Source organism: Panicum virgatum, chromosome 2K, assembly GCF_016808335.1.
Source record: "Panicum virgatum strain AP13 chromosome 2K, P.virgatum_v5, whole genome shotgun sequence".
NCBI classification, from domain to species: domain Eukaryota; kingdom Viridiplantae; phylum Streptophyta; class Magnoliopsida; order Poales; family Poaceae; genus Panicum; species Panicum virgatum.
In genome coordinates this window covers 19708031-19824033 of record NC_053137.1, presented here as the reverse complement: position 1 = coordinate 19824033, position 116003 = coordinate 19708031, and the positions used below count along the sequence as shown (strand labels likewise).

Below are 116003 nucleotides of genomic sequence, written 5' to 3'. Positions count from 1 at the left end.
GAATCCGAGGGTTTTAGGGCTAGGCAAGAAGGATTAGAAACACCCCAAGGAGTCACAAAATCGTCAAGAAACACACCATCAACTCGTGCTCATGAATCGACAAGGGAAAATCGAATTCATCTAAAACAAAGCACCAAACGTACGAGATTGACCCGAATTCAAAACCCCGAAGGGCACAAGGAGGATTGGGCCTCCTTTCCCACACAATCTCAGTACAAAAACTCAACAATCCATGGCTAAAATCCCTAACTCTAGAGAGGAGAGGGAAGGGAGAACAGAGAGGGAGAGAAGGGGCGCCCGGGGGAGAGGGTCGCGGCAGTTCTGTTGGGTGCCAGGCGTGAGGGGGGAGAGGAGAGGGGTGAGGGGTATTTAAGGTGCCCACGCAGGGGTCCAAAATACCCCTAGACTCAAACTAGAGACTTAAATGCCCGTAGGGGCAAAACCGGAAATATGTACACGATCTCATCCGATGGCGGAGTTTCTTTCTTCGAGTCGAAGTCTTCTCCGCGATGCCGCCGTGTCGATGAAGATCCGGTTCGCGGTTTTGGGGGGTCCGCGAAACCCGGGTAGGTGGCCGGTTTTGAGGAAACCGCCAAAACTCCACGCGCGGGAAGATTCCCGCCTCCACACCGTGGCCCTAGACGCCGTTCCCGCCTCGGCCTTCTGACGGCCCTAGACGCCGCCCGACGCCCGTCACCTCCTCGCCCGCAGCGAGGCCCTAGACGCCGTCGACGCCCATCGCCTCCATCAGTCCCGAGACCGACGCCCGTGCCTCCACGACTTGGCGTCTTCAACCGCCGTCCGCCTCCTTAGTTTAGTGACGCAAACCAAGAAACCCGCCTTTCGTCGCTGCTTGCACCCTCGATCCAGGAGTGGACGCCACAGCCGCCGCCCGGCCTGAACTCCTCCACGGCAACTCTCCGTCGACACTCGACGCCCGTGTACCTGCAATCCAAAGACCAAGCGCACGATCACACCGCACGGTTGACAATTCACTCATCACAAGCAGGATAGAGTATTCTCATTCCTCATGAATTTAGTCAACCTTGTTGTGCTGCATTTGCAGATTTACCATGTTGGGTCACACCTGTATTAGTTCATCAGTTCGGTCATTTGCATTGCTTTGAATGATCTGTTCATGTTGTATGCCATCTTGGTTCTCTTTCTATTTTCTGGTTTCAATTCCATATCCCAGACTCCCAGCGAGGCAGATATTTGGTCTATTATATATTTGATTTGGAAAGAACAGTGACAAATCTGTACCACTTTGTTACAAATAAAACTTTTGTATCCCTTTCCTTTAAATTTCAGATAGTATTAAAATATGGTATCTAGCAAATACATCTCGATGTCGTTTGTTCTTATGAAGTTAGAACAGCGAACAATTTTAGTTGTGTTATTTTGCAGTTGTGCTAATCTAGCACGATATGAAACAGAAATCATGGTGAATCAAGAACATGTGAATGGATAAGCACATTACAAAATATTTGAAACTCAAATTGCGCCGTTTAGGCCATCGCTGAAAAAAATTATAAGCAAAACAGGTATGAGGACTCAGAAAAAAACATACATTCTCTGAGTAATTTGTGAGCTCGGAGGAAGAGGAAAGAATACCTAAGAACAATAGGCATAGGAGGCATCAGGAAAGTCAAAATATATAGTACCTCCTCCACCCAAAGCTAAAACAATGGAACAAAGGGTCCGTGCCTTCCTCCATGTTCCTATGCCCACTTCTCTTAGCGAATCTAATCTTCCTCTTCCTATCTCACATTGAAGTTCTTGCCTAAGTGTTGTAGGGTTGAGATGGCGGACTAGAGGGGGGTGAATAGTCCTTTCTAAAACTAATTGCGCAGGCTAACCGAAACTTGTGCAGAATTTAAACTATTCGCTTAGCCAAGACTTCACCCCTCTAACTATAACTTGAAAGCGATCTAGGCCCCTAAGTGGGTTTTGGTGGTTAATGACAAAACACATGTGCGTTTAATCGTGTAATTGAGCATGTGTGCAGGTGGTGAACTTGTATAGGTGAATCAAGTGACGATATACGACCCTCAAAAAGGAAATGAAAAAGAGGAGTTCAAGTTTACTCGAGAAATTAGATTTTGAATTTGAAATTTGAGTATAGGAACGCCGTACTATCAAGAGGGACTTGGTTCAAGGGTTTTGATTTAGATCTTGTGCTCAAGAGAACCTATACAAATATTTGTGAGCCACAAAACAACTCAATGGAGTCATAAACCGAAGATTGTTCCCTGCCTTACCCGGATACTCCGGGTATAGGGCCGAATACTCCGGACCCCATTGCCCGGAGTATCCGGGTGCTGTTTCTGGGCTGAAAAATCAGGGCTGCCCGGAGTCTCCGGGCATATACCCGGAGTCTCCGGGTACCCTTTCGCCCAACGGCTATTTTTGGGCTGAAGACTATAAATACTCCCTCCATACCCCTTCAGCCCTCTCTCTTGCCACTTTGGACGAACAGAACTCAAACCTAAGCCAAAGAAAGCTCCCTCACTCTCCCTTCTTCATTCTTGAGTGATTCCCTTGAGGGATTTGAGTGAGAAGCAAGCAAGAGCAAGGATTAGTGCTAGTGAGCCTCATTCCCATCTCTTGAGCATTTGGTTTTGGTCAAGCCCGCGGATTCAAGTTTGCTACTCTTGGAGTCTTGTGCTCCTAGACGGCTAGGCGTGCTTGTGATTGCTCAACCAAGATTGTGAGCTGCACAAGAAGTTTGTAATCTTCATTCCTCGCCGAGGAATCCATAGTAAGTAACCTTGGGCTTGAGAGGTGATCTCGCCCTTGGGAGAGGAGCATAGGGGTTCTTGAGCACCGTCTCTCGAATCCTTCCTCAACGGAGACGTAGCACCTTCGGGTGTGAACTTCGGGAAACAAATCTTTGTCTCCTTTGTCTTAGTTTACTTGATTTAGTTGTCATTTGCTTGTGAGACTTCTTTTCTAGGGTTTGAGCTCGATCTACTCATTTACGAGTTTCTAGTGAACTTCGTTTGTTGGTTATCAACCTTAAGGAACCCCTGGTACTCTTTATCTGGCTCGATCTACTTTTCTTGTAGAGTTACTTGCAGTTTCGTTTCAGGTTATTCAAACCCGGAGACTCCGGTCATAGCTCCGGATACTCCGGACCTCCAAACCGGAGTATCCGGGCATATACCCGGAGTATCCGGGATAATCAGTGTCTGACCCTTTTGTTAAGTGTTTTTAAATTGCAGATTGCCTATTCACCCCCCCTCTAGGCATCTTAAGGTCCTTTCAATTGGTATCAGAGCTTGGCTCTCCATCCAAAGGGCTTAACCGTCCGGAGAGGTCAAGATGTCGGATGATGAAAAGAATCAAGAGATTCGGGTTAATGAAGGTGAAAAAGGTGATCCTAGTGAGAAAAGAAACAAAAACAAGAATGTAGAGCCATCCAACAACAACAAGAAGGGAAAGAATAAGAATGGTGGAGTAGAAAGTGAAGAAGAGACATCCGATGATGAGATGTCTTATGAGGAGTGGAAGGCATGGAGGAAAAAGAAGAAGGAGCAAAGGAAGAAAAAGACTAGCTCCCGAGTTATCATTGACTCTAGTGATGACTCCGACACCGATTCCAAGAGAAGAGCCTCACGCTCTTCAAACAAGGGCAGCTCATCAAAGTCAAAAAGCAAAGAAAAGGCAAACCAATCCTCTAAAAATGAAGGCACTAGTAGTGATGATGAAGAAGAGCTTAATGATGAGCAAATGGCTTTCTTTATCAAGAACTTCACAAGAGTATTAAGGAAAGGCAACTTTAAAAACTTTGGAAAGAATAAGAGGTATGAGCCAAGAAGAAGGTCTAATAGGCCATGTTTTGGGTGTAACAAAGTTGGGCATTTCATTGCCGATTGCCCGGAAGAGAAGAAGAAGAACAAAGACACCAAAGAGAGCACATCCAAGAGAGATAGATCAAGATACAAGAAGCAAGCCGGAGAAGCACATCTTGGTCAAGAATGGGATTCACAACAAGAAAGTGAGTCCGAGAAAGAAGATGTTGCAACCATGGCTTTCAAGGCATCATCTCCACATCCTCCAAGCTTGTTTGAAGATCTCACCGATGATGAAGATGAATCTCCTATCATGTGCCTCATGGCTAAAAACTCCAAGGTAACATCTCCAAACTCATCGGACGATGAATTGGATAATGAAGTAGAAGTTGCTAAACTAGTCAAGAAATATGGTAAAGGGGCCGCAACTAAAATGATGAAATTAGTAATGAAACTAGATGAAGCGGATGAGACTCTTGAAACACAAGAAGAATTGCTTAGACTTGAGAGAGAAAAATTCAAGGCTCTTGAAAAGGACCTCGCCTATGAAAGGGAGGAAAACAAGATACTTGTGAACTCAATCAAAGTCAAGGATGGCACTCTTCTTGAGTTGAAAGAGTCACTCTCAAGTGAAAAAGAAAAAGTGGATAATTTGACTAGAAAATTTTCTTTTGTCAATGACACTAACACTTTCCTAAGGAAGGATAATGAGAAACTTCAAGAGAGCATAACAAGCTTACAAGCTAATCACACGGCACTTGAAGTTCAATTTAATACTCTTTGGGAAAATACTTCTAAAACTAAAGAGACATCTAATTCATCTAGTCCTTCTACAAGTCAAGGATGTGCACGGTGCTTTAATGTTGATATTCAAACTTGTGCTACTAACCATGTTGAGATAAATGCAATGAAGAAAGAAATCTCTAGACTCACTCACTTGTTGCAAGAAGAGGCTCCATCACATACTCAAGTCCCAAAGAAAATTCCCTTTACAAGGGTAGGTGAATTTGAGAAACACACCAAGGGATTTGGGTCAAGATACATGAGCAAGTTTGGGTTTGAAGTGGGTAAGGGACTTGGTAGGAATGGGCAAGGTACTCCACATGCCATTCCATTTACCAAAAACAAGAACAAGACCGCCTTGGGAGCTCAAGGAGGTCTAGTGAACATGACCACTCCCATTCACAAGAAAAATGATGTAATTCAAGAAAGTGGTCATGTCAACTTCATCAAGAGAGGCACAACATGTGATGAGGGTGCCAAGATTGTTGCATCCTCATTCAAAGAAGATAAGTTCAAGGCCTCTAACCCAACTAAGATCAAGGCACAAGAATCATCTCATATATCCTTTTATGCCGATTATGTATTGACAAGGAACCACTGTGGTAAAGTGGTTGCCAAGTTTGTAGGACACCGTACGTGGAACACAAAAGTGAAAAAGCATGTATGGGTGCCCAAAGTTCTTGTGACTAACATTAAAGGACCCAAGTATTGTTGGGTACCTAAAAGAAAAGAGTAATTTTGTTTTGTAGGGATACTCCTCCGGTGGATCAACTTGGGTGATTGATAGTGGATGCACAAATCATATGACCGGAGAAAGGAGTATGTTTGAAACAATAACCGCATCAAGTGGAGATCATTTCATTACTTTTGCGGGAAATCAAAAGGGAAGAGTGCTTGGTACCGGTAACATTAATCTAAACTCTCAGTTCACTCTCTCAAAAGTTCTTTTAGTTGAGTCACTTGGTTACAATTTGTTGTCCATCTCACAACTTTGTGATTCGGGCTTCAATTGTTTGTTCACTAACGAGGGTGTGACCGTCATTAGAAGAAGTGATGACTCTGTTGCTTTCAAGGGGGTGCTCAAGGGAAAGCTCTATCTTGTGGATTTTTCTCAAGAGAGGGCTCAACTTGATGCTTGCTTGATAGCAAAGTCTAGCTTGGGTTGGTTATGGCATCGCCGACTAGCTCATGTTGGGATGAGAAATCTCAACAAACTTCTAAAGGGGGATCACATCCTAGGACTAACAAACGTTTCTTTTGAGAAAGATCGTGTATGTAGTGCATGCCAAGCCAGAAAGCAAGTTGGTGTTCCACATCCATCAAAAAGCATTGTCACCACCGTCAAGCCATTTGAACTTCTACATATGGATCTCTTTGGCCCGGTGGCGTACATTAGCATTAGTGGTAACAAATATGGTCTTGTCATTGTTGATGATTATTCTCGTTTCACTTGGGTATTCTTTTTGCATGACAAAAGTGTAGTGCAAGAGACCTTCAAGAAGTTTGCAAAAAGAGCTCAAAATGAATTTGAGACTAAGATCAAGAAAGTGAGAAGTGACAACGGCACCGAATTCAAGAACACTAATGTAGAAGAGTTTCTAGATGAAGAGGGCATTGGTCATGAGTTCTCGGTTCCATACACTCCTCAACAAAATGGAATTGTTGAGAGGAAAAATAGAACTCTCATCGAGGCCGCAAGAACAATGCTTGATGAGTACAAGATCTCGGATCAATTTTGGGCGGAAGCAATCAACACGGCATGTCATGCAATCAACCGCCTATATCTTCACAAGATCTTGAACAAGACGGCATACGAGCTCCTACTTGGTAAAAAGCCTAATGTGTCTTACTTTAGAGTTTTTGGAAGTAAGTGCTTCATTCTTAACAAGAAGCCCAAGAACTCTAAGTTTGCACCTAAAGTTGATGAAGGTTTTCTTCTTGGTTATGCCTCAAATGCTCATGGCTATCGTGTTTTCAACAAAACCTCCGGTTGTGTTGAAATAGCGTGTGACGTGACATTTGATGAATCTAATGGCTCTCAAATGGAGCAAGTTGATAATGTTGTAGGAATGGAAGAATCATCAAGTCAAGCTATCAAGAAATTGGCGATTGGTGAAATAAAGCCTCAAGAACAAGTGGACAATGATGATGATGAGTTGATGTTTGAAGGGTCATCTACCTCTACATCCGCTGCAAAACCCGGAAACTCCGGATATGAAGCCGGAGACTCCGGACACCTTGACCGGAGTATCCGGACTCCAGACCGGAGTATCCGGGCTATTCAAGTCGAGGCATTAACTCAACATCAAGATCAGTCTCAAGATGATAGAGAAGCTGAACCAATCCAATATCAATCCTCCATTCCACATCCAAGAGTTCATCACATAATTCAAAAGGATCATCCCGTGGATAATATTCTTGGAAGTATAAGTAAAGGGGTGACCACTCGATCTCGTTTGGCTACTTTTTGTGAACATTACTCGTTTGTTTCTTCTTTGGAACCTCTTAAGGTGGAAGAAGCACTAGATGATCCGGATTGGGTGATGGCTATGCAAGAGGAATTGAACAACTTCACTCGGAATGAAGTCTGGTCCTTAGTAGAAAGACCCAAGCAAAATATCATTGGAACCAAATGGGTCTTTCGAAACAAACAAGATGAACATGGCGTGGTAACAAGAAACAAAGCAAGGTTGGTTGCTCAAGGCTACACACAAATCGAAGGTTTGGATTTTGGTGAGACGTATGCACCCGTAGCTAGGCTTGAGTCAATTCGTATTTTGCATGCCTATGCTACTCACCATGATTTCAAGCTATATCAAATGGACGTGAAGAGTGCTTTCCTTAATGGACCAATCTCCGAATTGGTATATGTTGAGCAACCACCGGGCTTTGAAGATCCAAAATTCCCAAATCACGTCTACTTGCTCCATAAGGCGCTCTATGGGCTCAAGCAAGCCCCTAGAGCATGGTATGAATGCCTTAAGGACTTTCTCTTAAGGAAAGGCTTTGAAATAGGCAAAGCCGATCCTACTCTTTTCACTCGCAAAGTTGATAAAGATATATTTGTGTGCCAAATATATGTCGATGACATTATATTTGGCTCTACTAACAAAACTTGGTGCGATGGTTTTAGTAGGATTATGACTAAGAGATTTGAGATGTCTATGATGGGCGAGTTGACCTTCTTCCTCGGATTTCAAATCAAGCAACTCAAGGATGGCACTTTCATTAGTCAAACCAAGTACATCAAGGATATGCTCAAGAAGTTTGATATGGAAAATGCCAAGCCCATCAAAACACCCATGCCAACCAATGGGCATCTCGATCTCAATGAAGATGGCAAGGCCGTGGATCAAAAGGTATATCGCTCCATGATTGGATCCCTTCTTTACCTTTGTGCATCTAGGCCCGATATTATGCTTAGTGTGTGCATGTGTGCAAGATTTCAAGCTAATCCGAAAGAATGTCATTTGATGGCGGTTAAGAGAATTCTAAGATATTTGGTTTTCACTCCTAACCTTGGTTTATGGTATCCCAAGGGCTCATCTTTCGATTTACTTGGCTATTCCGATTCGGATTATGCCGGTTGCAAAGTGGATCGAAAGAGCACTACGGGGACTTGTCAATTTCTGGGCCGGTCTTTAGTAGCTTGGAGCTCCAAGAAGCAAAACTCGGTTGCCTTGTCCACGGCGGAGGCAGAATATGTCGTCGCCGGTGCGTGTTGTGCACAACTTTTGTGGATGAGACAAACGTTGAGTGACTTTGGTTGTCATTTTGATGCAATTCCTCTATTTTGTGACAATGAGAGTGCAATCAAGTTAGCAAACAACCCGGTACAACACTCCCGAACAAAGCACATAGACATTCGTCATCACTTCTTGAGGGATCATGAGGCTAAGGGAGATATTGCTTTACAACATGTAAGCACCGACGGGCAACTTGCCGATATCTTTACTAAGCCTCTAGATGAGTCAAGGTTTTGTGCTTTGAGAAGTGAACTTAACATCTTGGATTCTCGTAACCTAGCTTGAATTACTGCATACACTTGAGTGATCATAGATTAAGTGATTATTAAAATGAAAACTTCTTAAAAACTTTCAAAAATTTGGGTGATTTTGTGTTTTTAAAAGGCTTGGTTCTTCACTTTACTCACTTGAGATCATTGTTTCCATTGTTCGATTGTTGGCTGATCTCAAGTTGAGTAATTTCTCTCACACCATTAGATCTTCAAAAATCTATCTTAGTCAAATCCATCTAGATCAAGTTCTTTTGAACTTCTTTCTGCTCAGTCTCAGGGGGAGCCGGAGACTCCGGCCCAGGTCCCGGAAACTCCGGACTATCCGGATACTCCGGCCCTGAGGCCGGATACTCCGGATATCTGGTCTTTACTATATACCGCGGGGGGGTCGGGGTAAACCGTTACATTCACTCTTTTTACCACAGCCGCCGCCCCCTCTCCTCTCCACTCTCCCACTCACGCCCTAGGGGCGATTCCACTCTTCCAAGCATCAAGAACTCGTAAATCTTTGAAGGAAGAATCTCCTCCCCTCCGGAAACTCCGGGGAGTCATTGGATTTGAAGTTCCCGCGCTCTCAACAGTTTCAAAGGCATGGTGAGGCCACGCGCTGGTGAGTCCTTGGAAGACGCAGAGCAACGGAGACAAAAGAGGCGTCATGATCCTCACTCTCAAAGGGAAGATGCTCCTCGAAATCCTCCAAGGGAGTTGCGTCCACGTCATCGTGCCGGGAAGGAACCCGCTGGGAGCAGTTCTAAGGAGCCAAGGAAAGCTCCTTACATTTTGCAAAGCCGAGCAGCGGCTCCTCCATCTCGTCCAACTCCAACAAGCAAGGGTATTGCTCATGACATATGTCCTAAGACCCCTCCTCGTTTGGTAGTTGAGTACCCTCCCGGGCAGCGCACTTATCCCAATATTCCAAGGCTTCATCGACCTGGGATAGTGCCTGGCTTCACAGTTGAGATGGAAAGAAACTATTACAAGCAAGATGTGGCACTTAGAGAGGCACGCAAAGAGAAAGTTTACAGATATGACAAGAGTGAAGGTCTTGAGCGGCGCTTTTGGTGCAAGCTTCACGAAGACTTCTATTCTTCAGTTGTGATGCGTAAGTCTCGTGCTCCCATAGTTCATTGCAAGTACGTGGATTGGAAATATTATGAGAATATGAAGGATCCATTCTTTAATGAGGCTATGGCAAAGTGCAAGGAGATGGGTCTCTATGATATTATGGGTTTTCGCTATGATTGGAATGAAGAGATCCTTGGTCAATTTCATTCTTCTTTATATTATGATGAAAATGTGATTGCATTTTATTGGACCACCGAAGGAGTAAAATATGGAGTGGATTACATGACCTTCTCTAGATTACTTGGACTTGGCACTGAGGATGAGAAGAGAGATCCTATTCATGTGGAGGAACAACTCAAGACATATCAAGTACCCACCTTGTTCTACAATCCTATTTGTGCTCAAGAAGGAAAAGCAAACCATCTCTTGCCGGTTTACTATGCAATGAATCAATTCTTCAGAGCAACCGTTGATGCAAAGGATGGTGATCCCGTGGCACTTAGATACTATGCAGTGAATCTTCTAGCCCGGACTTTGCCAAGTGGTAGACCTTTTTGCATTATGGACTTCATTTGGAATGAGCTAAGAAGGACTATGATTGAGGCCAAGAAGTCCCTTCCAGCTGCACCATACATCATGTATATGATAGAGAGGGTGACCAAGGTCACATTTCCAAAGACAGTCAAGCATGAGCCTCTTCACTTGCGTGCCCGCTCAGGTGATGCACCACCTCCTCCTCCAGCTCATGCCGGTGCAACAAGGAATCCAAGTCATGATCCTGCTCCATCTTCTGTGGGTGCCTCTTCATCGTCTCGCCATCGTCATCATGACTCCTTTGTGAAGAGGGCCCTCCGCAGCTTATTTGGGATGTGTAGAACTATTGCAAATGATGTGCATGAGAACTCAAGGTCCATCAATGAGATACGGGGTCATTTGGGACTTCCTTTGGATCCTCACCGCGAGCTGCCAGACTTTGATGATCCATTTGCTGAGTGGGATGCCGCCGATGAGGCTTCTATTGCCGCTACTCATGCTCCACTTCCACGTGCCCGTCGTCAGCCCCGTTCTCCTCGTCGCCGTACTTCTTCCTCCCGCCATGCTCCTCCAGGTGGCCAAGAAATCTTTGATGAGGACGTGGAGACCGAAGAAGATGAGCCCTTAGGCTATCGTGAGCACCCCGACTCTGATGAAGATGAGGATACCTCCGAGGATGCCGCCCAAGATGACAATGATGAGTAGATGGACTTCTTGCTTCTTTTCATTCCCTTTTTGGCACTTGATGACAAAGGGGGAGTGAAAATGCCATATATGTACTCATTTGGGCATGTGTCGCTTTTGTATCAAACTTCTGTCATTTCCATTTCGTTTTAAAACTCTATTGATCGTTTGTAAGGACTTTGTGGTGTGAGATCCTTTGTAATGAGTGCTACTCTGTGCTTAGCTATCGAACTTGAGTTATTTCTAAGAAATTTCTGCTAGTGTGTGACATATTTGAGCTGTGGATTGTCTGTTTTCTGTTTTTTCTGTGTTCTGGTTCAGAAAGGCCGGATACTCCGGGCTACAGGCCGGATTCTCCGGATATCTTGACCGGAGTCTCCGGACTTATACCCGGAGTCTCCGGGTCCAGCTGTCAGATACACATTTTATTGAGTGGATAACATGTCATATGCATCACACATACTCCTGGCACTCACTTGTTCACCCCACTGTAAATCTTATAAGAGCATTTGTGTTTCTCTCGATAAATATGCCAATTGTTGACATGTCAAGTCAAAATTGAAATTCAAAGTTCATGGCATACTTTTAGGGGGAGCTTTTATATGCTAGATGTTTATCGCATTATGATTATCAAATGAGTTACATGTGGGTTGTCATCAATCACCAAAAAGGGGGAGATTGAAAGCGATCTAGGCCCCTAAGTGGGTTTTGGTGGTTAATGACAAAACACATGTGCGTTTAATCGTGTAATTGAGCATGTGTGCAGGTGGTGAACTTGTATAGGTGAATCAAGTGACGATATACGACCCTCAAAAAGGAAATGAAAAAGAGGAGTTCAAGTTTACTCGAGAAATTAGATTTTGAATTTGAAATTTGAGTATAGGAACGCCGTACTATCAAGAGGGACTTGGTTCAAGGGTTTTGATTTAGATCTTGTGCTCAAGAGAACCTATACAAATATTTGTGAGCCACAAAACAACTCAATGGAGTCATGAACCGAAGATTGTTCCCTGCCTTACCCGGATACTCCGGGTATAGGGCCGAATACTCCGGACCCCATTGCCCGGAGTATCCGGGTGCTGTTTCTGGGCTGAAAAATCAGGGCTGCCCGGAGTCTCCGGGCATATACCCGGAGTCTCCGGGTACCCTTTCTCCCAACGGCTATTTTTGGGCTGAAGACTATAAATACTCCCTCCATACCCCTTTAGCCCTCTCTCTTGCCACTTTGGACGAACAGAACTCAAACCTAAGCCAAAGAAAGCTCCCTCACTCTCCCTTCTTCATTCTTGAGTGATTCCCTTGAGGGATTTGAGTGAGAAGCAAGCAAGAGCAAGGATTAGTGCTAGTGAGCCTCATTCCCATCTCTTGAGCATTTGGTTTTGGTCAAGCCCGCGGATTCAAGTTTGCTACTCTTGGAGTCTTGTGCTCCTAGACGGCTAGGCGTGCTTGTGATTGCTCAACCAAGATTGTGAGCTGCACAAGAAGTTTGTAATCTTCATTCCTCGCCGAGGAATCCATAGTAAGTAACCTTGGGCTTGAGAGGTGATCTCGCCCATGGGAGAGGAGCATAGGGGTTCTTGAGCACCGTCTCTCGAATCCTTCCTCAACGGAGATGTAGCACCTTCGGGTGTGAACTTCGGGAAACAAATCTTTGTCTCCTTTGTCTTAGTTTACTTGATTTAGTTGTCATTTGCTTGTGAGACTTCTTTTCTAGGGTTTGAGCTCGATCTACTCATTTACGAGTTTCTAGTGAACTTCGTATGTTGGTTATCAACCTTAAGGAACCCCTGGTACTCTTTATCTAGCTCGATCTACTTTTCTTGCAGAGTTACTTGCAGTTTCGTTTCAGGTTATTCAAACCCGGAGACTCCGGTCATAGCTCCGGATACTCCGGACCTCCAAACCGGAGTATCCGGGCATATACCCGGAGTATCCGGGATAATCAGTGTCTGACCCTTTTGTTAAGTGTTTTTAAATTGCAGATTGCCTATTCACCCCCCCCCCCTCTAGGCATCTTAAGGTCCTTTCATAACTCTAAGGCATCTCCAAAAGATCCTACACAAAGCAAAAGGAGTGCCGGGCTAGCTAGAGCTCACATAACCAATTCTAATGCAAGGTCACTCAAACCTAAGCACTAGTACTTCACACACCGGGGGAGCTCCTACTCAATTCTAATGAGCAAAAGCACAAAGCCAACCTAAGCTCACTAGATGCACAATGGACAAGGCTACACAAGCCAAATCCAAAGGCTCAAACTTACTTAGCTACACAAACTAAGCAAGGCAACTAGTTATGCTACACAAGCTAATTAGTTACACTAGGATCTTTACTTCTATGCTACACAAGCAAGAAGATGATTAGAAAACTACTAGCTAACTAATCACTAGAGCGACTACACAAGCACAAGATATATATGAATGTATATACAAGGCTTGTGATTTGGAGAACGCAAACCACCAAGAAGAGTAGAAAAAGTTGACACGGTGAATTTTATCCCGAGGTTCACTTGGTTGCCACCAAGCTAGTCCCCGTTGAGACAAGCTCCAAGGTTGCCGCCAATCCTCTTGCTAGTGGTGACTCTCAAGTCACACTCTCCCACGTGGAGTGCTCACACCGAGCTCTAGCATATGATTCGGCCGGACCACTTGTTGCTCTTCAAGTCTCGCTCAACTAGAGTTGCTCTTCGCGGCTCCCGCGGGGTGAGCACAATACCCCTCACAATCACGGTTCTGGAGCCTTGCACAATCTACTCACGGAGACACCACCACCACCAAGCCGTCTAGGAGGTGGCAACCTCCAAGAGTAACAAGCAGCACCGGCTCGCAACTCGATCACCTAGTGTCAATCTCTTGCAATCTCTCAATGCAACGCACTAGAATCGCTCTCTCACTTAGCGGAAATGATTTGCTCTAGTCACAAGTGAGTTGGAGGGCGCTCAAGCACTCTCACACAAGGACACCAAGTCCCCAAGGTGCTCAACACCCCAAAATGGCCGGCCACCACCTCTATTTATAGTGGGAAGCCCCAAAGTAGCCGTTACCTCAAAAACCCATCAAAACAGAGTTTCCGCAGACTGTCCGCCTCACAGAAACCGGACGGTCCGCCATTCAAACCCAACGGCTAGAAATGTAATGATTGCGAGTCAGAGTCGACCGTTAGAGCCCCGGGCGGACTGTCCTCCACCTAAGGGCGGACCGTCCGCGGTTCAAAACTTCGAACCCATTGATTTGAAAACATCTCTGACTAAATCTAGAAGTGACCGGCGGACTGTCCGCACCCCGGGGGCGGACCGTCCGCCATTCAACTTGTGAGCACACACAGAAATCGCAGAGTTTCTGTCCCAGAATTTTCGTTAAGAGGCGGACCGTCCGCCCCCAAGGGCCGGACCGTCCGCAGTACAATTTCGGACACCACCCAGAGCCAAGAACGATTCTGTTCGAGCTCAAACGAGACAACGGAGGACCGTCCGCCATCCTGAAGCGGACCGTCCGCAGGTCCATTTCCAGCATAAATGAACCTCGGTAAAACGGCCATAACTCTTAGCTCCGAACTCCGATTTCGATGATCTTGGACATTTTGGAAAGCTTATTCAGAGGGATACACAACCCAATGGAATACATGATCCAAAACATAATAGATTAACCCTGAAATCCATTCCAAGATCCAAAACACAGTTAGGAGCACAACACAAATCCTTTTTCCAAAGCATGCCAACTCCAAATGATCTCCCACGGGATGATCAACACCTTTAATTCTTAGTTAGCATTTCACAAACATTTTTCAAAGGATTTTCACTTTCTCTCACAGCGCCACTCAATCATAACACATCACAAAGTTAGATTGCTAAAGTGGCACTAGATAACCGATATGCAAACAAGTTTGCCCCTCTTGATAGTACGGCCATCTATCCTAAATCCGGTCATGCACTTCTCTATACAACCTTTGACCGGTGAAATAAAATACCCTACAAGTCATACTTTTGCCTTGCGCATTCCATTTCATCTTCTCAAATGTCGATGCCACACAAGCACCAAACTCCATCAAGCCTTTTGATCATCATCATGAGTCAACATTTGGCTTGATCTTCTTAGAATGATATGATCCACTTCATATCATCATAGTGTAATGACTCGACCCGGGATAACGGCTAAGATTTACTTTGCATGTTGAGTAAATCACACCTGCTAAATAACTCTCTTGCGCTTTCGTCCTCGCTTCGCGCAAAAGGTTCGAACCGGAGTTACTAGCTTCCTAGGCCCAGCCTTTTAAGCTGGTCTGGTTCAGCTACCGTTTTCAGTATGGGACTATCTCTGGGAATACAGTATTTTGCTACAGTAACTCCAAAACTGGCCCGGCCCATTGGGCTGGGATGTTACACATATGACCTCTTTGGTCCATCAATCTTGACCTTGCTCGCTCTTCACCATTGCCTCGGTCCATCGGCGCCAAGTCTTGCCCAAGTGTAAGGATCACCGGGGTGTCCGACCCTAGAGGGGGAGGGGGTGAATAGGGTCGCTAATCGCTTTCTATCCTAGGGCTCAATCTATTTGCATGAAATAAACCTAACGCGTCCTACACATGCTAGTTATGACTAAGGTTTATCTATGCTACTCTCTACTTACCCCTAAAAGACTTGCAACATATAGCCAATCCGAATCAAACTAACTAGGAAAATAAAGGCAAGCAAGTAAGAGCAAATGCGGAAATGTAATATGGTAAGTAAAGAGTAAGGGAGAGAATATGCAAACTCCCGTGAAGACACCAAGACACACGATTTAACGTGATTCGGTTAGGACATCAAGTCCCTCCCTACATCCACGGTCACTTGTCCAACACGAACAAGTGTGATGTCAAGTCTCTTCGCTTGATCACCGTCTTGCGTTCGCCACCAAGGATCCCGGCAAGCAAAGGCTAAGTGACCCCAAGTCACCAAGACAAGGCCACCACCACCGTCTCTCTCGAAGCGTCACCAACGGCACCGTCTTCACTATTGGAGCTTCTCACCAAGAAGGGTCTCCTTCCCCGCACAAAGTGTCATTGCCGCTCCACACCAAGTCGGAGGGTCACACGATGAGTACACAAGATGCTTGCCGTAGCAAGACTTCTCTCAAGGGAGCTCTCGCAAGAACTAATCCCTATTACAAGCACTAAGCACTCTCACAAGTGTGCTTAAGCCTATATGATGTACAATGAAGCTCTAAAGTGGTTGGAGATGATCTTTAACTCTTTTATGCTTCCAAGGTCTCCAGCCCCCTCAAATGACTCGGCCTTGGGGGTATATATAGGCAGCCCAAACAAATATAGCTGTTGGAGAGAAGCTGCCAGAAAAACACTTAACGCCGGTTAATCCGACGTACCTCCAAAAGCCATCGTCGGTTCAACTGGTGATACTAAACTGTCCGCCTCAAAAACTAGCCGTTACGTGAACGGGCAATCAACCGACGCTACATCGGTTTAACCGGTGAGTGTAGTTGTTCTGAAAACAACTCTCTGGACAACTGCACCGACGTTCACCAATATCCTATCGTCGGTTCATCCGGTGTATAGACTTTGCCTCAGCTTCTGGGTCCAATGCACCGACGTATTCAACTTCCCTAACGTCGGTTCAACCGGTGAAACCAGAATTCCTGGTGTGCTCCAAGTCAATGCACCGACGTATATAATTTTCTCAGCGTCGGATTAACCGGTGATACTAAAGTATCTCTGTCTTGATTTCTTTGACTTGGATTTCTTCACGGTCTCTTCAATTCTTGGTCCACCTCGACCCCTGTCCGCTAATCGGTTAGCGGAACCACCGTAGGGGCGGCCCTTCGGACCTAGCTACGCCTATCTTCTCTTTGTCATCACTTGAACCTAAAAGCCTGAGAATGGTCATCTTAACAATCATATTAGTCCAAGTGTTGTGTGTGTCATCAATCGCCAAAACATTATATTGAAATATGGCATGAGAGGCCATTTTCGCTACACCAAGCTTCACTGCCTCGCGGTCCGTCGTTTCAAAGCCTTGACTTGTCCTTCGCCATTGCAACCGGTCCGTCAAGCCAAGCCTTGTCTTGATCTTCTCCACCTTGGTCACATGACTCCATGTCATGTCTCATATGCAATGAGCTCCTTCTCATCATCACCTGTGGACTAATCTCCTATGTATCTCCATATACCACATTATTAGTCCACCTAATGTTGTCACTCAATTACCAAAACCAAACAAGGACCTTTCAAGTGTGTATATGCATGTTTCTAGTTTTCTTCACTAATACAATCATGCTAGCCAAAAGGAAGAGGAAGGAGGGCTTAAGAACAGTAGGAATGAGAGGCATCGGGAAACACCAAATTAAATTTCCACCTTTATTGCTAGGAAGAAATCGCTAAGCTTGGCTTTCCTCGATATTCTCATTCCTAATGCTCTTATACCCTCTCTTTCTTCCTCTTCCCGATAGGCCATACTCCCATAGGACTCCCTCATATAAATATGTGCACTTTTTTTGGAGGAATATGTGCACTCATTTATTACCTTCATCACTAAATAAATCGTGGTAGCAAAAGGAAGAGGAAGGAGGACCTAAGAACCATAGGAATGGGAGGCATCAGGAATGCTTTAAGCCAAATATACATCTCTCATGCTAGAGAAGAAATTAAGGCACTGCATTCCTTCATGTTCCCACTCCTAATGCTTTTAGGACATCTCTTTCTTCCACTTCCATGCTCACATTTCTTTTTTTGGGTGGGGTGGGGGTGTTACAAGTTATTGCCGTGGAACACCATGCCCCAGGTATATATAGAGACCTTTTGCTATCTATACTGAAGCTTCGTGGGGTGTTACAAGTTGTTGCAGTGGATCCCAGTATGTGGGACCATGCAAACTACATCAAGTTGATGAATGTGGGACCTTGTAACCTATACAGGCAATGGAGAATTGAAGAGCACATGCAGGAGGCCAAGATGGAGATATTCTGGTGCTATATCTAAAGGGCGGACACATTCATGTCAGCCAATTGAGGTGAGCAGTAAATTCACAAAAAGGAAATGGGGTGAAAAAGAAGCCTTCAAGTGCATTTACTTGGATTCACATGTTCAGATTTTTTTTTTAATCTATCTCCTATAAGAAAATGGATCGCCTACAATGTAAGACAAAATTGAGATTTTTTCAGGCATATGATGAGTAGCCCGAATTGCCTAATTCAAATAGTGGAGGGTTTAAACTCTGCACAAAAAAATCTAGACATTAATTTGATTTTACTCCAGTTAATAAAATACACCATGATTTACACAGGAGGGGGGCTCCCTCGCTGTGTTTATGGTTCAAAAAAATAAAACACACAATGGAGGTCCCATGCTTACTTCTCCATAAAGAAAAGATTATTTTACTAATTGTTAAACTACTAGTGATTTGACCTTGGAACCAAGAAAATTCCAAAACGTCGACATTTCTTGATCATGCATGCACAGATTCAACCCGAAGCCACCCAGAGTGTAGATGTTGGTTTGTCAAGCATCAGACATAGCTATGCTTGCATCTTTTCAAGGCATCGACTGTTGTTGTCATTTCATTTGTTAAAGATTGGTTGCCGAGATATATTCTGATTGTCATGTTCGTTACCTAGTAGTTTACGTGGAGCATCTGTCCATCTGGTCGCTATGCGATATCCTCTGCCTCTATGCATTTGACCAGAAATTTTGAAACTTGACAGTAATTTACCTTCACAGAATTTAACTTGTGCTATTGCCATTCTTGTTTGTTGCTAATTTATCGGGGGAGGGGGGGGGCATTCGTCCATCTGGTTGTTGTGCTCTATGCATGGATAAACTTGGTAGGAACAGCTCGTTTGTTTCAAATAATTTAGCAGGACAATTATTGTGTTGTTGATGGTCTGCACTCTGCAGATGCAATAATGTTGACATGTGCGTGAGTGTTCCCATCTTTGAATGATTTGTATTTTCTCTGCCATTCGTAGTCATAACAAAAAGATGAGATAATATTATTCAACTATTGTTGTGTTCTTACTGCAATATTGGTTTTGTACAATGAGATATGTAATCATTTACATAATAGTAAAATACAACAGGTTTAGCAGTTGCATCATTGTGCTAGTGGATATATGACCAAGAATTTGTCTATGATATCATTCCAGTTAGCACACCATCCCTTAAACTACGTAACAGTTGAGGCATTCCATGCCGCCCATGCCCACTACACTGGAGCTCTTTTTACTGGCTCTTCCTGTCTTAGATTGAAGATCTTGTTGTCCATTCCAATGCGTGTGAGCTCTCGAATGTGAGAGAAAAAATCTAATGTTGTTCCCGTGATCCCATAATTCAAAGTGGCAAAAATGGTCAGGAAAAACTTTAAAAAATTGCACAACAGTGGTCTGATTCATTGTAATTAAAATGCCACAAAAAATTCAGCCCTAAACTCTATGTACTTGTACAAAAAAAAGACTTTATGTACTTGGGTGTACCAAACTCTGCCAAAGAAAGTAGCAAAGGAGAAAAATAGAAAATCTACTGTTCACCAGCATTTGTCTTCTTCGAAAGACATTTGTCATTTTTGCTTCCTAAACTAAACTATATTTGAGGTGAGGTTGAATTTTTGAATGATTCATATTTAATCATTAGATCAACCACCTAACGTAATTTTTTACATAATTTTTCATGGCCATTTTTGACTTGTTTTTGAATGTGTGATCAAAGCACCTTAAGGGCCAGGAGCACTATAGATGTGCTCTCAAATGCTTTTATATGTATGCATCTCTCTAGTTTTCTCTGCTAAGATAATTAACCATGCAAGCCAAAAGGCAAAGGAAGGAGTGCATAAGAACAATAGGAATGAGAGGCATCAGGAAAAAATAACACCAAATTTCCACCTTCACAGGAGGAAACCAGCGAGCTCATCTTTCCTCAGATATTCTCATTCCCACTGCTCTAATGCTCTCTTTTTCTTCCTTTTCCCGGCTTGCCATCAGGGTCTCTTCACTTGAATATGTGCATTGAGAGTGTTGTTTTTCATCACCGAATCAATGATGCTAGCGAAAGAAAGAGGAAGGAGAACCTAAGAACCGTAGGAATGGGAGGCATCAGGAACACATCGATGCAATCCTTCTCCTCCAATGCTAGAGGAGAAACCAGAGCATAGGCGTTCCTTCATGTTCCCTCTCCTACAGCTCTTAGGACCTCTCTTTCTTCCTCTTCCCTGCTCACAAATTCTCATGGCGAGAACTATTACCATGGAAGGCTGTAACCCTTCATGGCTGAAGAGTTTGATGTATAGACTTCTACTGTGAAGCATCTAATGCATGGTGCACTACAGGATGTTGGATTCTAATAGTGGACGACAGTGGGACCATGTGACCTATGTCAGTCAATGATTGCGGGCCCATGGCACCTACAATTTCAAGGAAAAGCACTTGAAGGAAGCCGATGGACCGGCCGTGGTGAATTGTTTTATTTGGATCCTTACATAGACAGAGCAGGAAATGTTAGCCCAAAGGTTGTCATTCCATTAGATATGTCTTTTGTTTTTCTGCTTCTTTAAAAGGGGGGATTGCGGGTTATATATGTAGCACAAGAACAAGATTTGCTCAAAAATTCAACAAAGGTATGAAAGGTTCAAACTTTGTATTACAGATAAAAAACAAAGAGCAAAAATAGTAAACTAAAGTTTGATGTATCACTCTGAATACAAAGTTTGAAACTAAAGTTTGAACCCAAACTGCATGCAGAGAGATTCAGCATGAAACCACAATGGTGCTAATGTGGTCTAGCCAAGCATTTGATCTTAGGTGCTTGCATCTATATACTGTTGAAGTCATCAACCATCATTTCATCTGGACTGATATTTCAAACCTATGCATAAATCATGCCGTTTCCATGCTTGTTTCTCGCTAATTTACATGGACCATGCATGAACTTGGTAGGAATAGCTCTTTATTTCAAATCAATCTGGCAATAATATTTGTGCTGTAGATGACCTGCAGATATTTGTTTGATCTCAAATCACTCTTTGCAATAATTCGTAGTCAGTGCATAAAGTTGGTGCCAAATACATGGCACATATACCCATATCGTAAAGTTTAATGATGTATTATTGTTGTGTTCTTACTCCAAGTTTGGTAGTGTATAATCTATTACAACAGGTTGAACAGTTGCATCATTGTGCTTGTGGAATTTGGAAATTGTGCATGGATCAAATAAAGACTTACAACAAAGAAGTCAACTAGCTAGCTAAGGCATCATCGTCTTAGCTTATGCATGGACTCAACATGACAAAGATTTGAATTGAACCCACTCTAGTTAACGAAGTCATTGTCTTAAACTATCTAGATCTAGACACGCTCTGTCTCCACGCTAACTGCTCTGAAGCTCTTTGTACTAACTTTTTCCCAACCCATCTCACCTTCAAGACCTTATTGTCCAAGGTATGTATCTATCTCTCTGTTGTTCTGCAAAGACAATCACAAAAGCCAAAAGAAAAAGGAAGGACCACATAAGAACAATAGGAATGAGAGGCATCAGGAAACACCGCAACAAGTTTCCAACTTCCTAGGAGGAAACCAGCGGTGAGCTAGTGTTTCCTTGATGTTCTCATTCCACTGCTCTTACGCACTCTTTTCTTCCTCTTCCTAGCAGGCTCGCTATCAGGGCCTTCTAATCTAAATATGTGCATTGGAATTTATAACCAAATCAATAACACGAGCAGAAGGAAGAGGAAGGAGCACCTAAGAACCACATGAATGGGAGGCATCAGGAATGCAAGAATGCAAATGTCCTCTAATGCTAGAGTAAAAATTAGAGCATTATCATTCCTTCATGTTCCCATTCCTACTGCTCTTAGGACCTCTCTTTCTTCCTCTTCCCTGCTCACACTCTCAAAGGCTCTAATTGTGGAACCATTCAGGAGTGCATATATATGGTGGCCTTCAATGTACCTTGCCCTGTGAACAAAGAAAGCACAAATAAATAAGCAGGTGCATTGTAGGATGTTGGATATGACAGTAGATGACTGTAGGGCCATGTAAACTATAGTAGTCTGAATGTGGGACCATGTGGCCTATGTTGGCAATGAAGAGCACATGGAAGAAGCCTTGATGGAGATTTTCTGGTCGTGCCATATCTGAAAGGCAGACATGACTAGCCGATTAACCTGAGCTGTGAACTCAAAAAAAGAGAGAGGAAAATAGGGAGAAATAGAAGCCTTCAAGTGGGCATCTATTCTGATGTGCAACCAATCCAATGCGTCAAAGTTTTATTTTTCCTCCAATTTACACATTTCGCAAGGAGCTATTCTGCTTACAGATTTTCAAAACTGGTTAAACTATAAAAACAGAACCAAAATCCTTGAGACTTGGAAAATCAAAACACATCGACATGTCCTGGTCATGCATGTATAGATTGAGCATGAAACATAGGCTAGACATGCCAAAGAATCAAACATTCCGATTAACAAAGCTACCATACAAAACTATGCGTGGATTGAGGCATACCAAAGAGAGAAAACATCAATCGAAAATGGTCAACTGAAAGCGCACATTTATCATCTGCGTAGTGTGCCACAAGGAAGAGGAATGAGCACCTAAGGACGATAGGAATGCGAGGCATCAGGAAGACTTAAAAAAAAAGGCCTTCCTCCATGTTCCCATTCCTACTGCTCTTAGGCCGTCTTTTATTCCTCTTCCACCTCACCTTCAAGCTCAAATTATGTAAATAAATCACGTTGTATTGCGAGCCAAAAGGAAGAGGAACGAGTGCTTAAGAACGATAGGAATGGGAGGCACCGGGAAACACCAAACCAAAGCTTCCACCTCCCATTTCTGGAGGAAACAAGAAGGGTAGGCTTTCCTCCATGTTCCCATTCCCACTGCTCTTGAGCCCTCTCTTTCATCCTCTTCCCGGCTCACTATACAGGATTACAGGTCCTGCAACCCTCCGAATATTTCTCAAGCGACAACACTAGATTGCTCAACAAAGTCCATTGGCTTTGAGGTGTATATATAGAACAGTAATGCTTTCTGCATTATGTCATTGACAGTGGGGCCCATGTTAACTTCAGGCCTGTCCTGTATAACTGTACTGTCAGTTCAAAACACATGCCTGAGGAGATATTCAATTTATCCATTTATAAAAGGTGACCAGTATAAAGCCCTGCAGTTACAGTGGAGAAAGAAATGGGTGTCAAGGAACAAAAGAGAAAATCGTAAAGTTCAATTGATACCTTATGCTGTTATGTAGCTCAATGTTAGGCAGGGTTCACGCATTGCGTATAGTAGTGCTATTCCAAAGTAATTAGAGAATATACGTTAACAAGGAACACAAGCTTGGCCAAACTATAGATAAAGCAAATAACAAGAAATGGACTATCATCAATGTTAAACAACATGTCGTGTAACGTTTCATAAGTTCTTTAGATATATCATGGAAAGGTTGTTGCTATGTTATTTTTGTAGAGTCTAGCCGTTTCATATAATGCATTTGCCCTAGTCCTTGGATCTGTGGCGCATTAGGAAGCATGTGGTCACTGTAATTAATTTTCTGTTGTCATTGCGGTTTCTTAGAAAAATACATGATACATATGCCATGTTTAGTTTGGGGTAAAAAAAATTCGCGAAAACTTTTTGCAGCTTTGACCACTAATTTAGAGTATTTAATAAAGTCTAATTACAAAACCACATGCAGGACCCCTGGTAAATTCGCGAGACCAATCTATTGAGGCCTTTGACCGCACGATTAGAGGATGATACTGTAGCATCACTGTAGCAAATCATAGATTAATTACCGCCATTAGATTCGTCGTGAAAAGTCACACTCATCCCTGAAAAAGTTTTGCAAATAGACTATATTTAGTACTCCATGCATATAAGATTTCCTTTTCGCGAAATTTTCACTGTAGCACATTTGATCACAACACCATACAATCTATCTATGAAACTGTGCAATGAAATTGTGCATCAAGAGTACCCGCAAAAAAAAATTGTGCATCAAGAGTGACTATTTCATTCTAGTGTCAAGCTGGTGTGGCGGTCTTGGTAATCATGTGATGAATCTATGCATTGAGACTGGCCTTAGAAGCACCTTAATTATATATCCATGTCATATAGGTAATCCCCAAAGGTCCAAACCATATGCAGCCTACGATGGAAAGCTATTGTAAACTCTTCATTGCTGCCATGTACCACACCCTGGTGACGACTCGAATTGTTTGCATCTCCTTTCTAGGGATAGCAAATGACCCTAGTTAGGTAGTAAGTATTAGGGACCATCCTATATAAAACCTCCCTCTCTCTTTTCTTTTAACCCATCACATATACTCCAAATCCAAGAAAGTAGCTGAACTGCAGTTAACAATCCTGGTATGACATGTTCATGAGGTGCAAGCTTTTGATGAGAAGGTTCTGGAACAATACCTGGTACATAAGTAGTTGTCATTGCAGCCTAAGCATTTACTAGGGAAAAAATAAAAAATTCTAAAAAAAACTTTGGGGGGGGGGATAAGAATCATATATGTTGCATGGCCTTCTTTTGATGAAAAGCATTTACTATTGTTAGCGATGTTTGCTGCAACGGTCATCCTTGTATGGGGTGTTCGGTTTAAATAAACAGTTAACTCATCTAGAGTCCATCAGGGTCATAGGAGTTTTGAGTACGATGAGAAAATTTCTTATTGCTCCATCCGTTTCTAATTATAAGTTGTTTTAACTTTTCTAGATATATAGCTTTTGCTATGCATCCTAGCTAGATGTACACAAATATCTAGATAGTAGCAAAAATTATGTACCTGAAAATGCTAAAACCATCTGTAATTTGAAAATATAATTTGGAACGAAGGAAATCGATCTATACTAGACTACTAATCTTGTGTTCGTGAGGGAGGTGACTCTAAACTAATCCATATCATTCCTCTCCAACAAAACAAAGTTGGTTGTGTTCAAAGTCAGTTAGGATGATCCCCACCATAGTCTACTCTACTACTCAAAGCACAAAGAGTAGGGCAAATGTCTGACCATCAAGGGCTCATCACGTTAATAAGCGGGGCCTTTCGTTGTACCGCGTTCCTTCGAGGTTGCAATTAAAAAACGCGTCCGTCCATGTGAGATTAGAAAACATTCGCCAGTGGTGGTTTTGGCCACCAAATAATAAGAGTCGAGCACAAGATCACGTACTTAAATCAGTAAAACAAGGAAGATTTTTTATTCCATAATCCAGCGACTACATTTGTACTGTTACTACTGTACATCGGAACAAGCTAAGCAGATCCCAAAGAGAACGAAAGGACGAAACATGTAGGACGTGACCGGAGGGCGTGGCAAGGCCGCCGCGAGGGTTCTCTTCTCCCGGCCGGTCACTTGGCCGACTTGCTGTGAGGAGGAGCAGGGGAAGCGCCGCCGCCGACCTACGCGTCGTCGACCTTGCCCTCCACCTGCTCCCTCATCTTCCGCGATCTCCTCCTTCCCTCTCTCGATCGCCTCCTCTGCTTCCTCCCTGCCCTGCACGTATGATCGCTCGACGTCACGGCTGGGCTCAATAAGCAGCGCCGGCGCCGGCGGCTAGATCAGGAGCGCGGTGGCGATGCGCGTTACCTCGACGGCCGTGTTCGTCGGCGAGCGCAAGCCGTGCACGGCGGCGCGGTTAGTCCCCTTAATTAGCCACGGTCAGGGGCGGATCTAGCGTGGGTGCTAGGGGGGCTCCAGCACCCCCTACATCCTTGCGCACCATGGAAAACTATAGGAGGTAGGAGGTAGAAAAAGAAGAGGATAAAAAAGAATAGGGAGGCTGAGGAAGAAAAAAGGAACTCAGCCCCCTCTTAATTTCTATCCTGGATCCGCCCTGGCCACGGTCCCCCAGCAGGACGACGCCGGCGAGGTGGCCGCGCACCGCTTCTGCCCGCCAACAACATCCTAGTCAGAGAAGGAGAGAAATGACCAGCTCCCCTCTTCTCTGCGTGGGCCGAGCGCACACCAGCACGTGCGGTGCGGTTGACGCTTGTGACGCGGCAGGGAGTTGGTCGATGGATGGATGGAGGAAGACGTGTGCGCCTGCATGGGGGCGCAGCGCAGTCGTGTGGCCACGTATACGCATGCCAGCCGCCGCGCTGTGTTAAAACAGCTCGTAATATATGTTTAATATCGGTTCAGCCACACGCATCCCAAGAACGGGTGTTTGGTCTAGTGGTATGATTCTCGCTTCGGGTGCGAGAGGTCGCGAGTTCGATTCTCGCAACACCCCAAATTTTTTAAGCCTTCTTTTTCACATGTATTTCTTTGACGGGAACTTTATTTGGTTTTTCTTTCTGATAGAAACTATACTGCTCGTTTATTCTTCGGCGGAACTCAGCACGCTCTAGCAAGAAACAACAACGCGTACTAAAATTTTCCTATTGAATTAATATTTTGATGATTTAATTTTTGGTTGAGGTTAAAGATGGACAGATCGCGGACGTCCATTGACGAAGGTGAGGCATAGCCGCATAGGCTTCCTCAAAGAAGGGAATCCCTCGAAGAAGTGTGTAAATTTATTAAAATCACCCAATGGCCAGGATTGATTCAGCCCGATCTAGAAATGGTTTCTAGGTCCAACTGACATGAGTTTTTTTTTTTTGAGCTCGCCAACTGACATGAGTTGGCCAGCCTAGAAACGCATTTCCAGTTTCTAGGTCCAACTGAAAAACATTTCTAACACGTTTACGTGGAGCCGGTCGACCCTAGAATCAGCTCGAGTATGGCAGATGCAGTGGCAACTCTGAGGTGTATGGCGGACCTCAGCCTCTCATGCCACGGAGCAAACCTAGGTGCTTGGAATGCCTAGTCACCGAGTCACCGTAGCTCGGCCGGCACCGCCCATGCGAGGAGTGCTCACATATCACTGGCTGGCGGTCACCCCAGCCGCGACCGCGAGCACGCAACGGCGCTGTGAAGGATGGAGGCAAGCAGCAACACAGCGCTTGTGCAGCCTATTTGACGAAATGTAGCGGACAGCAACAAGTGCCTCCAAACAAGTCCTCCCAGTACAACTTAAAGAATCATTCCTACCATTATCTATTATCATTCTTTAGAACCAAATGATATATTAAATGATGTCACACCATGCCACACCCAAACTCCTGGGGGCGACTATGTTCCATGAATCCTTGTATCAACCTGAAGCATGAACTCCGCAGTGCATTGGGTGATCTTGCTCACCATCTCCACATTAAGATGGATTAAATAAACTATTCAGTCCATCGAGCGCCTAACATCTTAGCCATAAAGCTATATCTGTCTGCAGCTTCATCAATCTGAAATTAAAGGCAGGATATTGCATAAATGATTGAGAGAAGGCTTGAAGCCAAAGCAATATTGAGAGAAACAGTTGCACAAACCAATTTTTGAGTTGGCCTGCCAGCTCCATGCCCTGACTTGCGGTCAATGCGACCAATTATTGGATTTGTTTGTGGGGAGTCCTCGGTACACAGAACATGCTGCAATGTCTATGAAAAGCAAAGGAAGCATAGTAAGGACATAAAAGCAAATAGGTTATAAAGAACTAAATAGCATCAAAAGGCAATTGTATCATGATACTTGGTACAAAATTTATGACCAATGCAACTGTTATAAAACTGATTCATAAACTACATAAGATTCATATAATCTTAAATTTTCATTGAAGAGTAAAATGTTGCTAACAAAAGAAAACTAACAAAAGGCATGGCCAGAAACTATGCTCCAAAAAGAGGAAGAATATCAGAAGCCTGGTCTGATGGGAGGCTGCTATTGGCATAGCAACAAGCCTGCTGCAGCCTAATGTGCACCCTACACACTTGCTGCCATGGGCTGTCTCCATTGATAGTAAAGGCAACAATTTGCCATATCTCCTTTACGAGGCAACAATTTGCCATATCTCCTTTATGAGAGATTGGCTTTACAAAAATATCTAATTTACCATTGAATCTAACTTCAAATAAATCTTATCTGTGGCTGTGTATTATATACACTATATCACCATCTACCCTGACATAGCATGGAAAAAGTTTAAGGGTAATTAGCTTGTCTCTAAGATTGATACACCATGCACCTGTGACAAGCTGGAAGAAAATAGTATATACTCCATTCCAAAATGTAGATCGTTCTAGTTTTGTCCTAAATCAAACTTATCTTACTTTGACCAAATTTATAGAAAAATGCACCAACATCTGCAACATCAAATCAGTTTTCTTAGATCCATCACGAAGTGTCTTCATAGTGCATTTATTTGGTGTTTTAGATGTTAATATATTTTTCGTATAAACTTGGTCAAAGTTAGAGAAGGTTGACTTAGGATAACACTAAATCGACCTACATTTTGGAACAGAGGAAGAACCAAATAAGCATAAAAGCACTCCTGCTTCCTACTATAATGAAAGGGCAGAGCACCTGCCATTTGTTCAAAAAAAAATCTGACAATACTGTAAAGATCAGTAAAAGATTTTCCAAAACAAAAAAGGGAATACTTTGCTGCATCACTAGCATATATAAGATAATTATTTCTTCAATTTACAGCTATCAATATATTGACCTTTTTCGTTTCAAATGAGAACTCAGAGAGACATAATACAAGAAATGAACTTACTGCTAATAACTTTAGTGAATGCAATGGCACAACACGATCGTCATGATCAGCTGTCAACAACATGGTTGCTGGATACTGGCATTGGCTACCAGAGCTTTGCTCCCAAGGTCTCCGCACATTATGAAGGGGAGAATATCTTGTGTGATAATCAGTGCAGCAAACAGAAAAAAAAAAAGGATCAGGATATTATGATACACTCAATAATTTAGTCCCTTGTTTTAATCTCAGGTTTTCTTTCTTGAATTGAAGTCTCATTTTCAATGCTGCAAGGAGGGCGTTTACAGGTTTATAATTAACTTATCCAACATCGAATCGAGCATTCACCAGGTAAGGCACGCAATGCAACCTAAATTTTCTAGTATCCCTTAATTAGTAACCCCTGATAGCCATAGAAATGTAAATTTGAAAAAAAAATCAATAGTGGCTTGATGATTTTCTGAGCAGCCCAATAATCAGTCCAATGTCGGTAGAGAAGTAATGCAGCAACTCAGATAGTATACAATGATGTTGGAAATAACAGAAAGTCAGAACAGCCATACTTGATGAGCCATTGGAACTCTTCTTCCTTATCTGAACAACCATAGTCTGTAGTCCAGGCATGACCTATACAAAACAAGAAGCACTAACTGTTATACAGGTAAAGGGATGTAGATAATCAGCAGAAATGCAGAATAACTGAAAACAAGGAAAATTGAAATGGTCTGAGTTTGCATTCCCCGATATTCATTTTGGAGCAACCATCAAGAAATCTGTGAAAGGTCAAAACTCAAAAGACCCCCCCTGCCTGCCATCGCTTCTTAGCATCAGATGGATCATGTCTGTCACTTCTTAGCAGCACATGGATCCTGTTGAATATGCTGGAGTCTGAAGGGAAGAAAACACCAATGATGCAGAGCAGAAACTGGTGGTTCAAAAGATGGTGGAGACTACATAATGGGCAGTGTGCAATAGGGCACTGGCGAATTCCTCCAACCAACACAGGATCCAAAGCTAAACTAAAGAATAACATAGGGAGAGAGAGAATCTTGAGATGTGTGGAACGTGAGGTTAGAGAAACAAGAAAGGTAAAGATGGGAGCAAGAGTTGATGGCTAACACTACAGCAGCAGCAGTGAACATGACTTCCCCCATGGACATCAGCATGCATCACTGCGAGCCAAAGTTAGACACTATCTTGCTGGTTGCCATAGCGGCACGATGCTGGTGCTCATTGCTCTATAGTGGTTGAAGACTAATGGAAGTGAGAACTCCAGATCAGTGCATGTGGGGGGTGGAGGTTGGGGGTTGCAGGATTTTTGGAGTGGTTATATACTTATACGACTTTATTTAAACATACCAATTGTGAACTTGTGAAAGCGGAGCATGTCCATAACACCAACGTGAGCAAGAGCACACCCAAAGAGATCAGGCCGCTGCAACACAGGATGTGAGTTGAACTTATGTATTGCAATATGATTGGACCAACAAAAAATTGGGTAAAATGAGAGTTTACCATATTACCTGATTAATGGAAGCAGCAATCAGAAGACCACCATTGCTTCCACCTTCAATACATAGTCGGCTGGAACTGGTGTAACCATTAGAAATGAGGAATTCAGCACAAGCAGCAAAGTCATCAAAACAATTTTGTTTCATTGCAAGTGCTCCAGCTTTGTGCCACTCCTCCCCATATTCTCCACCGCCACGAATGTTTGCTACACAGACAACAAAACCCATGTTCTTGCATAGCACAAGACGACCAACGCTGAATGAAGGAGTTAAGCTTATGTTGAATCCTCCATAACCATATAGCAAAGTTGGATGCGATCCATCGAGATTGATATCTTTCTTAGACATTATGAACATGGGAATTCTGGCTCCATCCTTACTAGGGACAAAAACCTGAGTAGTTGGTAAAAACAATAATGTGGTTAATAAAAAAAATCATACAGAAAAAAATTATTCAGATCAGCGAAAAGAAGAGCACATTAACTTAAGAGCAAAAACTACTCATATGAAAATACAAGTTCTTAATATCAAGAACCATAGTTAAAAAAAATTCAAAGGCTGGATGTTACAGATATTATCATAGTAGAACGCAGAACAAATTTGTACAGGTAAGATAGATTACCTGCTTAACCTGAAAACTTGTGCGATCAAATCCAGGGACTGAAATTTCTCGAAACATCTTCATTTCAGGGATTGCAGGTGCTAAATTACACCTGTAAATAATACCTGGAGAAAGAAAGCTCGTGAAGCCAATAAATACTTCCTTATCTTCCCGTCTGCAGGAGATCTCTGAAACAGAACCAATCTCTAGAGGCAACTGATGAATTAGATTTCCAGTTCTAAGATCTCTTAACTGCAGAATATGCTTAACATCTGACATATAACACACCAACAATTGGTTATTGTTAACAGCGTCAGCTGACTCAAGCACATCTTTTTCATGCTCAGGAAGAACATCAGTCCACAGTTCTGGGTTCTTGATATTTACCCTCACCAGCTTATTCCTAGGGGCGCTTTTATTGGTCAAAAATGTAAATTCATCGCCATCATTGGCCACAACTTGATATTGAGCATCAAAATTGTCAATAAGCTTGACAAATGGAAGCATTTCCTGTCTCTTTCTGAAGCCCTTTATTCCTTGAGGAAGAGAAGAAATTTCGCAATAGTATAACTTATTGACAGGGTCGCAACCTTCATAGACGGTCAATATGATGTACTGCCAAAAACATGATGTTCAGAATTTTTTTAATGCATCAGAAGAGACTTTGGGAAGGTTCAATCCTTAAAGATGAAGACATCAGTTTATAGCTTCCTCTATTATCCAAAATATTAGTAAACAATTTAATTTTATTTATTAGAACATCCCTGTACAAATGACATGAGCGAGTAGCAATAGCAACAGCAGGTTACCTTCCCATCTTCAGTGACTGAGGCACCAAAGGAGTACTTAGGGTGTTCAGGATCTTTCCAGCACAGTATGTCCTCTGACTGATTGGTTCCCAAAACATGGTAATAGATCTGATGATTAAGGTTGATGTTTGTCTCAGTTCCAGCATCCAGTTCCCCTCCTCTATAGAAATAAATGAGGGAAAAAGACAAGTGATTATTCTGCTCAAGTGCTTCAGAGCAAACAGATTAGACCAATTCAACAAAAACACTTAAAAGAGATGATGATAGATCATGGAGACATTAACCACAGATGAGCTTATTTCTTAGCTAATTTTAACATTCATGTTTGTGAAATTATAATATTATATTAATTTGTTATTTGTCGTCTTTGACTTTGCTTGACTATTCCCAAGGTGATAAATTAGACAAAAGAGATTAATGGGAGCAAGACTTAGCCACACAGAATTACTGTTGTTTATGTACTGCTGGCACATGGGCCAAAAGGTGAAACAAGCTGGCAGCTGACCACATCAAGAGGTGTTAAATTCCCAAAAGAATTGAGACAGGAGAAATCAAGCAATCCATGCAAAACAGTATATCAAAATGAACTGGAGTTCTTTTTTACAACCAATCTGAGAACAAAATGTAAGCCCATCTGATGCATATCATAGCCAGAAATTCACATGGGAGTTGCGACAGAACCAGAAATCACCCATGCCAAGTATGTGTCCAAGTAACAGGCAGTATGAGTTTTGCATTCAAACAGGCCCTGAGTTGGTAAGGTATACTAAACCAAAAGATAAAAAAGTAACTGAGAACTCTCTTCCAAGAATACTATGCGCTTTCCTTTGGTGATTGCAGAAGCAGGTATTTCACATCAATGCGAGGCAAACATCACAAATAACAGAGAAGAGTGGATGGAGGTGTATAAATTAGATGCAAGCACTTGTATTGACTTGAGGTTGTCTTTTATCGATCTTTTCCATATTGTTACAACAATAACAAGCCTTTTGGTGCCAAGAAATTTGGGTTTTATGTTTATCACATTGCATTAGCTATCTACCAGAAAAATCCATAACAATATGTAGGACTACATCGATGCTGGAAAAGGCAGTTGCTAAGTTAAAAATATAGGGAAAATCAGTATGGTCTACCTAGGTGCTGGATACCGGCTATAGAAAAACCCTTTCCCATCATGAGTCCAACTGATAGAAGAGAACTTTACCTGCATCATGAAGAGCCAAGACTTGGTTAAAAAACCAACAAATAAGCACTAATGCACTGCTATTTGCACAAAGGAAAAACTAAGCCTCAAACAGTCAAGTGACGATTGCCTACCCAAGACAGTTTGTCAGGCATAGGTTGCTGGTTAGTAACATTCATCACATGAATAGAGACCCAATCACTACCACTTTCACTTAACCCGTAAGCAATGTAGTCTCCATCCTCACTAATTGAATATGTTGAAAGAGCAACTGTCCCATCCTTGCTTAGAGTATTTGGATCCAAAAGAACCTCTGCCTTTCCATCCAATTCATCCTGCAATGTCAACATAGAACATGGCACATTTAAACTCCAATAATATCACCATTACACATTATTAGCATACTAAAGAAGAACAATTTGCAGTACACTGAACAATATTAACACCCCATATACTCAGATAAGCTTAAAATGAGTTTTCAATGCTGCATTGCTGCCAAGGTCCAAGTCCTTGTCTCCTTGGCCTACAGCCCGCCAGTCATGTTCACTTGTCCAGTAAAATTCAATTCAGTCCTAGACCTTGGCATCAAAGCAATCATTATCAAGCATTCCACCATGTCAAGTAATAATAATGCAACCCTGCCAGGTGGACCTTATCTGTAATAAGGTGTGGCAATCCGCCATGGTAAGGAGCCCATTGATCTGTCTGTACTTCTTTGTTTCATCTTTATAGGAAAGATGCACAAGGATTGCGACCACATGACAAAAGCCATCACTGGAAGGGTCAATGAGTTTGGCATATTTCCCTATTTATTTTTATTCTCATGGTATTGGCAGAGCGCTGGCAGCTGCAGGTGGCGTTGGGTGCCCAGTGGGCTGGCACTAGCGCAGGGGAGCTCAAAAATGGAGAGTTTAGTGCAGTGCAAGTGGCGGTTGTGGGTCCGGTGATGGCTGGGAGGTGGCGGCAAAGACGCAAGAGAGTAAACCGAGGTGAAACTGAGAAAGGAAGACGACAAAAAGTAAGGCTACGTTGTTGATTATTGGACGGCTAATGGGCAAACAAGATTGATCGCCCAAAAAATATCATGCACTTGATTATTAGCATCTTCTCAATTGTTTGTCCGTAGCAACGTACGTGAATTTAACTAGTACAGTGTAAAGGAAAAGCAGGTACCAAACAGTTAATTTCTCCCACCATAAGATCATCACAATAGGTCAATGCCAAAGAGACGTTAAGACAAGTGGGGCGAATTTTTCTTATGTGATCCAAGCAAATAGCATGGAACAAATTGTTTTCCCTTATTCCAACCTTACTTATATGAGATCTCTACTTATATCCCCTATAGTTCTAAACATCAGATCTACCGTCAGCGTCAGGTGCTTTCACTTCCAGCTAAGGAAAGTTCGTGGCATACCTGCATGTAGAGTACGCTCTGGGCCTGGAGGCCGGAATTGTGGAAGTGGAAGTACTTGTTCCCGCGGCGGAACGGCGCGGCGTAGCGCGGGTGGTCGAACAGCCGCGTTACCTCGCGGCGCAGGTTCTCCCTGTCGGGGCACCCGGCGAGCACCGTCTCAGCCAGTTCCGCCTGTTTCGCCACGAAATCCTTCGTCTCCTCCGAGTCCGGGTCCTCCAGCCTGCGTCAGCGCAAGGCATAACCACAAGCGAGCGAAACTTGACTATTCAGAAGACGTGCGCGGTTGCTTACCAGCGATAGGGATCGGGAACCTGAACACCGTGGTAGTCGTCGACGACGGAATCGTCGCGGCGGGCCGGCGGGTACGCGAGGCGGGCGGCGTCGCCAGCTACAGAGCCCATGGCGGCGCGCGGGAGGAGCGGGAGGGGGCGGGGGCGAGACGGCCGCGGGAGGAAGAAGGGTTTGAGAGGACGGCGTGAAAGGAGAAGCCGGAGGGGAACGGATTTATGCACAAGAAGCATGGCCGGCGGGGAGTCACGGGTAGGTGGGACTGACCCTGGGCTGACGCATCTTTTCTACGCGAGGTTGGGGCACCCTTTTCTTATCCCTCTTTTTTGGAAAAAGTCTACGTAACCCTTCAGGTTTGATGTCTGAACACTTAACTCCCTAAACTCAAAAACCGGGTATTTTACCCCCCCAAACTTTGTAAAACCGGACAAATCATCCCCTGGTGTGGTTTTGTGGGCGGTTTTGCTACCGTGGCGCACATGTCGACGCCACATCATAGAACACGTTGCATGGTCCCACCTGTCATGTCTCTCCCACTCTCTGCTCTCTCCCAAGCGGCAGATCCCCCGCGCGCACCCGGCGGCGGCGCTCCCGCTCCCCCGAGCGCATCCGGCAGTGGCGCTCCCGCGGAGGCGTGCGGCTCTACGCTAGCTCCACTTGGAGGCGTAGCGGAGGAGGAAGCGGGCCTGGGCGAGGCGGTGGTGAGCGAGGGTGAGAGGCGCACGGCGCGATCGAGTGCGGCGGCGTAGTCGAAGCACGGGGGGGAGGGAGGACCAGGCGGGTGGCGATGCGGGAGACGAGGTCGGCGAGGGTGGGCGCGGAGCAGAAGGCGGCCTCGACGAGGGAGAGCGGGACGCGGTGGGAGTGCTCGACGAGCAGGGAGCAGGCGGCGGCGAGGGTGGGGAGGAAGGCGGAGCCAGGGGTGGCGAGCTCGCCGTCGGTGGCATACTTGGCCATGCGGAGCGCCTCCTCGGCGTGGGTGGTCGAGAGGCCGGCCGAGTCGTTGAAGGTGGCCTGGTGGATGAACTCCGCGGCGCCGCCATCGTGGACTAGCTCCACGGCGACCTCCTCCGCGCCGCCGGCCACGTGAGAGCTCCACGGCGGCGGGGAGCCGAGGACCCCGTGCGCGAGCCATCGTGGCCTCCTCCTCGGCGCCGCCGGCAATGGCGGCAACGACCTCCACCACACCGCCATGCCCTCCTCCTCTGCGCTGCTAGCCCGTGCAGCCCCCTCCACCGCCATGCCAGTCACACAGGAGCAGGGCGAGCCGCTCCGCCCCGGCCGGGCGTGTAGGAGCCACTCCGCCACCGCTGCGGCTGGGCAAGCGCGCGTAGGAGCCGCTCTGCAGCCGCCGCCGCCGCCGCCGGGCGCGCGCGGGCGAGCGCTCGCGGGAGCCGCTCCGCCGCCGCCGTGGTCGGGCACGGGGGAGCAGGGCGAGCCGCTCCGCCGCCACCGCGGTCGGGCGAGCGCACGCGGGCAGTGGGCGCGCAGGTGGCGCCGGGGAGCGGGCGCCCAGGCAAGCGGCGCCGACGGCGAGCGAGTGGGCGGGCGGCGGTGGGCAAGACTGCAGGAGTTGGGGCAGGGTGTGAGAGAGGAGAGAGAGTGGAGAGAGTAAACGCACACGCGGCACTGACAAGTGGGCCCTAGAAGCGCCACGTCAGCAAAACCGCCCACAAAACCACCCCAGGGGGTGATTTGTCCGGTTTTGCAAAGTTTGGGGGGTAAAATACCCGGTTTTTGAGTTCAGGGGGTTAAGTGTCCAGACATCAAACCTGAGGGGGTTACGTAGACTTTTTCCCCTCTTTTTCTATTTCCGGCAGTCTTTTCTGAAAGATTTTGAAATTTTCAAGACATAGGGTCTCCTAGCACATGTGTCTAAGATCAACATCTAGACTCTTTCATCGTTCTCCGATTCTCCAATTGCCTCGACGATGGGATTCATGTACGCTCGCTTGGTCGGTTCAGCAGGCGTGCAAGAGCACTAAGAGGAGGCTGCTTGGTTGCCCACTGCAGCTTGCCACGCTGCACTTCTATGGCGCTGATTCCCACCGCCACACCTGTCTAACCACTGTAGCTTGGCGAGGTCTGGCTACAATCCAAACATCCCCTAAGTTTCATGTCATGGCCACATCACAACATACTCGAGCATTGATGTTGTTTCTGATGATACTAAGGTTATCCATCTAAATATTCCAACGACAATTCCTTCCAATGTATGTCATTCTTCATATATCCTTATTGTAATTTTGGCGGGGGATTTTTTAAATCATCAGATGACCCTCCTTATGTTGATGCAGCTACATAAAAAAAATCATTGTTTGCTTGGAATTATTATTTTTTGAATCGGCAAGTTGTATCTCTTGAGCACGAGAACCAGCTCTCTTGCTCTCTTTTTCTAGGTCGTACCGAAGAACCAGAAGAAGGTATCATTACATAAAATTAGAAATTTCATATGTTAGCATTTAATTGATACTTTATTATTTTTTCTTTATACATCCAATTTCTAATTTATTAGCATGCCTCTCTGCAATGAACAAATTTAAGGTGTCACCTAAATTCCATTTATTTTGTCATTGACTTTCTTTCTATGTTCAACATTGTACTAAAAATATCCATCTTTCACTTCTTGACATGTATGCATAGTTCTCTTTATATGTGTGTACTCACTCAACAATTGTTCTAGCATTTTTTTATATGATCCAAATATTCCCGCAGCAACGCGCGGAGAATTCACCTAGTAATCACTATCTTGCACGTCTATCACGGTAATGGTTTTTTTGTTTATTCGTCTAGGTTCAACCATATCGAGAAGCAAATTTAATTACACATCCTGAGGAGTCGTACCAAATTAAGGATCAACACAAATCCCAATTTAAGCTTGTGCACTTTCGGAACACCATCACGATTTACATGGTTGGTAATTGTAATTGAAAATAGTAAATAAAGGGCACGGAAGCATTTTGTATTTAGTTCTAGGACAAGATGATCTGATCTGTCTATTTGATACAAGGGGTAGAATTTGGATCATTCTAGTTTGATTCATTCCTCAAACTTGATTTTATGCACAATTTTATAGAATACTTAGAATCAGGACAGATGGAGTATGCATATATGCATCTATGCATATTAATGCCCTATAGTAAGCACGATGCCTTGTGTTTTGGCATCTTAATGTGCCATGTAGGATCCAATATGGGGGAGAAATACACAATGGCAAAGACTATGGTATTGTGTTGTTGATATATAACATCATGACCTATAGTGCCATGTGATATTAATACGACGCTAAAACTGTTGGCGTGGCACTATGAGGTTGTTTGGATCCAGAGACTAAACTTTAGACCATGTCACGTCAAAGAAATTCTTAGTATTTAGAAGTATTAAATGAACTCTAATTATAAAACTCGTATGGCTAAACTGCGAGGAATCGTATGGCTAAACTGCGAGACAAATCTAATGAGATATACTAATCCATAATTAGATGATGGTTACTGTAGCATCACTGTAGCAAATCATGAGTTGATTAGGCTTATTAGATTTGTCTCGCAAATTAGCACACATCTGTTAAAAAAAGTTCTATAAACATATTTTATTTGATTTTATTTAATATTCCTAAATAGTAAGATTTCTTTTGACATGACAGGGGCTAAAAAAGACGTGGGAAACAAACAACCCCTATAGAGCATATCCGCGTCCACTCCGAGCCCCTACCTTACCCTAGTTAAATTTGAACTAAGCATATGAAAATGAGCAAATTGTCCTCCTCCCACCCCACTCGTTCCCTCTCCAAATCTAGGTTGTACGGTTGGGGTTTTCAGTGGAATCAACATATTAAGGTATTCTGCCCTCAATATCTTCTTTTGTAATAAGTAGATTTGTTTGATTTGGTTAGCATTAGGAGAAACCCTAGGTAGTAGTTGAGCCCCAGATGGTTTGTTTTCATTGGTTTCTTCAAAGTTGTTGCACGGACCATATATTTATATCTATTTCTAACATAAAGTTTTCATCTAATTTTTTATTTTGGTCCGCCAAAATTTTTGACTAGGATAATGCCCGTGCATTGCTGTGGATAATGTAAATTTTACATATACCTACATGAGACCACTAATTTCTGATGGAAACTCCATATACAACCCGTGCCGTGACTATGCGAGGATTGATTTGTCGGGTTCTGACTAGGATTCCAATTGATTTATACAGATTCCGATTAGGATTCGGCTTGACGGATTGTGGAATCATTGCTTGCTTTAGAAATAGTAGAATAGAAATTTGGTCTTTTATCATTGATAGGTGGATTTTAGTCCATTCCGTCTGCGAGTCGAACTAGCCCTTCGTCCAATGCAGATCTAACTGTACGTATTATAAAGAATGTGGTATTTGGTAAACAAATAATTTGGACTTGTTATATTTTTGGAAACTTTTTATTGTACTATTACTATATAAATCTTTCAAGTAAAGTAATTGTTGTCCACCAAATATTTTGAAGACGTAGCATATGATCCGTTCATCTTCACTAGTATCTATCTATACTATTTATAAAGCAATTACACGGTCTGTCAATCGGAGTCCTAAATGTAATCGAGATAAATCAATCAGAACCCGAACAAATCAATCCGGATTCTGATTGAAAACTGAACAATTAATATCTCGCGCAGTTACAATATTGGTTGTACATTGAGTTTCCATTAAAAAATTAGTGGTGTCATTTAGGTATCGATAAAATTTACATTACCATAACAACGGTGCAGGCTATAATAGTTATTTTAAAAACTGTTTTTTTTCAAAGGTATGAAATGACCGAGTTTGAACGTAGCACTATGATGATAATTTTCTCAAACTTAGTATATTTTGTTTTTTTTTTGAGTGGCAAAATCGAAGTCTCTTTGCAAGAGGCTAAAAACTTTCCCCTTTACCTGATACTCTCTAAAGAGAGGCGAATAGGCGATTTCCTTGGTCCATCGCCCATTTCGCTGGCTCCCCGCCTCCGATGGCCGCTCCGGTGGCGGAGGAAGTGAGGATCCAATGAATCGACGCGCAAATCCACCTGTATAGCTACTACCCAAAGGCTAGCTCCTTTCTCCACATCGTTTATTTGGCGTCAGGTGGAACTTTTGGCCCTCTGCTTTGTCTTGGGTGAGCTCCTCGTCCATGGCGTGCTAGACGGGGCTACGAAGTGGCGATTAAAGTGCTTTGGGGCCTTCTCCGATTTTGATGGTGGTGGATCCGGCGTTGGCTTTGGCGAGGCAGTTGCGAAGGTTTTGGTCCTCCATGGCAGTTTCGACGAGGTATTTGGTGGGGCTCGCCTTGGGAGGTTAGTTTGCTCCTTTCTTGTGAACGATTTCCCTTCTAGGGACTCTTGTCTTGGTTTCTACTTGATGCGGCAGTTATGGACTTCTTCGGGGTCGTCGATTCATTCGGCGGCGCTAGTTTCTTTCTCGTCTAAGGTTAAGACGATGATGGCCGATGCGCGCCAGAGGAGAGAAGTCTTGCGGCTACAAAAAGCTGGAGGTCTCATCGGACATCTTGGTTGAGTTTCTCTCCTGCCTGCCATGCTTCTTTTCCGACTCCAGCAGAACTGGAAGTGGTGCGGCGAGCTGGAGCTCTCCGTCAAGATCCAATGACCTTAGTTTTAAGTTTGTTGTTTATCAGCGGTTTGTACGGCAATTTTTCACCTCTAGAGCATGGATGTAATGGACTTGACTGTAATTTGTATTTCCTCCATGACACCGTTTGTAAGAGACTGGCTCTTTTAAATAATCGGATCCAGCCCCTTTAAAAAAAATCAGAGTCTCTTTACTCTCTACAGACAGAGATGCTGTTTACTCCTCCGTCCAAAAAAAAACATCACTCTAGGATTCAAATATTTATCAAAAAATAAATCATCTTAATTTATTTAGAAAATGCATGTGCATGTAAAAATTAATTAGTGTCAAATATAATTAATAAATAGTGGCAAATATAATTATTTTATTAATTTGTTCTAGAATTTTTAGGATGATTTTTTAGAGAGAGTAAGGTCGAAAGGGGGCGAAGGAAAGAACATTCCGGTCGGAACGGGAGCCGCGAGCAAAATCGCACCTTTTTTTTTTTGATTTGATGGTAGCAAATCGCACCTCAAGTCCTCAATAATTCCCTGGTCCACGCCTTCTCAACTCTGGTGTCTTGTCTGGTCTCTTCACACTCCGCGCTAAAACCCTAAACCTCGCCGCCGGCCACCGCCATGGCGGCCCCCAATGGGCGCCTCGGCTTCCTCCGTGAGGTCGAGCTCCGCCTCCTCCGCTGCACCCTCCCCTCTCCGCCCTCTACCTCGCCCCCAACAGCTCCTCCTTCCCCTGCGCACCCGCTCGCCGCCGCCGCCGCCTCAGCGCTCGCCGCCGTCGAGGAAGGCGACTACGAGGCAGCTCTCGCGGCCGCCGCATCGCACCTCCTCCCGGCCTCCGCCTCCTCTGGACCGCCCGACTCCGCCGCTCAGTTCTACGCCGACCTGGCAGCCGCCGCTCGGGCCTTCCTACTCGGGGATGGGGACGGGGGAGCGGTCGGAGAGGGGTTCGAGTGCAGGTGCGCGGTTGTGCTCTCCGCCGCGGTGGCTGCGCTGCTAGCATTCACGCAGCAGAACGTGACTGGGTGAGTTATTTTCTTGGGTTTTGTCCTGTTTTTTTGTATGATTGGGCTCAGTTTAGTGTGCATATGTGCGCTTTAGCCCCATTTGCGGGAATGCCTGCAGTTTCGAGGTCTAAAAGTACTGTTTGAACTTTAATGACCATTCCAACTTCTGAGAATTTTTTTTGAAGCAAATTGTTAGCACACCATAGAACGACAATATATACGCAACAAAAGGATCAGCTAATGTTTAATAGAATGATATAGTACTTTGTATTCTGTCTGATGTCAAATTTAGCCGAAATACATGCTTCTGTTTATGATGAATGACATGTTTCTACCAAAGCAGGAAATTGAAATCAGATTTGCATTTTCATGTTAATAATGTAAAACCTGTTTTGATTTTTTAGAGAGATAATGTTTTCTTTATATATATTTCCTTTTCATAAATTGTTTTTAGGCCTCCAAAGAAGTTTTCCACTTTTCCTTTCTGGACTTCATCTTTAGACGAAGGATGGTACAGTAATATTGGAGGCATATGGGATGCCTGGGCTTCTGCTAATTTAGCTTCTTTTGGTTCTCATGTTCATGGGAAATTTTCACTCTTGCAGGTATGTATGTTGAGGTTGATTCATCTATTTTCTCTGTTTATATCTTGAAATTTGATCTATTAGGTTAATATGTTCCCTGAAAACATAGTTGGATTCATGCACACCTCCCCTATAGTCTTTCCATAAACGGTCTCAACATTTTATTGTTGAAATAACAATCATTTGATAAAAAACAGGGATGGTGGTTTTCTGAGCCTTGGGAAATGGAAGAATTAATGTTAGTGTGAATGTGGTGTTGGCTATTCAGTATTGTGTCGAGTCAGTCAGTAGTGTTTAGTCCTTTTGGTTCAGTCAAGAGTCTAGCTGCAAAGTGGTTCAGTTAGAGTTTGGTTAGAGTCAGTTAGAGCTTGCGGCAGTCTGTTGCTCATGGCTGAGTCTTAGGAGGCCAATTAGGCCATGCTTTACCGGCCACTAGGCCCACTAGGGCCATGATCCTTTCAGTTCTTAACCAGAAAAACGCTGCAACGCTTTGCAGCACCAAATTCTTTTGTGAAATTCCTCTCACCTTGCCCAGATTGCATCCAACAAGAGCTATATTAGCTGAACGTTATGTTGGTGGCATATAGCATCTTTTATGGGCATATGATATATCATCTTGGATAGAATAAAGCCCTAAGGATGCGAAGTTTGCTAGACTGTAGCCTGATCAGTTAAGTTTGAAAATTTTCTCACATAATGGATAACACCATTGATTTGTACAATGTAAGGTTGATGATAGCATAATGTTCTAAAGATACGGGACATCTATGCTGCATGTTGACATCTATTCGTCTTAGGTATTTTCTTTATGAATAAATGCAGTTCGTGTCACCTACTACAATAAATGGCCGTAATTCTAGATGCTCTACATTACTAAAGTAATACTACCTCTGTTTCACAATATTTGTCCGGTCTGCATACCTAGGAGGCACACAAACTATTTCAATTTTTTTACCAAATTTTCTCATTCTTTGTTGTATCAGATAGGATAATTACTAATTCTATCCAAAACGCACAAATTTTATCCGATTTTGTTAAACTTTACTTCAATTTGACGCCATCTATGTATGCTAACCTAACAAACATGCGAAACAGAGGGAATAACACTACAGAAATTGTAATTATATCATACAGTATTTTAAATTACATTATTTTACATTTTTTGACATTTATAGATTATAGACACAAGAGACAAGACCTTAGCTTTGCGACAATACTCACATAGTACTTTTTTCTTGTTTGGTGTCTAATCTTACAATTGGCCATAGTTGCGATTGAGTCAAGCTAATTTCGATGATTAAAAGCCTTTATTGAGCCTTTCTGTACCTTAGATGGTAACAACGTGGCCGATTTTGTTGTTTTTTTTGAATTGCCTCTACATATGCACATGGTCTTTAAAGTGGAGAAATGTCTTCCCTTGTTTTATATTTACAGTGTTTCAAGTTTCTATCTTATTCTTTTGCAGTTTATTGTGTTTGCAGAGCTTTTGTTAACCAGCATACAGAATCTGGATCTATCTGATTGCTGGAGTGTGTCATGGTGGTTGTTTAGAATATCAATGCTCCAGCAGAACATTTTAGATGAGTTGTCGTCGTCGTTGTCCGATCAAGTGCAAGTGTACAAGAATAAGATGTTGGGCTATTTTGGTGAACTGGAAAAGGTTTCTACCTACTGGGATTCTTTATTGTTTGATGGAGAAGGCTCTTATTTTGTTTCAGCTGCTTTCTTAGAGGCTGGAATCGTGGAGTACAAATATGGTCGTCTTGATGCTTCAAGGTCTCTCTCTCCCTCCCTCCCTCTATTTGAGGGTTTTAATATTCTCCAGATGATTTTTTTCTTTGCTTGCTTTCATAAGAAAACAAAGTCTTGATATTCAGTAAGCCTACTACTCAAGGTTGTCAAAAGTAAACTGAAGAAAAGAAATGATGTATAGATTGTCGGAGCTCTTTCTCAGGATTATAACATATACAGGCTCCATTTGTCGTTGTGTTGGCTTTCAGAAATGGTTATTTATTTCTAACTACAAGTGCAGTTGTTAGTTGGAAGCCGTGATGGAGCTTCTGATAGATTCTAGGAGGAGCCAGCAGTGGTAATCTGAACATGTTATAAAATTTAAGCATGATATGCTCTTACTAGATTCCACACTGCAGCCCAGCCCAGCATGTCAGCAACCACAAACAAACCTTAGGCATTAAGCCACCATTATTCTAACCATGAATAGGAATGGAAAACTGATAGTCATTCTGAACATAGTACCATCTTAAGATCTTATTTGGATATTTTTGTAGGTTGCATCTGGATAGCGCACAAGAAGCATGTGACCTACAGCTCTCCCTTACAGGGATTCTTGGCTTTCGAACAATACACCAGGTGGACTGAGTAAAAATAGCATCTACTCTTTCGGTTCTATAACATAGCGAGAACTGCCATTCTTGAAAAATGAACTGAGCCTTCCCTTCCTATAGGTGGATGCAAAGTCTCAAATGGTGCTTGTTGCGAAGACCAATAAATCAGGATCCGATGAAGGACAAGCTACAGAACCCACAGTAGCTCTGAACGACAATGCAGCTTTAAAAAACGCAAGGAGTTCTGTTCCTGTTGAAAGCGATGAATTCTGTGACATACTAAGAACGCCCAGACTGGTGCATGATGGGAGCAATTCTGCCAGTGAGAGTAAGACAGGCCCCAGTGCAAATATACCACTATCGGCTATCCAGCAGGCTGCTGTACTTGCACAATGCTTGCATGTGAGCCGAAGGAGTCGAAGTGATGACATGTCTGGTATGCCTGTGTTTATGTTCCTTGTGGACACTAATGAAAAAAGTCTTTCGATTTTAAGCATGCAAATAAATTTATTTTGGCACCAGAATTTCGTTTGCAAATAGGCATCTGGGCGACAAAGATAACTTTGATTGTCATGCTTCATAAATTATTTAAAATGTTTTTTTGTGAAGGCATGACGTGACATGTTTGCTGACTTTTTTTTTCTCACATATATTCATGGAGAATAAGATAGATCCTTTAGTAATGGCATTTAGTTTGTTCTGATGCAAAGGCAATTGAAATTCTGAATGAAAAGCGACAGCGTCCTTGTTTGTTTTTTGTTCTGTGTGGGGGCATTGAAGAGTTCTAATGGAAAAGGTTCATTTAGTAGATTTCATTGAAAATCAATATATTTCATAATTTAGAATGTTATTTCAGTTTTTATTTCCATGCATACAATTTGCTGTTACCTAATATTGCATACTCCTTCAGTCTAAAAATACAATGTGTATCTCATGGTAGCACTTGAACAAAGAATGCGTCATAGATGACTGGGCTACCCATAATTAGTCTCTTTAAGTGTGTCATAGTTGACTGGGCTACCCATAATTAGTCTGTTTTAAGTACAATATTGGGTATTGGCTGCATGCATGTGAGGATGCTTGGGGGTGTATAGGAGACAGCAGATCAAGACCTTGTGTTTTTGGTCAGAGGAAGCAATTTTTTGATATTCCTACAGTAATTTTCCATGTTATGTGTTAGATTTCCAAAATGATTATTTATTAATCATGCTCTTTTTATTCATGTGTAAGTTCTTTGGTTTTACACAGGGTGGGAGATGGCACCATACATAGAGTCAATCGATTCTCAGGGCGAATCTTACTTTGTGGTATTGTTCTGATTCTGCTATATCACTAGGTGGAAACTTGAGCAGGACCATGTCTTGTGCTAGCACACACAAAACTCATGATTTTGACTGCTTCAGGCTTGTTCGTTTTATTTTAAATAGTGCCAGCCTTTAATCTTGTTTAACTACACTTCCTTTGCCTGGAGGTTCAACTGTTTCATGATTGCATACTAGTGGCCATGTCTATACTATCTTTCAGTATCTATTCTGATGCCCTTCTCTGATGTTTTAGCTAACAACCTATACATGGGATGTCTTTCCACATTTAGTTCTGTGCTGGAGATTTTGCTCTTTGCTCAAACCATATCAGGATATTTTCACTGTTTTCTCAACTTAAGTTTTTCCTTCATGGATGGGAGTATAATAAGGATAACTTGGTGAATATTAGAGCTAGCTTAGTAAGTATGTTTTTTTTTTCTATTTCAGGTCAGGAGCTTATGTCATATACTGCGTATCAGATGGGAGTCAACCCGCAGTCGAACAAAGCAGAGGGCACTACTAATGATGGAGAATTTGGTTAGTGCTAAACTCACATATGATATGGTTATAATTCTGTCGTTATATCATATGTTGCTACAAATGTGCCAAATTGATTTATTCCATAGGTTGAAGATGCTGGCAAAGAATTCCCTGTGGCCGCACAAAGAGTTAAAATGGTTTTTGGGGTTCACATGCCAACTCTCCCTGCCTTGAGGAAGTATGCAGCAATATTTGTAAGCTTTTTTTTTTTATTCTTCCTTGTGGGAACACTGATGTGATTTGGACTTGTTTTACCACTCAGAGAATACGGTGAACTTTTGATCAGTTGTGGTATAGTTGGAGAAGCACTGGAAATCTTTAAAGATCTTGAATTGTGGGATAACTTAATATATTGCTATAGGTATGCATTTCAACATGAAATAGAATTGCCATACATTTGGTTGAATCTTTTGCGATAACAAACACTTGAGTTTTGTTCTTTGGCAGATTGTTAGGTAAAGTGTCTGATGCAGTTAGTCTAATAAATGCTCGACTCTCTGTCAATCCAAATGACCCAAGGCTATGGTAAGTATCTTGAGGACTTTTTCCCTCTCTTTTGAGTGAAATGTTACAAATGTTCTGCCACATTCTTAAGCAGTTTTCTGCAATATTGGTTTTCTGTTACTTAAAGAAAGGTTGTTACTTCTGTCATACTTGGATTCTTCCACTACAGAACAAAACCAAAACATTTATATCATAGAGACATCAGTACATGTTTCTGAATTTTATTTACTTTGCTACCATTTGCCATTTAACCTAGAAATTGGAAGTGGGAAGCAGCTAGAAGCATGAAAAAGTTAGGAAAGTTGAGGAACTCTCTGAAGCTGAATGGCATTCATAATAGTGACACCCTTTATTATTTTTGTTGAGAACACAAAGACAATTGATAAAATACTACTGTAAAGAGTGATGTCCTGATACCACCCTAAAGGTTGCGCTCCACGATCTCTCTCAAAAGGCAATTATATCTTAAATGCATTGCATGAAACATCATTTCGAGTTTCTTTTTAGTTTTTACCTTCTTAGTAATTCTCTTATCTAGTACAAGAACTGCATACATTGAGGACAATATTGTAATGTTTATGGGCACATGATATATTGGGATAGAACGGTTAAATATTCTTGAGATTGTCAAAACAAATACAAACAAATGGATTGCTGAGAACTATCTGACCTACCAAGTTCTCTTGTTTATTTGTGTGGACTATGGAGTAACTCTGTTCCGCCTCATATTTGTTTGTTTTTTATTTGCATTTTGTTATCTGACGAGAGATTATTTCTCATTTAGGTGTTCACTTGGTGATGTTACAAATAATGATGATCATTATAAAAAGGCATTAGAAGTGTCAAATAATAAATCTGCCCGAGCTATGGTAAAGTTACTGTTCAATTCTTTTTAGTTTCTTTGGTCATCTTGCTTGTGGTGAACCATTGTATATATGAATTGGACTACGGCGTGGTATGCCGTGCAATGGGATAGCACAGTCAGCTAGCACCAAAAATTTCAGAGCACTGGTTGAGAGAGTTTCAAACATGCTTTGATTTGAGAATTACTACGAGCCTCAGGCTCTGGTGACATCAGATCCATAAGAGCCATGAGAGAAGAATCAGCCTTTCTGTGATTACCATGAATAGGGCAGTGGAGTTATAAAACAGCTTGATAAATGAGAGGTGTTATGATTTTGTACAGTACATGGCTTTCACAAACATCTATCTGCTTTGAGGTCCTATTATCAAACCTATCATGGTTTTTAGGCGTCGCTTAGTTGTTGCCTTGGCGTCCTGATGTGTCCTTGACACCACAATGTCCTATTTACGCCATTTTGCCTAGGAGTCCAGGTGGGCCCCCAATGTCACAGGATGCCAGTATGCCATAATGCCTCAAAAATCAAGAAACTTACATATTCAAATTAGGTGCTATGAGCTTCTCAACCTTGTTTTCTGGCTGGGCTTGGAGGAATATATCAGAATTGTTGATCATATGGTCCCAGGCTCACTTCTAGTTTTCATAGTGTTCCGAAAGTGAAATTCAAACTTCAGAGTCCCAAAATGAGTAAATAAACAATTTCTTCCATTGCAGTTTCGTCCTAGCATCGAATCTGAAACTTTAAAGATTCCTATTGTCTGAATAAAGTTGGAGCTGTGCACGTTTGAAGGAGTTCCAATCATGTTTCCCAATTCCCACAATAAAAATATACAAATTTTACCTTACATGTCAACAGCCAGGGTACCAGAGCGCTGCGCAGTTCCTCATGCTGTACTATCCTACACACTTGCTCACCAAATGTTGTCCTTGTTGCCTGTAGCAGCCTGCTAGCTTGTTTTGGTGTTTTAGTTAGCTCATATTGGAGAATGAGAAAGTTTTTCTTTTGTTGAAGCCTAAAGTAAAATATGCTTAACTCTAAAGATTAGGTGGCGAGTGACATTTGAATAAAGGGTGACTGGTCAACATCATTGCCTTGTTTTTTGGGTCGTCAATGACATGCAGTTGTGTAGTTTCTCGATGGGAATTGTTCTTACAGTCTACTTTTTCATGTAGCGTTCACTGGCTCGCAGTGCGTACAACAGGAATGACTTCTATACGTCCAAAATCCTATGGTATGAGACTATCTCAAGCAAAAATGTTTATGTTTGTCTGTTGGCAATAACTTGAAAAATTCTCTTATACTTGAACTTCAAATAGGGAATCTGCATTGTCGTTAAACTCTTTGGTTCCAGATGGCTGGTTTGCATATGGTACAGCTGCATGGAAGGTAATCTTGCAAAATTTCAAAATCTTCCACATTGAGATTGTGTCTATGCTGGGAATTTGTATTATTACTTATTTGAATAAAACTGTCTTATTATCTGATTCACTGTTTGGAGTATGGGCCACTACTTATTTGCAACTTACTAATATGAATTTCTGGCAATGAAACTAGAAGACCTGCCCTTTAAGACAGGATGTCAGGAACCTATGCTATCTGGTTCTTGTATCTCTGTAAGGTGTTATGACGGGACGCGTCTACCAGCGCCGCGCCAAGAAGAAGTCCGAGCAGGACGCCGGGAAAAGTGGCTAAAATAGCAGGAGATTTGTTTAGATATTGTTAGTTATTTTCCTTAAAAAGACTCATATATATATATGGGCTAGATGTATCGTGAGGAACCAGAAAAGTAATATCAATCTAGTTTCCCTAATCCCTTCTCTGTCTCCTCCCGATCCCATCTGCTAAGCTACCGGCGACGTCTTCGACGGCGCCCACACGCCGAGGTCCAGGACCTCGCCCATCCACCAGCCACGACTATCACCTGCGCCATATCCCTAGCTCCAATCACGCTCCATCCACCCACGAACATAACAATCTGGTATCAGCTTGCTCGGGTTCGCCGGACGCCATGGAAGCCCTCCAGAAATCGGTGGATGATCTCAATACTCTCTTGGAGAAGATGAGTACCACAGTATCCGCGCTTGAACCCCTGGTTCCCAGCGTGGCTTCTCTGGTGGCCTTGCCCACTTCCGTGGATTTGCTTCAGCAGACCATGAAGGAAGCAGGTGACCATCTCAAGTCTGTCAGCGTGGCCGTCAAGCGCATTGAAACCGGCGATCGATCGTCGGGATCCAGCGGGCCTCAACAAACCACAGAGGATGATGGCATCCTGGGTCCGAAACCGCAGTTCACCTACCCACAACCGCCGCCGCCCTACCCACAACCGCCGCCGGTGCAACAGAGATTTGGAGGTCCACACCTGGACACCATGGAGGATGATCAGTGATTCCTCAAGCCCAAGATGGTTTTTCCGTCTTATGATGGAACCAGTGACCCGCTACCATGGCTTAATCGCTGTGACCTCTACTTTCGTGGCCACAACACCCCGGAACACAAGAAGGTCTGGATGGCTTCGCTGCACATGACGGACGCAGCACAGATTTGGTACTATCGCCTTGAGACAGCACAGGGCGAACCAGATTGGCGCCGTTTCTGCCTATTACTGAATCGCAGATTCGGACCGCCCATCACAGAGTCTCCTTTGAGCGAGCTCGCGCTCTTGCGCCGAACTGGATCGGTGGAGGAATATGCAAAGCAGTTTGTGTCCATCGCTTGCCGAGAGGTGGAACTCTCGGAACGCCAGCAAGCCCAGCTGTTCATCGCCGGCCTCAACAATCCGTTGCGAACGGACGTCGCCATACAATCCCCGATGACGCTGGATGATGCCATACGGTACGCACGCGCCTATGAGCAAAGACTGGCCCTGGAACCGGTACCACAGCGACAGAGCGGTCGTGCGCCGCTTCGCTCGGCCGGGCAACAAAGGTCGCCAACGAGCGGAACACAAGGAAGCCAAACGGCTGCTGGAGTGTATGCAGGGCCGGTGGCGGGATCTACACCGGGGGTCGCTCGCCCTCCAGGGGCATCACGCGCCTCAGCGCTTCCTCGCCGTCAACTCACAACCGCCGAGATGGCCCAGCGCCGTGTGGAGGGACTGTGCTACAACTGTCCAGAGAAGTTCTTCGCCGGTCATCGCTGCAAACAACTGGCGGTCATCGAGATTGTGCCCGACGGCGTTGAGGAGGACGAACCTGCGGAACAGACCGACACAGCAGAGCTCGGCTTCCTGTATACTACACCAGTTGCCCGTGTTGAAGACGAGCAGCCACCGTGTATCTCCCTATATGCTCTCACGGGCATCCACTCTCGGGAGGTACCAGCAATGAGAGTCTGGGTGTTTCTTGGAAGTCGCAGGCTCACGGCTCTTCTGGATTCCGGCTCATCCAAAAATTTCATCAACACTAGAGTCGCCGAGGAATTGGGATTTCCCTTGTACCCAGACGACGCTATCAGTGTCTCTGTGGGCAATGGGGATCACGTCCGCAGCCCAGGACGCTTGGCGGAGGTGCGTGGCAGAGTTGGTGGCGACTACTTTTGGTTTGAGGCTCACTCGCTTCCCATGGGATCAATGGATATGGTAATTGGCGTTAGCTGGATGAGCCTGTTGGGAGACATTCAGTGGAATTTCCAGGAACAAACATTTGGTTTCCGCGTGCCAGATAAGCGCATTCTGTGGTGTGGCATCGACAAACCATCCCCGGTCTCCCTCAGAGCAATCATAGCAGTGCCAGGACAGCTTTTGCCTGAGCTGTTACAGGAATTTGACGGGCTCTTTAGGGAGCCGCATGGGATGCCTCCTCAGTGTGCGATCGAACACAGAATCAGGCTCAAACCAGGCGCTGACGCGGTGGCTGTCAGACCATATCGTTATGCTCATCTTCAGAAGGACGAGCTTGAAAAACAGTGTGCTGACCTTCTCTGCCAAGGCATTATCCGGCTCAGCTCGTCGGCTTTCTCGTCTCCAGCCCTCCTAGTGCGCAAAGCAGATGGATCATGGCGCCTTTGCATTGACTATCGGGCTTTGAATGCTTGCACAATTAAGGATAAATTTCCCATTCCCGTGGTCGAGGAATTACTGGATGAGCTTCGGGGTGCCAAGTTTTTCACGAAGCTGGACCTCCGATCCGGATACTATCAGGTGCGCATGCACCCGGATGATGTTGAGAAGACGGCTTTCCGCACTCATCAAGGCCTGTTCGAGTTTCTGGTCATGCCTTTCGGTCTGACGAATGCTCCGGCCACGTTTTAAGCACTGATGAACTCGGTATTGAAACCCTTCCTGCGCAAATTTGTCCTTGTTTTTTTGACGATATCTTGATTTACAGTAATACATGGGCCGGACATTTGCTGCACCTCCGAGCTGTCTTTGAGGTGCTGCAGCACCATGCTCTCTTTCTCAAGAAGTCCAAGTGTTCTTTTGGCCAACCATCTGTGGGATATCTGGGACATGTTATTTCAGCTGAGGGTGTTGCCATGGATGAAACCAAGGTAAAGGCAGTGCTTTCTTGGCCAGTGCCCAAAACTGTTCGGGCTGTCAGGGGTTTTCTCGGCTTGGCCGGGTATTATCGGCGTTTCATCAGGGACTATGGGCGCCTCGCTGCTCCTCTTACGAAGCTCCTGCGCAAGGACGGATTTCAATGGACTGAGGAAGCTGTTAGAGAAGAATGACTCCATGAATGGATTGCTCAGATTAGGGTTACATATACACAGGTTGGGCCTATAGGCCAAAAGGCCTACATGGGCCAGAATATACATCTACACTACTCTAACACCCCCCTTCAAACTAAAGGTGGCTGTGAAATTACAGAGTCAGATACATTTAGTTTGAATACATGAAATTGATGTTGATCCCTAGTCTGAGCCTTGGTAAAGAAATCAGCAAGCTGAAGTTCAGAAGGTGTGTACTGAAGGTCAACAGTAGACAACTGACAATGTGATCTTATGAAGGAGGCATCAACACCAATATGTTTAGTGAGTTCATGCTTGACTGGATTGTTGGCAATTTGAATAGCACTAGTGTTGTCACAGCGGAGAATAGTAGGATGAGCAGAATCAACACCAAAATCAGCCAACAGCCAACGAAGCCAAATAATTTCTGCAGTTGTGGCAAGGGCTCGTAGTTCAGCCTCAGCACTAGACCGAGAAACTGCAGTTTGCCGCTTGGACTTCCATGCCATTGGCGAGCCACCAAGACAAATACAATAACCAGTGACAGATCGTCGATCAACAGGATCACTTGCCCAAGTAGCATCTGAATAAGCATGCAGTGTTGGTGGACTGGATGTAGCATAAAAAAGACGATGAGAAGCTGTACCTCTCAAGTACCGCAATACCCTAAGCAAATGAGCATAGTGAACTGTGGTAGGACAACTCACAAACTGAGTGAGAATGTGGACTGCATAGGCAATATCCGGTCTGGTAGCAGTGAGATAGACAAGACTGCCAACTAGATGACGGTACCTTGTCGGATCATCCAGAGGAGAACCATCTGATGACTTCAAATGAAGATGAAGTTCCATAGGAGTAGCAGCAGTCCGAGTATAGTGAGGCCAGAACGAGTAAGAAGATCTCGAATGTACTTGGCCTGAGAAAGATAATAACCAGCAGCAGTTGATTCAACCTCAAGGCCCAGAAAATAGCTGAGAGGGCCCAAGTCAGACATCATGAACTGGTCACAAAGGCGTGCTTTGACAAAAGCAATGTAGTTCGGATCATCTCCAGTGATCAGCATATCATCAACATAAAGCAGAATTAAGGTACGTCCACGAGAAGAGGTGTGAACAAAGAGAGCAGGATCATGGTCACTAGGAGTGAAACCTGCAGCAATAACCACTGAACTGAAACGTGCAAACCATGCACGAGGGGCTTGCTTGAGACCATAAAGAGCACGCCGCAGATGACAAACATAGCCAGAAGGAAGTTGAACCCCTGGTGGTGGATGCATATAGACATCTTCTTGCAAATCACCGTGAAGAAAAGCATTCTTAACATCCATTTGAGAGATTTTCCATGAACAACTGGCAGCCACAGCAATGAGAGTACGGACTGTGGTCATGTGGGCAACAGGAGCAAATGTCTCCTCATAATCGCGACCATGGGATTGCTGAAAACCTCGAGCAACCAGACGGGCTTTGTACCTTTCAATGGAGCCATCAGCTTTGGTCTTAAGTTTGTACACCCATTTACAGGTGATGGGAACGACTTGAGAAGGTAATGGAACAATCTCCCAAGTACCAGTGCGGTGCAAAGCTTGTAATTCAGCAGGCATAGCATCACGCCAAGCAGGAAGTTGAAGAGCTTCCTGATAAGAAGATGGCTCACAGACTACACCAGCAGTGGGAAAACCATACCGATCAGGGATTTGAATAGCAGAACGATCCCTGAGATTATAATGTGAGCCAGAAGAAAAATCATCAGCTAAGAGAGGAGTGGTGGTAGAAGAAGGTGCACGGGGACGACGACGATAATGAAAAGGAAAAGGAGTAACAGAGGGGAGTGGAGGTGGTGATGTTAATTCAGGTGGACTTGATGGTGTGGAAACAGGAGGTGGAGTTGGTTCATGTGGATTGACAAAGTCATAAGGTGGTAGAAAAAGAAAGGACGGAGGTGCATTACATGATGACGGAGGAGGAGTGGATGAATGAAAGTAGGGTTTGTTTTCAAGAAAGGTGACATCACGAGAGAAGCGAATACGGCGAGCGGAGGGGTCATAACAGCGGTAGCCCTTATGTTCAAGACTATAACCAAGAAAAGCACACTCAACAGATTGAGCTGTCAATTTTGTGGACTGAGTAGAAGGAAGAAGAACATAACAGGTGCAACCAAAAACACGAAGATGAGCATATTTAGGAGGTGACCCATGCAAGATTTCTCCAGGACTTTTCCCTTGAAGACGAATGGAGGGCTGAAGGTTGATGAGATAAACAGCAGTAGAAACAGCTTCAGCCCAAAAGTGAGTTGGCACAAAAGAAGAAAGGAGAAGAGTCCGTGCAGTTTCAAGAATATGGCGATGTTTACGCTGAACTACTCCATTTTGAGCATGAGCACCAGGACAAGAGAGCTGAGGCAAAGTTCCTTCAGAAGAAAGAAATTCATGAAAAACAGTGGATAGATACTCCCCCCCTGAATCAGATCGAAAAATGCGAATAGAAGAGGTAAACTGAGTATGAACCATTTGAGCGAAGGATTTATAAATAGACAACAGCTCAGAACGATGCTTCATGAAATAAATCCAAGTATAGCGAGAATAATCATCAATGAAAATGACATAATACGTGTGACCACCTTTGGAAACAAAAGGAGCAGGGCCCCATACATCTGAATGTACAAGAGCAAAAGGCTGAGTAGTCTTAGAATCACTAGATGGATATGGGAGTTGAATCTGTTTCCCAAGTTTACAGCCAGTACATTCAAAAGAAGAATCCACAGATACATGACCAAGGACCCCCTGCTTAACTAAGGTAGACAGACGTGAACTACACAAGTGACCTAAACGGTGATGCCATTGAGGAAAGGTGGCTGCAGCAGAAGCGAAGGGTGATGGTGGAGAAGATGCTGGTGGCGATGCAGAAGGTGGCAGCTGAAGATGATGAAGGATGTAGAGACCGGATGAGCTCTTATGGCGATGGCCAGTACCAAGAAGAGCTCGGGTGCGCCGATTCTGAACACAACAAGAAGTGTCATAAAAAACAACGACACAGTTCAGATCAGCAAGTTGGCCAACTGAGATTAGATTCATGGAAAGTTTTGGCGCAAGAGAAACATCAGAGACAGAAAACCGAGAGCTATTCAGATTGCCTTGATGGGTAACATGGCAAAGGTTACCATCAGCAGTCTGAACAGGACGAGAATGTGAAAGAGGCCGACAAGAATCCAAGACAGAGGAATTTGAAGTCATGTGAAAAGAGGCACCCGAATCCAACACCCAAAAATTAGTACCTGACTGTGATGTCGATGACAAGGATGCTTGGGACGTATAAGCACTGAGTGGAGCAGGCATAGTACTGCTGGGTTGCTGATGGAACTGAGGAGCACTGACTGCTGATTGTTGTGGCACTAAGTGTTGGGGGAACAGCTGGTATTGGGGCGCTGATTGTTGTAGACACTGAGGCATTGCAGCTGTTGCTGAGAACTGAACTGAAGGCCCCGGTGTGCTGGAAGGTGCTGCATGTGATCCTCTACGAGAAGCAGCACGTTTGTCTCTCATTTCAGCAAGGAGGTGAGGATACTTTTTGAAACACCTGGAATCTGGATGAGTGGTCTTCCCACAGTGACTACAGGGAGTCTTCTGAGAAACCTTCTTAGAGGTTGCTGCGGCAATTTCAACTTCAACAGGTAAAGGAGGAACAGCCAGAACAGAGTGCTGCTCAGACACCATGGAGTGTGCAGCAAGAGACTTAAGCCGGGTTTCCTCAGCCATGAGAGCAGATAATGTCTCAGAGAGAGTGGGAAGGGTTGGTCGCCCCAAAAGTTGAACACGGATAGGTTCAAAATCAGATCGCAGACCCATCACAAAATCAAACATAGTGTCCTGCGCATCATATGTCTCCTTAGCAGTCCAGGCTGGAGTACAAGTGGTGCACAAGGAAGAAGGCTTGGGTACCATGGAGGCAATTTGACTTGATATCTTGTTGAAGGCAGCATAGTACTCCTCAATTGACATGTTCTGCTGCTGAAGATGCTGAAGATTCTGACGAAGTGAATAGCGAAGGGCTGAGCTGCTTTGTTGGTAGCGATTCTGCAAGTAATCCCACATTTCTTTGGCAGTCTTGTGATCCTCAAGACAAGAGCGAATACTGAGATCAGTACTCATGCAGATGATGGCCATCACACGGTCATCAATAAGATTCCAAGCTTGTATCTCCTTCTCATTGGTAGCAGTAGCTGCAGGAGGAGCATCAGTGAGATGAGAAGCAGAACCACCCCATTTCAGCAGCATCTTGAGGGAGAAGGCCCATTCTCTGTAGTTGGAGCCATCTAGCTTCACATCCAGACCGGGAGACCCAAACGAAAGGCCGCTGAAAGGAGCAGCAGCCGCAGAGGACCCCATGGCAGCAACACAGAAGAAGGAGAGTGCACTCGACGACCCGGAGCAGAGCAGGTTAGAGTAGTGTAGCCGCACACACCAGCAGGAAGATGCAGCACACAAGAGAAAGACGGGCAGCCGCGACGGGCGGATGCAGTAGAGGAGGTGCTGTTGCCACGGGCAGCAGGAACTGACCACGACAGGCGGGCGGCCGGCGGTGGCGGCAGAAGATCCACGCCGGGACGAGCCGGAGCAGACAGAGAGCTGACCGCGACGGGCGGGCGGCCGGCGGTGGCGGCAGGAGATCCACGCCGGGACAAGCCGGAGAAGACGGACACCGCCCCAACCGGCGGCGCGAAGCAGGGGAGCGCCGCCCCGACTGGCTGCGCGAAGAGGACGCCAGGACGGGCTCCGCCCCGACCTGCGGCGCGAAGCAGAGGAGCTCCGCCCCGACCTGCGGCGCGAAGCAGAGGAGCGCCGTGCCGACCGGCTGCGCGAAGCAGGGTAGGGGAGGGAGGGATGACGCCGACGGGGGGAATCACCGCTGCGACGGGCGGACAGCAGCGGAAAAAGTGGATCTCGGCTCTGATTCCATATTAGAGAAGAATGACTCCATGAATGGATTGCTCAGATTAGGGTTACATATACACAGGTTGGGCCTATAGGCCAAAAGGCCTACATGGGCCAGAATATACATCTACACTACTCTAACAGAAGCAACGGCTGCATTCCGGGCGCTTCAACAAGCACTCTCGTCGGCGCCAGTTCTCCACTTGCCGGATTTCTCTCAGATGTTTGTGGTGGAATGTGATGCTTCGGGCACGTGATTTGGTGCTGTCTTACATCAGGGCAGCGGACCGATTGCGTTTTTCAGCAGGCCCATTGCACCACGACATGCCAAGCTTGCTGCTTATGAACGAGAGCTGATTGGCCTAGTGCAAGCGGTTAAGAATTGGCGGCCTTATTTGTGGGGTAGGGAGTTTATCGTGCGCACTGACCATCATAGTCTCAAATTTCTGCTGGACCAACGTCTCAACAATTCCGCAGCATCATTGGGCCACAAAGCTATTGGGTTATGATTTCAGAGTTGAATATAAACCGGGTATTGCAAATGTGGTCGCCGACGCGCTGTCTAGGCGTGATGAAGAGGCTGCGGCTGCCTGCATGCTGCTGTCTGCACCCTCCTTTGAGCTATTCGACTCCCTGCGCGAGCAAGTTGCAGCTGATGAATCCCTCCAATCAGCACATGCTCGGGCTGCTAACAAGGAGGAGGGATGGTCTGTTGTGGATAGCCTGTTACTTAAAGAAGGCAAGATCTTTGTGCCGGCCTCCTACAGCATTGTTCCCACCTTATTGGACCTCGCGCACGGCATGGGCCATGAGGGCATTCAAAAGACCTTACATCGACTCCGTTCAGATTTCCACATTCCTGGTGACCGTCGCCTTGTGATGGACTTTGTTCGGAACTGTGAGGTTTGTCAGCGAAACAAAACAGAGCATCTACGGCCGGGCGGTCTTTTACAGCCGCTGGACATTCCGTCAGTTGTTTGGGCAGATATCGCAATGGATTTCATTGAAGCCTTGCCAGGAGTCAATGGGAAAATGGTCATTCTTACAGTGGTGGATCGGTTCTCAAAGTTCGCACACTTCATTCCCCTGGGTCATCCATATACAGCAGTGTCAGTGGCAAAGGCTTTCTTTCAGGATGTTGTTCGGCTCCATGGTTTGCCATCTTCCATTGTGAGTGACCGCGACCCGGTGTTTACAAGCTCTTTCTGGAAGGAGTTGTTCGGTCTTGCAGGCGTCAAGTTGCAGTTCACATCGGCCTTCCATCCTCAATCGGACGGCCAGTCGGAAGCGACTAACAAAATCATTGCTATGTACCTGCGCTGTCTCACGGGTGATCGACCTCGACAGTGGATTCGCTGGCTACCGTGGGCTGAATTTTGTTACAATACATCCTATCAAGCATCGCTCAAAACCTCTCCGTTCAAAGTGGTTTATGGCCGCGATCCTCCTGTTATTCGAGCATATGAGGCAGGGGAAGCACGGTTGCCAGCTGTGGAACAACAGATGCTAGAACGGGATGAATTCTTGGCTGAAGTCCGTGATCGCTTAGAGCAAGCACAGTAGTACTCCAAGCAGCAGTATGATAAGAAGCACCGTGAGCTCTCGTTTGAGGTGGGTCAATGGGCGTGGTTACGTCTACTGAACCGGCCGTTGTCTTCGCTAAATGTTCATAACCGCAGTAAGCTGGGTCCGCGTTTCTTTGGGCCATACAAGATTGCAGAGAAAATTGGGGACGTTGCCTACCGGCTGGAGCTTCCGCCGGGTGCTCGCCTGCACAATGTCTTCCATGTTGGGCTCCTCAAACCATTTCACGGTACTCCTCCGTTGGCTCCTCCAGTGCTACCTCCGGTGCTGAATGGTCGAGTTTGTCCTAGACCGGCAAAGGTGTTGAAGGGTCGTCTTGCTCGCGGCAGCTACGAGGTGTTGGTTCAGTGGCTGGACCAAGATGCTACTACAGCTGCTTGGGTTCCGCTTGAGGACTTCAAGCGCTTGTATCTAGATTTCTAGCTCGAGGACGAGCTGTTGCTCTAGGGGGGAGAGATGTTATGACGGGACGCGTCTACCAGCGCCGCGCCAAGAAGAAGTCCGAGCAGGGAGCAGGACGCCGGGAAAAGTGGCTAAAATAGCAGGAGATTTGTTTAGATATTGTTAGTTATTTTCCTTAAAAAGACTCATATATATATATATATATATATATATATATATATATATATATATATATATATGTGGGCTAGATGTATCGTGAGGAACCAGAAAAGTAATATCAATCTAGTTTCCCTAATCCCTTCTCTGTCTCCTCCCGATCCCATCTGCTAAGCTACTGGCGACGTCTTCGACGGCGCCCACACGCCGGACCTCGCCCATCCACCAGCCACGACTATCACCTGCGCCATATCCCTAGCTCCAACCACGCTCCATCCACCCACGAACATAACATAAGGTTTTCCCATTTTGGCTCTAGATTTGTAAGAATATGTTTTCAACTAATTATCATATCCATAGGTGGAAAATATCAAATGGTTTTCAAGTGGTTTTCAAGGTGGTTAAAATATCGTCCTAGGCAGCTTGCGCTAGGTGGTGCCTAGCTGCCGTGATTATGGGCTGTGTGGTGAGGTCAGATGACTGCATGGGTGATGTCAAGGTGACTTTAGCAGGGACTGGATCTCACCATTTGCCATTGATCCCTCCTTGCGTGCCATTGAGTGCAACCACCTCCATTTTATCTCCATCCCTTTTCATTCCCCTTCCTCTTTTTCCCTATCATTCACTTTTATTTCGGAAAGAGCTTAGTGATTTTTTAAATACTACATGTTTGAAAGCCACCAAGATGACAAATATAACCTAATCTACATATGCATCACTCTAGTGGCCTCAACTTGTGTAATTCCATCATCCAATGGTCAGAAAGCAGCTGTGTAGTAGTCTTCCTTCTGGGCTTCCTGTTTCCATTTTCCCTGTGCACCAACTTGTGTAGTTGGAGGAAAGAAAGTAATGATAGATTGATAGTGCCTTCAAATATTCCTGAATGCACGGATCATTCTGTGGGCTCTGATCAGCTTTGTTCCATCCACCATAGGAATGTGTTTGCATGAGCTGAATTGCTCCACCAGCTATTGCATTATAACCTGAATCTGGATCAAACTATCATGTTGAGTTTTGGCATGGCAATAATATGCTACTTAAATTTTTTTAGGCAACATGTTTTCACCATTTTGTTCCAGCTTGCTTCTATCGCCGCATCAGCTTTGTTCCATCCACCATAGGAATGTTCCATGGCTGCATTTTGCATAGATCCTTGGCACATTTGTTGTCATTTGGATTTACTGTTTTTATGTGTTCATACAGGATAAGGATCTTGACAAAGCTGTGGATGCATTTAGTCGTGCTGTTCAGATAGATCCTGAGAATGGAGAAGCATGGAACAACATAGCCTGCCTGTATGCTCAATGTTTCTTATCATGTACTATTAGGAAGCTGATGGTTTGACTAATTTAAAATGTCATTAGTATTTACATTTGATTAGGTATCATGTGCCCTGATTTACATTATCATTACATCTTGCCTCAGATGTTTGTTTCGCCCATTTGCACTGTTGATATGTTCTCTTTTGTTTCATCTTGGACTTGTTTACCTCATCAATTCATGCTGCTCTGTAGAATATATTGGTTTTTGCATTTCTTTCTATGATATTCTGCTGTTCTGCATCATGGTCTATCTTTCAAAAATATTTCTTGGAGACATTTTTATCAGTCTCCTCATGTTCTCAGTTGTTATTAGTACGACCTCCGTTCTTAAATATATGACACTATTAACTTTTTTTCATACATTTGACTTTTTGTCTTTCCTATAAATGTTTATGCAAATAGATAAATCTACAAGTCAAATCTAAAGTACATTTGATGATAGATGTAGTGGTACTTATTTTACTTAACTAATTGAGTAAGTAAAACTATGAGTCAAAAATTTGGGCAAAAAGCAAAAGTCAATGGTGTTATATATTTAAGAATGGAGGGAGTACTTGCCACTTTATTGGGTCATCATGTTTCTAGAATAATTGTTAATGTTCCAATGCAAAGGAAGCCAAAATGTATTTACATGATATATAATTTATCATGTACCAAGAACATATGGCCAAAATTGTTATGTAAAATGTAATGGTCAGGTGTGATTAACCCCGTTCTGTATGGGGGATAGCTAACTGTATCTGTAGTAATTAAGATTTATTCTTTGAAAGTGTAATTAGATTTATCCATGAAGTTTGTTTGTGCTATCATTTGTTGTCATGTACCAGCCTCAAATGTAGTTTAATTGTGTAGGCACATGATTAGAGGAAAAAGCCAAGCAGCAGTACAAGCATTCAGGGAAGCTGTAAAGTTCAAGTATGTTCTACACTTCTACCTTATGTCCATAAAGTTTTTCTGAAAGAAATTCTTGATTAACAGTATATTATTTATAGGAGGAATAGCTGGGAAATTTGGGAAAATTACAGTAAAGTTGCTTTGGACACAGGAAATGTTCGACTGGTAAGTATGTTGGCTAGACGATTTCTGCTTTCATTTTTTTCTTTGAATATGCAGAAGAATTGCGTATCATTTCATTAAAGAATAAAATAGTTACATAAGTAGTTCACACACATTCCATACAGCAGATGTGCAAGCAACAGATCTAACATGCAACAAACGAGACAGTACTCAATTAACCCATGACTAGAAGCATTAGCTCATTAGCCCTGGCTGTAAAATGATATGTTTTTTTTTTCGCGAACGTGCCTGAGCACATGTTTCATTAAGAGGAAAGCAATTCGACCATTACATACCTTAATAGGCAGAGGTTATTAAGGCGGAAACGAAGCACCACCATGCAAGTGGCATTCGGCCCGTACACAAGTAAGAACAACAAGAAAAACAGGGGGGGCATAGGCAAACCCACTAACCTAGATACGACCACCAGCAAACCTGCAAAGAGATACTACCAGCCAAAGGGTGCAAAGGCGACAACACGACAAAAGGTGGCAAAGCATCCACCCGACCCACCAAGGCGGCAAAGCATCCGCCCGAACAACAGCACAAAGACGGCGGCAAAGCATCCGCCACGGCAGAACGACGGCAAAGTATCCGCCAACGAATAGAAGGGCGGCGAAGCATCCACCAGACGACGACCTTTGCAACCCAGACAATGCAGATTAAACGAGCGAAGGCAGGCAGACAACCACCACCAACACCAGCAGAGCTTCCGAAACGATGCCTCCAGCAAGGGAGCGATGCCACGCGCCGTCATCGTCCGACCAAAAGGTCAAGGTTTTCACCCGGAAAGCACATCGGAGCGGAGGGAAGAGGGATGAAGAATGACGCCTTAAACAAGGTAAACGGCGCCCGAGGGTGTCGCCATCATTGGTCCGCAAGCAGAGCTAGGCTTTCGCCTCCACCCGATCCCTCCCCGAAGCCGAAGGTCGAGGAACTGCATAGCGCAGAAGAGCCTGCTGGAGGGCCGGCCGCAGACCCCAAGGCGCGGACGCCCAGGGCGGCAGCCCGCCTCGGGACGAGTGGCAGAGGCGCGGCAATGGCCACCAGAGCCGCCAAAGGCGCGGCAAACCACTGCCCAGGGCGAGCGACGGCGACGACGCGGCCACTAGAGGCGCAACCCCCGCCTCGGGCCGAGCAGCGGCGGTGGCCACAGGCCACGCGAGGGCCGGCCGGAGGTGGGAGACTGCCCTAGAACCAGGGCCGAGCCCCGGGGCGAGCGGCAGCGGCGGCACCCCTGCCCAACGAGCACGCCCCACTGGAGCCGAGGCCCCAGCGGCGAGGGCGGCTTGCCAGCGGGCCAAGCACGACGACAGCAGCGCAGGGGCCGGGACCACCAAGGCCGGTAGGGATCCACGGGGGCGAGAGCAGATCTGCCTAGGGGCCGGCCAGATCCGGTAACCCCATCGCCGAATCTGGCCCCCAGCGACCGACGGCGGCAAGGGAGGAAGGGGTGGGCGACCTGGGCATGGAGTTCGGTGGAAAAGGGAGAGGATGGAGAGAGGAGAGGAGAGGGGAAGCGAGCTGGCCGGCGGCGGCCACCAGAGGCGGCGAACGAAAGAGGTTGGACGGCGGTGCCGGAATCGCCCCCATGTCGCCTAACTCTGATGGTTTGACCAAGGATAGATGGAATAGCAGGGAGAATTGGCTGGTCATCCTCCCTCTGGAGGCTCTTGCTGCTTCTTTTCGGTTCTTTTTGCTTGCCTTACAAAGGAGATGCCATTCTTGTTCTATAAACCCTAACATATGTGCTAACCAACTGACAAGGCTAACAGTTGGATATGTGTGTTAAATAAACTAACCATGTGTGCAAGCCATGGTTTTTAAAGTGTTAAGACGAAGCGAGCCACCACTGCCTTATCGCCTAGGCGACGCCTTGGCGGGTTAAGGCGGACTAAGGCGACACCTTAGGCGAGGCGAGCCACCACCGCCTTGTCGCCTAGGCGACGCCTTAAGGACACCTTAAAAACACTGGTGCAAGCCAACAAACATGTAGATAATAATGCATGTAACCAACTAGTTACTGGATGTGAGCTTCTGTTTTCTGGCTGGTGCAGTGCTTCTTCTGTGCGCTGCGCCACTACTGCCGTTCTGCTGCTGCCCCAAGGCCATGGCCCACGCCCATAACGGTACACCACAGAGCAGGATTTTCTATCGACCTTAGAACCACACTAACATTGGGTGACTCCACTGAACACAACCATTGTGGTTTTTCCAAAGTTCCCAAGCAACGAGGATTATGAGAGAGTTGAGGCCCTTTTTGTGCTGCTTGTTGACTGTCTTCAGTGCACCATACCACCAACACGAAAATACGGCAGTTCCAGGTCGTGCAGTCACCTCTTGTATCCTATCTTTCTGTCAGACAGGAAACCATGTTTGCCAAGTGAAAACACATCAGGTCAATTCCTGAATGCTGAATGGTTTCATTTGCCTGCTCACAAAAAGGGCATGAGGCATTTTCTGCTTTCCCAGGACATTTTATCTGTGGTTTCTCTCAATTTCACTGATGCATTTATTTTAGAATTGGTGTTATAGTGTTCCATAATCATGTAAAGTAGATAAAGTGTCCTTAACATCCTGCGGGTCAAACATACCTCTTTTGAATATCACATGCCTCTATGTCGGCTAAATTTTTTTCATTTGTTCAAAGTGAATCTTCAAATAATGCTAAGTTCTCTCTGCAGACACTTGAAGCTTTAAAAACTGTATTAAATTTATCCTCAAACAAGCGCTTCAACGTTGATATATTGGACAAGGTGATGACAATGCTTGAAGAACAACCTCCACACTTTGTTGATACTCCTGAAGCATCAGATGACACAAATAAAGAGACTATACAATCTAATCAATTGTTAGATATTATTGGTGATATCCTTCAGCAGGTTACTAACCTCTCTGGATTGTATTTCATCTTTATATTATATACCAGATTGCAGTTTATATCTTGGTTGTGTTTGCAGATTGTGCGAAGTGGGGGCAGCAATGCGGACGTATGGGGTTTGTATGCCAGATGGCATAAGACCAAGGGTAACCTCATGGCATGTTCGGAAGCTTTGTTGAAGCAAGTTCGATCTCTTCAGGTACATATACTGTTCTCTTGCTGAATGCTATTACCATTCAGTAAAAGGTGTTGGATTCATAGTTCTAAAGGTGTTGCCTAGGCTGTCATAGTACTTGTGTGTGGGACAGTCTATGAATCCCACACACAAGTATATATAAACATAGAAATGCTGCCATTCTGGATCAGAAATATCCTAGTGCTTGAACAGACTCAACCAACTCCCTCTAGGTGGAAAGTGTGTAAAAATAATCCTACAATTCATGATGTAGGACTGGCTATTCTATGTATGGATGCAGTATTTGAAGGTAAAATGCGCTTAGCATACCAGAAAGGCTCACTTGCATGATGCACGATGCCATACATTAGGGGCATGGGCTCTGATGCGTCTTACTCGGATGTTGCTACTCTATCAGTCAGCACTCTAATAATACTAGTTCCCATTTTTCATTGTAGTTGCCTTCTGAGAATCTGTCTCGGAGGCAATGGCAGAGGGAGGCAAGGAGCAGGATAATAACATTGAGCTTCTTTTTTTTTTTTTTGCTTAATTCCGAAGTGTACATTGCCTCTCATTACATGGAGAGACCACCAACTTAGCTCCCATGCCAATCCTAAGATAGAAATTTACAGTTGTGATCCATCTTTCCCAACTCAAACCTAACTTTCCTAAACAGATTTCCCTTATGCATGAAAAGGGTGCAGCTACACTCCCCCTTTGCTGCCCCCACCCTAGGGGCAAGGGCGCTGGTGGCAAGGAGGCTGCCACCACCCCTTTGTAGCTGCCAACCTCTGGGCTGGACCAGTGCAGCTTGCCCATGGTGTCTGGATCCATGATAATCTGGTTATAAGCTAGGCTAATTCCTCCTATTGGCACTACATGAGGAAAGAACAATAGTGTCCTTATCAGCCTCCTCTGTCTACTTCGTCTTTCTTTGACAGACTACAGTATGAAATAATTTACTTTTGACGATTTCCGTATGTGTATAATTATATTACATGTTCAAATAATAAACTGTAGAATTTTCTTTCAACATAGCTCAAGGGCATTATCAACTTTTCACAATTCAGGCACCACTGCACCAAAGACTTTATTATTGTCTTGGCGTTGCCTCAGCATCCAGGCCAGATGCCAGGCCAACTACCTTGTCTGGAGAGGCGGAGTGGGTAGGCTCCAGATACATAGTGGGTATTGGTATTAGGAGAGGGGGAGGGAAGGAGGTTTGGGTTGTTAACGTGTACTTATGTAAATATACAAGCATCTAGCAATTACTCATTTTAAATACTTAATGCAATTGGTTTATACTTGTGACTATGCTTTTATAACTATTCCCATGTCAGTATTTTACTAACTAGATTATTGCCCTCTCAGGGTTCAGAACTATGGCATGACCAAAAAAAGTTCACAAAATATGCTCAAGCTTCTCTGCAGCTTTGCAAGGTGTACATGGAAATTTCATCCTCATCTGGAAGCCGACGGGAATTATTAACAGCCGAGATGCACCTTAAAAGCACCTTGAAACAGGTCTTCAAATTTCGCTTGCATCCTTCCACTTTCTGTATACTCCACAAAAGTAATGGATATAATCAAGAGCTTACCCAGAGTTAATTAGAAAAGTTCTTTTAAGGACTATGTTGGATGCCATAATAATGGAAAGAAAATATATACCATCACTTTTAGGTTCACCATTAACCATCTCTGTGCTATTTGTTCCTTACATTTTCTTTGTATACTATTTGAAGTTATCTGCAGAGAATAATATAATCATATCTTAGATATTTGCAACCTCTATGTTTAGTGCCCCTTAATTCTGAAGGAAACTTTTCCTCGCTTTGTAGGCAGCAGATTTCTCGGATACCGAGGAGTATAAAGCTCTTGATAACTGTCTTGAGGAAATAAAGAACCTGATTGCTGCCACTGCCTAGGCTTATCCAGGTGAGTTTGAAGGGCTATTTGCTTACACACCACACGGGCATAATTCACTATTGGTTCTCATACTGGTGTCTCTGTGGCATGTTCCATCCAGGTTCTGGGATACAGGTTATGATAAGTGAATGCCAATTTCTAATTTGGCTACCTTACAGAAGATTTCGCTTGTGTACCAAGGTCACTGTTAGATTCGTCCACATTACTGGTGTCATGTCTACTCGGCAAAATCTTTAGTCAAGCTATGGGGAGGAAAGGAAGTCTTGCTTTCTGATAGTAAACACGACGCGTATGGCTACACAGTGAGCTTCAGTGTAACAGGAAATTATCATTGATTTTGCACCTTTCGAATTCTTCTCTGTTATGGAGTTGTATTGTTGTAAGTTGTACGTTTGTTCTTGTAAAAGTTCTGGAAATTTGTGGAATGTTTCAGCGATTTTGGAGTAGCAGTTTTCGAGCGAATGCAGAATCTACACATTTTTTTGTGGATGAAAAATTAACAGGAGTTTGTGGCAAGAAAATCAGACAAATAGAATTTCACGATCTTTTTGTATAAAAAGATAAGAGAGTCAGATATTGTATGGAGCATCTCTTATTTTAATCACTACGCTGAGCTAAGAAAGATTTTGTTTCTGAAAAACATATCTTGCTGGCTGCCAAGAAAAATAATAATTAGTAACTGTATTTAGATTCTGATTCCGTGATGGTAGGAAGCAGAGAAGATATTGTATGGCTATTTAGGCAAAAACATTATCAACATGCCAGCAAAATAACTTTTACCCTGAGATATTGCATGGGTCTGCTAAAATATGTGTACTTTCAGTTTCAGGACAACAAAGTACCATCATCCTGCAAAGGGCTTGCACAATTTAGAACCACACTCGGACTCAGCAGAAGAAAATGGTAGCCAAGAATACCAAGGGGAAACCAACAAAATGATGAATTCGGTGAGGTGTGAAAAAAAATGGTCCTGTACGACAAAAAAATGTAGGATAACAATTGAGGCTCAATGGGTACCTATGTATAAAGAAAACAGGTGCCCTCAAAAATTCATATGCAGTAAATAATACATGGGAAAACAAATTGTTTGTTCCAGTGCATAACTGCATATGGGTGCTAATTACATAGGAATATAACTGGGAGATCAGCATTCTTATGCTGTCAGTCATAAAATAACAATAGGAGATTAAAGAAAATATGATGTAAGTGCCAGTTAAAGGGACTGGTGATGACATGAGATGGCATCACGGCCAATGAGACTACCATACATCCGCCTGATCCCATGGCACAGAAGTATCAGCAGTATTTGGCAAAGTATGCATATAATGGTTAACAGGAATGCAACAACATTATTGAAAACATGATCCGAAGACAGGTTGTCAAAAAAAGAAATTGTAGAAAAGTAAAAAAAATGACATGTTTGACAAAGTATCATCTCATATACACATCTACACAAGAGAAGGGATAGGGGAAACTAGATCGATTTCATTACTTGATCTTCCAATTATATGGATTTCATATTTATAAGGCAAGCAACAACTCCCAACTAATCATTGAGTAAAACTCCTAACAAGCCAACTCTAGCTGTCTGACCCCCTGTAAAAAACCAAGATGGAAAGCAAATTCAATTTGGACACCAGAGCTTGATCAAGTCTCCTTTTCTGCTGCCGATCCGCGTGAGACCATGGCATCATCTGCGTAGAAAGAGGACCGGTGTGTGACATGCTGAACCGCAAGTGGCTGCAGAAGTTGCTGCTGGATAGCAAACTTGATCAGAGAATTCAGCACGTCCATTACTAGAATGAACAGCACTGGGTGGAGAGGATCCCCTTGCCGAAGACCACGTGACACCAGCTTGATCATGTCTTCTTTTCTGCTGCCGAAGTCTTTTGGTGGTATGACAATTGGCCATCACGTCTGATGCCGAAGTGATGATGTACGTCTCCATTTCTGCTGCCTCTTTGGGTGGTCCGAGTACCATCAAGTCCGCTACAGAAGAGATGATAGTATTTAGACCAGGAAACTCAGTAAAAAAAAATACATGCTACATGAGTGCAGTGCAGATAAAAAAACAAAGGAAAGAAGCTTATCTGTAGGAAAAAGATTGTGACATCAGCCTGCGGTGGCAACATTTCCTGAGGAAGACAAAAGGTTGAACATTAGTACGTGAACTGTGTGGAATAAAGATGCTACAAGGATAACAATAAAAACATATGAGCGCAATATACACAAGAACTGGTACTGTAAAAAAAACATCAAACTAACACTGGAAACCATGCATTTTAGAGAGACCTTTTAGAGATGTAACATGGTCAAAAGATATTTTTTACCTTTTTATATTTTTTTTCTATTTGTTTAAGCACAGAACACAGCTACTAGGATATTCTATCACTATCGGGCAAGCTGAGCTGAACAGTGGGCACAGTGTAGAAGAAGATGAATACAAATACTTGCAGGCAATGAATTTTAGTGAACCATTAAAAATCTCATGATTCAGCAAATGCATTAGGCATAGCCTGTGAAGAAGGGCATGTTATATTTCACGGTAATAAAAGTAGCTAACTTATTATAACCATTAATTAACTCACTAAGACAGCAACCGAGAGAGAAACTAAATAGAGCCAATGGATAAACAACAGGATGAGATAAACAAGTTCCAACATGTAAACAACATACTGTACGATTCACATAATCCAAATCCCTAAAGACTAATACCAGAGGGTCACGAATCACACGAACTCATCCGCAAAAAAGAATCTCAGGTCAGCATAGGATGGAATCCCAAAACTTTCACCGATCAAATCTACCACATCAGAATTGGATCACAAAACATCAAACCAAACACAGCCAAAAAGTTCACCAATCAAACACTATAAGTCTAACACCAAGCTTTCAAGGAACCACCTCAACAGCATTCGTCCCCCAAGACCCCAGAGAACCTACTATGGAAAATCTAAAATTCTAAAAGAGTCACAGAGATTAAGAGAAAAGAGAACTCTATGAATTCCGTAAGAATGCAAATAAGTAAGCATAGTAAACATGCACTCTACGAATTCAGTAGAAGTGATTAGCTGGCTGACCATATTGACGACGATGCGTTGGAGTCTGGACGGCTGGCAATCAAGCCGCCCAGAGAAAGAACGGGCACATCGGCCCCAGCGGCGTCCAGTTCCCGCAGCTGAAGAAGCAGCGTCCTTGCATAGGGCCCGGCGTCGTCACCACGTCGGCTCTGACGGCCACGCCGCAGTAGCAGTAGCAGCAGCAGTCAGTAGCAGCAGCGCCACCGACGCACCAGCGGAAGTTGTGATTCGCCGGCAAGAGTTGTTGCTGAAGTTGCACCTCAGGCTTCTGCTCCGGTGGCGGCGGCACCAGCGAGCCGGTAATGGAGATGGGAACTCCCCGCCGCATCAGCTCGGCGAGGAGGCAGGCCGTATTGAGCGCATCGTCGAGCCCACAGTGGAGGCGGCCGCTCCACTGCAGACCCGCCTCCCTGACTGCCTCCTGAAGGTTGCGCCGCCCAGCACCGAACGCGGCCTCGAAGGGGATGCGAAGGTTGATCCATCTGTCGAAATAAGCAGGCTTTGTAAGTCCCTTGAAGTTGCATTCTGACTCCAGCATTGTACGGCAATCCCAATCACCCCAGGTGACGACGGCGAGGCGGTTCTTGGCTGCGCCCGCCGCCGCCAGCCACGCGTCGTGCATGGCCAGCGCCGTCGCGAGATCTACGCCGCCGTCGACCTGCTCCTGCTGGATCCCCGTCAGCTCGGAGCAGAACGCGGTCAGGCGCGGGTGGTGGCGCGGCTTCACGTAGGTGCGGAAGGAGGCGACGAGGCCGCCGGTGGCGGCGTCGACGAGGACCGCGGGAAATTCGATGATTTCCTGCGGGTAGATCTTGGAATTCCTTTCGCAGGTCGCCTCAAAGTCGATCACGACAAAGTGATCGAACCCCCGCGTGCGGGAGCTCAGCTGCTGCCACGCCATGGCGCCTCGCGACGCCGGATCTGCCGGCTGGAACGGTGCGGCGGCGGCGGCGGCGGAGGAGGAGGAGGAGAGGCAGAGCATCGCTTGAGCGGAGGGTGCGTGAGGGATTGAGCGTGTTGCGCGAGAATTTGCTTAGCATCAGATTTGGGAATTGATATTGGACACGAGCGGTGGCGCCATGGCGGCGGCGGAGGAGCGGCGGGTGGCGTACGGATGACGCCAACAGTCTCCGATTAGAATTTGTTAACCGGTATCTACGCACGTGCGGATTTAAAAATCGATTTTAATTCAAAAATGCGTTAATTTGACTATTAAATAAAGTAATATTTAAATTAAGTTTCAAAAATATGTATATATTATAACAAACGGTAATGCTATCGAGCTTAATGGACGGACCTCAACGGAGCTAAAATGATTAAACAACGGGGATTTAAATATATAAAAATTTAAATATGGTAAACTCTATAGTACTCTCTCTTTCAAAATGTAGGTCGTTTTGGTTTTTTTAAATTCATAGTATTTACTATGCATTTAGATATAATATATATTTAGATATATAGTAAAATATATGAATCTAGAAAAGTCAAAACGGCCTACATTTGAAACAGAGGGAGTATACGTAATAAATATTACTGTCATCTTGTATTTTAGGTCCATATATATGATCCTAATGCTACAAGGGCGGCCATCAACTCTATAGTGCGGCCATCAACTCCTAATTCCACCTTGTATAGTGCTAATGAATTAGAAAAGTTTTGGATTAGTTACGCAAAAATGCTCGGCTGGACTGGATCTCTAGGTCTACCCCCTCCATTCCCATAAGAAATTACCTCTCGCCCATCGAGAAGCCAAATAATTTTAAATTGGACCAAACTTATATAAATGGTTACTAATATTTAGATCTTTAAATAAATTTAGTATGAAATATCTAGTCGTATGGAGCGAACGGGAAACAAACCTGGCTATACTTCGATAAGCCGAGAAGCGGCTTATATAAGTATCATCTTATTCGGTTTTCCTAGGTCCACGTGTCTCAGCAGATGTATGGCACTGTCGCTTAGAAAATATATTGCATGATTAATCTAATAGTAACTCATTTTAATCTGGTCAAATTTGAAATTATTTGACTTCTTGGGAGGTGAGAGGTGCATTCTTTAGGGATGCACAGATTATATCAGTTTTGTAAAACTAGCAAGATATAGCAGCATATGGGATTTCGTTTTATATTTTCCTTAAAGACCTATTTGCAAACCGGCCTTATCCATGGGGACGACCATGGGTGCGGGCGACACTTGTTGCCGGCCATGTCGGAGCTCCAGGGATAGGGGTTTAAGGGCGGAAGGCGAATGTGAGTGAGGGTACTGTGGGGTATGTTTAGACTGTTCCTCGTCACACTCTATTTTCATCTCTAAAAAAATATTTTATTCTGGTGATCCAGATTCTCTCCTCTATAACGGTTTCCTACACATACTTACTCTACACCAACTACCGGCCAGTGGGATCCACATATTAGATTTTTTTTCTCTTTTTTTTTTTACCTCCTGGCCCTCCCTCCATCCCTCCCCATTCTCTAACTCACTCACTCTCTCTCACACACACTCCCCTGGTAGTTGACAAGGGGGGAGGGGCGGCAGCAGGGGTTCGCACGAGGCGGCAATAGAGGCAGGGGCCCATGCGGGGCGGCGGTGCCCAGTGGCGGAACCAGGATTGAGTTAAATCCCGGGCCGAGTTTTAAATATAGTTGTGACAAAAACCAGACGTCGACAAACTCATAGTTCAAAAGATACACGAGAATATAATGGAAGTTCAAAAGATACACGAGAACATAATGGAAAAATAAAAAAACATACAACAAGTGTCATCGCGAAGTAGTATATTTATTCTTCTACAGCAATTTTTTAGGCTTCTTCAGCAATTTTTTGGGCCGAACCCCGGGCCATGGCACGGGTGGCCCGGGGTGTACATCCGCCACTGGCGGTGCGGGCTCGTGCATGGCGGCCATGGAGGTGGGTGCCCACATGGTGTGGCAGCGGAGGCGGAGGTCCGCGCGGCGGCAGAGGCAAAGGCCCCGCTCGGCGCAGCGTCCCCTTCCTTCGTCTCTCTCTCTCTCTCCACTTTCATGGTGGCGGCAGAGGCCCGCTTGCGCTGCTTGCCCTAGTGCTCCACTACGGCAGCGGCTCCTCGGGGAGGAGGAAGGAAGGAGGAGGGCGGCGCCCAGGGGCGGCGCCAGGGTTATGCCCCTGTATGCCTAGGCATACCCAAGATTTAGGGGAAAATGTCAACATGTATTCATAGATGTATATATTTTCTTCATTGCACAAAGAGTGTAGTTTCTGGATCCTTAATGAATGGATAGACATTGAAACTAAAAAAATAATGTCTACTGAATATTTGATTCGCTCTATACGTTCTTTTATGCAATATTTTCTTGGTATACTTGATATTGCTTTAATTAGATAGATTTCATTACAAGCTAAAACTGTATTCTTTGTGGGACAAAATTTGAATGCCAAAAACTATACTTATTTTGGAACGGAGGGAGTATCATATACAACTTATGGACCCAATTCAATAAAGCCTAGCAAGGAAGCCCCAAATGCAAAAGAATCATTCTCTCCGTCTCTACTCGCAGCTCGCCCTGAGCCCCCTGGCTCCGTGTTCGCCCCAGTGCACCTCCGGCCCTCGGCTCTGAGCCCTCCGCCTTCAGCCCTCGGCCCTACGCCTGTCCCCTGGATCGGCGTCTGGCGGCACTCCGGCGACCGGCGTCCGGCTCTCTCATCCTAATCACCTCCCCAACTCGGCAACGACAACTCCGGCAGGGGTAGGCCGCAAGCCCCTCGCCGTCCCAGTGCCAGCGCCCCAGCATCAGTGCGAAGGAGGCCGCCACCGGTTGTTATTCGCACCGTTCAACTGCACTATTGTTACACGTTCGGCTACAGCTACCGCGTGTTGCAGCAGCGCAAAATGGCGGTGGCAGCTGCAACAGTAGCCGAACGGTGCGATTATGAATTTGTTATGCAACTTATCGTCAACTATACTGTGTATTAGCTTCGAATTTTTTTTATGTTTGGCATACCCAGCCGCAAATTTCTGGCTCCGCCACTAGCGGCGCCTGGTGCAGCTAGGTGCGGCGAGGTGGAGTGGCATGGAAAGAGGCGGGGAAAGAGCAGGGGCATCCAGAACGGAAGGGAGGGAGATGAGGGGTGCGCGGGCGATGGGGAACCCTCTCTGTCCGTTGAAAATAGCGGATGGAGCCGCTCCACTTCGGTAGAGTAAGCTATACAGGCTCCAGGTGCAGGCTACTATTTTACTCTATCCTGGTACTGGAGGAAGCGATACAGGCCCCCGGTGCGAGCAGCCTTATGCATCTCGACACCTGTAGCGTAGCTCGCACTCCCTAACGACGTCGGTCAAGAGTTGCATCATTGTGGAGCTCCATTAGCTTCCTCCTCCTCCTCCCGGTCTACCATCGACCCGATGGAGATGAATGCGGCAACGCGGCCATGGCATGCCGACAGTTCGGCTCTTTGCACCACCACATCCACTGGTGTCGTGGTGAGCGTGCCCGCACTCAGTTCCACTCACTCCAAGCACACACAATCTCCTGCCCTTGGCCCGCCGGTCTGCAGCCTCTCACCTCTCATGTCTACAATGGTGGCAGCACCTCCTGTGCGTAGGCAATGCGCAGTAGGGCCCGTGCCTCGAGCAGGTGAAGGGAGCGTGCCATGGTGTGGAGGGAGCATTGAGCGGGATAGGGATAGGGAGGGTACGACGTGTGAGTAGGATCGGAGGTGGTTGGAATAAATATTAATTTTTGGCAGAAACATTCTTCAACTCATAGCTGTTAGGGGTTCGCTCCCCTAGGCGGACCCATTTTGTGTCAAGAGTATTCAATTGAATATCATCTTTTAGCAAAACTTTTTATGTATTTACTGTACCATATGTATATGAATAAAAAATACGAATATTACACAACATAATAGGCTTCGAAACTAGTTTCTGCTTCGTGGTGAAAAATTATAGCAGCCCACATCCCACGCTACCCCCCTAATGGCCCACAAGCCCATTAGCGGTCAGGCTGCCAATGAGCTAGCCTGACCGATAGGCCAAGCGCTTGTGCGCCCCCTCGGTCCCTCGATTCCCTAATCCCTAGCTGCAAGACCGCAACCCTAGCTCCTCGAATCAGTGACTCTGATAGCGAGGCCTCAACAAGGCCAGACGAACAAAAAGAGCCAAGGGCTCATCAACCGCGAGGACGGACGGCGTAGGGGCTCCGCGGCCGGGCAAGGGTGGCTGCGGCTACCTACTGGGTGGCTCGAAGAAGACCGAGGCGAGGTAGAGGTCGGTCATGGCTGTGGCGAGGCGGTGCGCTGCAGACAGCGCGGCCACATTGGTGTAGCCGATCGGGGCACCGACTTGGTGGCGCAGGGGCACGGACGGCGGCAGTCTCCCTCCTCTTTCCCTTCCTCTCTCCCCTGAGGCGGCGGCGGAACAAGGGAAACCCTAGGGGAGCTAGGATTCGCAATGGCTGTGGGATCTTATAGGCGGCCGGGCTAGGTGCTCGCTAGCCCGAAAACTGTATTTTAGTGAAAGAAAAAATCAGCAGTAACTATATTTAGGTTCTGATTCTGTGCAGGTAGAGTGGAGAAGATATTGTTTGACCGTTTAGGGAAAAAACATATTATCAACGTCTTAGCAGAATAACTTTTATAACCTGAGAAATTGCATGGGTCTGCTAAAATATGTGTATTTTCAGTTTCAGGACAACAAAGTACCAGCATGCTATCTCCACAGGGCTTGCACAATTCAGAACCACACTCAGACTCAGCAGAAGAAAATGATTGTAAAAATAACAAGTGTAAACCAACAAATGAATATGAGGTATGAAAATAAGAATGGTCGGCTCTTCAGTTCAACTAAAAAATATTTGACAACAATCAAGTAATAATCTATAAAGAAAACAGGTACCCTAAAAATTCATATTCATCCAGCAATATATATATATATATATATATATATATATATATATATATATATACATACACATACATACATACATGGATAAAATAAAAAATGTTAGTTCCAGTGCATAAGGGTGCTAATTACAATTGAATATAACTGGGAGATCAGTATTCCTATACTGCCGGTCATATAAAAATAAGAACAGGAGATTAAAGAAAATATGATGTAGGTGCCACTTAAAAGGGACCAATGGAGACATGAGATGGCATCACAGTCAATGAGACAGCCATACATGCGCCTGATCCCATGGCACAAAATTATCAGCAATATTTGGCGAAATATCACAACTGTCATTTGTCAACAGGTTTGTCACTAAATTAAAGACATGATTTGAAGACAGTATGTCAAAAAAATGTGCTAAAGTAAAAAAAATGACATGTTTGCTATCAAACATTTATAACAGACCGTGTATCATCTAATATACTTGCAGCCAAATCAAATTGGCTTTGACAGTATCATCTCATTTACACATTTACACAAGAGAAGGGATAAGGGAAACTAGATTGATTTCATTACTTGATCTTGCAATTACACGGCTATCATATTTATAAGCCAAGCAAAAGCTCCCAACTAATCGTTGAGTTTTTTTTCTCGAACGGCGCAGGAGAACTGCAGGTCATTTCATTTATGGTAGAAGAAAGGAAAGAGTAAGGGGTTAGACAAACCCCATACTCGATACAACATTCGCCACTAGATGTCTCTTACAAAAAACAACCCATGACCAACACCCACCAAGACCTAAGGGCCGGGGGCAGCGACCTATCAAGGAGCTCTTTGAGCTTGGATGCTTCTGCCAAGCACCAAGGAACACACTAGACACAGTCTGCAGAAGCATCTGAACATTCGGATGAGCTCCCTCAAACACACAAGCATTGCCGTGCTTCCAGAAGTCCAGATTTCCCACGTGACCATGATGATGAGAGAGTTTAGGCCCTTGCGGCAATCTTTAGGTACTGATTTAATAGTAGTGCACCACCACGAAGACAAACTGGTTGTGGAGGTGGCAGGCCCGGTGATGCCCAGGTTCAGGTGTTGAGAGATCATTGACCAGCATTGCTGGGTGAACACACATGTGAGAAAGAGGTGCTGGGCTGTTTCTTGTTCCTGGTCACAAAGCGGGCAAGCAGCTTGATGAGGCAGACCCTGCTTGGCGAGCCGGTCAGCTGTCCAAATACGCTGTTTATTGGCTAGCCAAAGGAAGAATTTGCAACGCAATGGAGCCCAGCTCTTCCAGATACGCCTCCAGGAAGCAAATCTGATGGAACCGACAAAGCAGGCTGCATAAGCTGATTTGATGCTATAAGATCCTGATTGACTTAATTTCCACCGAAACTGATCAGGAATGCCTACTCCATCCACTCGGTCCGATAATACATGGAGATACTCCAACAAGACCTGAACTAATAAAGCTCCTCTGATATCATGAACCCACCCGCTGTTCTGCAGTGCTTGTGCTACTGTCCTTGACTTAATCACCCTTTTTGGTATGGCTCCTAATAAATCAGGGGGCAAGTCAGCCAGTGTACTTCCATTTAGCCACCGTTCTGTCCAGAAGAGGGAGGACTCTCTGTTGCTGACCACTGAATCAACTGCCATATCGAACAGAGCCTTTGCTTTCGCCGGTACCTGGATTGGGAGACCAGCCCAAGGTCTGTTGGATCAGTTTTTATGTGCCCAGAACCATCAGATCCGTAGGGCCCACCCAAAACTTCTAGATTAAGAATACCCAGCACACCATATTCAAGAAGCCGCTGAACCTTTTCCCAGGAGGCCAGGAGATAAGAAAGTTGCCGCCATTAGCTTTTTCCTGTCCCTTCAAGATTAAACCCCAGCGTTTCTTGTCTATTGCTTTATCTACCCACCTCGGAAGATCCATGGCAATCATCGTATAAGTGGAAGTAGCTGTCATGACCACACGAGTCAACACCAATCGAGCAGTCCTATTCATGAGGCAAGCCTTCCACCCTGGCAGATGATCTGCAACTTTGTCGATGAGAGGTAGGAAAACTTCTTTGCTGGGTTTCCTAATGGTGGGCTGCAAGTCCTCCTCGGAGCAGTGAATTGGAGAAGTGAGCTTTTGGACAGTTTGGTGTGGACGACCGGGGCATACCCAAAAAATTCGAGTAAGAATTTCATGACCTGGAGATCGTTGCTGTTGGGGCGCCGAAAGACCCTGGCATCATCTGCGTAGAAAGAGGACCGGTGTGTGACATGCTGAACCACAAGTGGCTGCAGAAGTTGCTGTTGGATAGCAAACTTGATCAGAGAATTCAGCACTTCCATTACTAGAATGAACAGCACTGGGGGGAGAGGAACCCCTTGCCGAAGACCACATGACACCAGCTTAATCATGTCTCCTTTTCTGCTGCCGAAGCCTTTTGTTGGTATGACAATTGGCCATCATGTCTGATGCCAAAGTGATGATGTACACGTCTCCATTTCTGCTGCCTACGAGTACCATCAAGTCTCCTGCAGAAGAGATGATAGTATTTAGACCAGGTAACTTAGTAAAACAAAAAAAAAATAGGCTACATGAGTGCAGATAGAAAAATAAAGGAAAGAAACTTATCTGTAGGAAAAAGATTGTGACATAAGCCTTGGGTGGCAATATTTCCTGAGGAAAACAAAAGGTTGAACATTAGTATGCGAACTGTGTGGAATAAAGATGCTACAAGGATTGCAATAAAAATATTAATTCGGTCACAGAATATGAGTGCAATATACACAAGAACTGGCACTGTAAAAAAACAACAAACTAACACAGGAAGCCATGCATTTTAAAGATGTAACATGGTCAAAAAGTATTTTTTTACCGTCTCATTTTTTTCTATTTGGTTAAGTACAGAATACAGCTACTAGGTATATTCTATGAGTCTATCAGGCAAGCTGAGCTGAATAGTGGTCACAGTGTAGAAGAAGATGAATACAAATACTTGCAGGCAATGAATTTTAGTGAACCGGTAAAAATCTCATGATACAGCAAATGTATTAGGCATAGCCTGTGAAGAAGCATGTGTTAAATTTCACGGTAATAAAAGTACCTAACTTATTACTAACCAACCCACTAAGACAGCAAATGAGAGAAAAGCTAAATAGAGCCACAGGATCGTGCTTCACAGCGGGAGCCTAAAAGTTAAAATTACAGATCCCATGAGCTACTGGATGAGATAAATAAGTTCCAACATTCAAACAACATATTGTACGATTTCACATAATCCCAAATATCCCTAAAGACTAATCAAATCAACAATTCCTTGAGTGTCTAAAATTCTAACAGATTCAAAGAGATTATGAGAAAAGAGAACTCCTACCTGAACACTAAGTAAGCATAGTAAACATGCACTCTACGAATTCAGTAGAAGTGATTAGCTGGCTGATCATATTGACGACGATGCGTTGGAGTCTGGACGGCTGGCAATCAAGCCGCCCAGAGAAAGATCGGGCACATCGGCCCCAGCGGCGTCCAGTTCCCGCAGCTGAAGAAGCAGCGTCCTTGCATAGGGCCCGGCGTCGTCACCACGTCGGCTCTGACGGCCACGCCGCAGTAGCAGTAGCAGCAGCAGTCAGTAGCAGCAGCGCCACCGACGCACCAGCGGAAGTTGTGATTCGCCGGCAAGAGTTGTTGCTGAAGTTGCACCTCAGGCTTCTGCTCCGGTGGCGGCGGCACCAGCGAGCCGGTAATGGAGATGGGAACTCCCCGCCGCATCAGCTCGGCGAGGAGGCAGGCCGTATTGAGCGCATCGTCGAGCCCACAGTGGAGGCGGCCGCTCCACTGCAGACCCGCCTCCCTGACTGCCTCCTGAAGGTTGCGCCGCCCAGCACCGAACGCGGCCTCGAAGGGGATGCGAAGGTTGATCCATCTGTCGAAATAAGCAGGCTTTGTAAGTCCCTTGAAGTTGCATTCTGACTCCAGCATTGTACGGCAATCCCAATCACCCCAGGTGACGACGGCGAGGCGGTTCTTGGATGCGCCCGCCGCCGCCAGCCACGCGTCGTGCATGGCCAGCGCCGTCGCGAGATCTACGCCGCCGTCGACCTGCTCCTGCTGGATCCCCGTCAGCTCGGAGCAGAACGCGGTCAGGCGCGGGTGGTGGCGCGGCTTCACGTAGGTGCGGAAGGAGGCGACGAGGCCGCCGGTGGCGGCGTCGACGAGGACCGCGGGAAATTCGATGATTTCCTGCGGGTAGATCTTGGAATTCCTTTCGCAGGTCGCCTCAAAGTCGATCACGACAAAGTGGTCGAACTCCCGCGTGCGGGAGCTCAGCTGCTGCCACGCCATGGCGCCTCGCGACGCCGGATCTGCCGGCTGGAACGGTGCGGCGGCGGCGGCGGCGGAGGAGGAGGAGAGGCAGGGCATTCTTGAGCGGAGGGTGCGTGAGGGATTGAGCGTGTTGCGCGAGAATTTGCTTAGCGTCAGATTTGAGAATTGAGATTGGCCGTGGCGCCATGGCGGCGGCGGAGGGGCGGCGGGTGGCGTACGGATGACGCCAAGAGTCTCCGATTAGAATTTGTTAACTGGAATCGACGCACACGTTCGGATTTAAAAATCAACTTTAATTCAAAAATGCGATAATTTGACTATTAATCAAAGTAATATTTAAAATAGATTCGAAAAATATGTATTTTGACACAGGATTATGTCTCTAGAATATATGCGTTAATCAAAAATATGCGTTGAGAGAGTTATATCTTTAGAAAAACTTGACCCAGATTGGATGAACAGTGAGTTGTGTTTTGACACAGAATTTGTATAAAATTGATTCGTAATAGGGTAAGATCACCACTGAAAAGACCTTTGATATCTTCTAGAGGGGGTGGATAGGAGGTTTTAAAATTTTTATAAAAATATATAGTAACTTCCAAAATCTCCGGAGATTTGTTGGAAATTCTCTGCAACTTGAGTTTGCATAGAAATCTTCGAAGTCTCTAAAAATATCAAATGATTCACAACACGCTTATGAATACATCAACCAAAAGTAAATGGACGAATTACTATACAATGGTGAGCTATTTTCAAGCTATTTCACTACTTACAGCTCAAACCTTTTCAACGTGTAGATCAAGATAAATCTAAAAAGGAGCTAGCACAAGCAATAAGTAGTGAAACAAAAAATCAAGAACAATGAATACAAGATTTGTTTGCCAAAAATATGGACCCTTCACGGGTTCCTATGTCTCTGTTGGGTGCTTCAAAAGAAGCCAGGTCGCTCTCAACTCTTTTTCCACTTCACTTGTTGATTTCTTCCTTTCGAAGGTGAAATTGAAGCATTCACAAATTTCCCACAGCACACCACAAGCTTGGATGCTCACCGGCCGACGTCTAACCGTCTAGAAGGCTTGACCTCCAAGAGTAACAAATACCACGAAGATTTCTCGCTACGAACTCAGGTGCTCGAGAATGGATTTGCTCACTTCCACTTAATCTTCCTCCCCAATCTCTCTCTCCACCCCAACTCACTTCTCTTCTCAAATCTTTTGCAAATCCAGAGTGAGAAGTGCTCCTTAGGGCTGTGGATATATGTATTTCATGTGAGGAGCCAATAGCAACAAAGAGAGGGGTTGAGGGGATATAAATACCCATTCCCCAAAACTAGCCGTTGGGTGTTAAGTTCCGGAATATCCGTAGACTCCGGACCCAAAAATTAACCATTGGATTCAAATATATGTACGAAAAATACAAAAAAAAAGTTTTGGAACCTCCTGGCAAAGTTAGCATTCCTCATTTCTCAAAATTCTTCAGAATATCCTCAAAATTCTTTGGAATCATAAAAATTTTTGGAGTCTCCAGAAAAAATCTACGAAATCTCCGCGGACCCACTAAACAGATTAGGTGTCAGAAAGGAAAACATCATAACTTTTTACTCTAGACGCTGAACTTGATAATTTTGGACTCTGTGGAAAGATTATTCGAGACTATCCATTTCAACCGAAACCACAAGGCGCGTGGGCGGCGGCGGGGTGAGCGCCCGCAGGGCTTGCGTGCGGCGGCAGGACGAGTGTTCGCGGGGTGTGTGTTCGGCGGCGGGGCTCGCGTGGCCTGGCGTTGTGACAAGTGTTTTTCTCATGTTAGCACATGAAAGGTTAGGTTTGAGCATTGAGACATGAGCAAAGCTATCAACATCACATACTTCTTGATAGTACGACATTACCTATACTCAAGATCAAATAATAAACACCATAATATTCTCTTGAGTTTGAATACCTTCGTCATGTTGCTTTTCTGCGGGTTTGCAAATATTTTCTTTGCCTCTTTCTTGAGCATTATCCTTCTCGAGCTAGTGCAATTAACAATCAACTTGACATCCTCAATACACCTAAATCCATATGATTCAACAATGATTGATGCTTAGCAATTTGTGACTATCCACGACCTTGATTGGTCCATAAATGCTAGCACTAATTTGCTTCTTCACCCTAGCATAGGTTCATAGGTGCCAAACCCTTTGCTTGCTCTTCTCCCTTGCTTTTTACAACGTAGCCAAGTTCTTACTAATCCTTAACCATCTTGTCATCTTAAATCACACATAGTCTTGCACCACAATATGCACTCAATGAATTCTATTTATTCAACAAATTGACCCATATACTAACTTTGCAATCAAACAACCAAGAATCTTCACTTATATTGAAATATTAAGCTCTTGATCACATTCCTTCCTTCTTTATCAAAATATAAATGCATTATACTCGTTGAATTCCATTTGTTCAAAAAATTAATCCATATGCCAACTTTGTGATAAAAAATAAGAATCTTCACTTCTATTGAAATATTAAGCTCTTGATCACATTTCTTCCTTTTTTTTATCAGAATACCAATGCATTATCAATCTTTACTTGTTAACACAAGCAAGCCATCATTGAGACCGTATAATAGCCCTTGCAACTATGTCTCTTTTGCCTTGTCAATTTTCTTGCTCTTTCTTCAATTTGAGATATTATAATTTTGATACACTTATTTGCAATGAGACCTATCCAAAATTTGTCAAAAATCATTAGTTTTTTAATTGTGTTGTCATTCAACCACCAAAAACCACAAGGAGGCTTATATGCACTTTTAACCCCTCCCTATAAATATAAAGGGCCCTGACCTATTGAGGGTATCCAATCTATCGGAAACACATTAATACTTTCTCTCTTTTTCCAACCCTGATCTGTCGTTCTTCTTTTGTCTCTATGGTATTTGAGGACGTTCTAGGTGGCTCGTCAACCCTAACAACCCAATATGTGCCTGGCCGACGTGGTCCCCTCCCGAGCGGGCGTTCATTGGATCCTCGTCAGGCTCGCATGAAGAGAATCAGTCCACCATACCAGTCTGACCGGTTCGTGCAGAGGCGCCGCGAGGTGTGCCACTGCATGTTGCATGTTCAGTGCTCAATATTTGGCGCAGCGTGTTTCTGACATAAACATGTTTTTTGGTGACTCTGTTGGGGAGGAAGAAGTATACATCGGCTGCAATGGTGGGTGAGGATCTCACCGAGGTTAACAGCATTGGAAACATCGTCAAGCCGACGATTGACAAACTTCCTGAAGATATTCACCAGATGCTAGAGGAGCGCAAGAAGAAATGTGATGAAGAGGATCCGCAGGCAATACTTGCAAGCCTTCAAGTCGACTGATGGAGCAACGTCACCAAGGTCAAAGACATCACCTTCACCTCTACCTCCACAGATGCATCTACTAAGATAAATACCTAATGCGAGTAATTCACCTTTTGGTGTTACCCTTCAACAAATAAATTAAGAGTATGTTAGCTGAGCCGGACATTTATTTGGTTAATCGACTTAGTTCTAGAGAACAAGAAATAACTAGTAAACGACCAGCATTAATTAACCAATGATATCCCTCCAGTCATATCTACTGTTACTTCTGAGGTTCCTATTCTTAAACCATCAACAACATTATCTGTGGACCAACCACCGTTAGGAATGTCGTTGAATTATTTTATGTGGTCAAATAGTAGCACCTACTAATGCGATGGTGGCTCAGCCTTCGTACCCTGAATCTATTACAAGCGTCCCTAGTTCAGCCAACATTCGCCGAACAATAAGCTTGCTAATTTTGTGCACCTATCGGTATCCTATATGAGACTTTTGATCAATATTTGCAGATGACAAAACAGGCAAATATCTGTCAGGCCGATTTCTGAATCCGTTGTGACCGGTATAGCCCAGTCGGTCTGACCGGTCGTAGGAACCGGTTTTGACTGTTTTTTCCAACCATATGGCTCCAAACTAGCACGATGTCCATCCACAAAGCCAAATTTTCAAATAATTTTGATAAAGTGTTTGCTGGTTAACATGCTTAAAGAAAATCATGGAGTAGATGTTAGAGGTAAATCTCGCACTCACTAAAAACCATTTCCTATTTATTTTGTTTTGGTTCAGCATCATGCTGGTTTTAGGTTGCCTGATTTCACTAAATTTAATGGAGAAAAGTAGTTTTGAGCATATTAGTCAATATATTGCCTCACTAAGAGAAGCTGGTTCTTTTCTAAACTCAAAGTAAGTCTGTTTTGTTTATCTTTGACTGGAACCATTTTTCATGGTTTAGTTCATTGGTTCCTAATTCTATTAGTTCATGGGAACAAATAGAATAGATATTTCATGATCTCTTCTTATGTGGAAATAATGAGCTTAAGTTATCTCACTTAAAATCAGTTAAGCAAATGCGTGATGGATCTATTAATGACTATATCAGGAGATTATGTGATTCATAGAACTGATGCTTTGGTGTAAATATTGCTGAAAATTTTTTAGCAGGTTTGACTTTTAGTGGTTTGCGCTCTCATATTGAAGAAAGATTAGAGGGCTATGACCATCAAAGTACTTTGACTGTAGAAAGCCGAAGTAAAGAATAAGAAGTCGAGAGTCGATATATACCCTTTCTAGGGCGTATTTCAGTTATGCATTTTGGCAGCAATGTAGGGCGTGGACCTACTCACGAGGCAGATCATTGACTCGGCTAAGTGAAAGCGAAGCGTTTAGAGGGCTCACGCATGCATCCATGCATTTCTTGGTGTACTTGAGTGGTTGGCGCCTAAAAAAAAGGGTCGGGAGGAGTAAGCATCATCATCCTAAGAGCATCTTCAAGAGCTCTTGTATCTCGGGTGAGTTTTCTAAAAAAAGAAAAGAAAGACAAAAAAATTTCCATCCAACAGAAACTCTATCTACGTCATCTTCTATCCTTGTTTTCTATCCAGGAGGTGCTGTTGGGCATCTTTGCCTAGCGTTGAGCGCTAGCCATCACTTTTTGGATTTTGAAGAAGCTGTTGGATTTTATTCCTTTTCCGCTAGCTATTTCGTTTTATATAATAGCTATATTAAGATTTTAGATATTCATAGATACAAGAGCTCTTGGAGATGCTTGACTTTGTTTTAGTGTTTCCTGCTTATTTTCTTCTACCAAAACATGTGTAGTTTCAATTTCTTCCTCTGTTGTTATATGTAGCGAAAATGGTCTCTCATTGAAAGAGCATCTAGGCCCTAGTGGGTTTTGGAGCATTGATTGACAACGCGATTAAAGGACTAACTTGTTTGCATGAGATTATGAACATGCATTTAATTATGAAATGTGTATGTGACAAGCAAAACAAGAAAAGGAAAATAGAGCAAAGTATTCATGATTGATATAAAGGCTCTAATATTTGCGAAGGCTTGTTTCGATCTATGATGGGATTCAAAGTGACAAGTAAAGATTTTGTGAATGAGATGTGATATGCTTATGCATAGTCTCAAATATAGAAGATCTTGTCACATGTGATAAATGATTATTAACTTAAGAAGCAAGCAAGCAAGGCAAAAGAGAATGAGACATGAGCTGATACATATATGATGTCTCGAATTGGAAGGCTTGCATATAAGATTGAATTGAGAATTTGAAGATTTCATACATGACACAAATCAATATAAGTTCAAGATGGACGGCTAGGATAAAGGTAGAGGACCGAGAGGCGTGTTTCAAGAGGCTACGCAAGCGACGGCTTGGGGGGAGCAAAAAAACCGATACGGGTCAAAGGCCGGAGATCCTAGAGTCATGGAGAGCTCTATGTTGAAGAGTGCCATTATTCAAGAAAAGAAGGTGACTTGTGAATAAAGGTGGATTTCATTCCTATGCAATTCAAAGATTCAAAGTCACTAGCTCAAAGCAGGTATGCTCAAAAGAAAGAAGATGTTGATACCCTCACGGTATTGATCAAAGAAAAGTCGGCATGATCATATTATGAAGAAACTCAAGTAATCGTGAAAATTGTATATTTCATTTGTGCACTTGAGTATAGGTATGTCGTACTATCAAGAAGGATGCAACATCAGTAGGTTTAGACAATACCAAAAGTGCTCAACCCAGTCCCTAGAGAGTTTAGCCTAAGGAGTGAGAGCTAACTGCAGAAAACAGAGAGGGACCGGTCTGACCGGTCTGAGCAGGGTGAGCCTCCAACGGCTAGTTTTCAAAACAGACCGGTCTGACCGGTCTAGGGGACCGGTCTGACCGGTCTAACACTGACAGGGCAACGACTAGTTTTGTGAGAAGGTGTATTTATACCCCATGACTTCACCCATTCATGGGTGCTGAGGCTAGAACATTTCAGAACATCTTGAGATCCTTGTGAGCACTTGGAGAGTCCTCCCCAACCTCTCTCTTTGTGAGAGTTGCTTGATTCAAGGTGAATCTTTAAGTTGGGTTGAGTGAATCCATTCCTTGAGAGCCATTTGAGCAAGAGAGAAACATCCCGAGCTATGAGCACTTGAGGTTGCGTCGGCCAACTCGATTGAAGCATTTGTTACTCTTGGAGCATCGGCTCCTAGACGGCTAGGCGTCGCCGGCTAGCTCCCAAAGTTGTGGTGAGCAGCGGCAAGTTTGTTGCGGCTTTGATCGTGTGCCAAGAGGGCGCATGATCATATAGTGGAGAAGAGGAGATAGCTTGACCTTGAGGTCACTACGAGCTTCCTCAACGGAGAGAAGGATTCACACGTAGGTAGACGGGGTGAATCCGAACTTCGGTCAAACAAATCACCGTGTCTTCATTGCATCATCTCTATTTCGGTTTGATTTACTTACCTTGCATTTATAGTTTTGAGTTTAAATTGTGATTCCGATCGATCTTCTTGGGTGTGCTCTATTTGTGTGTAGGGACTTGTTTATATTGTTAGAAATACTCTGCAAGACACATGTCCCAAGTTTCTTATAGGTTCAAGCTCGAGAGGGGACTTGTTCCTGCTGACTGGACTGTCTGCCTGCATAGACCGGTCTGATCGGTCCAGGCAGTTCCAGCAGGGATTAAGCGCCAAATTTTGAAGAAACGCCTATTCACCCCCCCTCTAGGCTACGACATTGCGTGATCAAGATCCTTTCAATTGGAATCAAAGCTTTGGTCTCCGGATTGAAGCCTCACCGCTTGGAGAATCACCATGTTAACATTTTGCAAGGTATCGTTTGAGCCCCTTGGTATAAATGGCTCAAACTACATTTCTTGGTCAGCTCATATTCGTAATATACTAAGGAACATGGGTCCTTCTTTTGAGCAAGCCATAAAGACTAGCATTCTACCTAAAGGATTTAAAAATTTGTCAAATTAAGAAAATGAATGCTTGTTGTGTAATCGTCGTGTAATTGACCTCTTGTTTGAAAGCATGGACAAAGATTTTGCAGATTCTATACAAGAGGAGAAGAAATTTGCAAAGATACGTCTTGATGCATATAGTCTTTGGAAACTTCTAGAGGCAATATGCGAAGAAGATAGTAACGACGAAGATTAAGAAGAAGATGAAGGGGCACTAGAGGAGTATATTACTTTAGAGAATCATACTCATCCTCTTGTGGTCTCGTTCGATGATCAAGGAAGAAAAGGAGCAAAGTCTACTGGTTCCCTGTTGGAACCGGTCAGACCGGTCTGTGTGACCGGTCAGACCGGTCTGACCGGGGGATAGCACAAAGAGAGCAAAAAGTGCTCCCGACGGCGATCAAGGCAAGCAAGAGCTTCATATGAGTCAACATATTCAAGTGATGTTGATCACAAGTGCTTGACAGCCGAAATCAAGAAAGGAGATAACCAAGGAGTTGAGCAAGCAATGAAATTCAAAGAAGAGCTTGACAAGCTCAAGATCATCTATGCCTCCTTGGTAAGAAAATCAGAGAATTTATCTACTAACTCCTTGTGTCTGATTGACTCTTTAGAGAAGGAGAATCAAGTGCTCAAGGCAAGGTTGGAGAAGCTCACTAGTGAGCATGTGGCTTTGCAAGGAACACATACGGAGCTTGAAAAATACTATGAGATGCTTGTGAACTCACATGTCTCACTTGAAGTGGCTCATGAGGTTATGGCTACAACGATAAAATCCTATGATCCTTTATCCCACACTTGCACATGCTCACAAGTTCAATTTGACTTGACTTGCACTAAACCATGTTGTTCTCAAGCAAGCCAATCTAGTATTGAGCAAGTATTTGTAGAATCTTGTGATGACTTCATTGCACAAGAAAATGAAGAACTTATGCATGAAGTAAAAAGACTCAAAGAACAAGTGATTAAGTTGGAGGGCAACGAGAAAGTGAGACCTTCTCAAGATAACCGCGACTCCGTGGTGAAGAAGCTTGAGAAGGGTTCAAACATCACTAGATCAACTCTTCAACAAGATCAAAAGAGTATCAAGCACAAGATTTCAAGAAAGAAGTCTCTAGGACACATCAAGTGCTATAGATGCCTAGAGAAAGGGCATTATGCAAGAAATTGTCAAATCAAGCCCGATGAGGAAGAGCGACTTTCAAGAAGTCAAAGAATGCTTCCAGAAAATAGAGTGTGCTTTGGATGCAGGAAAAAAGGGCATATGACCCACTGCTATCCTCAGCAATTCAGGTCTGACCAGATCGGTCAGACCAGTAACTCCTGACCAGTCAGACCGGTCCAGGCCAGAGCTACTGCAGGACTCGTCAAGAAGCCAACAAAGCCCACTCTTCCACTCAAGAAGACTTGTGATGCTCAGAAGTATAATAATAAAGTCAAGAGCACCTTCGTCAAGCTTAAGCACCGAATTTGCTACACTTGTCGAGCAAAAGGGCATATGAGCAAGGATTGCCGAAACGGTAATTTGCTTAACACAAAACTTGTTCAATATGATATTGCTAAGCTTGGGAAGGACAAGATGAATATTCATGCTACCAAGGTGATCAAATCACCCAATGTTAGCATAAGAGCTATTTGGGTCCCCAAGTCTATTGTGGCTAACGTTGTAGGGCCCAACAACATTTGGGCACCAAAGAAAGCTTAAAAGGTTGCAGGTACATGGAGATGCATTGGAGAGCTTGGTTCTTTGAAGTTTATTGTGTATTCATGTCATTGACCAAGTTTAAGAGATAATCTTGCATATCTTCATCCAATGCTATCTCGGTAACTTGTTTTTAATTTCAAAATGCATTAGTCACTTAACTCTTGGTGAGTACTAGTGTGTCACTTGTGTTGAGCTTCGGACATTCTAAATAAGTGACTAAAGCATTTTCCTTTGAGTTACTCCCCATTTGCCGTGAGATGCGTTTAATGGCTCTTGTGTAGAGCAATGTCTTGTTTTAGTGCAGGTGAGCAAATATATCTAGTAGACATTCATTGAAGCAAGACATGAACAAATTGAAGGTTACTGCAGTTTGACTGGTGTGACCGGTCTGACCGGTCCATCTGACCGGTCGGACCGGTCTGGACCAGAAAACTGCAGCAAACTGAAGAAACGAGAGAGAAGCTATGTGCAAAAAGGGTCCTTCTCAGTGCATATGCTTTATAGGCATCTCTTTGGGTCATGTACTTCAGGCAGTAAGAGAATCTAGCACAATTTCAATTAAATATCTTTTTATGTGCTTTATGACCGACTTGTTAAAGTAGTCTCTCCTAGTCTCTTAATATGGATAAAGTGCATATAAAAGAAATTCAAAACTCTTATGCACTTATTTAGGGGGAGATCACTTTGCAATTGTGTCTTTGGGACTAACATTTTCCTAGAGTGAATGTGTAGTCTCTTATAGTGTTGATTATGCTCATTATGGATCCAATATAAGTTAATATGAGTTTATTCATCAATTGGATCAAATATTGATTGACAAAGCATAATCATGAAGTACTTGTGCTATATTGCACACTATTTCTCATCTATGAGAACTAGTGATTGTTTCTAAAAGTTTAAGCACAAGTTTAAGTGGCTAAGAGGCAAAGGTATGTTTTCTACTCATTATGCTTTACCTTTGAGCATCTAGACCACGTATTAATGCTAGTGTGTGCATTTGTATGCATCAAGCTCAAGAAATCTTGTCATCTAGATATTTAGCTAAAACCTTCCTAATTGTGACTAAGTGTCAATCATGTGTAAAATTGAGTAAGGTTTGTGCTAAGCTCTCTAGTGTGGTGATAGCTTGACTTGTTACATGCCATGAGTGTTATAGGATAGATTTTTTAAAAAAAACTCAACTAGCATGATAGGTTGTCTGTCAAATTTGAAAAACTTTGGATCTTGGTCCTTGTGACCGTATCAAGCTACATGTGACTATTGTTCTCATTGATTGGCTGATGGCTAGTCACAAGTAGTGAGATTTTCTCAAGTCCATAGATTCATATCTATATCACTTCTCTCATCCAAGGAGTAGTTATATTGGAAAATCATCTCTTCCTTGGAAGTGACAAGGAGCTCTTGTTTCGGAAAAATGTGTTCATCAAAATACTCCTTACTTAGTCGTCCACCTATCCAATTCATGGTTAGCACATAAGGTCAGAAAATATAAATTTTTGGAAGTGCTTAACCATTTGATCAAGGAGTTATCATTCTAAAAATTCTTTGTGATCAATGTCCCGGATTCTCTGGATATTTTCCCGGATACTCTGGATATTCACCCGGATAGTCTAGAAGGCAACTTTTTTCTGGCACTTCAGGTGCGACCGGTCTGACCGGTCTGTCTGACCGGTCTGACCAGTCCAACCTGGTAACTGCCCTTTTTACCCCCTCCGCGGGGTAAAACAGTCAATTTCACTTCTTTTCACCGGTTAGACACTCACTCCTACCTCCTCTCACCCGTGCGTCGCCCCTCCTCCACTCTTCTCTCCATCTTCACTCCAATGGAGATTTGGAGTTCTAGCCCTTGTTTTGGTTGCTTCATCACATGCATTGGGGCTAGAAGGGGGAAATCAATCAGTGGTGAAGCTAGTTTTGAAGTTCCTCACGAGTTCATCTCTCTTCCAAGGTATCACATGTTTCCCTCGCCCGATCTCTTAAGCTTAGCGCATATCTTTTCAATCCCTTTGGTCCAGCAAGTTCTGCTAGGCCTAGGAACTATTCCCTAAGAGATCGAGAAGTTTTGTGGCTCGCATTGCTCGGAATCAAATCCTAGGGTGCGGGTGCCACCCGGGCGGTCTGACCGGTCCGCCCGAGCGGTCTGACCGGTCGGTCTGGCCAGAACCCAAAACCATCAGCTTAAGCCACACTTTGCTTTGCAAAGTGCTAGATAATCTTAACATTGTTTATCAAAGTTCTCTAGCATTTTTTCCTGAACAAAGATCATCAAAACCGAGTCTTTCTCCAGTTTCTATCAGGGACCGGTCTGACCGGTCCATCCGACCGGTCTGACCGGTCTGTGACTGACAGAACCCAGTTTCTAGTTTTCTAGTGCAGTTCAAATACTTCCTATCCAGATCTTGTGGGTTGCTGCTCATGATCTAATTTCAGCTCAATATTTCTCTATCTCAGATTGGAAATCATGTATAAGAGAAACCGTGAGAAGAGGAGCAAACTCAATGAGGATCGAGTTGCACGAGCAGCTGGAGTGGGTTCAAGCAGTGATGGTACCAAGGCAGCTACAGTTGTGTCCGCTTCACAGCCTCTTGCAGCAGCTCCTAGTCAGCGTCAGTTGAGGCCTAGAAGGGCCAAGACAGGGGCACAACAGATGGACATTGATGAATCATCCGGCAATGACACAGAGGAGGATGCACCCTACTTGAGAGATCCTCATGATGATGAGGACACTGAGACAGATGCAGATGCAGGTGCAGATGATGCTAATGATGATGATGATGATGATGATGATGATGATGATGATGATGATGATGATGATGATGATGTTGACAGCGATGATGGGTCAGAGGAGAGTGCAGCAGGCAGCTCAGACTTGGAGGGTCCTGTGGTGACCCCAGCTATTCAGATTCCTGTCAGGCAGGCCGGTGTAGAGATTGTCAGCTACTACAACACCGGGATGATAGCGGCTGCACGTTTGCTGAGGCGTTAGAGTCCTTTGGATGTCCCAAAGGACACCGTGGACTACAGGTTTCACACTCGGTTTCAGCAGGACTTCTATCAGACTGTCATTCTTGCCAAGGCAGGGATTGCTTCAGAGGCCCAGTGGGTTGATTGGACACATATGGCAAACTTGGGTCATGAAATCTGTGATGAGGTGGCTCAGATGTGTGAGGACAGGCACATCAAGGACATTATGGGGTTCCAGCATGATTGGAACAAGGAGGTGATAGCCCAGTTCTACGCGACCGTATATTTTGGGCATGATCCAGAGAATGGCAATGAGAGTACTATCTACTGGATGACAGAGGGACATCACTACCAATGTTCCTACACTTCTTTCTGCCGTTACTTGAGACTTGATGATCAGGACGTGAATCGTCCTAAGCTTCACTATGATTTACCTCTGTCAGCTGATCAGGTGAGATTCATGTATCCGAGGGATAGGGTTGGCAATGCAGGCAAGGTCACGGGGTTGTACACTTACTACTCCATCCTGAACAGGCTGTTCAGGAAGACACTTACACCCCGGGATGGGAATCCCAGTGACATCTCAGCGCATGCCAAGAATCTTATGAGCATGATGCAGCCAGACCCTCGAGGCGGTGACTTCATTGTTGGTGACTTCATTTGGGAGGAAATCAAGCATATTTCTGAGACTCCCTTGAAGACATGTGGCTATGCACCGTATATCATGAGGGTGATACTGAAGGTCACCAGGAGAAATTTTGGGATGGATGTGAAGCATGAGCCGCTTAGGATCAAACATCCTAAGCATGTGAGAGTTCCTTTTGAGGGCAGATATGACGAGGTTCAGGAGGAGGATCAGGAGGATCATGGTCCACTACCTGATCAGGATGCAGATGCTCAGCAGCACGCTCAGGACGTGCCTCAGCAGGAGGAGCCAGCTGGAGGCTTTGTGCCTCATGAGGGTAGAGATGCTTCCCCTCCTCGCAGGTCTTCCTCTTCCTTTAGGCGGATGTTCAGGACATTTGCAGGCATGATCAAGAACCAGAGAGATATTCTGGTTAATCAGGAGAGGGAGAGGAAGAACAACAAGAGGTTGAGGGATAATCAGAAGAGGATGTACACTACCATGGAGCTCCAACCACCTCTCTCGCCTATCTCACCAGAGCTAGAGGTAGCAGAGATCCCCTCACTTGACCAGATGATTGAAAGCTTCCAGGGGATGGACTTTGGGCCGTATGACCACCTGGGCGAGCAGATGTTCTTTGGTCAGGAGAGTCAGCCAGTTGGATCGTCTCCAGCTCAGCAGTTCGGACATGGATCTCCACTTTTTGCACCTCAGTTCCGTCCAGGTCCACAGCTTTTCACCACAGGCCTACAGATGTTCGTAGGACAGTTTGTGGGATCTCAGTTCGCTGGACCATACTCAGGGCCACCGCCGTTCACTTCCAGTTTCATGGGGCCAATTCCATCTTTCAGTGCAGGATCTCAGTTTGGGACACACGTCAGTTCGTCGACAATTCCAGGGTCATCGGCGACGTTTCCTATAGCTTCTGCACCCCTTTCACTTCACTTTGGTCTTGGAGGGACTTTTTCTTCACCAGATACGGGATATGCAGGGACTACAGCTTCACTTTCTCCAGCTCCTGACTTAGTTGAGGCGACAGTGGCTAGCTGGAGTGACTCACTCTTTGCTTATCCGGGCAGTACTGGTGGATTCTCTACAGGTGGGCAGTGATTTCAGATTGGCAGCACACTCTTCTCCTCTTGTACGCTTTTTGTTGATGGATGACAAAGGGGGAGAAGTTTGGAGGATTAAAGCTTATCTTGTGTATATATGTGTGCCATGTTGAGAGTAGATGGGATATGTATCTTGAGAGTAGGTGGGATGATGGATGTATGGACATCATGATTTGGATATGTTTGGATATTCTTGTCTCATCTTGTAAAATCATATCCATCTCTTTCGTATTAAGGATTTGTGCGGACTTGAGAACACTTGTATTGAATGCTATTGGGTGTATTTATCATGTTTTAAATACATAAGGAATGTTTATGATAGTGTGAATTTTTTGAGTGATGTGATGTCTTTTGTTTCAGCCTTGGGCTGTTCTGGCAGTCTGTGACCGGTCTGACCGGTCAGAGGGGACTGGTCTGACCGGTCCCAGCGCGTGCTGGCTTGTGTTGACCGGTCTGACCGGTCTGTGGTAGCGGCATTGCTCTTGTGTTTGCTTGTGTGCGTTACATGACATATTGCATCACGAATTTATTTATGATGATCACACACACTTGTTACACCCCACGGATGCTAAGATTTAGGGGGAGTCTCATTTGTGCTCAATATGTGTAATTTAGCATGTGAGGCCAACTTGTGTTGAATTCGATTCATATGCACATATATGATGTCTCGAATTGGAATGCTTGCATATAAGATTAAATTGAGAATTTGAAGATTTCATGCATGACACAAATCAATATAAGTTCAAGATGGACGGCTAGGATAAAGGTAGAGGACCGAGAGGCGTGTTTTAAGAGGCTACGCAAGCGACGGCTTGGGGGAGCAAAGAAACCGATACGGGTCAAAGGCCGAATATCCTAGAGTCATGGAGAGCTCTATGTTGAAGAGTGTCATTATTCAAGAAAAGAAGGTGACTTGTGAATCAAGGTGGATTTCATTCCTATGCAATTCAAAGATTCAAAGTCACTAGCTCAAAGCGGGTATGCTCAAAAGAAAGAAGATGTTGATGCCCTCACGGTATTGATCAAAGAAAAGTCGGCATGAACATATTATGAAGAAACTCAAGTAAGTGTGGAAATTGTATATTTCATTTGTGCACTTGAGTATAGGTATGCCGTACTATCAAGAGGGATGCAACATCAGTAGGTTTAGACAATACCAAAAGTGCTCAAACCAGTCCCTAGAGAATTTAGCCTAAGGAGTGAGAGCTAACTGCAGAAAACAGAGAGGGACCGGTCTGACGGGTCTGAACAGGGTGAGCCTCCAACGGCTAGTTTTCAAAACAGACTGGTCTGACCAGTCTATGGGACCGGTCTGACCGGTCTAACACTGACAGGGCAACGGCTAGTTTTGTGAGAAGGGGTATTTATACCCCATGACTTCACCCATCCGTGGGTGCTGAGGCTAGAACATTTCAGAACATCTTGAGATCCTTGTGAGCACTTGGAGAGTCCTCCCCAACCTCTCTCTTTGTGAGAGTTGCTTGATTCAAGGTGAATCTTTAAGTTGGGTTGAGTGAATCCATTCCTTGAGAGCCATTTGAGCAAGAGAGAAACATCCCGAGCTTTGAACACTTGAGGTTGCGTCGGCCAACTCGATTGAAGCATTTGTTACTCTTGGAGCATCGGCTCCTAGACGGCTAGGCGTCGCCGGCTAGCTCCCAAAGTTGTGGTGAGCAGCGGCAAGTTTGTTGCAGCTTCGATCGTGTGCCAAGAGGGCGCATGGTCATATAGTGGGGAAGAGGAGATAGCTTGACCTTGAGGTCACTACGAGCTTCCTCAACGGAGAGTAGGATTCACACGTGGGTGCACGAGGTGAATCCGAACTTCGGTCAAACAAATCACCGTGTCTTCATTGCATCATCTCTATTTCGGTTTGATTTACTTACCTTGCATTTATAGTTTTGAGTTTAAATTGTGCTTCAGCTCGATCTTCTTGGGTGTGCTCTATTTGTGTGTAGGGACTTGTTTATATTGTTAGAAATACTATGCAAGACATATCCCAAGTTTCTTATAGGTTCAAGCTCGAGAGGGGACTTGTTCCTGCTGACTGGACTGTCTGCCTGCATAGACCGGTCTGACCGGTCTAGGAAGTTCCAGCAGGGATTAAGCGCCAAATTTTGAAGAAACGCCTATTCACCCCCCTCTAGGCTACGACATCGCGTGATCAAGATCCTTTCACTCATGCCATATTTCAATATAATGTTTTGGTGATTGATATAGACAACACAACACTTGGACTAATATGATTGTTAAGATGTTCATTCTCAGGCTTTTAGGTTCAAGTGATGACAAATAGAAGATAGGCGTAGCTAGGCCCGAAGGGCCACCCCTACGGTGGTGCATTGACTTGGAGATACTTTAGTATCACCGGTTGAACCGACGCTGAGAAAATCACATACGTCGGTGCATTGACTTGAAGCACACCAGGAAGTTTAGTATCACCGGTTGAACCGATGTTAGGGAAGTTGAATACATCGGTGCAATGGACCCAGAAGCTGAGGCAAGATCTATACACCGGATGAACCGACGATTGGGTCTTTGTGAACATCGGTGCAGTTGTCCTGAGAGTTTGTTTTTCAGAGTTCACTGGACAACTACACTCACCGGTTAAACCGACGCAACATCGGTTGATTGCCCGTACACGCAACGGCTAGTTTTTGAGGCGGGCAGTTTAGTATCACCGGTTGAACCGACAATGGCTATTGGAGGTACGTCAGATTAACCGGCGTTAAGTATTTTTCTGGCAGCTTTTCTCCAACGGCTATATTTGCTTGTGCTGCCTATATATACCCCCAATGCCGGGTCATTTGAGGTCGCTGGAGTTGCTGAACCTTACTACACTTGAAGAACACCTCCAACCACCATAAAGCTTCATTGTACATCATATAGGCTTAAGCACACTTGTGAGAGTGCTTAGTGCTTGGTTAGGCTTAGCTCTTGAGAGAGTAAAGCTTGAGTGAAAGCCTTGCTGCGGCAAGCATCTTGTGTACTCGTCGTGTGACCCTCCGACTTGGTGTGGAGCGGCAACGACACTTTGTGCGGGGAAGGAGACCCCTCTTGGTGAGAAGCTCCAATAGTGAAGACGGTGCTGTTGGTGACGCTTCGAGAGAGACGGTGGCGGTGGCCTTGTCTTGGTGACTTGGGGTCACTTAGCCTTTACTTGCCGGGAGCCTTGGTGGCGAACGCAAGACGGTGATCGAGCGAAGAGACTCGGCATCACACTTGTTCGTGTTGGACAAGTGGACGTGGACGTAGGGAGGGACTTGGTGTCCTAACCGAACCATGTTAAATCGTGTGTCTTGGTGTCTTCACGGGAGTTTGCATATTCTCTCCCTTACTTCTTTACTTACCGTATTACGTTACCGTATTTACTCTATCTTGCGTGCCTTTACTTTCCTAGTTAGTTTGATTAGGATTGCCTATAGGTTGCAAGTCTTTTAGGGGTAAGTAGAAAGTAGCATAGATAAACCTTAGTCATAACTAGCATGTGTAGGACGTGTTAGGTTTATCTTATGCAAATAGATTAAGCCGTAGGATAGAAAGCGATTAGCGACCCTATTCACCCCCTCCCCCTCTAGGGTCGGACACCCCGGTTCCTTACATTATATTTTGGATTGGAGTAGCCAGCATGATTCTTGCATATATTTAACTTTTACAAAATACCGCATCCAGAATCAATAATGCCCCCCCCTCACAAATGTAAGGCGTATTTTGACTAGAAAAAGGTTAAATTCTACGAATTTTGATGATAATTAGTTAAATTAAATATTCATTTAGGGCATAAAATTTGCATCCATATATTGTATTTCAAGATGGTTCTAAGATGGAAAAAAGTCTAAATTACTCCCCTCAAATATAGTCAAAGTCTGAATAACCCCCTAAACTATTGTTTGGTTCATTTTACCCTCCAAATTATACCATTTGGTTCAAATTACCCTCTAATGCAATTTATCTTTTTCATTTCTCTATGCATAGGTGGAGTTTTAAGTTGAAATTTTACAAAGTACACATCATAACACATGTTAGAAAAATAAATCATATAACTTTTTATCATTATTTTGATAGGTTAGGATATTTAATAATAAATTAATCACTAGAATTCAAAATTATATGAAAACTAATGGGGAAAATTATAAAACTTTTTCTAAATATGCACCACTACTACCCTGCACAATTTGAAGTTAAAATTCAACTTGTGTATAGAGAAACAAAAAAGATAAATTGTCTTATGGGGTAAAATAAACTAAATAACATAGTTTAGGGGGTAAATTTAACAAGTTATTTTAGGAGGTTATTCAGACTTTGGCCATAGTTGATGGGAGTAAATTGAACCTTTTCCTTTAGATATTATACCGAGTCTTTAGCTATAGGTATTATATGTAAGAGAAATTACGAGTCAGAATTTACTATAGAATTTTTTTCCTAATTAAAACATCTCTTAACATTTTTGGACGAATGGAGCACCAATATGTTTTTCTTTTTTTGATGGTACGGTCTTTATACCATTATTAAGAGCAGCCGGAAAGGATACAGATATACAATCATACATATAAAATGAATCAAACGGGTAACCTGAATTTTTACAAGCCTTTCGTACATCAAGGGCTCATCATACAATCATACTGCCAATACTAGATACGGCACAGCTTCCCCTGCCCCCTGGCCATTCCCAACATGGACACAGGTCAATGGCTCAAGGCCCTGACGCTGCCGCTACCATAGTGCCGTCTCTCGCCGCCACTGAGAAGATCTTCGCTTTCTTGTGGTCGTTTTTCCTTTTTGATGAAATGCATGGAATCCTGTACAGCGAATTCAGATCCCCCCCCTTTTTTTTTTGAAAACCACGAATTCAGACCTTGTTGCCCTGTAATAGAACTCATGGAAAGATGCGCATCTTATGCAGTTATGGTACGAGAAATTTGTCTAAGAGCTCAGCTCAGGCCATTTTCTTCGATTCCACACAACAATCTTACATGTTTCTCACCCGTTTGAGAATGGTGTTAATGTCTTTTAACTTCAGCAACCCACCGGGCAGTACTAGTCTACTACTCTGAACAGGACGCCATTGCCGCAATTTTTCTGGTTGCCACATGTGTACCATGTAGACGTCACAAATAAGTACATCACCACATTTCAAGAGATGTAACGCACAAAAATGGGACCTACAAAAGACGAAAGATATTTGGTTATATTTAAGAACGGTATACAGCTGTTGTTCAAGCAGATTCTGCTGCGCGACAGGATGTCATAGCCGCGCGACGATATCCATCATCATACTACAAAGTATCAAAAGCGAGCTGCTAGGAGGTTTTCTTCTATCTTGTGACAGTTAGCCTATCTTGCTGGCCTATGGTGCTTCCCGGATTGGGTACTGGGGGCATCTTTGGAAGATAAATACCGGCTTCGGCTTTCTCTGACAGTGTACTCAACCTCAAAAGCAGAATGCTCATCAGGCGCAAACCTGCTAGTAAACATAAAATATGGTTACAACTCAGAGCTTCGGAAGTAATAGGAACAAATGCCATGATAAGATGCTAACAATCTGAATGATACACACCTCCGATGCCCGTGAGACGATTTGACAGATCGGCGATTAAGATTAGATCTAGTTCGGCCATGATCACTTGGACTAAGAGTTGTCTCTCGTTCCTGAACAATGCGAGTATCAATTATAAGAATCTATAATGCCATGCTTTGAGAAAATTCAAACGACAAAACAATGACTGCACATCCAACTTACAATATAGCAATCATCACAATCACACATCACAGAAGAATTTTTAGGCATCAACTGGTTGCCCTAACAAAAGTAAGCTCCAATTGTTAGCAACAACATAAATCAAAGTATAGCTTGTAGGAGGTGATGCTTGTATACCACCCAGTTCTAAGAAACAGAACCAACCATATGATCAACATCGAGCTGCAAGTAATAAAATACTAACAATTGAACTGTTCTTTTTTTTCTCAAACAAGCGTGAGGGCTGCGTATCTTTGTATTAAGAGGAAAAAGGGGTTGTTCTTACCGTCTTATAGTAGGCCTGCTCACCACTGGTTGCAGAAAATTCCTCACCATTGGGGTAATCACAATTTTGACCACTCAAATTACATTCTGGGCAAGAAGTTCTATGCGCCCTATCATGGTACGAATGTCCATATTTGCTCCTGCGGTATGCATCTCGCCCCATATGCTCTTCATGCATTTCCTGCCTATCTCTTGGATATTTACTAGAGTATCGGCTCTCTGCATAAGATTCCCTGAATCTGGTCCCCGAATTTGTCCTTCCATATTTATGGCTCGGGGCTGCAAGCAGACATCAGAAAGAACTATTAATTAATATGAGGAAGTACGAAGATGGAAAAAAGTTTATTTGTTGCAGACAAAAGGAAACAAACCATGCGCTGCAGAATCCCTTCGATGGTAATCTCTGTATCCTCGCACAGAAACATGCCTTTCATCAACATCCACAGAGCGGTGACGTCGAGCATGATTATCTGAATACCTTTCGAAATGCCTATATCTGTCCGAGTGGTGTCTACTACTCGAACTTTTGTCTACAAATCCTCTTCTGACACCTAACATGGAACTAGAGCCCTGCCAGGAATGCTTCTTGAAAGCATGTCTTGGCCTTTGTAAACTAGCTTTTATCAGAACCTGAAAAGTTTGAACAAGTAATTATACATATCTGGATCAAATGGTAAGAAATTGTATCAGTGACAAGAAATGATACCAGAAAATAAATAACTGGCTAAAGTGGTTACCTTTCCACTGCCTTCACCAACACCTTCTTTATTGACCATCTTAATGCAATCCAAAGCTGACTTCCTTGTCGTGAAGCCGATGAAACCAAAATCTTTCCTTTTTGCAGTGAACATGTTTCTAGCAAGCTGTATGTTATCAATTTCACCAAATTTTCCGAACATTTCTCTCACTTTGTCTTCATCCCAGTGAGGTGGTAAGCCATCCAAGAAAACAGATTTCACCTGCATTGCATGATAAAATAAAAGCATTGTAAAGGCAAGAGAAAGATAATACAATATCTCATATCTGCAAGCAACACATTCCTACACGGTAACTAACTACAGATGTTTTGTTGCTGTACCTTTTCCATGATCTCATCATCTTGTGAAAGAGTGTTTGAAAATGATATGTGTGCTCTAAAATCAGTACCAAGGTATAGATCTTTTTCCTGTAGTTTCAGAAAAGCAGCCACAGCATCCACATGTGTTCTGAAGTCAAGAAATGCGTAGCCTCTGTTTTTCCCCTTTCTTTCTGGGTGCTCGATTAGGTTAATTCTATCCAGATTCTCCAACTCGAAAGGTTTCAATTTCTCAGCTAACTGAACAGAAGGATCAACCATTAATCAAAACAGAAATATGCTTATAACAAATATTAGTATCATATCAACTACGCAAGAAAGCTCACATCATCTTTTGACCAATCAAAGCATATATTCCGAACATGAAGGGTCTCATTTTCACTGTTCTTGCATATTCCACATGCTTTTCCCTTGATCTGGAAAATGTAAGTAACGTTAAACAAATGATATCAAAACCAGTAGGCGTGTTTAATGTATATGGATACAAACATTCACTGCGATAGAAAAAAAATAAAAATGACTAGGAATCATTATTGAGTAAATATACATAGGAAAATACAAGCCTTGTATAAGTAAAGAAAAAATTTAATAAAAACACAGAAATAGATACATCCTGTTCAAACCGACCTATAAACCTATCAAGCATTATAAAAAAATGGATCGGCATTCTCAGCTATTCCACTGGAATAGTCTGTTCAAATTGATGTTATTGTTAGTATAAAAACATAGGCACCACAACTTGGACTTGCTACTTGTCGGCAGGACAGGCATCAGAGTGCATGAATGTTAATTTTTGTAAATGAGGGTCCCACCTACTGCTACCTCTCATGTTTAATCTACAAGATGCTGAACAGGGACATTCAATGAAGAACTGGATCCTTAAATGGGGACATTCGATGAAGCCTAGGCATTTCAAGGCATTTTCCTAGGAGTTAACATATATACATTGCCATAAACATACATATATCTCTAAAAGAAAAAGGGAAAATAAGGAACCATGAGCCTAACTTTGGACAAAAGGCTCATCAAACCAGCCGAACCCAAGTCTCAACCAAGGTTGACCAAACCGTCGGTAACCGGTCCGGTTTGACCGGTTACCGGTCAAACCGGACCGGACCGGTTCCGGTTTAGTCCGGTATGAAACCGGTCCAAATTCAAAATTTAAATTTGAATTTAAAAAATGAAAAAATTCCTAAAAATACTTCAAGATGCGACGAATCTATTGGTGTCAAATTTTCTCAAAAATTCGTTCATTTAGTATAGTTTGCGGAGATTTGAAGTTAAACAAAAAAAACATGCATACAAAAGTATACAAATATAATGTAAAAGTAGTACAAAAGAGGATTGGAGGGTTCATTTAGACTAAAATATATTATACAAACATTTATTTAGTATACTTTGCGGGCATTTGAATTTAAACCAAAAAAGAAAAAAAAATTGAATTTGACCGGTTACCAGGCAAACCGACCGGTTACCAGTCAAACCGGCCGGTAAACCGGTACGAACCGGTTGAACTGCGCCTTTTGAATTCAAATTTGAATTCCACCGGTTCCGACCGGTAACTAGTCAAACCAGTCCGGTAAACCGGAACCGGAGCCCGGCGGTTACTGGTTACCGGTCGGGAAATAAAACACTGGTCTCAACAGCCCCAAGTACCCACCCTCACACCTCCCAGCCTCCCCCCTAATCCATTCACTGCTTCCCCTGGTCATTAACCTACTGCCGCCACCAGCCCCTGCCTCCTCCACTGCCGCACGCAGTCCCTGCTGCCACCACGGCCGATGTGCCAGCCTGCTCATCCTCTTCCTCATCCACCATCGCCTGCTCCTGCCTCCTCTTCTGCAGCCCGCCGTCCCTGCCTCTGCTGTGGACACACTGCCACAGCCTAGGGGACTGCCTAACCCCTAGGCTCCACTGTACCCCTCCGCCCAGCAATGAAGTGTGCCTAGGCGAGCGCAGAACTCCACCTTGGCAAATAGTGCGTGTATCCAAATACATGGATTCATGTGTACATGATTCTATATTAGGATATTTCAACTAGAATGAATGGTTGAAATGAAAATGCTAGATACAGAATGTAGCCTCATTAGATTTCTTTGTATTACACTGTCAATTTGTAGCAATCACTAACTCAATTGAGTAAGATGATAATATACATGTGAAAGTAAAAACTCTGACTGTGCTCAAAACCTTTAATGAGTCAAATGCAGTAAATTTAGAAAGTTCTCCATTTTACTGGCTTTGATTTGGGCGGAGTGTAACTTCTGCCTATGTGCTGGAACAGATAAATGAAATCATGGCCCTTTAAGACAACACTCCATAAATACTGAAGTTATTCCCAGCACCATTTCCTTTTCACTACATACTACACACATTAAGTAATAGATTCTGGCTATGGAGGATGAATTCAACTAGACCATTCATGCAGCAGTACAGGAATTTGGTCCCACGTTCTTAAACTAACTAGACAGACATATCTTGCATTGATACAGTAATTATGCCATTAACATCACACTAGCACACACTTTCTAAAAAGTGAGAGATCCAGACACTACGACCCTTTTGAAACTTCAAAGAAATATTAGCAACAAACTATCAATCCACCTAAGGGCGCTTAGGGTGGCAAGCTAAGTGAGATGTGAGATGGAATGAGTTGGCATCCGGTCCAGGGGAAGCAAGCATGGTTGCTAAGGCCAGAATGCATGGCATCAATGCCACGACTTGCTACTGGTTCTTTTATTAGTATAGGAAATGATGGAGAAGCCACCGTAGCGCCCATTATCGGATGCTACTGATGTACATGCTATAAGGAACTACACAGAACTCGCCTAATTTCATTTTCCATACAGTATTGCCTTTTCGATATCCTATGCCTTGACAAACATAGTGTTCTGGAGACTGCATGAGATGGCTCATTATTTGATTTCTACATTCCAAGTTACCAGCTCAACAGATCTAATTTCACATCCACTAATCCAAATAATGGATCCATAGCACGAGACCACAAGAACATATGTAATCTCAAAATAGTGAGCAGTACAGCAATATAAAAATCCTAGCATTATCAGTTCCTGAACAAGAATGGATAAACCCATCGCCCCCCCCCCCCCCCAAAAAAAAAAATCACTACGTAATCAATACAGAAACGCCCTCAGGAGCTCGCCAGAAGAAATCAATCAATTCAACATGAGCAAATTCACAGCTTTCCCCAACCACCTCACCCAAGCTCACCAAGCTAGCAATGGATGCGAATCTATATATTGCAGAGGTAGGATTGGATGCAATACCGTAGCCTCGCGGAGGTCATCGGCAGCCCACCGCGCCTGCCAGGCGGCGGCGAAGCGGACGAAAGCGAATCCCTTGTTGAGCCGGTGGTCCGCCGGATCCCGGACGAGGCGCACCTCCTCGACTTCCCCGGCGTCCGCCAGCGCCCGCGCCACGTCCTCCTCCGCGGCGTCGTGCGGGAGCCCGCCCACAAAGACCTCATAGTCCATCCGCTTCTTCCTTGCCCCCGGCTCCTCCTCCTCCCCCGCCTCATCCTCCCCCATCATCTCATCCGCAAGCGGCAGCAGCGCCGCCGCTTCCTCCTCCTCCTCCTCCATGATCACCTCATCCGGCGGCTCCTCCCGCAAGTCTCCCACCTCGCGCTCGATCACCTCCTTCACGACTTCCTCCTCGGCGGCCGCATCCCCGTGCTGCTCCGCCGGGACTTCCTCCACCACGACCTCCTGGAACGCCTCCTCGGGCTCCTCCTCGAACTCCTCCTGCGCGACGTTGAGGTCGAAGAGGAACCGCCGCGGGGCGCGCGGCGGCGAGGATGCCATCTCCTGCGACCGCCCCCGGCGGCTGGGGAGGGGCTAGGGTTTCGCGACGGGGCCCTCGCCGCTGCCTACTCCAGTCCACAGCCCGTCCGTGTCCGTCTAGTGAGCAGGCCCCGGCGGCGCGATGCGAATGCGGCCCGGCGGCGGCGGCTGAGGCGAGCACGTGGCGGCGCGGAGAGGGGGAGGCGGGCTATATAGCGGGGTGTGGGGGGGTCGGTCGCCGGAAAACGGAGGGGGGGGGGGGGGGCGGGTTTGGCTCATTTCGGCCAGACGGCCAGGCCAGGGCCGTGTTTGGATGTGGAGGGGTAAATTTGCCCCAAGGTAAATGTTTTATTCCAACCATTTTCTCCCAACAATTTTACTCCATAAAGATGTTTGGATTATGGGCAAATATGGTTGGAGAATAGCATTTAATTGGTCATTTTACCTCATTTGACACCTAAAGAGGGGTAAAGGAAAAAGGAGGGGTAAAACATTTACCTCAACAAGTTTTACCTCATGTTTGGATGTTTGAGGTAAAAAAATAGATACTTTTACCTCTTTTACCTCTTTTACCTCTTCATCCAAACAGGGCCCAGGCCCAGCCGCAAGCCAGTGGAACGATAGGTGGGGCTGCGCCGCTCAGGGCCCACATGTCAGTGAGCTCCCGTGGACTTTTGGATCGCCAGGGCTGCTGCGTGGCGTGGGTGGCGCGTGCGCGTGGACGGAGATGGACTGACGCGCGCGTGGTGTATGACAGGTGGGGTGGTGTATGACAGGTGGGGTCCTCTTTCGTAAAGGCCCCACTTTCAGACACCGTGTGGTATCGGTCTAACCTACGGGCGGTTGCGTTGCGTATGATTTCGGGGGAAGAGGCGAGGTCGATCCGACGTGGGTCCCACGGGCCAGAGACCGAGGCGTGCACGAACAAACGCGTTGGTGCACACGCGACGCGCACGCGTAAAGGGTAGTTTGTTGGGGTGGAACATGTTGAAAGAGGCCCAATTCTGTTTCGCGGGATGGGATTAGGCCCAGTTTCTTTGTTATGCAGTATGCGGCCCACAAACTAATACTAACAAGCAAATGCGCCGGAGGCTCATAATTTTGCAGTGGCGAGTTTGGTGCTGGTGATCCCCGGGAAGTCGCTGTTCCTTGTTAGAGAAAGGCATTTGCAGAGAGAGAGAGAGAGAGGATGCTTTATAATTAGCTAGATAGATAGAAGATTACAATAATTTGAATTAGGCTCGTAACACATGAAGACGCACTGCCTAACCAAGCTGCGGAATGAATATGTCTTCTAGCCAATGGAGCTAATTCATTTGCAACTCTATTACCTTCCCTCTTCTCCTGAACTATTCTCCAATGGTCCAATGCTTGGGATCGGATAGTTGTTTTCCTTCGGTGATTGCGAAACTAATCTCCGATTTATCCACGCTCTTGCTTTGCATAGCTTCGACAATCCTCGCACATTCCGATTCGATTATGACGGTTTTATGGCGCCATTAATTGCACCGCGAGTCTTATGCCGCGCCCTTAACATAGGATTGGGCTTGAGCTTCCCCAGCTCTGTTCACATCGAAAGAGGATGCACGGTGATGGGAATTGAACCGCGCGCTTCCATAAACGACCCATCGACGTTTATGTTAAACCATCCTTTCGGCGGTGGAGACCACCTAGCAGATTGTTGCTCTCATGTGGCCCTTCTGCCTTGCGCTTCACAATCTCATGTTAGTTTTCCTCCGAAATTCCAATAGATTCATGCATCTTATAGGAATTCTAAATTTCATAGGGTAATCCGTTGTCCCAAATTAAAGGTAACACAGGAAAATTTGCTATAGGCTTAAAATTCGCAAAAAAAAAATTCCTACGTTTTTCCTTTGTTCCGAAAAGGGGGGCCTTAGTTTGAAAAAAGAGGTCTATTAGACCCACAAGATTAGCATCATGCAGCCCTTTTTTTAGATAATGACCTCAGACAGCCAATAGCTAACATCCCATGAAACTAAACATGACTAGCACTGTTCATGTATACAATTCCACATGAACAGATTTTGTTCCGCAAATTCATTAAATTTATTCCACATGTACAGATCAAAGAACTTTCATTTAAAATCTATCGCAGCTATGATGTCAGATCCAAGCAAAATGTATTGCGGATTGCTATCGATTTATCTACTCAAAAGAAAACAAGACTTTTGAAAACCATTTTGAGGGTAAACAACTTGCATGACTACTCAAACATAGTTTTTTTTTGAAAAAAAATATTTGAAATCTACAATAGCTATGATACGATATCCATACAAAATGGATCCATGCTGATATAGCTTATAGCATGTACTTAGAAATTTATCATGATTCTTAAGTCCCTATCCACTTTGTTTTGTACGGACGTGATGGGTGGGAACAATTAGATGACGAAAGAAGGGAGGGGTGGTTCGGTGGTAGACCCTAAGGGGGTGCTGTAAGCATCTAGGCCCTCTAGGTATGTTTCGGTAATTAATGACAACCATTATTGTGACTAATGAGTTTGTGCAGCTTAATGAAACATTATCGCTCATTTGGTCATATGTCAAAGAGGCCCCTCAATTTCGCTATTCAAAAAGACGATCTCGGTATTCAACCCAAATATATAACAAGACTAAGGACCTTTCTAGTCCTAAGTGTCGCAAGGTTGAGAAGGACACTTAGATTAGTATAGGTTTTATAGTTTTGTAGAGGTCGCACTATTAAGAGGGGTTAAGGCTAAGTAACTTGAGTATGGACATGGTCAATCAAAAATAGATGCACACTATGGTCACTCGGGTTCCTAGAAGTTCAAATAAGTGGTTTTCAACTTATACCTCAAGAATATTTGGATTACATTCAAGACTCAAATCAGAAAAGGCAAAATCAAAAAAAGTCTATACACCGGTTTAACCGACGACTCAACTTTTCTATACGTCGGTTAAACGCAGTTATCAGAGTCTGGATAGGTTCTATACACCGGTTAAACCGACGATGTTTGAAATTAACGTCGGTACATTAGTCCAGAGAGTTGGTTTTTCCAGGATATTTCAAGTCTATACACCGGTTAAACCGATGATGTTTGAAATCGAACGTCGGTGCAATTGATCAGTGAGTTGGTTTTTCCAGGGATTTCAAAAGTTATACTCACCGGTTAAACCGACGATGGATTTTAGTTAACGTCGGTGCAGTTGTCCAGAGAGTTGGTTTTTCAGTTGATCAGTGGACAACTACACTCACCGGTTAAACCGATGATACGTCGGTTAATCTGCCCAAGTTGTAACGGCTAGTTTTCCAAATGGGCAGTTTACATTCATCGGTTAAACCGACGCTGGCTATTGGAGGTTCGTCGAATTAACCGGCGTTAAGTACTTTTCTGGCAGCTTTTCTACAACGGCTCTATTCGTGTGAGCTGCCTATATATACCCCTCCAATGGGTCATTTTGAGGTCTCTTGACACCAGGCAATATTCATATACTCATACTATTGTTGAGAGCCACCTTGAGCTTCATCTTTCACACATTTGTTCATTCAATCATTCAAGAAGCAAAACTAAGGACTTGAGTAGAGAGAAGCTTGTGTTCATCCGTTCTTGGTGATCGGTTTTTGCTCAAGTGAAGGCCCTAGCTTGTTACTCTTGGTGATTGGCAGCACCTATGCGATCTAGGTGATTGAAGGTATTTCTTCCGGAGCTTGCCAAGGATTGTGGGAGCCCGAAGAAGTTTGTACGTGGTTTGAGCTCCACCATGCCGGGATGGTGAACGGAGACTCTTAGTGAGCGCCCTCGTCTCGGTGACATGGGAGGTGACAAGACTCTTAGTGAGTGTCACAACGTGGATTAGGGGTGTGTGCCGACACATCGACACCACGGGAAAAAATACGGTTGTCTCTTGCCCACTCTTTACTTTCAATACGTTTAATGTTGTGCCCGAGCTTGCTCCTTCTAGGGAAAAGGAATTGATGGATCAAGTGGCAAGCCTCAAGAGTAGTGTGGAGAAACTCTCACGAGGAGAATACATCCACAAGGAAATTCTCTTCAACAATGCTCGTGACTATGGCAAGAGAGGTCTTGGTTCATTCCCGGAGCCAAATCAAGGCACTACTCCTTCTCCGGAGATCAAGACTAGCTTCATCAAGGAAGTTGGTTCATATTGCCAACTTTGCTAAGTCACCGGACACCACACTAGGGAGTGCACCTTACCATCACGCCATCTTCCCACTTTACCAAAGAATTACTCATCAATGTTTCAAAATAACCATTTTCTTTTGAGTAAAGTGAAGGGCAAGGTGAAGGCCAAATTCATTGGCAAAATCGCTAAGGAGTCAAAGAAGAAGCTCCCCAAGCAACTTTGGGTCCCAAAAGCTCTTTGTAAGCATCTAGGCCCTCAAGGTATGTATCGGTGATTAATGACAATCATTATTGTGACTAATGAGTTTGTGCAGCTTAATAGATCATTATCGCTCATTTGGTCGTATGTCAAAAGAGGCCCCTCAATTTCTTTATTCAAAAAGGTGATCTCGGTATTCAACTCTTATATATGTCAAGACTAAGGATCTTTCTAGTCCTAAGTGTCATAAGGTTGAGAAGGACACTTAGGTTAGTATAGGTTTTATAGTTTTGTAGTGATCGCACTATTAAGAGGGGTTAAGGCTAAGTAACTTGAGCATGGACATGGTCATTTGAAAATGGATGCACACAATGGTCACTCAGGTTTCTAGAAGTTCAAATAAGTGGTTCTCCAACTATATCTCAAGAATATTTGGATTTCATTCAAAGACTCAAATCAGAAAAGACAAAATCAGAAAAAGTCTATACACCGGTTTAACCGACGACCTCAATTTTCTATACGTTGGTTAAACGAAGTCAGCAGAGTCTGGACAAGTCAATACACCGGTTAAACCGACGTGTTTGAATTTAACGTCGGTGCATTAGTCCAGAGTTGATTTTTCCAGGGTATTTCAAGTTCTATACACCGGTTAAACCGACGATGTTTGAAATGGGACGTCGGTGCAATTGACCAGTGAGATGGTTTTTCCAAGGACTTCAGAAGTTGTACTCACCGGTTAAACCGACGATAGGTTTGAGTTAACGTCGGTGCAGTTGTCCAGAGACTTGGTTTTTCAGTTGATCAGTGGACAACTACACTCACCGGTTAAACCGATGATACGTCGGTTAATCTGCCCAAGTCATAACGGCTAGTTTTCAGAAGGGGCAGTTTACATTCACCGGTTAAACCGACGATGACTGTTGGAGGGACGTCGGATTAACCGGCGCTACGCAGTTTTCTGGCAGCTTTTGTCCAACGGCTCTATTCGTGTGAGCTGCCTATATATACCCCTCCAATAGGTCATTTTGCTACTCTTGACACCAGGCAACATCCATACACTCAATACTATAGTCAAGAGCCACCTTGAGCTTCATCATTCACATACTTGTTCATTCAATCAATCAAGAAGCAAGATTAAGGACTTGAGTAGAGAGAAGCTTGTGTGCATCCGTTCTTGGTGATCGGTTCTTGCTCAAGTGAAGGCCTTAGCTTGTTACTCTTGGTGATTGGCATCACCTAGGCGATCTTGGTGATCGAGGTGTTTCTCGCGGAGCTTGCCAAGGATTGTGGGAGCCCGGAGAAGAAGATTGTACGTGGCTTGATCTCCACCACGCCGGGATGGTGAACGGAGACTCTTAGTGAGCGCCCTCGTCTCGGTGACTTGGGAGGTGACAAGACTCTTTGTGAGTGTCACAACGTGGATTAGGGGTGTGTGCCAACACATCGATACCACGGGAAAAAATCCGGTTGTCTCTTGTCCACTCTCTTTATTCAAGCATTTTCTTTCATGCAATTTATTCATGAGCTTGACTTAGAGATCATAACTTAGCTCTACCTTGCTAGCCTTTACTTATCTTTTTATCTCTCTTAGTTTGTGTAGGTAGCTTAGTTATCCGGTTGGTGAATTGGTGCCTTACTAGCATTGCATAGGTTAAGGTTGCTTTACTTTGTTTTAGAAATTGAAAAAGGCCCAATTCACCCCCCCCTCTTGGTCCATCGATCCTTACAATTGGTATCAAAGACTCGTTATCATTTGGATCATTAGGCTTCACCGCTTAGAGCTATGGCTAAGATGGGTGGTTCTCCTCCTCACTTCGAGGGCAAGAACTTTGCCTATTAGAAAGTTCGCATGGCCGCATATCTTGATGCGATTGCCCCTGAGGTTTGGTTGGCCACAAAAACCGGGTTCACTGGAACTCCCTCCACGGAACAATTAAAATGAAATGCCAAGGCTAGAAATGCAATTTTCGAAGCCATTAGTGAGGAAGTCTTTGCTAGAGTTAATGGCATGGACTTAGCAAGTGATATTTGGAAGGAGCTCATTGAAATTCATGAAGGCTCCACTAAAGTTCGTGAGCAAAAATATCACTTGTTTAGAGCTAAGTATGATTCCTTTAAAATGCTAGCTCATGAAAATTGCAATGATATGTATTCTCGCTTGAATGTCATTGTCAAGGACATTAATGCACTTGAAATATCCAAAATTGACAGTGCCTCCATCAATCGCAAGATTCTCATGCTCCTCCCGAAGCCCAAGTGTAACATCATCAATGCTATGCTTCAAAAGGAGAATCTTGACACAATGGAAGTGGGAGAACTTGTGGGCGAAATTCGCGCTCATGAAATGAGTATCCTTGGTATGTCCGAAGAGCCAACTTCAAGCAAATCAATTGCTCTAAAGACCAAGGCAAACAAATCCCGCAAGCTCAAAATGATCAAGCAAGATTCAAACTCTAGCAATGAAGAAGATGATCATCATGAAAGCTCATCTGATGTTGAAGAAGATGGAGAACTTGCTCTCATGATGAGAAAGTTCACTCGCTTGAATGACAAGATCAATAAGAAGGGTTTCAACTTTGACTCTAAAAAGGGAATGTTCCGGCCAATGGATGTCAAGAACAAAATTTGCTATAATTGTGAAGAGAAAGGTTACATCCGTCCAAATTGCCCCAAGCCGAACAAAAGAAATAAGGATAACAAGAGCAAGCATCGCCATGATTGAAGCGATGATGAAGAAGAAGAAAGGAAAAATAAAAACAAGAGACTTGGGAAGAAAAAGAGCCATGACAAGAAGACCAAGCAATTCCCAAAGAAGAAAGGGCACACCAAGAGAAGCTTTTTGGTTGAAAAGCAAGAGTGGGTGACCGATGTCGCATCAAGCGAAGATTCAAGTGATGAAGAAGACATTGTCACCATCGCCCTCACAAATGAAGAACCATCGCTACCTCCACCTCCAATGTGCCTCGTGACCGGCTTGAAGGATGTCACGTTTGACAAAAACAAGCTATGTAAAGCATGTAAAGCCGGGAAGCAAGTTGCAACACATCATCACATCAAGACGATGTTGTCTACCTCCAAGCCGCTCGAGCTTCTACACATGGATCTCTTTGGTCCAACTACATACAAGAGCATTGGTGGTAACCTCTATTGCCTAATAATTGTTGATGATTTTTCACGTTACACTTGGGTTATGTTTCTAGGCGATAAGGGTGAAACTCCGGAAATCTTCAAGACATTTGCAAGAAGAGCTCAAAGGGAGTACAACTCCCCAATTGTGAAGATCCGGAGTGATAACGGCACCGAGTTCAAAAATATGAAGATTGAAGAATGGTGCGATGAAGAGGGCATCAAGCATGAGTTTTCCGCCACCTACACGCCTCAACAAAATGGAGTGGTGGAAAGAAAGAACAAGACACTCATCACCCTAGCAAGAGCGATGTTGGATGATTATGGCACGTCCGAGAAGTTTTGGGCGGAAGCAATCAACACGGCGTGTCATGCATCTAACCGAGTGTATCCTCACCGACTCCTCAAGAAAACTCCATATGAGCTCATCAGCGGGAGGAAACCAAATATATCATACTTTCGAGTCTTTGGTTGCAAATGCTTCATCTATAAGAAGAAAAGGCTCGGTAAGTTTAAGAGTAGATGTGATGAAGGTTTCTTTCTTGGTTATGCATCAAACTCCAAAGCATATAGAGTATTCAATCAAACCTCCGGGTTAGTTGAAGAAATATGTGATGTGGAGTTTGATGAATCTAATGGCTCCCAAGAGGAGGTTGTTGGCTATGAAAATGTAGGTGATGAAGAGATTGATGAAGCTTTGAAAAATATGTCCATTGGGGATATCAAGCCGGAAGTGGTGCATGAAGGCAATGATCAAGGGGGAGGACCTTCCTCGTCTACACCAAGCACCTCCATGGCATCCCAAGTGGATGCAGTTCAAAAAAAAGATGATCCACAATCTCAAGAAAATGTGCCAACGCCAACACCCCAAGTCCAAGAACAAGAAGAGCAAAATGTTCCACCACAAGCACAAGTCACCCATGATCCACCCCAACAAACATCCACGCATGTACCGCAAGTGAAGCATGGTCGTATCTCCAAGGATCATCCAATTGGTCAAATCATTGGTAGTCCTTCCAAGGGAGTAAGAACTCGCTCTAAGCATGCTTCATTTTGCGAATATTACTCGTTTGTTTCTTGTATTGAACCCACTAGCATAGAGGAAGCGCTTGAGGACTCGGATTGGGTGATGGCCATGCAAGAAGAATTGAACAACTTCACCCGCAATGAAGTTTGGGTCCTCGAAGCTCCTCCGAAAGACAAGAACATCATTGGCACTAAGTGGGTCTTCCGAAACAAGCAAGATGAACATGCGGTGGTGATACGCAACAAAGCAAGACTTGTGGCAAAAGGGTTTTCTCAAGTCGAAGGTTTGGATTTTGGTGAAACTTTTGCTCCGGTCGCAAGACTTGAAGCTATCCGCATCCTTCTTGCTTACTCTTCACATCATAATATCAAATTATATCAAATGGATGTGAAAAGTGGATTCTTAAATGGCGTTATTAACGAACTTGTTTATGCTGAGCAACCTCACGGGTTTTAAGATCCGAGGAATCCTAACCATGTTTATAGGTTGCACAAGGCACTCTATGGGCTCAAACAAGCTCCAAGGGCTTGGTATGAGAGGCTTCGTGACTTCCTAATCATGCAAGGCTTCAAGATCGGGAGGGTGGACACCACGTTGTTCACACAAGACGTCAACGGGGATCTTTTCATTTGTCAAATTTATGTTGACTATATTATCTTTGGCTCAACTAATGATTTACTAAGCCATGAGTTTGCTACCATGATGTCTAGGGAATTCGAGATGTCCATGATTGGCGAATTGACCTTCTTCCTTGGTTTTCAAGTCAAACAAATGAAGGAAGGGGCATTCATCCATCAAGAAAAGTATACTAAAGATATCTTGAAGAAGTTCAAGATGGATGAGTGCAAGCCAATCAAGACACCCATGGCAACTAATGGGCATCTCGTGCAGAGGAGGCCGAGAGGGCCGAGATGGTGGCCAAGGCCGCCGAGGAGCAGGCGTCAGGCCGTGCTCGCCCGTTCGCGATCAGGGATCCGCCAGCCAGGGGCAGGGCCAGAGGCCGAGGTATGGGCAGAGTCAGAGGTGCCAGGGCCACCAGAGCCGCGACAGCAGCAGCAGCAGCGACAGATTCAGATGGTTCTGACTCAGAGACAGCACAGTCAGAGGGGCAGAGTTCTCCACAGCAGTCGTCTGAGGGAGGTTCCCCGCCAGCGACAGAGCGTCGCACTGGACCGAGGACTCGGGGAGGACACCAGCCACAGGAGCCCCGCAGGTCCGCAGCAGCAGCAGCAGCAGCAGCTCGCAGAGCCAAGGCCCTAGAGGCCGAGCGCGCAGTGTTCCGTATGGACACTGTTGTGCGTCTGGAGCCAGGTGTGATGCTCCAGAACTTGACCCGAGCCAATGCGGCCAAGGTCAAGAGGCTCAGGTGGAGTATTGAGGAGGAGGTCTGGTTCCCAGTGACCCGAGACAGCAGAGTCGACAGGAGGTTCTGGACTCTGCTACAGGCCAGCTTCTATGAGACTTACCAGCGGAGGGGCCACCGGATCTTCCCGCACAGGGTACTTGACTGGGTCTCACTGAGGACAGCCGCAGGGGGAGCAGACGTGAGAGCACACTTCGCTCACTTCAGAGGACTGCCCAGGCTGCTAGAGATGGAGCAGAACCGTTATATCGAGGACTGGGTCAGAGTGTTCTACGCCACAGCTTGGATAGCACCCGAGCGCAGAGCCGTGCACTTCATGTTTGGAGGGCAGGACTTTGGTTTGTCGAGGGCGACCATTGCTGGTATACTTGGAGTTGACCTGGTCGACGTCTCGCTGCACGAGAGGGTTTACGGGGACTCAGATCCACCCTGCAGGGCGATGGTTGGTGGGATTGCTCCTTCTCACGAGGCGATCTCTCAGTGCTTCCGCCAGCCGTTCCCAGCCTCTTACGCCAGAGTGCCGAGCTTGCTGACTCCAGAGGCATACGCTGTTCACATGGCACTCCGGAGGACTCTGTTACCGAGGAGTGGCTACCCAGAGGAGTTCACAGGTTTGCAGTAGCTCTTGCTCCTACACATCCTCACTCACGAGCCATTTGATATAGTTGACTTTATTCTGGCTGAGATCGAGGATGTGATCACTGATGGGATGGGTGTGGTGCAACAGTTTCCTTATGGGCACTGGATCAGTTACATATGCTCTATGATAGTGCCAGCAGAGTCACTCATCAGCGCCCCTTACCGTCACGACGAGGCTCCCAGGTTCCCTGTCTACCGACCCACAACTCCACTGGACAGGAGGAGGGGCAGACACGCAGACAGAGCTGCGATGGCACGACTGTCACCGGAGGTACAGGCACGAGTGGCAGAGGAGGATGAGGCACTCCTGGCAGCCGAGGCACAGCTTCCCGGGGGAGATGATGAGATTCACTGGTCTGAGCTTGAGTCAGTCTCCTCCGAGGACATAGAGTACTTTCCTCCAGCTGCCCCAGCCAGTCACGACCACGAGGCAGGAGGGTCAGGAGAGCCAGCTCCTCCGACTTCAGTAGCTGCTACAGTCTCTGAGTCCCAGGTGACTCAGCCGTCCGAGCTCACTGCACTACTACAGCAGCTCGTGACTCAGCAGAGGGAGGACCGACTTGCTCAGGAGGAGGCCAGGAGAGCCCATGAGGCTCAAATTGCGGCTATTCAAAGAGAGGCAGCCCGAGAGCGTGCAGCGACAGAGGAGCATTTTGTCGGCCTCATTGACAGAGTTTCACAGAGGACAGACGCTCAGTTCCAGCAGATGCAGCAGGGCATGATGGCGATGTTCGGGATGATCTCCCAGTTTTACTCTCACACCGGACTCGCCCCACAGCAGCAGCAGCCCGGACTTCAGGGTGTTGGAGCACCTCAGCTTGCAGTCACACCAGCTCCTCCTCCTCCAGTCCCTACTGCAGCTCCAGCCACTACAGCGACACCGGAGACCACGTTCTCGATGTCCGCACTCTTTGGATCTGCCGGTCGTCCGCTCTTTTCACCACTGCCAGCGACCACACTCTTTCAGGACTCACCGTCAGCAGTTCAGTCAGTCGCCCTCCCTACCTCACTTCAGGCAGCACCTTCAGCGGGAGGAGCAGTAGAGGAGTCCCTGCTTCCACAGTCGACGCAGCCGGCAGCCTCAGCGGTCACTTCTTCAGATGTTGATACTTCTTCTGCTGGCCCGGTTACGACTTCTACGGACCCTCTACCAGGCAGTGCCAGCACGAGAGCCTCCACGACAGTCACTCCCCCAGTGAGCTCAGACCCAGACCAGCAGCTTCCGTCTGTCACCGAGAGTGAGGGTTCTCCGTCCTCCGACGACGACGATGACCCGGACCGCTTCCTCGCCGTACCACGACAGCACGACCCGTAGCTCGCCTTTTTGGTGCTTTGATGTCAAAGGGGGAGAGGTGTTAGGGGGAGCCACAGAGTTAGGGGGAGGGTAGAGCTAGAGAGAGCTCGTAGTTATCAGGACTTTGATTCTTTGTATCACATTTGGTGTTAGTTCATGGATATGTACATTTGTCGCTTGAGTATGCCGTGCTTTGAGACATATCTATGGATTTCGTTTGAGCCGTTGAGCTCTTTGGTCCTTCTTTTCGAGTTTGCTTGTGTTTATCTTGCTTTATCTTTCTCGCTCT

The 116003-nt window shown here is 44.6% G+C and overlaps 5 protein-coding genes and 1 non-coding gene across 11 annotated transcripts; 2 read left to right on the top strand and 4 right to left on the bottom strand.

The window, feature by feature from the left end:
* Positions 1-26019: 26019 nt before the first annotated feature.
* TRNAP-CGG lies at positions 26020-26091 on the top strand. The gene has a single exon. It is a non-coding gene; the product is annotated as a tRNA-Pro (tRNA).
* A 697-nt stretch (positions 26092-26788) lies between these two features.
* LOC120670441 (prolyl endopeptidase-like) lies at positions 26789-34489 on the bottom strand. Of its 3 annotated transcripts, XM_039950539.1 has the most exons (13): positions 34235-34489; positions 33944-34163; positions 32664-32864; positions 32480-32550; positions 32145-32147; positions 31347-31506; positions 30559-31152; positions 29949-30329; positions 29785-29860; positions 28989-29052; positions 28450-28585; positions 27224-27331; positions 26789-27139 (listed from the first exon to the last, which is right to left on the bottom strand). In XM_039950539.1, exons 1-13 carry the CDS (start codon positions 34462-34464, stop codon positions 27074-27076), a joined length of 2310 nt encoding a protein of 769 aa, XP_039806473.1. In that variant the 5' UTR covers positions 34465-34489; the 3' UTR covers positions 26789-27073. The 3 variants fall into 3 exon arrangements, with proteins under 3 accessions (XP_039806473.1, XP_039806481.1, XP_039806488.1); XM_039950547.1 differs by lacking the exon at positions 32145-32147 and having other exon boundaries at positions 26819-27139; XM_039950554.1 differs by lacking the exons at positions 26789-27139; positions 27224-27331; positions 28450-28585; positions 28989-29052 and adding an exon at positions 29087-29313.
* Positions 34490-40380: 5891 nt separating this feature from the next.
* Positions 40381-66570, top strand: LOC120670406 (tetratricopeptide repeat protein 27 homolog). Of its 3 annotated transcripts, none has more exons than XM_039950501.1 (21): positions 40381-40855; positions 41292-41442; positions 42887-43197; positions 43710-43791; positions 43887-44202; positions 45015-45073; positions 45518-45607; positions 45697-45788; positions 45873-45971; positions 46058-46135; positions 46899-46983; positions 48150-48208; positions 48294-48363; positions 59918-60009; positions 60889-60951; positions 61029-61095; positions 63777-63974; positions 64053-64172; positions 65520-65672; positions 65987-66083; positions 66189-66570. In XM_039950501.1, exons 1-20 carry the CDS (start codon positions 40452-40454, stop codon positions 66071-66073), a joined length of 2676 nt encoding a protein of 891 aa, XP_039806435.1. In that variant the 5' UTR covers positions 40381-40451; the 3' UTR covers positions 66074-66083; positions 66189-66570. The 3 variants fall into 3 exon arrangements, with proteins under 3 accessions (XP_039806435.1, XP_039806427.1, XP_039806443.1); XM_039950493.1 differs by having other exon boundaries at positions 66175-66570; XM_039950509.1 differs by having other exon boundaries at positions 40382-40855; positions 42903-43197; positions 66175-66570.
* An 827-nt stretch (positions 66571-67397) lies between these two features.
* On the bottom strand, positions 67398-70280 carry LOC120670432 (ERI1 exoribonuclease 2-like). The gene is made up of 2 exons (XM_039950528.1): positions 69155-70280; positions 67398-68209 (listed from the first exon to the last, which is right to left on the bottom strand). The coding sequence occupies exon 1, from the start codon at positions 70134-70136 to the stop codon at positions 69195-69197; it is 942 nt and encodes a 313-aa protein (XP_039806462.1). The 5' UTR covers positions 70137-70280; the 3' UTR covers positions 67398-68209; positions 69155-69194.
* Positions 70281-75486: 5206 nt separating this feature from the next.
* On the bottom strand, positions 75487-79507 carry LOC120670396 (ERI1 exoribonuclease 2-like). The gene is made up of 2 exons (XM_039950483.1): positions 78389-79507; positions 75487-77691 (listed from the first exon to the last, which is right to left on the bottom strand). Exon 1 carries the CDS (start codon positions 79432-79434, stop codon positions 78496-78498), a length of 939 nt encoding a protein of 312 aa, XP_039806417.1. The 5' UTR covers positions 79435-79507; the 3' UTR covers positions 75487-77691; positions 78389-78495.
* An 18689-nt stretch (positions 79508-98196) lies between these two features.
* On the bottom strand, positions 98197-104174 carry LOC120670377 (heterogeneous nuclear ribonucleoprotein Q-like). 2 transcript variants are annotated; one of them, XM_039950468.1, is made up of 9 exons: positions 103425-104174; positions 100464-100553; positions 100141-100377; positions 99800-100021; positions 99434-99692; positions 99064-99341; positions 98781-98840; positions 98598-98689; positions 98197-98504 (listed from the first exon to the last, which is right to left on the bottom strand). In XM_039950468.1, the coding sequence occupies exons 1-9, from the start codon at positions 103959-103961 to the stop codon at positions 98375-98377; spliced, it is 1905 nt and encodes a 634-aa protein (XP_039806402.1). In that variant the 5' UTR covers positions 103962-104174; the 3' UTR covers positions 98197-98374. The 2 variants fall into 2 exon arrangements, with proteins under 2 accessions (XP_039806402.1, XP_039806408.1); XM_039950474.1 differs by having other exon boundaries at positions 98199-98501; positions 103425-104172.
* Positions 104175-116003: the final 11829 nt, after the last annotated feature.

Excerpts from the sequence above, each read along its gene's own strand:
- LOC120670441 (XM_039950539.1), bottom strand. The coding sequence starts at position 34,464 with ATGCTTCTTGTGCATAAATCCGTTCCCCTCCGGCTTCTCCTTTCACGC. Across the intron at positions 32,865-33,943 it reads AGAGCGTACTCTACATGCAG|GATGAATTGGATGGAAAGGC; the intron begins GTATGCCACGAA and ends TTGACATTGCAG. Across the intron at positions 27,332-28,449 it reads ATTCACTAAAGTTATTAGCA|ACATTGCAGCATGTTCTGTG; the intron begins GTAAGTTCATTT and ends TGCTTTTCATAG.
- LOC120670432 (XM_039950528.1), bottom strand. The coding sequence starts at position 70,136 with ATGCTCTGCCTCTCCTCCTCCTCCTCCGCCGCCGCCGCCGCCGCACCG.
- LOC120670396 (XM_039950483.1), bottom strand. The coding sequence starts at position 79,434 with ATGCCCTGCCTCTCCTCCTCCTCCGCCGCCGCCGCCGCCGCACCGTTC.
- LOC120670406 (XM_039950501.1), top strand. The coding sequence starts at position 40,452 with ATGGCGGCCCCCAATGGGCGCCTCGGCTTCCTCCGTGAGGTCGAGCTC. Across the intron at positions 60,010-60,888 it reads TGGAACAACATAGCCTGCCT|GCACATGATTAGAGGAAAAA; the intron begins GTATGCTCAATG and ends TTAATTGTGTAG. Across the intron at positions 63,975-64,052 it reads TTGGTGATATCCTTCAGCAG|ATTGTGCGAAGTGGGGGCAG; the intron begins GTTACTAACCTC and ends TTGTGTTTGCAG.
- LOC120670377 (XM_039950468.1), bottom strand. The coding sequence starts at position 103,961 with ATGGCATCCTCGCCGCCGCGCGCCCCGCGGCGGTTCCTCTTCGACCTC. Across the intron at positions 99,693-99,799 it reads TTGGTGAAGGCAGTGGAAAG|GTTCTGATAAAAGCTAGTTT; the intron begins GTAACCACTTTA and ends CAAACTTTTCAG. Across the intron at positions 98,505-98,597 it reads TCGTCTCACGGGCATCGGAG|CAGGTTTGCGCCTGATGAGC; the intron begins GTGTGTATCATT and ends TATGTTTACTAG.